General features: G+C 38.5%; 5 protein-coding genes across 14 annotated transcripts in view; 3 read left to right on the forward strand and 2 right to left on the reverse strand.

Annotated features, from left to right (window-relative positions):
* Positions 1 to 23,200: 23,200 nt before the first annotated feature.
* Positions 23,201 to 63,273, reverse strand: PARN (poly(A)-specific ribonuclease). 5 transcript variants are annotated; one of them, XM_030958132.1, is made up of 24 exons: positions 63,179 to 63,273; positions 62,823 to 62,900; positions 61,897 to 61,976; positions 61,481 to 61,548; positions 61,309 to 61,390; positions 60,601 to 60,661; positions 60,141 to 60,306; positions 59,878 to 59,943; positions 59,087 to 59,125; positions 57,227 to 57,269; positions 56,514 to 56,594; positions 54,654 to 54,710; positions 53,724 to 53,801; positions 52,589 to 52,632; positions 52,059 to 52,101; positions 50,298 to 50,373; positions 49,124 to 49,234; positions 48,969 to 49,038; positions 44,189 to 44,244; positions 42,265 to 42,351; positions 37,696 to 37,770; positions 31,923 to 32,112; positions 25,649 to 25,842; positions 23,201 to 24,094 (listed from the first exon to the last, which is right to left on the reverse strand). In XM_030958132.1, exons 1-24 carry the CDS (start codon positions 63,195 to 63,197, stop codon positions 24,042 to 24,044), a joined length of 1,917 nt encoding a protein of 638 aa, XP_030813992.1. In that variant the 5' UTR covers positions 63,198 to 63,273; the 3' UTR covers positions 23,201 to 24,041. The 5 variants fall into 5 exon arrangements, with proteins under 5 accessions (XP_030813992.1, XP_030813995.1, XP_030813994.1 ...); XM_030958135.1 differs by having other exon boundaries at positions 63,192 to 63,231; XM_030958134.1 differs by having other exon boundaries at positions 62,823 to 62,931; positions 63,179 to 63,198.
* A 65-nt stretch (positions 63,274 to 63,338) lies between these two features.
* Positions 63,339 to 73,006, forward strand: BFAR (bifunctional apoptosis regulator). 3 transcript variants are annotated; one of them, XM_030958362.1, is made up of 8 exons: positions 63,339 to 63,767; positions 67,166 to 67,496; positions 68,312 to 68,510; positions 68,847 to 69,016; positions 69,635 to 69,779; positions 70,052 to 70,222; positions 70,670 to 70,872; positions 71,829 to 73,006. In XM_030958362.1, exons 2-8 carry the CDS (start codon positions 67,231 to 67,233, stop codon positions 72,019 to 72,021), a joined length of 1,347 nt encoding a protein of 448 aa, XP_030814222.1. In that variant the 5' UTR covers positions 63,339 to 63,767; positions 67,166 to 67,230; the 3' UTR covers positions 72,022 to 73,006. The 3 variants fall into 3 exon arrangements, with proteins under 3 accessions (XP_030814222.1, XP_030814223.1, XP_030814221.1); XM_030958363.1 differs by lacking the exon at positions 63,339 to 63,767 and adding an exon at positions 65,730 to 66,030 and having other exon boundaries at positions 67,220 to 67,496; XM_030958361.1 differs by lacking the exon at positions 63,339 to 63,767 and adding an exon at positions 65,731 to 66,030.
* Positions 73,007 to 73,925: 919 nt separating this feature from the next.
* On the reverse strand, positions 73,926 to 80,176 carry PLA2G10 (phospholipase A2 group X). The gene is made up of 4 exons (XM_030958460.1): positions 80,129 to 80,176; positions 78,302 to 78,678; positions 76,670 to 76,776; positions 73,926 to 74,224 (listed from the first exon to the last, which is right to left on the reverse strand). Exons 1-4 carry the CDS (start codon positions 80,174 to 80,176, stop codon positions 74,064 to 74,066), a joined length of 693 nt encoding a protein of 230 aa, XP_030814320.1. The 3' UTR covers positions 73,926 to 74,063.
* Positions 80,177 to 102,704: 22,528 nt separating this feature from the next.
* ZC3H7A (zinc finger CCCH-type containing 7A) lies at positions 102,705 to 129,514 on the forward strand. 2 transcript variants are annotated; one of them, XM_030957820.1, is made up of 24 exons: positions 102,744 to 102,834; positions 103,817 to 103,852; positions 108,982 to 109,085; positions 110,265 to 110,304; positions 111,069 to 111,266; positions 111,805 to 111,963; positions 113,636 to 113,716; positions 113,803 to 113,844; positions 114,655 to 114,682; positions 115,202 to 115,482; positions 117,174 to 117,381; positions 118,337 to 118,401; positions 119,133 to 119,325; positions 120,979 to 121,140; positions 121,762 to 121,958; positions 122,194 to 122,291; positions 123,292 to 123,473; positions 124,009 to 124,085; positions 124,627 to 124,760; positions 125,159 to 125,264; positions 125,732 to 125,840; positions 126,693 to 126,826; positions 127,156 to 127,319; positions 128,593 to 129,514. In XM_030957820.1, the coding sequence occupies exons 3-24, from the start codon at positions 109,018 to 109,020 to the stop codon at positions 128,780 to 128,782; spliced, it is 2,916 nt and encodes a 971-aa protein (XP_030813680.1). In that variant the 5' UTR covers positions 102,744 to 102,834; positions 103,817 to 103,852; positions 108,982 to 109,017; the 3' UTR covers positions 128,783 to 129,514. The 2 variants fall into 2 exon arrangements, with proteins under 2 accessions (XP_030813679.1, XP_030813680.1); XM_030957819.1 differs by lacking the exon at positions 103,817 to 103,852 and having other exon boundaries at positions 102,705 to 102,834.
* A 1,411-nt stretch (positions 129,515 to 130,925) lies between these two features.
* TXNDC11 (thioredoxin domain containing 11) overlaps positions 130,926 to 144,179 on the forward strand; it is a 28,325-nt gene continuing 15,071 nt past the window's right edge. The window contains exons 1-4 of one of the 3 annotated variants that reach the window (XM_030957821.1): positions 131,013 to 131,158; positions 135,565 to 135,781; positions 136,502 to 136,599; positions 138,485 to 138,614. In XM_030957821.1, the coding sequence (XP_030813681.1) occupies positions 131,013 to 131,158; positions 135,565 to 135,781; positions 136,502 to 136,599; positions 138,485 to 138,614 (591 nt within the window). Of the gene's footprint in view, positions 131,159 to 135,084; positions 135,291 to 135,564; positions 135,782 to 136,501; positions 136,600 to 138,484; positions 138,615 to 144,179 lie in introns of those variants that run through there. The other 2 variants (XM_030957823.1, XM_030957822.1) reach the window with 2 other exon arrangements.

Here is a 144,179-nt window from a genome sequence, read left to right on the forward strand (position 1 = left end):
AGATAATTTGTGACACTGATTACCTTTCCTGCCTAGCTTCTTGGTGAAACAAATTTGTATAATCTGATTGTTGGCCTGTCAGTGCCAAAATAGGTACAAAGTATTTCCTGAGAAGCTTGAGGAAAAGCACTGTGGTCCTAGCACAGCATTTTTTCTCTACTAGTGAGAATTTATAACAGGATCTTGTCCCGGGAGTACGCTAGATTTAACAGCTACTGTGTACACATTGTGGTACTTTGGGGTGGATACAGTCAGAAAAAACCCAGCCAGGTGCTCCAGAATGTTCTGACCCAGGGAACAGAGGTATCCTCTCCACTGCTCTTTTCTGGGATGGCTGCTCCTCGAGAGGAGATGGCACTCACAGAGGGGACTCAGGGACACTCATGGCCATGGACTGCAGCAGTGTGGAACAGAACTCCCCTGGGAAGAACACCAATGGCTGTACAGATCTGTCCTGAGTATCTCTGATGTACCCTGTAACATTGCTTCAAAGATGGCACATGTTATTTATATAATATTTAAAATCCTCACAAATATTCAGTTGCTCTTAGCTTATTTCTCCTTTATCTACTCAAGTCCCTGACATACCACAGCTGTTCAAAGATTCATTTTCATATCTTAAAACTTAATTCAAAACCACACATATTCACTCATTTTTTGTTGTTTCTCATTATCTGAAAGGCTTATGAAACTAAAATATAAACATTATGAATTTTAATCTATTTTGACATTGAAGATATATTCTTCTACAGAGTTGATCACTGACAAAATTACATAACTTTGCCAAGTCCTTTAGCTTGCTTTTAGATTTGAACAATTTGAAATAAAAACATCTGAATTAAACACTCCACAAAATCCTGAGTAATTTCAGAAGTTTTAAACGTGACTTCTAATTCTTTTTCCATAGTCCCAAATGACACGTACAAAATAATGCCCCTAGGTTAGAACCTCTGCTTTCTGAAACTCTTGATACACCTCTGTTATGTGCTGTGCCTTTATTTGGATTATCTCACTGTGCATTTATAATACAGCAGGTAAAGGTAATGAGGAGCTGTAATAAAACATGAGAAATAAAATCTTTGTGCTTCTCTCATGTTCTTCAACACATCTCTAGGAAAAGCCCAGAAGAAATCCACATTAGAAAGCCACCCAGAAAAGCTGTCAAGGACTCAGAGTAGGCAAAAAAAGAACCAGAAAACCTAGTCAAACAAATATTTGCACTATGGGAATGTGGTGTCTCTCTCTCTCTGGTTATCAAGATAAATTCCATTATAACTGCCATTTCTCTCATTCTCCAAGTTTTCAATGAAATTCAGCTGGTTAAAATCTAACCTTTCCAATCAAAGCTCAGAGTGTGGTCTCCTGAGCCAGAAGTTGCTCTATGAAATAACTGCAATTGTTTTGGGGGGTTCTTTTTGGGTGGTTTTTTTTTTGTTAGTTTGTTTGTTTTGGTTTGGTTTTTCTGTTTTGTTTTGTTTTGTTTTGAATTCATGCACTTTCATTGCCACTCATGCAAAAAAGAAAACATCCCATTCTCCAAGGGAAAACCTAAAGAATGGAATTCAACACTTACACTATTTTTATTCATTTATAAGTCATGCTTTTGGCAGCAATGCATGGGATTGTCTATGCATTTCTTTTTTCACAAAATGGAGACCTTCTGCTTTATATTTTCTTCATATTTAAAATACAGCTGTCCTCCTCACTACCATAAACTACCATTAACATACAAAAAAACTGCTTAATTTCTTATTGGAATATATACCAAACTATTTGAATACTTAAATTGTGGAGCAGGGAGACCATGGAATAATTACTCACTAACTGGAATGCTTAAAAAGAAAAGCAAAGGAAAAATACCACTTCATTTTCTGTCTCTTTAGTTATAATTTTCTAATAGATTGCCCATACAGATCAACTGATATAAAGGACGAATTGTTAACTTCTTCTGAAGTAACATTATGTAATAGTAATTTCATATTTTTAAATTATAAGTAATCTTGCTGTTTTCAGGAAATGCAGTATTACTGAAAAGATGTTTTAAAAAAGGATGGATTTAATAGATAAGATTCAAAGGGTTGCAGCAAACTCACTGGAGTTTAATTATGGCACTGTTTTATCAAAAAACAAGTTATCTAAAATGTTTTGAGCTACAAGAAAAATAGGATTTTCCAAAGACTGACAGGAACTGAAAAGCTTTTTAGCACAACTGGAGAGTGTTCTTGGCAAACAAGCCTAATATTGAGGAGCATTCCAGAATCCCTGCACAAGCTTTGTAAAGATTGAATTGCCTCAGGAGAAAAAGATAATCAACATAAAAGAGTTGTTTACATGTAGATTATTTAATTCTAAATATTATGTTTATGTCAATAAAATGAAAGCATAAATTCACAAGTACCTGGAGTTAAAAGAAAGTGATTTTGGGGACCTTATTCTCTCCTTTGTGGCACTTGACATACATGTTCATTTGTGTGCAAACTGTAAGTTAAACCAAGATTTTGTACTCAGTATTTCTAACAATCATTTGCACTAATTTTTGACAGACACTGGAGAGAGCACAAAATAAGAGGTGATTTCTTGATTCCCCTTTGCAAGCTCCACTTGTAGCTTTACATATGCACTTATGTGCACTTATGAGATGACTGGAATTTTGTTGCTCGAGATTTATTTCACTGCACAGTTTTGTATGAGTGATGAATTCTTTCTGCTCTCAGTTTAAGATGTAAGCATCTACATTGCTTAGTCATAGTGCAGTCAGGAACCCAGTATTTAAACAGAATAATCATAAAAAATTAGTCAACAAAAATATTAAAACATTAAGAGATGATAAAGACTTGAGAAAGACATTAAACTGATGTTCTCAGTGAATTATTTCTTTTTAAAAATGCTTTTTTCAAGCATCTGGATTCTTAAATAAATGCAAAATTACTTACAAGTTCTGTAAAATTAAAATCATTACTCTCCATACTTATTTAATAACTACTACAAGGAGTGACAGGAATTACAGAGAGCAGAACTAATGCTAAATCATTGAAAACAACTCATTTATACATACAGTAACTCATGAAATGTGGTTCATACATAAAGTTGATTCTGTAAAGAAAAATCTCTAACTGACAAAGCAAGTTCAGAACTTTTGCAATTCAGTAGTTTTGCAGAATTCCTTGGACAGAACACATCCTTTAAACCATTAAAATCAGATTTAACTGTCATGTCTCTTAACTCTCAGCAGCAGGTGAAAAGGTTGAGTAACTGCAAACACTTTGTAACCATTAACTGCTGGCAATATCAAATAAGGCCAACCTTTCACACAGTACTTTTTTCATGCTAGCCACGTCCAAAATTTAGGTTCATAACCTTTTATGCTAATTCCTCAGGATAAAAACTGGGGAGGAAATCTACAGTCCAGTGCTGAGCAAGTGAAAAAAATCTGCTATTTGTTAAATTTTAACACACAGACCCATGACCTGCAATGACCACAAAGCCAACATTCCTTTGGTTCTGCGGCCCTGGAATGGGACAGTTGAGCTGCAGAGCTGTCAGATGAATTGAACTCTGGAACCAAGAAATTCACCTACCTGGGTTCTTCAGCTGTGGTCAAACACCACAGAGACAGTTGTGATAAGTCTTGAGATGTCACCCCTTTTACTAACTTTGTATCATGCTCAAGCTCCAGTAAATGGAACTGCCTTCCTGAGCCAGTTGGGTTCAGCTGAATTACCTTCTACAGCAGTTAAAGATTTCTCATTTCATATTTTGTCAGAATATCTGCAGTCCAGTCACACTGAGACCTGTGAGGGGACAGAGTGTATCCAACAGCTCAGTGGATCTCATATGCACATGCTTCATTTGAGAGAGATTATGGAAATAATCTGGAATAAAATTATCAAAGATGTCACTGTTTAATTCTAGCAAGCAGAGATCATATTAGGAGTTATGCCCAAAAGGGTTAAAACTTGGTTAAATATGTAGATTTTTCACAGAAATAACAAAAAGCGCATGCTCAACAGGAAGGTCACTTTCCTGTCAACATCAAATCTCAATTCCAAGCCTTTGGGTCATTCCATATTTCAAAGAATAAAGTTGCCAGACCTTTTTCTTTTCAATAAGGACAGTATAGAACACATCCCTAGCTTACTTAAAAGAAAAAATTTTGAAGACGTTTACCATGTTGATTTTCTAAGTTGTTTCTTTGGATTTTGTGTGTTTGTTTGTTTCAATGGTTGCTATGATATTCATAGTTACCCAAACTACATCCCAGACTATCACATGTGGATATTGGATAGATCAGCATAACTTCTAGGAGTACTCATTTAGAATTTTTAGACATTTGGACTGAGTGCCAAAACATGAATTCTGCAGAATCTAAAGTTTAAAATTTCTTTCAATTATATTCTTCATATGCAAGAAATATATTTAACATTACAAGATTCAAGCAGATATAATGTACACTGATATAAAATTAGAACACTTCAAATTGCCTCTTAGTAATTCCTCCTTTTCAGTGCTCTTTCAATTTCTAAAGAGTTTTTAACACAATGGGTTTTAGCTAATAAGTTCATATGTCCAATAGTCTGGGAAAATCTAAGTACAGCAATTTAATTTGAAAATGCTCAACATGCCAGAGAAAGTGGGGATCACGGAGCTAATGCAATGCAATTCCTTAGGCACTAACATTAAGGGCTTCCCTTGTCTCTGGTCACAGATTCTTATTCTCTCCCCACAAACCAGCATTTCCTGACATGATGCTGGTCAGAAAGACTCAGCTCATCTTTTTAAGTAAGCTCAAGGAGTGAAGCAAGCAAGATGTTATCCTCACAAACAAGGGAATTATTTTCTGCCAGTTCACTTCCCTGAACTGGTATAACAGCGAGGTTGGAATATGAAGCCAGGATCAAGATGACCATTCCTGTCTGGACGTTCACTGTTTGCAAGTCAAAAAGAACAGATCAGGCTACTTGAAACAACAGCAGGAAAAAAAAAGATGTGGCTTTTGAAGCCACAACTTCTGAAGCTGAAATTTTGCTTCCAAGCTTCTAGCCTTCTATGTGTCTATTAGTTTTTCTCATGTTTCTGATTCATAATCAGTCTGAGATTCTTTTGCTTAGAGAAGTATTGGTTATATCTTAAGATTTATATAAACCAGCTGCTGGCTTTGAAAATCACCTTTCTACTTAGAAGTTATGTGGTGTGATAATGCTCACTTTTCATATTTTATTCCACTCTAACACCTCTTACATACTCTGCTCATAAGAAGCAGTGAGGTGAATAGGTATTTTATGAAATAGAGAATGCCTCCAGTACAGCTTGTAGGTAAAATACTCAGAACTGTTTAAAAACTGCCTTTGAAAAAGCATCTGTGCCGACGTGGGAAATCTATCTGTGTGCAAAGCAGGAATCGTGGTTGTGGTTATGAAACTGCTGTATCATTAAATATCTCAGAGGATATGAAATCAGCCATATGCTGTCAGGGCTGAGTCATCCATGTCTCAGACAGGGGCTGTGGAACATGTCCCACCCTAGCAGCTCCCAGTTAAGAGGGAACATAAAAGGACAATGGGTGTCTGAGCCAGACGACCACAAATTCACCCAAACTCTTCCTGCAAGCCAGGGTCTTAAGCTACAGATTTTTCCCAAATTTGAAAGCAAGATCAATACCTACAACCCTTAAAAGTTAAATCATTTGAGAAATCCTATGAATCGCAGAAAAAAAACTTGTGCATGGACAAGGAACAGTGAGGTGTGCTTTGCTAACTGAGGGCCAAGCCAAATGAGAAGGAAACTGGCTTCAGAACCGTGACACAGACATGCATGCAACATAATTTAGCAAAGCTCTGTACAGAAGTGGATGGCACAGAGTGCACAGACTATGCCCAAAACAACATTAGAACCGAGAAAGGGAAGTATACACAGCATAGCCAGTGTTTTCTCAGCTGTATGACAGATGCCAGCTAATACAAAGAATCATTGATTTTATGAAAATTTTACACCTGTGCTTGTCTCCCTCAACTATCACATCTTTCTATAAACTCTGAGTGCATAAAAGGGGGGTAAAAGGAAAAACTGTGCTTAATCTTTCAGAGAATGTAGCAACACAGCTGTCAGTGCTCATCCTTGGGGCTGGGGCACAAATGCAAGCTGCCAGCAAAGTCTCACATTTACCAAGGAATAGAAGACAAATAATCTGACTGGAAAATGAACCAGAGAGAAATCTGCTTTCCACTTACATCAAACAAAGCTTAAAGGTATATGGGCTTCAAGAGAAAGAATGGAAAAAAAGCAATCCTGTCCATTTGCAGCTGACTGGACGTTATTAAGCCTGTGACAAGCCTGTTTCTTATCACTACTGTATCAGTTGAAATTTGCAGGCCAGTTGTCAAATTTTCACTTTCAATAAAATTTAACATAATTATGATTATTTATAGGAAACCTTCCATGCATTCATACCTACAAATGGCTCTTCACTACAGTGATGTTCTTCATTAAATAATTTTTACAGAATTTGTGCTGTTACTTGTCTATTCTTCCTATGGTTTTAGCCAAATGCCAGAGGAAGATTTCCTACCTGAGACACATACTTGTTCCCAAGGAAATCTATATTCTTCCCTATTGTAAAATTACACCCAAGCTACTAAGACGGAATTTCATGCCATTTGTAGATATACCAAACATAGGGTCAGGACAACATTCAGAGTCATTTCCTTGACATTACAGGTAACTAATTCTGTCCTTGGCTTCTTTACTGGTAAGAATAATTTATTTGTAAGATAGCAGTTTGCATTTTTAGTGTTTTCAATGCCTCTTCATTACTATGTATTTCTTATTTGTTCGTAGGAAAAAAGTATGAGGATGCATTGTGATTGTCTTCTTTTTTCCTGGGTGGAGAACCACAAGAACTTTGGAAATCACACATTAGCACAACATTCAAGTCAAACCATGTCCAAACAGCTCTGGCTGCCTGCACTTCAAAGCCCTGGCAAAACCCCACACAGTGTTCCTCCAAGGGTTGCTCGATTGCCATAGTGGTGAATCATGACCATAAAAGAAGCTGTGTGAATGTTGGTTGGGTTTTTTCTCTCCATACAGGAAACAATAAAACATTGATAAAGAAGTGAGGTCAAGAGAGAACTATAGAACTATTCTTCAGTGAGATCTAAGTGGCTGGGGTTTTTTTTCCACCTGGGACACCCAGTCAAAACATTTGGTATTGAAGATCTCACTATGATTCACATGTCAAAATTCCAGGTGCAGATTTAACTCAGTCCTAATTCTGACAAACTGTGACAAGCAAACCCTGAAACATTTGATATCAATAAATCTGACAGAGTTTGGTGTAAGTCACTTCTGAGCATTCTAGCTTGTTTTGGGTTTATTACTCAGGAAAAAATTAAAGTATGGAGAAATTTATGTCACAGCTCATAGAAAATTTAATGCTTTGCAAAATTAGACATCAAAGCTAATGAAGGAAGCATTAACATACATTATGAATTTGCATTGCCACAAATTCTGATACAGAGATTATGAAATGTTTGTATTTTCTTTTGAAAGGCATTTCAAGTTTAATAAAAGATCTGTATGTCCTCAAAAAAAATTTCTCATCTGTCCAAACATTCAGAAGCAAACCGATTTTTCAACTGTACAGCAAATTCTGCAAAATCTTGCTTAGTACAATACTTCTCCAGAAATATTTCCTCTATGGCATTTCAATTTTTTTTTTCTTGCAGATATAAACCTGATTTATTATTTCAGCTATACAAGGAAACACACTTATTTCAGTGTAGGATAGGATATACCCTATAAAATCTTCATATGAAAGAAATCTTTTTTGAAAGAGAAAGGGATTATGTAATTGAATGTGGAACACATTAAATTACAAATAAATAATTATATAAGTCAAATAGCTAAGACCTGTAACTAGTACTCTAAATATTACAGAAAGCATTCTAATTTATTTTCTGAGTATCTGCTAGAGAAAACATTTGAATTGGAGGCTTGAAACTCAAGGGAGAAGAACACGGAAAAGCAAAGCTGAATGAAATATGAAGTTTGGATATCTTTTGGAATTCCATACCCATGTAGAAAATCGCCCTTCACTCCAGGATGTCAAAGTCAACCTCTGAGATTATTCATTGAATTACCATGTTTGTATACCAAAAGCACACAGCAACAGTACAACAGCAATTGCTGTGTACTGACTTTCAAAAAATCAATCTTTGAGGATAATCAGTCAAGTAAGAAAATAGCAGGAAATTTAAGACTTCTGTACAGCATTATATATTACCCATTCAACTGTCAGTCCTACTCAAAAACCTGGTTTTATTTAATATTTTTTAAAGTAAGCATTAAGCTAATAAACAGCTTTCAGTAGATAAATTTTACAGCTTCACCTCTTGTCTAAATAAAGAATATTGAAATTTAAATAACATAAAAATGTAAAAGTAAACCTGTAACCTTTCAAATAAAAGACTTCCTATTTCCAGTGAACATATATCTGTATGAAATGTGATTGCTGTTGACAGGGGCTGATGAGAGCCAGTGGATTCAGCATTAATTTACAATTGTTTCAAACATACATAATGCAGAACATTATGCCAAATTCAGATGAGAACAGTAAAGCTCCTTTACAAAATACAGCTATGTTTAACAATTTCCATTAAGTTGGTTTTTGGCACCAGAAAGATTCCTATGACCCAATTTCCACCTGCTTATTGGCTTTATATACCATCCAAAGTAAAGTACCAAATGGGAAACTGCTAAGTAAAAAGTAACAAAACATGAGGTTTTTAACAGTTTGCCATGTGTATGACATTATTTCTCCATTTAACTTATGAAAAATAATTATAGGTTAGGAATGTGATGGAGACTGTGAACATTACAGTTCTTTAGGGAAATGCAAGTTAGGAGACCAACTGACTGATGTTCTGAAAATTTATAGCAGCAAACAAACAATCACAAACATTTATGAGAGTTACTATATAAACCCCCACATTTTTATATCCTGTGTGTGGGTTTCACATAATTACGAATACAAGAGTCAACAATGCCATACCAGATAATGCAGACACCAATGTTAGATTCCAAATCCTAGATCTTTTTTAAACAGATGGCTTCCTAATGATTTTGTTCATTTAAATAAAATTCCACTTTTGAGCTTTTCATGGAAAAATTCTTTAATTGAACCCCATTTAATAATATCTAATTGTATATGTGCAAAATAGCTGAAGCTAATGTGCAGTAAATGTAACAATGGCAAATTTATAACATTTCAAATCAAAAATTTCCCCAGGAGGTAAAACATCTTAAAATTCTGTGGGGAAACACAGGCAACTGTCCCTTATGTGCAGCCTTTCAAAAAGCTTTATCTCAGGCTCTTTCAGCCTCCCAAGAAATGTCAATAATCAAATCCATTCAAGCCACTTCAATTGCACCTGTTTGCACAAGGCTTGAACTCTAACTTGTCTGAAGTTGGTTACCAAAATCTCATTAAATACTGCTATTTATTGATTCAGTCATTTCAAACATCTATTGGCTTGCATAGGCCTGTGCAAAAGTAAAATTCCCAGCCCTGAATACATTTGGTTTAAGAGTCTTTTTTATAAAATTGTTTTTTAAATTATAATGTATTTAATAACACACAGTATGTACTTACTCTATACAAAGTCCCTAATGAATTCTGCACTACAGAATTTTTAAATTGAGGTCAAAGAAATTACAGTGTGTTTTTGGGAAAGAAGCAAAAGTTTTCAGGAAGGTCAAACCAATGAATCTTTGGAAACCCTGGCCTTAATGTCCTAATTAGGTCATCCTGAAATAAAATGTAGCTTTTTACATCACTTGGCTCTTCTGCAAATAAAGATATTTTATTATTTCCCACTTATTTTTTATGTATTTTCATGGAATCATAGAATATCCTGTGTTGGAAGGGACCCACAAGGATCACTGAGTCCAAGTGCTGGCCCTGCACAGGACACCCCAACGATCCCACCATGCTCCTGAGAGCAAACACTTTTTGTGCAAACACTTTTTGTGCAAACTTGAACTCCTAAGCACCCTACTGTAAAGGAAAATTTGCTACCTACTTCAAAATTATTTACATAGGTGGTTTAAATCCACTTTTCCTGCCTGCTATCTTCCACCAAAGGGAAAGCTTGCTATTTAAAATCACCCAGATGTTTTAACCAGAGTCACATTTTGATGTGTACTTTTATTCAAAGGGACTTGTCATATGAAAGTAGTGAATTATCAATCACCAAGTCCAGCTCTGTTGCATATGATCAATCCCTCATAAAATCCAAATAATTCAATGTTAGCATGGTCTGAAGATTAGTCTGATTGCTTTTAGTGTAATGGTAATTGCTCATCTAAGATGTAGCTATTCCTTTAGAGGAGATAATTCCGACAATTCAGTTTGTAGCATCTTCATATTCCCTCATCATGGAAGAAGTCCTGATCCCATTTATGTGATCTACACTAAAGAAACTAATTAAAGGTTGCCTTTAAAAAAAAAATTAAAGGTATTTGTAGTTTTACTTTATATTAACAAATATATTTAAGGAGAAGGAACCTCAAACTGATGTAAGCCTGTTACACAGTGTTTCAGTACTGCAATTCCATTACTTGATCACACTTGTTTTTCCTGTTCCCCCTTTCTTTACCTCCAAGGCTTCTTAAGGTGGTCAAGTCACTCCTCCTCATGCACACCCATTTTCCAACAATGCCTTGTGTCCCATTGTCACATGAGGGCCCAACAGCCCCTAGGGCAAGAAAGATTTCTGTAGAAGTTCTTGTGGTACGTGCATGTCTGCACACTACTACTTCAGGGCAAGGGAAATAATGTGAACACTAACAATCACCTTTTAAATTGAGAGCACTGTGTCCACTAGGACTACACAAGCTTTTAATCAGAAGTGTTAATTATATTATTTCTGTTTATAAAGGTAATTTTCTGTTGCAGCAATCTAAGAATGCAACTTGGAAAAAAGTCAGTTGAAGGTCAGGAAGCTGTAAATGCTAAAGTTAATTTGCACAAAAGTCCCTCTCTTACTGTACACATTCAACACTGATATCACAGCAAAATATTTTAAAACTTGACATTGTAAATTTAAAAAAAAAAGTTTAAGTGATTTATGTATGGTTCCAACTTGGCTAAATTATTTTGGACCAAATTAAGTTCAAGTTCAAGTGTGATGTGCTTCTATTACAGAGCTGGATACTACACTTTGCAGGCACTGCATATATTACATGGAGAGTTAAATCCTAACCAAATTAAAAATATTTTTTATAGTTAGCTACCTTTCTCTGTGAGTCCCAGAGACTTTTTCTCTACACTCAAAGAACTCTGTCTGCATAAATAATGTATTTTATGAGTGTCTACTCTGCATGGTTTTTAAATCCCAGACACTTTCAAGCCACCTCCATAAGCCCTCTCCTGGAGATATCTGGCTCACCAGCAATGTGCATAGTTGGCAGAATGTACATGACCTTTAAAAAAAACAACATTTAGTTTTTGCTTAGATGCCCTAATAAGTCCAAACACAGCACAAGAGGAAACACTGTGTTGGAATAAAATGAAAGAAAGACTTTGTTGGAACTTAAAAAAACAAAAAAATTGAATGTGAAATTAATGTTAAAATTTTCATTCAAGAAATAAAGCTATAAGGACACAAAGAGAACATACGTGGAAGTTGAAAAGAAAAAAAAATTGAAGCATGCTTTCTTTTTTGCTATGCTCTGTCTTCCACACAAACTCAAAAGCAAAAATTATAATTAGATTATTGAAGCAAACAAACAAAAATCCAAATTAAATTTACTCCCATTTGTAATGCAATCAGAGCATTACAAATAAGTGGTCTGAACCTTAGAGTCCTGGTCTATCTGTTAGGGAAGAGGGAATGCACTGGATATGAACTGAAATTAGTGTGTCTCACAACACTGACCACAGGCAACAGGATAAACCCTTCTCTTTGTGCTTACTTGATGCTTTAACTACACCAGGAAAATATTTAAAGAGAACTGTAGCAGATACTAAACGTCATTGGAAAGTATTTTTGTGTATTTATTCAAGGAAATTTAAAAAGCTTTGTGCCTTTTCCTACAAATGTCAAGATGAAAAGACTCTGTCGTCCCACGGACCTCCATTTCTACACAAATACACAAATATTATCCAAGAAAACCTAGACTGTGATTTCAAAGGACAGCTATTCTAATTGTTCTTTTACTTCATTTCCCCTGCCTCCTCCCAGTACTGCATAATTCCGGAGTAGCATTCAGCTGCATGAATACCCACTTTCTGTGTAGCAGAGTAACTGCCCAGGTCAGGTTTACAGTGAATATTTATCTGTGGGACCTCGGGCACACTCTTCAGTGTCTACTGTTGTGAAGACATCTCAAAAAGCAAAAGTTTGTCTTTTTTGCCTAAGGCAACTGCTCAGAACAAACTTCTCTGAGAGATCTCTTACACAGTAATTGACTTGAAAATTCACAAAGCCGTAGCACATATTGTTCAAACGAATGTCCTCACTGAATGAACACACATTTCTGACTCCATGCTCTGAGCTGGGAGTTTACAATCCCAGGAAAAGCTGCACTGCAGGTCTTCTCGGGACAAGAAGGTGGTGGGGGGCAGGGAGTGAGATCACTGCATAAACTAAGACTCTATAAAACAAAACTGTCCCTATGCATCAAATTAGAATACAGAATAACAGAGTCTAGTTCAATAACACAATTCAGTTAAAACTCTGTGGAGGCAGAGGGAAGGGGAAAGGAGCAAGACACAAAACCAGGGTATTTCACATATTTTCTGTAGATGGATCCCAGAAAGATTTCAGAAAGAACAAATGAGGCAGAATATCTTTCAGTGTGTATGGTCATATTGGTCAAAAAAAATTGAAGAAAACTGTCATACCTGATTTTGTCAAACACTTTATAATAGATGTAAAACAAGTTAATTCACCATGCACTGCTTTCATGGAAAAAATTCACACAATCCTGAGTAAATAAGTACTAAATTCATTTAAGCAATGATTCTTTTAATATGCAATAATGTCTCACATGAGAATAAAATATACTTATGGAGCTTAACTGAATTCAATGTCAGAGAAACATCAGATATGTAACTATCACTTCCATTTTACAGATGGAGAAACCAGAGACACAGAAGGGTTAAAGTGTGCTGCCCAATGGCACCCTAAAAACTGGTGGCTAAGCTGATGGTGACAAAAATCAGATTATCCAGCGCCATCCTACCAGGGAAAGAAATTATCTGTCTCATAAATAACAGAGCAGCTCAGAAGTGTTTCTCCACTTTGCCAACATTGTGGATAAATGTTGGCAGTGTAAATGTGTGGAATTTGGCATAGAGCCTCTTTCCTTACAATGTGTCATTCATCCTCATTTTTAGCAATTCAGTGGCTGTTCCTTTTAGGCGGCTATTAAAGGGAAGAATAACAGAACAAAACCAGACAATAGAACACACTTGTATTACACTAATGAAACATAAGTTAAGTAGAACATCCTCTAGAAAGTTTGTAGCATTAAAACAGCTCTACAATGATCATCGGGTTAAGTGTTGGAGCTGTTCTAGCCCTGGGATATATGGAATTTTTAATTTTTCTGGTTTGATTTTGGTGGAAAAATGTGAAATTCATTGTGATATAATTTTATAGTAAACTGAAAGAAGTGCCAGTAAAATTGACAGAGCAATTACTCTATGTAGAGCTAGCAAAGACAGGAAATACTGTACTGCTTCCCCTTAGAACACTGTAAATCTTCAAAGGTTCCCTGAAGAACCATCCTCAACTAAAAGCTAGCTGAATACAGTATTAAACTCACATTTACAAAACACTTTAAATCTCTGCAGGCTGACTTAGTGTTGAGTATCCCAGCCATAGATACTTACATACAGTTCCAAAAATGAAGGATTTCTGTCTTTTGAGAATAAGATTATGTCACAAGAATAAGAAGCACTGTGAAAGCAAGAGCTCCCTTAAATTGAATCTTATTCTACACTAAATTTGAAAATACATTTGTGAACTGCTCTGGTTAAGTTGTATGCTGCTGTATAATCCTCAGCAGAGCAGTGGAAATACAAATAAACTAAAAGAGAAGAAAAATTCATTATTCATATTTGTTATAAAATCTCAAGTAAGTACATATAAAAACAAAGATCAAAATGTTTGCAGATTCCCACCAACCATGAATTTCAGTGTTAAACTTGTGATAAACATCCCAGGGTGGAATAGAGACAAATCACTCTATGAAGAATTGCTTTCATTTCAGACAAATGATTTATGAATCTTTTTAGCTTCCAAGTTCTGGATTCTGTAGAATATAATATTCAGTAGCACGTATGGCACAAGAATTGGGTGTTGTACAAGGGAACTCATGCAGCTGCTCAAACTCCAAGCCTTGCATTTGTAGCTCCCACTCAAGTCAGTGCTAAAAGGAAAAAAAAGAGCATGAAAGGTGCGAGACAGTTGCAGCCACGTGAGAGCGAGCTGGATCACAGAAGCACATGAACTGGCATGTCTGAGTATGACTAAGTGCCAAGCAGTTCCACAGTGATTTAAACAGGGCTCAAACTTCAGGAAATTAAGGGGGAGTGGGAGACTGCTTTTGAATATGGCATAATATTATTTAATCACTAAGCCATTACCTTCTTCTAATTAAACATAAGTAAAGCACCCATTATTTTCAACTAAACTATGTCAATTCTCCATTTGTTCTTCTGTTTGGATATTCCAAATTTTATAAGGGCTGTTAAGTCCCTGCCTTGGTTTTTTATTAACCAGATACTGTGTAGCTATCATTATGGATGCTTTAACTTATTTATATTACCCATTTTTTCCATTCCAGTTTCCAGTAGTAATTCCAGTTACCTAAAACCAAGCCAGAGTATGCTAAAATGGATCCACCCAGCCAGAGGGATCACTGTCACAGTTCAGATTTTCTCTCAGGATCATTCACATTGATTTCTATTCCACAGAAAAAAGTCTGGAACATGGCAGCACTCCCAGTTTGTTATCTACAATAATAACTCTGTGCTGCTTACACTAAAAGCTTTGAAAATTCAGTGTGATGGGGTTTTTTTTAGTTTGAATGTAGATAGATCTTAGTAGGGCTCTCCTAATCTATAGAGTAAACACTGATGTCTGGTAGGTTCAGCATACACAAAGCAAGAGCAGCAATAGAAAATTAATTAAAGTGACAAGTCCTGAAAACTTTTCTGATCTACTACAAGTACTTATATTTATATCTCGCTACAGTAAAAATTTTTACTTTCTGTTTTTCTAGGTTAGACTACATTAAATGTGACAAGCAACTCCCTTCTCCTTAGAGGAATCTTAAACATCATCTGACCTTTTTGCCATACTGGACTTTAAACCTATGTGAGATGCAAATACATTTCAGCATTAAGGAAAAAGGACAAACCCCCAAGTTTCCTGAAAATGAGTTAGCTGGCACTTACATTACTCAGAACACAAGACAAGTGTCAGCTTCCTGCTGTTTTTTCCCAGAAGTTTCTACAGTTGGACTGTTAGCAAATATAACTCCAGTCAGATTTATGGGCCAGAAAGATCACTTGCTCTGCTCTGTTTCCCACAGTGCTGAGATGCCAATGCTTGGCCTTATTCTTCCTGTGCATATCATGTGCACATCTGCACTCATCACAAACTCCCATCTAGAGCTAGACAACACATTTTTGTATCTTATTTTTAGAATATGCATTGCAATACAACCAAGACTTCCCAAGAGCAGGATGGAATAGAAATTGAATATTCTCTTCAAAGACTGCTCCGACAAACATGTCTTTTTACTGGATGTCTTTCTCAGCAAAATCTGCTCATAGCATCAGTAATTATCTATAAACTGAAAAACTAAGCAGAAAGCTGAAAAACTTAAAGTATATACAGAATCTTCCAATTGTCTCAAAGAAACATACAGATAGTAAACCTACCAGGAATGCTTGATAAGAAAATATTTCTCAGCTTTACAAGCTAAAATTAAATTATTAAATGAGGTGCCAGAGTTCTTCTTAAGAATGTAAAAAGAATCAAGTAAAGGATTTTGGATAACACGAACCATTTGTTCATCTTCCTGTGCCTATTTCACTAAAAGTTGGTGTATTGTTTGCTAACATAAAACAAGGTAGGTTCTTGTAAAGGTTTGTGATATAAATTCCATAGTATTGGCATTTAATAGAAAAGCTGTGCAAACAAGTATTAGTAGTAGCCTTAGGGCTTGTTACATACACTCTTAATGCATGTTAAACACTAATGTCAGTGACTATGAATTCATTGTCCCTAATAAGGACAAGACACATAAAATCTTCCCCAGTGTGAAACATCTATATCCTGTGGTGCAGCTGAGTGCTCAACACTTCCAGGCAGTGTTCATAGAGTTGCATGCTATTCAACAAGACAGGAAAACAATTTTTCACTCTAGTGTCACATTTGTCAAAGGGCATCCCTGCATGAAATCTTACCTGCATAAGACTTTTCAGTTCTGTTTAAGAAACATTAAACGTGAAGACACAGGCTTAACGTGAAGAGTTCAACAACTAACTAACTAACTAACTAACTAACTAACTAACTAACTAACTAACTAACTAACTAACTTCTCATGTTTACTGATAACCTCTGTTCATTTTTTACAGCATTTGTAGGATTTTTTGGGGGGTTTGGGTTAGCTCTTCAGCCTCCAAGGAGCAGTTTTCTGTAATTTTTATCATGTTTGACAATGTACAGCCCTCAGACTGTTAGATGAGCTGTTTGTCAGTGCCCCCAGCCTTGCTGCTTGCAGGAATCCCTTTGCACTGGTGGCAGCATGGCTGAACACAATCCCTGCAGTACATTAACAGCCATCATGCCAGATTATTCATTTTATCTTCCACTTCTCATAAATATTCTGCATGTGGAAATGTACTGCTCTACCCATGAACACACTGAGATTACACAGGTTGCCTGAGTCACACAACAGCCTGTGAGAGGTAAAGAGACTGCAATTTTAAACACAGTGATAATTTCAGTTCTTGCAGAGAGAAACAACGTGAAACCTATTTGTCAAAATGAGTAATGGAGCAATAAATACTGATTACAGTTCACAAATCTACCTTAAACTGTGTGACTGCATTTGAAATTGCACTCCATTATCAACTCACAGCAGAATTTTTATGCCATTAATTTATTCCCAAAAGGTAAAATACAGACAAGCAAAACATGTTTGCATTAAATGCAAACATTCAACATTTTTTAAAGTTTTTTTTACTGCATTTTCAAATGCTGTGTTTATGTGTGTGCTTGCTTTTCAGAAATGCATTCAAGAAATAAAAAAGTGGTTTATTTAACATAAGCAAGCATTTTATATAGAGAAATAGATGTGAATGTTATAGCCACCTTTAAATTTGTTGTGCATTACCCTAAACTGTTGAGATATGCTTGGGATGGAAGGCAGGGAAGTACATTTATTTAAGAAGCTGGAATTCAGAACTTATCACAATTCTTGTCTTGTCTGAACTCCTGTAGAAGCAGAACACAGAACTTTCCAAATTCCTTCTATGAACTGAGAAAATATCTATCTTAGATTGAAAAGCATCTACTGACAGAAAATCTGTTTCACCAAAATACACGGGCCTGAGTGCCTGTTTTGGCAAGCCAGAATAAGAAAGTCTGTGCTTTTTAAGATCCTGGGACTCATGCACAAAATCTTCTAGCTCTTGCTCATAACACACATACCCTAAGATTAGGCATCATATACATAAAAATCCCCAGACAAGGATCCTTCAAATATGAGTCTGTACATTCAGCATGTCTTTGAAAATTGCCAGACTATACTGGGAATCCTCTCAGAAAACTGAAGCCTTTTTTTGCCATGAAAAATAGTGCACTTTCCTCAGAAAATGCTACTTTTTACTGTTGCTTATTAGACCTATTTTATATGTTGGAGTAGCAATTTCAGATGCATGTCTTTTACAGATTACTTCCAAGGTAAAAACAGCTCCACCTGCTAATATTTGAGTGCAATTAGTATGGAAATATATTAAATTGAGCATCATTCTATGCTTTAATCTTCTTAGAAATCCAACATTGTTGTAAGAGTTTGTATAGCTGCTGCTATATTTTTTTTCAGGAAAAACTACATTAATTTAGATTTTAGTATGAACTAGTACTCGTATGGAATTGACTTATTGCTACTGTCATCATAAGGGTTTCAAAATATGTTTCAGAATGGTTGTAAGGAAAATAGGTGTTTGCTAAAACCATCAGTCTAAAATTTTTTCATATTTAGTTTATATTTAGTCTAATTCTTCTAGTTCTTTCTTCAAAAAGCAAAAAAAAAGGCATAAAAAGACCAACAGGTATTAAACAAGTGATTCTGCCACTAAATCTCCATTTGACTTTAGACACATCCTCATCCTAGATTTCATATTAGACATGAAATAAATGAACAATTAGATTTTAAACTCCTGTTCTGGGACATGATTAAAACCAAAGGTGTGAGTTTCAAAAATTCTTTGGCGCATAACTGCAAATATCCATTAGAAATTATGATTAAGATGTTATAAACACTTTAGAACACCTTAGAGCTGCACACTCTACAAGACAGAAGAATTTACTTCAATTAAGGAACCTGACTGAAGTACTAAAAATACAGTGATCTGTCCTATGAGAATGGAATATTAAACATTTAAACATAAAGCAACCCCTCATTTACCTCCTAAAATTTGCCAGTTCCCATTAACTTCTTCAGAGACCCATCATTTAGTAGACCACCTTTTAATCACAGCCACAATTACTGTAAAACCCCAGGGCAGTATGGCACAACCCAGCAGAAAAGGTTATCAGTCTATGGGTGAGGGAGACCAGGAATACTGAGGGGAAATTCTCTGGCAAATCATCTTTTTGCAACACTGCATTATTCATTGAAGACAACGTGCTCAGCACAGGAGCAAACAACTGAACTATTATTTCCACTTTCAGCAGTTCTACACCATTGTAGCAAGTTTCTGATGGTAACTGGCAGCTTCTCAACAGCACATCAAAAATTGGATAACTGAAATTAAATCGAGCATATGAGAGAATTGGAAGGAAAGGCTGAAGCATAGACCTTTTCTAAACTGAATGGAGGGTCAATTTTAAATTGCTGTGGTAATGTTAGCAAACATGTATCAGTTATTTATTGCAAATGAGGCAAGCAACTTCCCCTAATGCAAAAATTTTAAATTGCAGACACATGCAGATGCTTGGAGCAGACTTATTTTTGAAGTAAGAAGCATCCTACAATTAAGTCACCTAATATCTAATAAAAAACAGAACAACAAATAAAAAAAAACCCAGCCCTGAGTACATACATAAACTAAACATGTTCAGTCATCTTTAAACATTCTAAGTTTAAAATCCCATCTGAAAGAAATATTCAAAGTTATAATAAATATTTAGAATCAAATAAAATAGCCATTCTTACCTCAGTAACAGCACAAAGCTTTTTGAGGCTAATAAAAGGAATTGGTAACTTCAAAAGTTTTTTTTAAGCAATCAGCTTTAATACAATTGTATTTTCAGTCATTTGATGGGTTGAAAACAGGTCACAGATTAGGGGTCAAGTGGCTCAGCACAGCCACAACCTCCAGATATTCATGTTCAGATGCAAACCTGCCCCATCTTACAGGGTCACTCTGGTAATAAACCACAACACTGTTTGCAAAACTCGCAGACTGTAGACTGCTCATATACCACTATCAGCTGCAACTATCAGCTCGTTTAAGAAATTAACGTAAGTGCAAGGAAATCTAACTTTTCCCAGTTTGGCTGAATGTTTTCTCTACTGCATTTCTGAATAGATGTGTTCCATACGAGTTTGCCTTGAGCTGGGACCGACCTGTGATCTGCTATAGCACTCAAGGAAGCACATAGCTGCCAATAATTACCCTGATGGAAAAAAATATTTTTAAAATGAGCTTCCTGCATACCTATTGCAGCAAAAGACCATCCTAAATATGAATACATTGACCCTATAAAAACTCAGTCTAACCCACCGTCTATTGCTCCTCATCCAATGAGCATGTAGCAGTATATCTGTAAAGCACACATGTACTGTTAGTTTAGAGTAAGTTTAAAGCTCTAACAGCACAATACAAACAAGCAAATGTTTATTCATTTACTAAATGTACTGTGGAGTAACTTGAGGAATCTTCTTCAATGTACACATCTGCTCAGCTGGCAGTAGTCTAAACAGATTGGAAGCCAAGAACTTTTGATTGTCAGGAGTCTTTAGGCTCCGACGCTGAATTGCAGAGGACATTTTTGTCTGCATTACATTTACTATGATTTAAAGACAGCGAACACATCCAGGGTACCAGACATTTTCTGGGCACCATGACAGAACTCAAAAGTTTAAAGGAAGAAAGAATTACAACATTTACTTTTTCCCACAATCACCAGAAGTTTTAGCTTTCTATCTCTCTCTTGGTTTTACCACTGGCTCCAGAATAAAATTTAGGTCTCCATCTAAATCATCTGAAGCTTTTTACTTTTTGCTCCAAACCATAAGCTCAAATCTGAGACCAAGAACGGGCTGTTGCACTCACAGCAATCTTAATTTCATATAAGATTCATTCAGTCTCTTACCAGTCCACACTCAAATCCATGCTTTAGGGACACTCACGCTCTTCCCTTAGTCTACATGACACAATTATCTCTATTTCTATTTACCAACAACTTCCTACATCCTGTGCTGCAATCCTGGGCATTTTGACTGGTTAACACTTCTCGCCAATAAATACTTGAGATTAATTTGAAAATTATTATATCAAGTACAGTTTTAGTGTGCTTTCTGAGGTGAGCAATGAAGTACTCCATCGCCACAGATAAATTATCACTTACAAGTCTAAGTTCCAGCCAAATAAGCCAATTCTCGTTGCTGCGCAGTGGCAGGGTTTCAGCTCACCTACCTCACTTGCGGCTGAGCCACACCTCCCTCACGTTCCTCCACACCATTTCGTCAGATACTCCCATGTTCAGGCCTACACTTCCAAGTGTCTTTTTTTTAAATACTTCTTACAAAATTCCCTCATTTTCTCAAGGCAATTCCTCAATCCCTTCAAAGCCTACTTCCAGCACTTCTATACATTGTTGCTTCCTACACCCTCCTCAGCGTCCCCCCAACTCCGTCCCCTCAGAGCCAGCGATGAGGACCGGCCGCTCTTGCCCCGCCGCAGGCGGGAACGCGGGGAACCCACCGCCGCACGGCTGCTGAGGAAAATGTTCCGCCTCAGCACTACCGAGGGCAAGGTCATGCCGGCTCCTGCAGACAGAGAGAAGGCACGAGCACAACTCCTCAGGGCGGCTGCAGCCCCCAGCCCCACACGGCCGGTGGGGAGAGGAGGGGAGAGGCGGTGGCCGCGCCGCCAGCGCCCGCCCGGCCCTGAGGGGAGTGGAGCAGCCGAGGGCGAGAGGCGCCGGGACAACGCCGGGACAGCGCTCTCAGGCGCACGGCGGAGCTCGGGGCTGGCCGGGGCAGGGCCAGGAGCTGGACTCAACGATCCTCAGGATATTGTGTGATTAACTGACCTCTGGAGTCAGTAACAGCACAAACCCCCAGCGATCAGAAGCCCCAGAGCCATCATAACTAGTGATGACAGCTTTGCTTTCCCAAAACAAATTCTATGCACGTATTTTAAACATATATTATGAAATAAATGTGGATCTAATTTAAGCTACATTCTTTCCCCCCTAGAATTAATTATTTCATTTAAGGCGCAGGGAAGCGGACCAAGCCCCACACAACAGCGGGGTCTGGTGCAGGATGAGTGGTGTCAGCTCCTGCTCAGGACACCACCGGCCCTGAGCTCTGACACTCATCCAGCCACATTTAGTGTCAGAAATATTACAGCCCCTTCCAGCACAGTTCAGTAGCTTATCCAGGTGTCAACTGGTAAAATCAAACACACATGAGGACTAGGGCACGCAAGAACCCTGTTTTCTTAAGTGGTATTAATTACTGATAGGGATCAGTAACATCCAGCTTCTCAAAATGACACCTGAGAGGAGGTGCATAGAAATAGTGGGTATAGCTGTCAACCTTCATAGTGTAGAGATGTGTGTATGTAGCCTACTCTGAAGAAACAAGTTTTAAGGGATTGGATTGTAATGTAATTAAGACTTCTGTTTTCCCTGCAGGTATGTAAGCATTGCTGCTCAAGAGCAAAGATCCTAATGGCGTCAGGGTACAGACTCCAGGTGGATTCTGTAACACTGTGGCCCTCTCTGTCTCTTGAGCAGCTAACTCCTTGCCCCTTAACCTGTACTTCGGACAATCCCCTTAAATGCTTCTTTACCCTTCTGTCATCATGACTCAAGCTCTGTCCCAAATCATGCTAGGCCAGGTCTTTAGGATATACAGTTAACAACTCACTCCAGCATTTGGATAGAACACCATGTGATTTACCTGAATCACCCCAATGAGAGATGAAGACTCCGTTTGACTGTTACTAGGTGTTGCACATATTCTGAGAACTAAATTTACAATTGGTTTGGATACTCAAGATGAAAGTGATTTAAGTATTTTAGTTCCAAGGTCTTGAGTCTTGGGGAAGAAAAGTCTCTGGATTCTGGAGAGCAGAAGAGTTCAGTTACTAATTTTCCCTTGCATCACTAATAGCAAATCTTCTTTCCCACATTTTAGTGTGAGAATGTGATGATAGAGCTGCTATTAAACAATTTAATTATAGTACTTCTGGGAGTATTCTAAGGTTAGAAATGCAACACTTCACATTTAACATCTTGAAATTATTTTTTCCCTTTGCAATGCAAGTTCACAATCATTTAAAAACCCACAAATTTGGACACACCTTCAAACAGGTTATTCCACGCTTAACAGACCAGTGGTTCCCATTCTAGTGTAAATATAATATAATAAAGCCTTCTTAATATTTCACTCTTCCACAGGAATGGTTCTGAATTTGCTGATTTGTAGAATTCTTTTGTTTTCACCCCTCCAAGGGAAACACATAGCAATTTAAATCTTATGACAATAGGCTTGCTTTTTTTGGTTAGATTTCACAAATATCTTGAAAATAGTCCATGGAATAAAAGGGTCGGCTACTCACAGGATGACAAAAAATTGTTATATTAGGAAGAAGGAAAACAAAAAAAAAAGGTCTCACTAAAACCATTTCAGACGCTAATAAATAAAACCAAACCAGTTCCTAAGAAAATGTCTTTAATTTTCATGTTATGGAAATACATATTTTGGTTTTATTTCCATGATACAAAAATTTAAATATCAAACATTTTCTGAAATCTACCAATGCAGATCCTTTTTTAAACAAATAAAGGGCTGGTGCAGTTAGCAGGTTTATCACATTTACCAAAAAACAGTTTTTACAGAATCAGGATTTAAAAGTGGGAACAACAGATGTGAAAACAAAGAAAAACTACCTCCCACCAGGAAATTAATGTTTGAGAAACTTTTAAGTTACAGTTTTTTGAAAGGGTAGGTATGTGTAAGGCTGGTATTTAGATGAATACCACCTGCACTGGGGGTAGAGAACAGAAATTCAAAAAATGTTCCCAGATAAAGTAGCAGGTAGAAAGCAATAAGTGAAACTGCAGTTCTACCTGTTTCCAGAAGGCTGACAGCATACTGAAGCTGCCTGAAAAAAGAGTTAAATATTAGGAGAGCTGTGGTAACTCCCCAAGCAAAGGAAACAGCCTAGCACAAAATCACAGAGTGCCAGTTCTTGTACAGTTCACAGCCAGCATGCCAAAGGAGGTGATCAAAGGACATTGAGTCTTGCTTCTTAAACCTAACATCAGTTACAACAGCAAGGATTTCACAGGATCAACGACAAGTCATATACTAGGTGATGTACACACGAGTAAAATTGACAGTGATTGTTCAAGAAACAGTTTAAAATAATTAAACTGATTTTCAGGACACATACTGCTTTGTTAACACCACTTTATTTAAATAAAGTATGGCTTCCAAGAGGTGTATTCTCTCAACTGCTTTCAATCAATTCCACTTTTTAAGGCAGCTGTTTCCTACCATGTTTCAGGGACCTCAAAAATTCCAGTGGAACTAGTTGTGAGGCTTCCTAGAAGACAGAATCATGGAATAAAAATTACATCAAGATTTTTTTTGCTGTTGTTCTTTCAGAGGATATTAAGACATATTTTCCTATAGAGGGAGGCTCTAGATACGTTACTGGCAAGTCAATATTAACAAAGAGGAACCAAGAGACTGTTTATGAATAGGTACTTAAAAAAAAGGGAAAAAATAAAGGTTAATTTCAGGTTTCTTACTTAAATGGTAAATAATGTATTTTTAACCCTAGTAATTAGGTAATTTTGGTTTTGCAATTACTAGGATGATAAAGTTAAATACCATTTTCCCAAGTGTACTTGTCATTATTTTTATTTAGGCTATTAAGACAGGGAAGAATATTTCCATCCCAAATTAACTGGAGAACAAAGATGAATCATTAATACTGATAAAATATATTCCCATAATGCCAAATACGAGCCTGAATTTTATACTCAGAATTACAGACACTGTTGTCATTTTGCATTTGCTTACAGGCCCCAGCTGCCCTACTGAACAAAAAGAAGAAAACAATTTCCAAGCACAGTTTTTGAATCAGCTAAGAAAAATTTTACTCTACCAAGTCAGGAGAAAGGATGTCTGGTATACAATACTACTTTCTGGATAAAAGCTGCTAGTGCAGTTATTGAAACAAAGTTTTAATTATGAATATTTGAATATACTTCAATATATGCAGTGCTCCAGATGACTAATATGGTATGGTCATCTGGACCAAATTAAAATATGATTTAATTTTTATTATAATCCAATTTCTGCAAGAAATTACTAACAAACATTGAAATAGAATCAACAAGAAATAGATCAATAAAATTTAAATATTTTCATGTTTAAATTCATGTGATCTAAGGATAGTTATTTCCTTTTTTTGCACAAGCTGCAGTAACTCACAAAACAGCAAAAATTACAAGGTGAAACATCATCATCTGATTGTAACCTGCCTGCATTTAGTCAGATGTTCAGTTCAAAGTATTTTGGCTAAAAAAATATATAGGTACTAAAATCTCTTCACATTAACCCTAGGTGAAGAGTCTTCAGCCAAATAAAGCCCAATAAAGGTTATAGTTACAAACATCACACAGAACACTGAATGAATCAATGCATACATCAAAACAGAGTGCCTTCAATATTGCTTACAATATGCAAAACACATTGACTAACCTTATCTACAAAGTCACATTAAAAAAAATAGAATATCTAAAAAAATATTCAAAAAGCTTTGTTTTAAGGAAGAAAGTAAGCAAAAGTAATAAATCAACTACATTCTGATTCCTTTGGTTGGTGTCAGATTGGGTTCTGGTTGGTTGTGAGTTTTTTGGTTTGGACTGAGTTCTTTGCTTTTTGATGTTGTTTTGGGTTTTGTTTGTTGAGTTTTTTTACCTTTTTTATATGATGCAGTCTTCAGTTTCAAGAAGAACTTTGAATGTAATGGAGTAAGTTACTGCTAGAAGTAATGACTTTCAAGAGAAGAATTCCAGTTCTGTTCAAATGTAGAACATTTACAAACAGAACAGAAAATCATGTGCATTAACATGGTTCCAGCACTTACCTGCTGGAACTTGCTCTGTCTTGATCTTTTTCAACTTTTTGGCTCTCTTCTTGCCATCTGGAAGGGACTCTGCACAGGAGTCTGTCTGATCATTTTCTGGATCTTGGCCTTCTCCCTCTTCCATATCATCAGAAACAGTTTCTTCCTCAATAGGACTCATGCTTCTCTTTCCCACTGTACTGGTACCTGTAAAACTGGGACATAGAAGAAAGATGATTGTGAAAAAGTCAAGAAGACAGAGGTACATAGGTACACATTGTTGTACATCCATTAAACGCTTACGAAGGTAGAAGAATAAACTGTCATAAGTGGTGTACCATGAAATTGCATTATCTGAAAGATCTGGCCTAACCATAAAATTCCTTAAGTTTTCTATCCAATCCAATCTTATGTAGATCAAGGTATTCATTTTCTGTACTACTGATGTCTCAGACTTAGCTGCTATTCTGATGAGATCACTCATCTGAAATGTAATTAAATCAGTTCTCTATCCCTGCACAGTTTTACATTTTATTCTCATAGTTATGTAAGCCCTTTAAAGCACTGTCAATAGACACCAAATCATGCACAACTGAAGCCTCAAATCCACATCTTGAAATTGAAGGAGTCGACAGGCTAACTTCCCCTCTCTCCTGGAACTACAGGTAGTTTTAAAAGCATTTATATATAAAGGTAGAGGAAAACATCAAGCTCCACACATAAAATTTAAATCTGGCTTTCAAGTGCAGAGTCCTGTTATTCATGGGACCAGTAAAATAAAGAGCACAAAAAATTGCACACTCATTTCATTAGCAGCATTTGAATGAAGTCTGACTAACAGAGTATAAAGATGAACTCAGAGCTCCACTCCATTCAGCACATACTGAAATAATCTTGTGTAGGCTTTTGTTCCACTGCAATGCTATTGTTAAATTTCCTTAAAAGACAACTGACAATATTAAAATCAAATTAGCATGAGTATAAAACAGAATGAGGTAGCAAAGGGGCTAATTAAAAAACAGTTCCCATTATGAACTTCTAGATATGTAAACACCAGCTACTTAAATGACTAATACAATGCTTTTAGAACAACGAATTTTATAAAGGGTAGTTTTAGATTTATGAACTTTTATTTTTTAATTAGAACTACACAACATGGCTGTATGCATCTAAGCCATGTTCTATTCTATGAGTTAAATATTAATACTAAGTTATAAAACAAAGCTTTACAAGGTATTTTTTTTCTTTTTAATCAACAGCAGTGAATGACGGCGTTTCAATAAGGTTTCAGCTAAAGGAAGAACTGTTAAATTTTGCAGTATACTTTTGGCTTTGAAATGGAATTTTTTCAGCTGAACATTTTGCAACTTAAAACAGAGTCTGTCTGGGATGTCCAAAGGCAATAAACAAAGATGAAACATATGATTACATCTCATGCTCTTACATCCACTTTAGGAGCACAAACACCATTTACTTTGATGAATAGCTGGTTTTTCCTCCAAACATTCACACACAGAAGGCCTTCTTGCACGATTTCTTACAAATCATCATTTTGAGTCATACCATAACCACCACCAATAAAAAGCTGGATAGAACTGTTAATCCTATGTACACACTTCAAGATTGCAAAACAGGCAAAAACTAGGGCTGGAAAGAAAAAAATCTAGGGAAGAAGGAGCATTAGGAAATTAAAAACTACTATTTTTTAAAAATACTGTTTAGAAAAGCTTGTAAGAATTCTACTTTGGGGAAAACCACTCTGAAAAATACATTAGGAAGAAAAAAACTCAGGAACCATAAATTATGATCCCAGGATTTCTTCAGCACTTGGCTCTCAGAAGGGAACTTGCACTCAGTGTAGGAAGAAGATCCTTTCTTGAATGGTCCTATGGCTGAATTTAATTTTTTCCAACAGAAGACTCCTGTGAAGTTATTGCAAATAAAGAGAAACAAATTCTTGACCTTCAGTGCACTTTTAGTTGGGTACCAAAGAACAACATAAAAATTAATTTTAGGCCTTATGGTCCTCCTGCAGATACCTTATGGGAAAAAAAAAGCCCACCACCAAAAAGTGGCAGCACAAAATACAAAATAAACATATTTATAATGAAGAACCATTGTCTTCCTTTCTCCCAAATAATTTTATTTTCTATTCATTCATTGATTTCATGGCTTCTAGAGAGTAAAGGGTTAATTTTTTTATGTCTTGTTCTTCTTTAACCTTAAGTAAGATTTAAGATTATAGCAACATTATTTATGTACTTAGCGGTAAATGAATATGGTTGCATATATGAGTTAGAGCACTACTCAAAGTTCAGTTTTCTACTTATAACAGTTCTTTTGGATGTGTCCACATATCTGCCTCAACTTCTTCATTCAGCTGAGAAACAACTGAACAAAGTTGAAGACTGGAACACAATAATAGCTTTCAGTTATTGCCCAATGCAGACAGACTTCTTGTATGATCCTTATGACCATTTAGAGACACAGATTTAAACCCCCTCTAACCATGTAACACTCAGGTATCAAAACACACCTGTACAACAGCTACCCAGGCAATAACTCCATTTATTTTCTAGAGAATGTATTTCAAGATGTACTAAATAGCAGCAATCCAGTACTATGGCAATTAAATTGAAAGAATCAGCAAGTGGAGGGGAGCAAAAAGTAGGAAAATAATTATGACAATATACCATTTAACATTTTCTGGTTTGGAAAAGCATATCTGAATTTTCAAAGAAACACTTCATCACAACAAGGTATTTTTAACCAGCCTGGATATATGAGGTCCTACAATTTCAAATAAATTTCATTTACACAAAACTAAGTTCACTTGACACTTGAAACAACATTGAGTGGTGGGAGTAGATACTGATCCATCACAAAAATCAGTCGTTTCAGCTGAAGAGCAGGTGAATTCATCTAAAATAACACTACATGCAGGAACACTATAATAATTTACTTGCAATATTTGTGATCTATACCCTTAATACCTCAGCTTTTGCAATTCCTATTCTCTAGTAATTACAGTGGTAATAAACCACTGTAAACAACCATTTCTGTAATAAACCAAAAGAATCATCATCAATAAACCAAGTAGAAACACTTGCACATTTCAAAAATTAAGTATCTTTGGCAAAATGAAGACATTCAAGGAAGTGGTGCTACAAACAGCACCCTGACTTGACAGAAGATGCAGCACTCTCAGTTTTAGGCACAATATTGTATCCCTTCCTTGTACTTCCTATAAGTCATTTGGCATTGCCCTTGCTCTTCTTTACTCTTTCCAGATGATGATCAGGAGAATAAGTAAGTACAATTAGAGCAGGGTGCCTAGTTTTCCATGGAGCAAACCCTATTTGACTTTTCCTGCTATGGTTTAACACCGTTTTGCTAAAGAAAAGCTCTTAAAGCCATGCATGTAACAGTCATGGCAGAGCTGGCAGGCAGTCCTTTGCTAAGCACAACATAGCCAGTTCCATCTGTTTCCTATGTGTGTTCTGAATAGCAACAGATCTGGACAAGGGGATCTTATTTACTACTTGAAGTTTTGTCAAATGCAGCAGTTTTTCATCTACTTCTCCATCTTACATTAATAATTAGGCATACTTCCATTGAAATAAATTTTTATATTTAAGGGTAGTATTAAGTTATATGCAAGGGATACATATTAATTATAAATTATTTTACCTTAAGGCTGCTATTAATACTATTAAACTTTATTTTCTGAAGAGAAGTTCCTCTATAATCTAGAACTACAGTTTTTCAACAAGACAAGAATTAAAGAACCTTTGTTACATATTTATCAATCTGTCAATTTAAGACAAAAGTTCCTTACAAGAAATACTCAACAACTTCCTTACTGAATGAAAAAGTAACCAGGACACATTGTCATCAAGGAGACAAACAGCTATCCTGCAGCTGTGCTCCTTGGCAGAAGCTGATGCAGCAAGCTCATTAAATAATAAATAAATAAAGGATGTAGTAACATGAAGCTATTATAAGGGATCAGCTGCTGGATACATCACAGTGCTGAGTGCTCAGCGAGATATGACTTCAACTAATCTGGACAAATATACATGCACACATACATATTTGTCCCAATGGTTTATATAAACATTGATATTATATTTTGTATTACAATTATTGTATAAAATATTTCTATTTTATCTATTATATATACCTTTAGATAGAAATATTTTTATATACCTTCTTCTGGAAATTAAAGTTCCTCTTGAGTGAAATCAAAGATCATGGTTTGCAGTTCCATGTTCTATCTAAACAGGTTATACTTCAGAGGAAGCATTTACAAAATATAAATTGACAAAATAATTAAATATAACTAGTAAAAAATAAAAATTAATGAAGAAAAACATGTCAAAAGACCTGCATGAGAGGGAATTCAGGAACAGAACCAAATCACTTTACAAATGGAATAATAAGAGAACAAAAAATTATGTAACATCAATTATAAGAGATCTGTCAACAAAATAAAGGCTGCTGTCCAAGGCTATCAAGTTGCTGAACCTGTGAAAATAAAAAGCTACTTCTTGTAGAATTTTACAACACTAGGTGAAGAAAAGGTACTAAAAAATTTCAAGGAGAGTAAGTGCTTAGACAAACAACTCATTGGGGTATGTCAAACTTTTAGGGAAAGAATTTACCGAAAATTTTGTTCAGCAATTTTCCAAATGACACATTTGTGGTGGATCTTAAACTTCTTTGCAAGACAACAGCAAACCAGCTTTCTGCATTTCCTGATCTTCATGAGCTGCCATCATTACCACCTGCCTGCAACCTGTGAGGTACCCAACCTCCAGCACTCATTGAGAGGAGACACTTCCTCTGGCAGAAACAAGACTAGAACTCAGTGTTTCTTTGCAGCATCTCAAGGTGTAGTAAGTATTTCCAGACTATTTAAGAGTCCACCACCTTAGTTACAGAGCTAAGCCTCAGCCATGTGCAGGCTGGTGCCAGGAGAATCCGTAGAGCTCCTCATCTCCTCACAGCATGGACTCCCCAGGATCCCCAAGTACAACAGTTCCATTAAACTAACTTCATTTGATATGGATTGTATCATCATTCCTCCATATGTTTTTTTTGAATCAAACATGTCTATAACACATTTAGAATTCCCAGCATGACAAAAGCCATGAACATCTGACAGCTTGCCAAAATACACACCTGCAAAATTATAAGGTCATGAAAAGAACAGAACAATTTTAGTGGATTTGTTACTCAACAGATTAACATTTACAGGAAGATATAATGAGAACTAGAACTTAATGTAGCATTCCTAGAAAGATAAAGCAGAAATACCTCAGCACTGGTTTTATGACCACCAAATTTGGTTTGTGTAACCACAGGGCAGGGAGAAGAAGGAGACAAAACCCCCCAAAACCAAACCAAAACATCTGCTTAGAGGAGTGTAACTTACACACTCCACTCAAACTTATTCTCATGCAGAATTCATAGAATTGGGGGGACAGTGCAGGAGAAGGGAGGGGGAAGAATGGCAATAACTTGGTAAGTTATTTATACAATTATATTAACACTAAAAATCTCTTCACATGCTCAGCTACACAGATGACTGAGAAAGAAGCTGCCTGTTACCATCATATCCAAAACCTGTCATTAATATCAGCAGATAAATATGGAACAAGAAATACACACAGCAACACAGGGAACATACTGTACCAGAACCAAAAGCATCATGTCCTGACTTAATTTTGTCCTTAAATCATGAACTAAAGCCCTTTTCAAGCTTTATACTAAAAGCTTAAAGCCATGCAAGTATCATCATTTGCCATCCTATTTCTGAAGCATAAGGACAACTTCATCAGCTCTAGAAGAGAATTTATACCATTCTTTGTGGCACTATTACCACCATGGAAAGTCAGCCCAAAACCAACATGGTCTTTAAAAGGATATATGATGACAACTAAGTGTCCACGTGACACACGTCATTCACAAGTGTCCTACAACTAAAGAAAATTATTTTGAAATTTTGTTTATACGAAATTATGCTGCTATATCAAGCTCAGAAGCTGTGATGTGACCTACCCTCAAGATCCCAGCATTTAAAAGTCTGTCTGATCACATTTATGATGAAATTCCCTCTGTTCCTTTACCTATCATCTTGTGACTGCTGATGTACCGATGTACCACTGCTGATTTATATGGAAAGAAACATATACAGAAAAAATGTCCTGGATTAGTTAAGAACTACCTGAAAGTGGCTGGATTTTGGATAGAAATGCAGTAAGAACACGAGCTGGCAGCACAGACATCTCACCTGTTAACACAGCAGTACCGACTCTGGGAAACGTAAGGTGTGCACTGGGTTTTTAACCTCTTCCTCTCCATCTCCTTCCAACTATCTTCTGTACATTTTCTCTTGGCCTGTTTTTCTTCATGTTTTTTCTCCACATATTCTGCATATGTCTGGATCCTATAACTTTCAGCATACCGGCTGGTGTTTACAGCTATGGAGGAGGAGAATGATATTATATACAAAACACTTAAATGACAGCATGCCCTCTACTGAAATAGCTTATTTTGAAAAGCAGAAGGCTGCAAGCTATTTGTTCTGTCCACAAAACAATTTATAGTTCCATTGTTAGCAATTAAAAAAACAAAACAAAACAAACCCAAAATGCCATATTCTCTAGAAGTCACAATGTCTGAACTAGATGCTCAAAGCTCTTCTCAAAGTCAGACTTTGTGCAAAAAGAGTTAAATCTACTTAAGACATTTCTTTTAAATTAGAAACGATCAATTCTTCAGTCGTAACCCTCTTCCAGATTGCTTGTTGGCAAGAAAAGATTTCCTGGATTTTTTCCCTTTTAGTCTCATTACTTAACCCAGCAGGTTTATTTTGCAAGTCTGCCAGGAAAAGACGACATTTGCAAAGCCTTTGCCAAAACTCTGTTTGATTGCTGTGAAACATAAGCTTATTTGAGCTGCATTTTTGGTTGCACAAGATATCCATGGAAGAAGCACTTAACTAACAGCCAGCTGTTCCATCCTTGTATCTTTCTAATGTCTGATCTCCCTTTAACCAAAAAACACTTTGAGTTCAAGGTAGAAAGATTTCTGTCAATACAAAATTAGAAGCACTTTAAAACTAAAGAAAAAACTTTCACTGCCTCCACTCAGTAACAATTTAACAACATTCCTTCAAGCCCCAGCATCTTCACAGCTCTCAGCTTTTAGTCTGCAAGCCAAGCTTTGGCCTGACGCCATCCCTGTAACAGATGAATCAGCAAATTAAACTGACTGTCAACTGGTGTCTTCTGCTGCTTTCAGCCCAGCTCTCTGAAAGAAAGTATTGTAAACCAACCAGTAAACCAGTTTAAATGTAAACAAAACAAAACAAACCAACCCCCCCCTCCAACCTCAGATTGATTTTCTGCACATTTTAAAATACTGCAATAGTAGTAGAGACAAAAATCCGATTTTATTATCTACTTCCCATTTTTTTAGAACCATTTTGGATGCATATCCCATTTTGGGATTCTAGCTGAGCTGTTATAAATACAGCTGTTAAAATATTCTGTGCTACCTCTGGTGCAAGCACTAGAGATGGCAAGCTCCAACACCAAATATCAGAAAAGGTGAGGAAGATGGGTGGATGTGGCTTTTTCTCCTCTTTCAGGACAGATCACGCATTTTGCTGTGTAACAGTAAAATATTTGCTGTATGACAGTGAAATGAGATCTATAATACCTGCCATGGTATATATAGATGCTGCTGTTGCAAAATACATAAGACCAGGCAGGAGCGTTGACTATTTAATTTTAAACCCAAGTACAGACAGCAGTAGTCTGTATGATTAACAGCCCCATGAGATAGTTGCACTAACCAACAAGTGTCAGACATACTTCCTTTCATCTCCCTTATATTTGTTTTGAGCTTTGAAGGATCTGTTTGTAAGAATTAGGACAATATTTATTGCCCATGAAGTTATGGGGCAGGCATCATGAATGAATTAATAAGGCTCACTGGAATTTACTGCATGCCAGCCAACATTCTTCGGGGGAAAATTTGTTTAGTTAAACTCAAGCATGTTTTTACTTGCTAAAATCAAGCCCAAAGTTACCATGGATCATCTGATACATACTCATTTGTTAAAACACAATAACATTATTTGTTGTGCTACAAGATAAGAGCCAAAGTTATGGGTCTGACATTTAATTCCTTGATAAACTCAGCCCTTTCTCAAGGAAGAAAAACAAATCATTTGAGGCCTAAATATAATTCTAAAATAAATCTATGCAAGAGTCAGTATTTTTGTACAAAGTCAACTCTACTTTCTTGAAATAAGGCATGTATTTTACAGCAAACCATTCATATGGCACATACACACACAAATATATGTATATACATATATAGCATATATATTTAATATAAAATGTTACACGCTGAATATTTTGCTTCGTCATTGAAAAACTGAAATGAAGCCATATGGAGAAGTCTAAGAAGCCACAGAGATAAAACAATCTTGCATGGTCTTGAATTGAAGAGCAGCTCCTTGTAGGAGTTTAATACATTTCCTCTGATGCTTTTTTGGATGCTGTCCATATTGCCAAACAAAGCAAATACAGTTAGGTCGTTCTGCACTCCCAACAGAAGAAATGCACTGCTAGAATGCTCTGTGAATTCTAAAAAACTAAAGAGAACTCAGGGGGGCTATTCATTTATTTCTTTGTATTTTAAGAGCTGAGACAAATCTTTCTGTGACAAACCTGACCTAGTAACCAACACCATGTGGCTGCATTTCACATTAACTGCAGCCCCAAAGTTTCTGTCTCATAGCAGAATAACAGTAATTGTAAATTATTTTAGGAAAAGCATTTCTAGAGGATGGCACCTTCCCTCATTACTAGGGAAGACATCAAACAGGCTGCCTGTCATTGAGTGGTCCAAGAGGAATGTTTACAAAGATACCTTTTTGTCAAGTCCTTGCTTTTATACAGAGCAACATCCTGACAGATGGCCACTGATAATATTAAGCCTCTTCATAAAAAGACAAATATGTTGGTGAACCGTGTAGGTAAAAGAAAAGCCACAATATATAAATACAATAAACACACAGAGCTATACAGATTAAGGCTACAATACTAAACACTTAAGCTTATGAAATACTTCAGTAAAATTTCACCTGTGAAGCCTTTAAGTGACCTCTGTATGGATGCTGCATTAACCTTATCTGATCGTGTTCTCCTTAAACATGGGAGCACTGCCTCAGCCACAGCAACAGTGTGCAATTATGAGTAGCTAAGGCAGTATTTTGTTTTACTCTCAATACTCACCATATGGTTCCACAGCCTTATTTACTGACTACTAGAGCTATTCATGCCACATGTAACAATCCAGAAGTTTGCCATGATGACAAAAGTGCACATGCATAGTCCAGTATTTCAAAGTAAAACTCAGGAGTGGAAGCAGCAGTGCTGTGTGCCTATTTTATCAACAGAAAGCAGAAGACTCAACATCCCAAATCAGAGGGCATCTTTTAAATTAACCTACATGGAATTAAATTGTCCCTTACACAACATTCAGGGCTGAGTTCTTCCACAGCAAATTTACAAACATACTCCCAGAGAAGCCATAAATCCTAAAGAAACATGTACATGATCACATAGCCATGGATATTATAAAGGTGTAAGCAGAATTCAACTATATTTTCTTAAATATTAGTGAAATTGTCAATGTAACATTAATGGCCCCTTTTGTTAAATGTTAGTGAAATTGTCAATGTAACATTAATGGCCCCTTTTGTTAACCTATATACAGCTTTCAGCCTTTCAAGCATACCTAAACAATTTCTGCTGCAAGGCATTAAAATGCTAACACATGGGACTAATTAGCTGACCGGACTATCACAAGTATATGTGATAAGAGCAACTATCTGCAGGCTGTACCCAAACTGATAACACCAATTTGTACATGGTGCTGCCCATCCCTTTGTTCTCCTCTCCTGTATCAGTTTGAGACAGTAAGTGCCTACACAGATTCTAAACAGCAGATCAAAGTCAGAAACCTCTTTAAGAAATAAGCATAGTAGTACACCCATAGCAACATCTTGCCTTGTATTCATATTGTTTCACAGTCCTCCAAGGCTTTTTACAAAGTCCAGAAGATGCAGACATTTATAGGAACAGGTTAAAAACCAGGCCACATTATAGATTTTCCTAGGTTCTTCATTTAAGCATATCTCACTAAATCACAAGTACAAACAGTGACTTTTATTACCAAAACAATTCATTAAAGAACTTAAGATGAGGGAATAGAATAACAGAATTGATTTTAAAATGCATTTATTACAGAAAAAACCCAACAGATCCCAAACCAACAAAATACCAAGAATTGTAAGCAAATTTACAGTACCAATCACACAATTTTTGGTAATTGAGGTTGCTTTAATTTATCAGCTTGGTTGACTCACTGCTTTCAGTATATGAATTTCTACTAACCTGATTTCATGAAAATCTATGAAAGACTATAATCACCTGAGCTTTCAAACAAATAACATTTCCCAGCATGTAGGCCACAGAACAAGCCTGCCTGCTTGTCAAAGCACAAAAAAAGACACAGAGCAGTGCCAGAAAGATTCAATTTCAATAACTCAGTTCTTTCCAAAATACGTACTTGCTACAACCAAAGCAGAACAAAAAAACCAAAACCAAACCTAACAACAACAATTACAAAAAGTAGTGGTGATAATGTATACACCAAGCATTTACACAATGGATAAGTACCTGAGGTGACAGCAGTGGGGAATTTACTGCAGCAGCATCTAGGAAGGCTTTAATTGACATAATTCTTTATCTGGAATGACTCATTAGAAGTTATTTCATTCTTATATCTATATATGGATGAAGAAACAATGGCTCTTGCTGCTATGGAGCAACTGCTATAAGGAGGCTGCTGGTGAGCCCACAGTATCCTCTGCAGAGCTATGAATGTATGAGGAAGTAGGAAAAACACTCCCAGGATGTTCATAAGGAATTACAGAGATGCACTGATTGTACATCCAGGCCCTGAAAGCTTCTTTAGTTGAGCTTAGTAAGGACAGATGATGTAAACTCAGTGGGGTTTTCTAATCTGTCTTTTTTTTTTAATTGTGGGAATTCTGTCTGAATAGCTCTTAAGTGCAACACAATTTTAGCCAGTTAATCAGAAGTGCTACATATACTGCTGCTCCCACTGGCCGCACAGCATTTGATGCAAGCATTTCAGTAAATGGGGATGACACTACCAGAACATACCCCAAATGATCATCTGTAATGGCTTACTTCCAGCCATAGTTCCCTGAAGTAAGGTTATGGGTCAGAACTCAAATAAATGCCCAAAACAACTAGAGAAACCACTAAGAGCTTCTGGATTCAACTACAGTCAATCAAAAATCTTTAAAAAACTCCACCCCAAAGCCACTCCCAAAACAACATAAAATCCCCAAACCATAAACAAACCCAACCTAAAACCCGACACACCAAGAAGACTGTTTTCCCACATAACTACCAGCAATATTTTCAAATGTTCAAATAAAAATTTAAAAACTTAGGTCTGAAGAGATTTCACATTGTTCATACACAGACTGTAGGCACATCAGCAGTTCAGGCTCTTTGGACACTCTTATTTTGCATTTGCTCTACAATGCACCAAATGGCTTCTCACTGCATTTGTTCCTTGTAAATGTAAACCAAACCAAATGTGCACCAGCCCAAAGGGTACTTGGAGGTGAAGACCACAAAAGTCTTTGACAGTTATACTCTGTGCAAAGTAACAGTAAATAGCTTCAATAAATACAGCCCCAAGTGAAGAAACCAGCACTATTCTACCTAGGGGTTTAGGTACTGGGAGGATCATGGAATGAAACACAAAACTCTCAAGCAAGTCCAGTTTGGGCTTGGTTTTACTGCCACACATGTGCTGCTGCTATGGAAGTCCAGTTCCTCCAAGCAAGTCAGTGGTTCTGCCATTAGAATCACAGACCCTGCTGGCTCAGAGCATTTTGCAGGAGCCAGTTAAAGTCTTAATGCTGAAGTAAACCCAACACTCACCTATTTGTACTTGCTCTGGCTGGCTCAGTGAGACAAATGCTGATGTATCGTCAATCCACGAAACCTGAATGTTACCTAGAAAAGCAAAAGAAACTTTTATGACTATTTTTATTTTAGACTCAGTCACAGATTTTTATCTGATATGCCATGACATAAAAAAGCCAACTAAGAGTAACTGCACTTGAGAAGGCTTTTCTCCACTGTACAGGTGTGTAGCTCATACCCAGTTGCACAAGGGCCTGGAACTGCTCAGAAAGTCAGGGCAGCAGAGCATCCTTGTGCACCCCAGACCCTCACATCCTCCCTTCATGGCTTCTACATGAGTCTACAAAATAAACTGAAGTGATTATCTGGGAATTTCAGCCCTTTACTCAAATAAACAACAGCTCTTTGAGTGATGATAAATTCCAGTCGAAAGGGGTAGGTAGAGGATTGATCACACCAATGGAGAACTCCACTGTTGAGATACTAAATTTTCAAACTCTGATTTGTTTGAATCCCACTATACCTAATTTCCTGGATGTGAACTAAAAACTTAATTTGAGTCAATATGAGGACAAATGCACAAAATCATGGACCTCATTTGGAAGCTGTTACAATGGAACAGTGACTGGAAATAAGTCCCTCTATTCATCAAGCAGCTAGTGCATTTTCTATGTGAATGGCTTAAAATGTCACATTAGCGCTAAAAGAGCTCATAATCAAGCAAAAGCAGAGGAAAGGATTCCCATTCCAGACACAAGGTCTTATTATAGTCTGAAATCCATTTACATCTCCTGTGCTTACCTCTCCTGTCCTTATCTAAGTGCTTTACTGTTAGTACAATTCAGATATTGAAAACTGGTGCCATTTTTTTCACGTAGACTAGAAAATCAAGTTATATATAATGTTACACCACTATTTAACCTTCAGACATTACAAGGTTAAAAACAACGATGCAAAATGGCTTAAAATACATTTATTCTCAGTTGTTTAATCTATTGAAATCTAATTTAGTCTATGGGTTACAAGGTTATAGAAATCTCTTCTGAAATCCAGCCAGATTATAAACAGATTTTCTAATTATAAAAAAATAAAAGCCTAGATAGATTTCATCCGCATGCTATACATTTGAGTAGCCAGCTATTTAGGAGTTTAAGTTATAATCATTTTGATCATTGCCAAAACCATAATTAATTCAGTATGGTTTCTGACATCTCCCTGTACTGAAGGGCTAAGGTTGCTATTAAGATGAGCCCACACCACGAAGTAAGAATTTCTTTAAACATATTTCAGGGCACATAAACTCAATTTCTAATAATTTTGCCTTTGAAGAAGACAGAACTTTGCTGCCTATGTCTAAGGCTCTTTGGTATAGGGAGAACATCCTTTTGGCAGGACATGAACATTTCTCAACACAAGCAAGGTCCCAGCTGTGACTGCAGCTCAGAACTGCAGTGCAATTTGGTAGGACCCCGACATGCAGTTTCCTTTAAAGGACAGAAATTACTGTACAAATTCATATTGCTGTACATGCATTGATACGTCTTTGCTCTAAACTTATTTGTGCATAAAGTTCTCCAATTTTGTATTACCAATTACAAAATTTTCTAAACAATCATTTCAGACATCTGAGACCATATTCTGTTGTAACTCTGGAACACAGAAATGCTGTCCAGATTGTGTCCTTTTCCTATATATACAGTTTATTAATTTCAAGCTACCTGAGCAGACTGAAAGATCAGAAAGAAAAATTCTCCTGAATACCTTGCAATTGTGCCCAGGGTATAAAATAGGATCAGTGGTAGACAAAAAAAATTTCCTAAAGGAATTCAGCTACTATTCATATGGACTTCAGAATCCATATTTTCACTAAGTGCCAAATTAATAAAAATCCAACCTATTGGTGGCACATAATTTCAGTATCGGATCCTTATTTATTGTCGCAGAAATGTTGATGCATTCCATATGACTTGTGACTTTGTATTTCTGCTAATAAAGGGTTTCAACACCTGCCAACATATCTTGCTTTTATACTCAGATTTATACATTTCAAATACAGAATTTAAAGAAATTCATACATTAAATAGCAGACACCGAGTTCCAATCTGAAACAAACCGCAACAAATGCTCTTATGCAACTCTCCATGCTTAAGAAATGCTCTCTTCAGACTGCCACATTTCATCATTATTAAGAAGTAAGAATTTAGGAGAGATAAGATTAATAAATTAAATCATTCAGCAATACTGCTAAGCACTCAGTAAATATTGTGCATTTCAGAAGTATGGTGAAATGCAAATAAAGATCTGGAAAGCAAATGCAGCTGCAGTACAATATTTAGCAATCACCAGAGCCCCGTGCCAGCTCACTGCAAGGCCAGTGCAGATAAGCCATGGACAGCAATGTAATGGAACACCAGCTCTAGAGAAATAAAACAGGAAATTTCTCTTTCTGCACTTCTAGAATACATCAAGTCTTCAGTACTTTGAAGAATGCCACTGGTGGTGACAATGGTGGACTAAGACATGAAGGTGCAAGTAAAATGCATTTCTTCTATAAAGAAATTTGAAAATTCTCCATGTATTAGCTCAAACATGCAAATAAGATTAAATCCACAGAATGAAATCATACTGATGGATCACATAATTTTAACATTTTCCTTTTTATACTCTGTTCTCGTACATTTCCTACATGTCTTCTACTGGTAATTAAGCAGTAGTTTTTATAATACTTTGATAGTATGAGTTTTAAGCAAAAGCCAAAGACATTAATTTAAGTAGAACTTAAGGCAATACACTAAAGCTGTATTCCAGCAAGTCCTGTTTTAACAACTTTCCATTTCACATCAGCATGACCAAATAAACAATGCAAATTTAAGAATCTAAAGTCTTCTAAGAGACTGCACAGTGCTGCAAGTACTTGTACAGTGAAACTACATTCACCCCTGAGACTATAAAAACATCTTGCATGAACAGGTGTCCACTTGGTATGCAGGCAGTCCTGAAGGATTTCAAAATCATGAACACCCCTTCTAGAGTAGCAAATGCAAACCAGTTCCAAGTGTGACACTGCAGCCCTTTCAGCTGTTTCACCATATTTTGTTAGAAGCTCCATGGAAGATTATAACTCTGCTTGAATTCATTCTAAAATAATTTTTCTGTAAAATTTGACTAATACTGCTTGATTTCAAGACACTTTGCTTTAACTGATGTAATACCTTAGGGTAATTAATGTCTGTTACTGCCTTTTTTTTTTTTTGTAGCTTTTGGCAAATCACTCAACCTCACACTGTACCACTCTGCCCCTATCCACCTACAACTGGAAAACCATGGGTACTTCTGTATTCCACAATTTTGGAAGGAATAAGCTGCAGTTTGTTTTGAGATAGCATGGCAAGAATACTTGAAAAAATATAGATTAATTAATTAATTACCGAACCTAAAGTTTGTAAATGGAAATATGAAAACATTCAGCTCTAAAATCTGGAGAAGTGCGGGAATCGGCAAGTCCCAAAGCGAGCCTTGAGCGGTGTGCGAGCGCGCCCCCTGGCGGCCGTGACCGTCCCACGCAGGGAAGCGGCGGCAATGAGGGCACAATCCGCCGGGAACCGAGGGGAGGAAACCGGGGGGAGGAAACCGGGGGTAAAGAGGGGCACAAACCGCCGGGAAACGAGGGGCAGAAACCGGGGGCTGAGGGGCACAAACCGCCGGGAAACGAGGGGCACAAACCGGGGGCTGAGGGGCACAAACCGCCGGGAGCTGAGGCCAAACCGCGTTCCTCACCCCGAACAGCAGCTCCGCGAGAATCCTGCCATTTCTACATTCTCTCTCCTACATCTCCCAGTCGGGGCTATTAAATCGTAACCACTACACTGACCCCTGCTGCAGTGAATGCTCACAAGAAGTGAGGGAGCTGGATGCAGCTCCAGAGACCCTGCACAGACAGAGTACCAAGCACAAGAGATAAGGTCTCTTCTTTCACATCATCTATTAGCTCAGCTCTTCAGGTACCTACATTTCATACTTCTACTTAGTAGAGCAACAACAGGACTACTGTCCTCAGTTATTAACTACCGTTTTTGCTGTTTCTTCTCATTTGGATGGTTCACAATCTGGAAACCAACTTGGTTATTTTCAAGCTTAATTGCTTGCCTAGACTCACATATACTGGAGTTTGGCTTTACATCGACTGCAGGATGAACCTTGTTCCTAAAGCCTCCATCTGCCCCACATCAATCCCCATTCTGTTTTTCCACCTATATAAACTCTTACTTCCTATCAGGAGAAGCTGTAAATAAAAGGATTAAAGATCCACAATATTCAACAAGCACCAAAATAAAGATTTCTAAAAAGCAGTTAATAAGAACAGTTATTATTTTCAACACATCATTACGAAGTCCACAGGACATCAAATTCAAAAATTACAAGAAGAGATTCATCATTACCCACACTAGGAGTAAGTCTGCACCAACAGACTAAAAATAACAAAACAAACCAGAAGTTTATCTTATTAATAATAACAACCAAAAAAACAAACAAAAAAAACCAACCAAAAAAACCAACAACGAGAAGACAGACTATATCACTCACCAAAGGCACTAAAAAGCTGGTATAGGTCACTAGTCTTCCACTCTTTGGGAAAAGTAACATGAAGAACGTGATCTCGTTTAGGCTGCACTACAAAACAAAAATGTTTTTGTTAAAATAAGAGTCACTGCTTTAGAATATCCTAAAACTGTCATCTAATGTGGTTATGTAGTTTTTTCTTCCCTTCCTTTTTTTCTTTTGTGCAGCAACTTCATTATTTTAAATGAGTTTTTAACACACATTTTAACAAAAGATGACGAAAGTCACATTCACATATTCAATACTATTTAACTTAACACATGTTACTGAAATCCATTATTTAAGGAAAAATTGCACAAATTTGCTATTTCACTACCTGACAAACAGAAACATACAAATTACAACAGTCACCTAGTCAGCTGTGCCTCATCTCTTTTTTAAAAATACAGACCCCAAGTGCACCTCCCACAGAAACCTGGCTGTACTCTTTGGGTGGCTTTGCTTCTCTGCAAAACAGTCCCCATAACCAACCACCAGAATGCTTCCTGAACCCACAGTGGGGCTTACATCTCAGAACAGCAACTGAAGTGGCTAAACCAGCCAGCCCAACGTGCCACCCCTGCAATGCTTCCTGTTTTGAGCCTTAGAGAGCCTCCTTGGCTCAGGTTTTCCTAGAATATCTGCATCAGTCTGTTCTACAGGAGTGGCTTTCAGATAAAAGAGACAGACTTTCAGAGGCAGACTCTTTTTTGGCAACCCTTCTTGGCAAAGTATCAAAACAATCCTGTAAGTTGGCCAGCAAGTGGAAGTAGCATCTTTACAAATTAGTAGCTTTGGCACTCTCTCAATGACCCAAAGTATTTACCCATTCTTCCACTCAGTATCAAACAGTTGGGGAAGGAAGATGCAATGTAATTAGATTACCATTCCAGCAGAGCCAGAGCTCAGTGATCTGACCACCTAACTGAATTTAAAATTCAATCTATGCCCTTACAGCATGTACTTTCCAACAGTTACTTGCATCTCTCTAGAACTGCATTCTGTTACTATTACACTGGCATCTAATAGAGTCACACTCCAGGATGAGTTTTCCAAGGCAAGGAGTGGAAAATGTGTCCACATCAGTACTGCTTCCAAATGGGTACAATTTTAAAGACACTGTGTATCTGACTCCTCAATATAAAACTAAGCTTTTATCTAATCAAGGACCAGACTGACCTCCAGGGCTTCACATTTTATTAAGTCAAGGCATCAGTGGGAACCCTCATCCAAAGTTCTCCCCCTCATAATGAAACATCCCGTAAAAGTAAGGGCATTTACATTAGTAGAATCTAGTTTAATTTAAATATATTATCAACTAATTACAGCTCCAGGTCTGTAAACTGAAATAACCAGAAAGGTAAAAATGTTTTAAGTAATATTTTTCCATTATCATAATCCCATGTGGCCAAAAAATCTGATGTTCAGGCTGAAGGTAAGTAGAGGTACTACTGCACAGCAATTGAGAAACAAAGTGGCCACAAGATTTCAGAACCATTTCCTACTCACTAGTTTGCATTTTTTATTTACTGCTGGGGTGAGGGGACAGTGTGAAGATCCCACTTTTTAATGTGATATGGTACATAAGAATAGTACCCCAAAATAATAATAAAGCTGTTAATTTCAAACTCTCTCATTTAGTAACATTAATTTCATTTGTTCTCATCATCTGCCTTTATAATGCAGATTCTCTGGTCAAAGTTGAAGAATTTCTGGGTTTAGTATTTTGTTAAAGGAAAACAAGGAAGCAGACATATTTAAATAATTTTGTAAGTAGCTAATAACCTAAACACAGCTGATAGATACGCTGATATCCTTGCTTTAGATATACACAATTAATCTTTCCACTTCCTCCTCCAGGAAGTGTGTCAGAATGGTACTACATTTTACAATGAGAGAAGCTACTTACAGTCTGGTCCTTCCAAATTGAGATATGGTATGTCCATTACTCTCATAAGAAATAGCCTAGAAGTAAAATGGAAAAGAACCATTAGCAAATTTCTGCCTGAAGACCTTTTCCTTTTTTTAGTTTTTTTACATGTTTCTTCTAAAGAAGCAGAATAACCATCCCAAACTTATCCCAAGGTATGTTAAAACAAAACAGACCCTATAAGCCCAATCTCTTACCTAAGAGTGAGAACTGGCACCAGTTGTGCCACACACTGTCCCACCTAATTTATCCTCTGAGTCTCAGCAAAAGTGGGAGGTTTTATTAAAAAAAAAAAAGGTTTTTTTAACTGGAGTTACTATAATCTAAACAAACTTTTGCCAAGTTCTTGGAATCTACTACTTTTTAAAGCATTCAAATAGTAAGTTTTGTAGGTTTTCATAAAAATAAAGATGAAGTCTACTAAAAACACAACAAAAACTTCTGGGGAGAAGACTAGTTAAGCTTCCCTCCCCCAGGTTTTATCATACTGAGGAAAGCAATACAGTGGCCAACCGCAAGAACACACTTATGACAAAAAATACATTTACCTGAAATTAATTAGGATCAGGTTTTTATTCCCTGAGACAAATCCTACATTTATTTGTTTGGCCAAACAATGATGTCACTAAACAGCACACACACACACACACACTCCCTGTAGCCTAAATACTGATTTTGGTATTAAGTGCACTTCAGGTGTGTAACAGAAGTAAGTGCAGCTTGCAGCACCAACTTACACCACATGGATTATGAACACTGAGCTCCAACATAATCCATAATTAAGTATCCATAACTATGGTTCTAGGATTCCTCATCTATCTGCAGAACATTTAAATTAATAAGACTTTTCTGTATGACAGCATGAGCTCTGTATTGAATTAGCTCAATCCATGAAGTTGTGAGTTAGTGTTGTGACAATCAGTGTCATAGCTACATTTCTTTAAAAGCTAAGCAGACCAAGCTAAAAAAATGTTATTTCCTACACTGTTTAGGGACTACAGCCAGATCACACAGTCAGAGGACAGAGATCCATTTCTCAATAAGAACTCTGAGGTATTTTGAGGAAGCTATTTCGAAAACAATTGTTTCTGTGGCAAGTCAAAGAGAATGAGGAGAGGAAGCAGTGGATAAATAATCTCAAGGAGGCAACACTGTTCCTCTGCACTGAGCTAGGATGAAAGTTTTCACAGGTGTGTGGTGAACAGTGCAGAGAAACTGATCTAGCTGAAAAAAGAAAAGAGACTTTTTTAAACCCAGCTCAGTTTACCAGTCCAGGTCAGTGACTACTTCAGCCACATGTGGCTGCAAGCACAAGAACAGCAACTCTTTATTCCTACAGTGAGAGTGGGAAGTTATTGGTCAAACTACACAGAAACACACCAATCTCCTTTTGCAGTAATTTTGCAAAGAAAAGTAAATGAATATAGAAAAGCCAAGGGATTTCAATGCCAGAGAATATAGCTTCCTAAGAGAAACTTTCTACAAATATAGCACAAACCCAAGTAATTTGTATGGATTTTGGTTTCTGATATCCATTGTATAAAAAACCCTTCTAAGCCAATTTCTGTTTCTACAGACCATGATGCTATTCATCTCAGTAAAACATGGTGTTCTCATTTCTCTACACCACTACACTCGCTACGTCCAGCTACATCAAAAGAATAAACAGCATTCAAACAACCCAAGGAGATACAAAAGAACATTGTCATTACAAGTTTGTGCGGCTTGTGGGTGGGGGCAGGAAGAAATGGAAGAGCCATTGCCCTAAACCAGTCAAAAAATTTCAAACCAACTCAAAAGTATATGAGACAGTAACAGTATCCAAATTATACACACAAGAGTTTAGATACTGCAATGAAGAGTCCCATCATCTCAACTCATAAATGTTCACTGGGGATTACTCAGAGCAGACAAACAGGATTTTTCAAAGATGTTGTGTATACAATAAAGCATAAAGATTACAGAAATGCATCTCTGGAATTCTTGCCTTATTGAGTTGTTTATCATATAAGTTACTGCATTATGCCTAAAAGAACCAAACAACCCTAAGGGAAAGTCTGTTTTTAATCAGTTCCACTCTCACAAAAGCCCTGAAACTAAAGATTTTACCTATGTTCATCATTAATCTTATATGAACATTAATATATATCCTGGTCATCATTGTTGAACAGCCAGCCAGGAAGTTCCATAATTCTGCTGACATAATGAAAGACATCAAAACTACTCTTGAAAAGAGAATTACCTTCATTTGAAAGCTAAGTTCATAACAATCAAAGCTTGATTTTTTAAATTTTAAATTTACTAATTTAAATCACATTAGTGACAAGCTCATTCAAACAGGAGACATTTCCAAAATCCTAGCAACAACGTGAAAGTTTAATCACTGAACTGTAGTTAAATATTAACATCTAATACACAGATATCTTGAAATAAAGACTTTATACACAACCCAAAAAATCATGGTCTGTTTTAAAGAACATTTTCAAGACTGTCTGGATAATAGTTCAAACTGAGAACACTGCTCTAAATAGCTGCCTTACACTAAACTCCTCTGCTCAGCTTCTTTCAGGAAAAACTTGTGACACAAGGTATAACTTTCATTTGTTCACCTTACTGTTTGCATGTTGTAGTTTGTGTTTTGCTTGAAGAATATGACTACAGCACAAAGGAAAAGGTTTCCTTGTTCTGACTGCTGCCCATGGCATCAGGTAGAACTTCTGGAGGAAGGAGGAAGAGTGTTTTTTTTCTCCCCAGCAGGAAGAGGGGAAAGAGTCTAGACCACAAACTGGAGCCAAGTAGGTGCAGCAGGAGCTGGCTGGCAGCCCAGAGCACATCTGCCAAAAACCCCAGGAGAAACACACTCACCAAGGGATATCAGGGAACTCTGAACTGCAGAGCCCTGGGTGCTACTGCAGGTGCTAAAAACACCACGTGCTGCACACAGAGACCTGCAGGGACTGACTGAACAGAGCAAAAGATTTGTTCATTGAAACACCTCACAGCTCTGACTTCTGACATGTACTTAAACATTTTTTTATTCTTTTCTTCAATAAAGAAAGAGTTGTTGTCTTATTCTGGTTTGCTAGTTTTACATTATAAGAGAAAGAAAACTAGCTTGAAAAATACAAGCCTTGGTCTGCTTGCTATAAGGAAAAGGTGAGAGTCTCACCTCTAGGCTCTGACTTAGGTGATGTGGCAGATGTTAGTTAGAATATGGCAAAGCTTCTAAAATTATGTGAAGGTAAGACATGGCAAGTCTTCCAAGTTTCCATTATTTAAAAATAATATATAGCTTTTCTAAAACAAGAAGCTACAAGCTGTCAATAATGGCAGAATGGACAAACACTCTTTTCTTGCAAACAGTAATTTTCATTTCTTACTTTAAAAAAAAAGAAAAAAAAAAAGGCAGCTGTTCTCCCTACAGTTTAACTCTTCCTTTCTTTGCAGTCAGGCAGTTAACCCTGAAGCTAGAACAGACACAGCAAGCTTCCTCTCACTCACTCTCACAACTTTGAAATGTCACTCCTAGAGGAATGTCACACTTCAAGTACACAATTAATTTGAAAAGCTTAAATTGAAAGTACTATTGTGACAGCTCTAGAAGTTGCTGTTTGTACAGGTTGCAAATATGCATTTCTAGGAAGAATTTTGATTTATTACTGAAAAATTATCCTGCTCAATTGGCACTTACTACTTGGCATGTGTGTTGGTGTTCCTGAAAACAACCTAGTGACAAATCCCATCTTAAAATGAAATTGTGCTGATCAATTCTATCTTCACCTTCACATTCAAACCAAGCAGTCACTGTGGGTCCATGATTCATCTAGGGAATATCTGTAGCATCTGCTAAAATATATGGAGTTACTGCCTCACATGTCTCAGTGTCAAGAGAATCACAGAACTGCTGTCACTATAAAGACATGATTTTCAGAACAATGAAAGGTGAAAGCCACTGATCACAATGATTTTCTCATTTGTGTGGGCCATCTGAAGCTAAAATAATTAATTCTGCCAACTCTCGTATTACAGGTTTGAAAGGATGGAATTTCTCCTGAATTTACACAGACAGAGTAAGCACTAGAATCTTTTTAATTTCAACTCATTTTTCTTTATGTTACAGATTGCAGCATCTTTAGACGTTTCCTAAGGTAAAATCTACAGATTAATTACATAAAGGATTCTAGATTCCCCAAGTTTTACTTCAATTTGTTCAAGGAGTTTTGCAAGAAGATCCAATTCAAAAGCAAAATACTGCTTATAGCATCATCCCATAAATCATACATGTATACTTCTTACACCATCTTAAAAATGGGTTACCCAACAATGTCAATACCAATGCTTTGTGTTATTTGGACTGACAATACCACAGGGATATTTTAGTTTTTCCAGACTGCTGAGCACACTCAGTTTTCACTATCAGTTACTGAGGGTCCTACAACATGAAGAACACCTGACCAGTTTTTCTTCAGTTCCATCACTTCCAAAGCTCACTCCAGAAACAACAGCAAGGCCATTAAAGCAGGCCAGGTACTCTTCAAAGTGTCCTTTCACAGGTCAGCAGAAAGTAAACCATCCTCCTCAAAAGAAAAGGTATTTACTTCATAGCCTCTCCAGCATTACCAGCATGAATCAGAAAGCCAAAAAAACTTCAGTTTAAAGAAAAAATGCAGTTAGCTATTGATTCCACGGCTAGAGGTAGATCTGCTGAAGCTGCTGTTGTACTTTCTTGTTTTAGCAGGTTTTTTATACAACTACTTACTTGTTAAAAAAAGGTTCAATGAGTTTTGATCTAGCAGACACATGGTTTTTCGGAGGACTGAGGAATGAACCTGATGAATGAAGAATAAATTCAGTATGTCATAAGCAGCTACAGAGAGCACCAGGAAGATGGTTTGGAAAAGATTTCACATATACCTAGGAAATTAGCCATGGAAATGAAGCACAATCCAGTAATGTAAGCATCATATCCTGCTTCATGGAGTTGTTCAGATGCTGTATTGTAACTTGGAAATCCTTCTGCACTTTCTGAGGGGAAAAAGACATTTATAAATAACTATCAGAGAAGATAAAGATAGTCCTGTATGCTTACCCACAGGCTTATTTTGTTAGAGCATAACATCATTTGGGGAAATTTATACAACTTTCAGAATCTTCAAATTTTCTTAAGTTCTTTAAAAAGCAGGGTTTTTTGCATTTTAAAATTAGAATAGGTTAATAAGATGGAAAGTCTTAAAAAGCCCTTAATCCCCAGACCTGCTCAGCCAAAATGAGCATTAATTGTAAGACAGTGACAGCAGAATTCCCCACAAAGAGTATCTTTTTTTCCTGACTTGCATTTAAGAGAACAGTCTAATTAAAAGCTTCACTATTAACCAGATAGATCAGATTTTTCAAGATATTTAAATGAAGACTAAACTGAGTGATTTAAAGAAGTCTTTATTGACAAATGCACTTGGTGTTTATGCTCTGCACATTCAGCAATATAAAAAAGTCCTGCTCATCTTGATTTTGATTAAGCACTGAAACTTTCCCTTTCAACATACTCCACTCTACAGTATTGCTCTCCCTTTTCTAAATTAGCAGCTTAAGAAAAATTCCAGAACCTTGAGCTAAGCTTGCCCTTTGATTAAATATCCTTCTGTTCAGCTCAAGCAAAAACCCCTTTTTCCTACTGAAAGAACTTCAGTAATTTCTAGAACACACACAACTGGTTGGTGCTGTATAAGTTTTCTTAGTTTTGTTTGTCCAAGTGCCTCCTGTAGTGCTCTGGTTTTGATCTAAAGGACAACCATCAAATGAAAGTTTTGAACAAATTTTAAATTAATCCCCAAAAATCAACCTAAAAGAAAACAAATCCATCATTAGAAGATGATGAAACTGCTGTTCACTGAACTCATCCATTCTTTTCTGTCTAGATTCCTATTAAGTTCCAGGTATACTTCTAAATATAACTGCACTGTATGTACAGTGCCCTCATTTAAAGTCCCTTCATCAAAACACTAAGTATTAGCAGGGAATTTATAATTCAGACCAAGAACAGACATAATCAAAGCATTTCAGGAATAAGAGCATTTTGATATATCCTTACCAACTTTAGGAGGGCTGAATGGAACCTCTTTTAAACGTTTTTCCAGTTCTGCAAGTGATGTATTATTAATGAGCTCCTGCAAGAAAAGCCATCATTAATTGGCAATGTCAAGCACATTTTCCCTGGAAACTGAAATCAAACAGTATCAAATGAGTATTTACTGCTGCCACCTGGTGTTCTCCAAGGACTTACACACAGCCCTAATTCAAACTAACGCACCAGAGGTGTGTCAAGACAAATTTCAGTTACCTTGCCTCACTTGCATCATAAGCATTTATTAATGCTGCTCAGAATTATTGAGGGATTATGCCAAAGTAATATTTCTATTTGTATCTGGTTTCATGCAGGGCACATGTGGCAAGGGAAAAGGCAGCACAAACAGCAGGGCAAATATTCTAAATACTGATCATAATGGTTGAAGGCACTCAAGGTGAGTATTGAAATGTGCTTGCTGACTGGACATTCTTGAATAGTTTTACAATGTAAATAGTGCTGACTTAAAGTAATACAGAGACTGAAAGAAGTCTGACAACCAGAGATTTGCTCCTACACATCAACTTAGTTGAGCAGCATCAGTGAATCTACTGATGAATTATATGCATAAAATAAAGAGCCACAAAGATGTATTATAGATTAATTTCTTACTGAAGTTCTTAATCAAATATATGTTGTGAATCAGTACAATGGAAACACGCAGAATCAACAGCCAAAGAAAGCAAAACATGTCACACGATCTTTTCTTAAAGTTGTCTGAGATCTATGAGGACCAGATTTTCTTTGGTTCTCAATCAAGCTTAGCTGTTTACACTCATCAAGTCTGCAGACTGAAAAGTTACCAAGAACTAAGTACAATGAACAAGCTCAAATGATGCATTCATTTGGCATCCCAAAATCAGGGTTTCACAACAACAGGCTAAAAACCCAGTAAGTACTGCTGTAAAATCACAAATATCAAAATGGCTGTACCAAACACAAAATTTGTGGAGGTTTCTTACTTTTCAGAAAGCCAAAGCCTCTATTCTTACCACAGCAGTGTGCAACACCAACCTGACAATACCTACAGGTGTATTCAATAGCACTTCTTTCTGCAATGCTCTGGAGCCATAGAGCTATGCACAAAGAGAGATGCTGCTTCCTCAGCATGTTCTTTAATTAATTCAAGGGCACCCGGGAAAACAAGAGCTTATGAACACTTATCTCAATACTTCTTTAGAGGAATAAAACTCAGGGCGTAAGAGATTTTAAGAGAAACCTGTAATTTTTTTTCCTCCTGCTGACTACCCACTGAGCAAAGCCCACAAGAGAACCTAATGATGATAAAGCATTTTCCCAGACAAATCTAAGTCAGCATTCACAGTACTCTAAGGCTTTGAATATACAAGCAGCTTCCAGATCCTATTTGTTCATGAACAGCACTTTTTTTATCTCCTGAGGGGACATTCTACTTAACAAGAAGAAAATAATCCACTAATCACATTTTACCTAGCAAAAACTCTACATATTTTAGAATCCAAAGCTGCCAAGTTTACCGTAAAACTTCCAACAAAAGTGACAAAAGCCACTAGTAGGAAAGTAAAAATTTGCATTCTCTAAACTCAGTAAGTTTAGATAAGAGGTAAAGAAAAATCAGTTGTCTACAATAAAAGGAGCATCACAGAAAATATTATTCAACATCTTTCTCCACAAAGAGGTATCATTTGTTTCAATACACATGTATTAATGCACTTTGGATCTTCAAATCATTCTGTAATATTAACTTACCTTAAAAGGTTGCGTACTTGCCATCAGTTTAGTATCCAGTAGCCTAGAAACAAAATAAGAGCTAAATAGGTTGAAACAGAAGAATGCCCATTTTGCCAAACCCTCAAAAAATGTTTTAGTGTATTAGCTGGGAAACAGCAGATACACCCCACTGAAAATTACTGTTGGATTTGGAACAGCCAAAACATTCTTTGGCTTTGTTCAGCATGAAAAAGGACAGCAACCAAGGAACAGCAAGAGATGCAAACAACTAGTAGCAAATAAATCTTGTTCCAAATGAAGTGTAGATTCAAAACACCAAACATCATGCCAAACCCAGGAGAATAGCAAGGGTGCATCTTTTGCCAAGAAGTGAACCAACAACACTGCTTTTCTGGAAAAAAGCTACTCAAAATTACTTGAAAAATTCTATTTATCTAACTTGATCCCAATTTCTTTTCCAGTAACAGCTAGGGTACAGGGCTAGGACAAAAAACATCAGCTCCCTGCAACTATACTGAAATGGTTGAAAGTTTGAACTAAGAACTTACCGGGGAAAGACACATGATGTTACTTCCTTGAACTCACTTAGGTCCTAAATTTAACATGAAACCAGAAGATAAAATCCAAGTCAGTGAACTGTTTAGTCTCAGGAGGACAGAGAGCAGTAGCTGCAATTATCCAAACAGCCTCTAAAAGTGAGCTACAGCAACTGAATTCTCACTGCAAGAGATGCGTTTGTCAGCGCTACCATAGACACCACCTGCAGTTACACACAACTACAGACTACGTATTTCTGATTTGTGTCATTAGTAATGAAATGTTCTCTCACTGCCAACACCTTATCCTATTTTACACCCTAGGCTACTTCTGATCCAGGCCAGTTAACAGTTCGTAAGTGTTCCCAGCATTTAGTATTTCAATGGAATATAAGCAGTCACTCCAGGTATGCAGGGACTGCCTACAGGTTTAGATCTGCCAAGGGTCAAAAATACAGGAACTAGTGACAATTGCTTACATTCCAACAACATCCAAACTGGTCCCAAACTTCTTTTTCCCATCTTAGGATCAAGTCTTTCCCAAAAACACCATGTGAGCCATCCTTCCAGTGAAACATTTGGCTTCCTCAGACAACGGTTTTGGTGCCAATACACTGCTTAGTTTAACTGAATAGTCCAGTCATGAACTGTTAGAACAGCCCTGCTGCCGTCTAAGTGTGCTCCCTCTAATTATTCTGACATTATAACTCTTCATCCCAGGGAACATCATCCTGCTACAAGACTGCTTATCATTTTAGAAAGTGTGTACTATATTGTTTAAAACCACACATTCCCATTTTGTAAACTGCAAAGGAGAAAATGCCACATAATTGTGCTGAAGCTCCATACCAGTATCTTATAACACGTCAGTCAGTCAAATATACCCAACATAAGCAAAAACCACAGTTCTACTATCTGATTTGAACCTTTTAAAAATGTAAAGGAGAACAATCCAACTAAACTTTCTACATAAATATTTATGACAATAAGGCCACAAGTACCAAACAGATTTTTTTTAAAAGACTTTTCGATACTTGTTCACAGGCTGACCAATTCTTCCATTCAGAAGAAAGTGTGGAGATAATATTAAAAGACAAATACATTAAGGCATTTATTTCATCATCTGAACACTCAAAAGATTACTTACATCAGGTAGGGGGCAATAGAACTGATGTATGGTGTGCATAACATCCAGCAGCATGTTGTGCCCAATAACAAGCTTGTCCTGTGAAAATAACGTTAAATGTCTGGTACATTTCCAGTCCTGGCCATGGCAAAGGGCATTGGTGAAAACCCCTATCCCAGCTGCCAGCACATGGGAACAATTACACATCAAACCTCCCCATCTGCTCTCTGCCTGCCCCACACACTCCTTCATTCTCTCAGAGCAGCCACTCCTTTTTCCTCTACTCCCACCATTTATCACAGGCTTTCACAGCAGCTTCATATGGTGAGAAGATGCACTAGAAAAGCTACTTACAACTTGGTTTCCAAATGTAATCTACTTAAGACTGAAGTCAAGGCATTTCTCTGTCCATCACCTTTTAATTTACTTATACAACAAACACACAATATATTCCTTATGGTTATAACATACAGTAGTTATTAAGCGCATGTCTGGCTTCTCACAGTGCAGAACCTTTCATGCCAGATGCTGTACAAGCAAGCTCTTTGAAAAAGCTCAAGCAGTTTCCTAAAATGTTAATTTTGATTCACTTGACATGATAACAGTCCTTCTTTGACAGCCTTTAACTGCCAAGAAAATAAAGGAAAAAAACCCAAAATATTTTCAGAACAGAGAAAGAAAAACCGACCAAAGCTTATTTACGTAAGAGCCCTAAGAAATTGCTATTCTTGACTCTTTCAGATACTAAGATTCTTCATGTCATTCTTTAGTTTGAGCTTACTTAACCTACTACACTCAACCACTGTAAAACATGAAACAACATAAACTTAAAATGCCACTTTAACTTATATTTCATCTTCTCCTCCAAAATGTAACAGCAAAAGAATCCTTTTTTTGAATTATTTATTTTTTCTTACAAATAAAAGTAGGTTAAAAATCACATTAACTTACAGAATTAGCAATGGCATGAACAACTCTGGAAAATCCTACAGCATCATTCAATTCTTCCTGTAAGAAAGATTCTGGCATTAGTGAGACACAAATACAAATACTGCCACAACTGTACCTGCAAACTGCCAGATGCCCCCAGTTTGCCTCAAACTGCTTCTCAGACACAGCCAAGAACAAACCATGAAGGAAATGTCAATATTTGCAAGACCCAAAAGGTTAAAGCAGGATCCTGCTCACAGAATTTCCATTTTCTATGTAGCTCTAGTTCACTGTCAAGCAGGATGAGTCACAAGCTGCTGTCCTGGGTTGCCCAAGCAGCCACTCTGCCCTTTGCTCACTCCCCTCACCCGAAATTCAAAGGCAGACAATAAGATTTGTGGATAAGGATAATGAGAGCCCATCCCCTCCAGCCTCCTTGCTTTTGGGGGAGGGTGGGAGGGAAAGCCTTGGCACTGTGCAAGTGCTGTTCAGAAGCAGACAAAACACACGGATGGTATCACTGGTGTTTGAGCCACAAAGCAAAATACAGCCAAATACAGACTGCTGCAAAGAGGGGAAACTTCTCCCCAGGCAGAGCAGTAACAGCTGCAGTCAGTTCATTGTCAGCACATGATCCCAATAGTGCTCAGCAGCTCTGACACTGCAAACAGCTCACAAGGTATTACAATTAACCTACATATTTTCAGCTGCACTTTTTACATACATTGTTACATATGCAACAGGTTGAATCCTGATTGTCACTCCTATTAAATCAGCCCATACTTTCATGCTAACACAGATTGAGGAAGAAATATTCTTCATTATTTATATAAACAAAACCAAGGAGAAACATTAAAATGTGCAACTCACATTATACAACACTGTAGTTGTATAAACTGACTTTTGATTAATTTGGAGGGTTCTGACTACAGCATAAACTGCTCTGTAACAGATTTTTCTTTCTCAGGTCTATGGAAGCAATTTCTGCCTTGTGTTATGTGTCTTTATTCAACCAGAACTAAAATTCAATAAAAACATTCACTGTTAATTTAGTTCATCTCTGAATACTGCTACTTTGAGCAGGTAATACCCCCACTAAAAGCCCTACTGTAGTAGTAAATTGCTCCCAACCTGCCTTCTGGATAAAGAGATGTCATATTAATTAATGTCACTTTAGATATCTCTTTTCCTCTTAAAAGGATTTCTGCACAGAAGTATTGTTTGTTCCACCCAAACTGATTTTATCTTGATATATGAAAGCACAATCACAGGAGTTTGATCAGGAACTCCCACAATTCAAGTCTTATGACCTCCTGAAATTTGCATCACTCAGTAAGCAAAATCAAAGTCTAATAAACCGTGAGAGTGGCTGAATACACCAGGTGTGACCTCCTGGTCAGTTTGTTACCACAGCAGTAGTGTACAGTGTGGGTCTTTCAAGAAATGACACATTCACTGTGCAGGACACTAACTCAGGCAGCCAAGAGCAAGCAAGCTTTCTAAGAGAAGGGGAGACTGTGAATCTAAACCATGTAACAACTTGCTCAAGAATTTCTACAAGAAACTGATGTTTCCTCTTACTGGGACACACTTCTGTGAGAGCAGAGAGTCATATAAGGAGGTAATCACTACTCCAGAATATCCATTCAGTATTCCACAAATTCTGATTTTTAAAAAAATTTTAGAGTGACTTGCAACTCTTTTTGCTCTCTTGCAAGGCCTAAGTTATCTGGTAGAATTTATAAAATCAAACTCAGCCAGCCACAGCAAACCAAAGGCAAACAATACCAAACCCTATCCTGCATTTTTGCATTGCTGAGTGAAGTTGGAGGTTCTCACCCTTCCCCTCTCACACAAACTAATGGAATTGAATTTATTTACCTGCTCTTTTGCTTGTTTCTGCTGCTCTCTTCTTTTTCGTTCCTCTTCATCTACCTTAGTAATAACAATATATCTCTCCTTCTAAAACAAAAAATGTATAGTTTGAGGAATGACTCTGAGAAGTTTAGATTTAAGGCTGCTGCAAGTTTCTGTAAATTTACATTGTAAAGAAAACTGTCATACCTCAGCAGCAGTTACTTGGCAACACAGCTGTTTCTATTGTAGGCACCACATTATCACCTACTCCCAGAAGCCTATTTTAGAAAGCTGTATTTGCTTCATCCACCAAACCTAATTTTTCCTAAACCTTTTTACTCCTCAAAAAAGATTATCAACATTTCCTTGTAAATAGTTTGTTTCAAATACCATTTGAAGCAGAGATCTATGCTGGGAAGTGAGGCCACTGCACATGATGCTGCTGGTTTTCCCCTGAGATCACAACCTGCTTTTCACTAATACTGAACATCAGACCCACTGTATTTTAAAACACCTTTTAGTATCCATTTAAAAAGTAATACTAAGCCACACAAATACATGCCCACACTCCATATGTTGGTCAGATAGAAATTAGTTCACTGTGTTCAACTTAAAATGCTTTGAATTTGCATAAAAAAGCTCAAGTTAGATCTAAAAATCAGGAGAGATGGTGAAACTGAGAAATACAATTTTCTTTCAACGGATCAAATGTTAGAGGCAGTAACAGGCCTAGCTACCTTATCTGACTCCAGAGTTTCCACGTGGATACCTTTTGGATACCTACATCAAAACAAATGAAAAGTAAATATTAATAGTTATTCACTCGGCCTTAGCATATCAAAACCACAACAGTAATTTAGTAATTTCATGTTTCATTATTTCTGTAAGTCTTAGGCATAAAAGAACCATTACACCTTTCTTTTTAATTTTAATAGTGCAACATTTGAAGCAATAGGCTAGTTTAACTGGCCTCCTTACATTACCTAACAGTAACTGGCACTGACACAATTTCCCATGCTATTGTTGTGGAACCTGTAATTTTTTATTTTGGTGATAGTAAGTAAACATCATGTAGATATTTCATCACAATCTAGAATCTTTGCTTTCAAGAAATCCAAAACAAGAATGCTCTCATTTACTTGCAACCCCAAGACAACTTCTTTGAAGATGGCATATCTATAATACATCACTTATTTGAGGACTTACTAACAAACCCTGAACTTTCTGCTACCAGTAGATTTTAGTAGGAATTATTAACTCAGATGTCATCACCTCTGCTACAGGATTGCATCACACCACTACAATCACATTTAATTTCCAAAATAACACCATACACAGAGCATCCAACTGATAGCAAAAGTAAGAGAATATTGCCTTTTCCTGCTTAACCAGTAGCAATTACTCTAATAATCTCATTATAATAAACTAACCACAACTGCACAACCACTTCAGAACCAGCAAGTTTCCTTGGCCTCTGGCTACTCCTAAAATTAGTACTGGAGAGCACACTCCAAACACTGTTGTGTCCTTTCCACCCTGACTCCTCACACAGTTTTGATCTCCATCTCACTTATGAGCTGCCTCATGCCACAAACCTTGGGTGTATCAAAACACTGATGCACAAGAGAATACTTCAACAGAGAAAACGACCTGTGAAGAGGTCAGGACACAAGGGCAATCAATAACTTCATTCTTCTGCTTTAATTAGCTCCATGCTACCTTCACAGCTTGGCTTTCTCTCTCCAATACACACACACAGTGTACAGAGCTGTGCTCTCATAAAGCAACACTACTGAATGTTAAAAAAACACAAGAACACAGTCTTCCATCCACTCAGGGAAGATGTAAGGATAAGTATCAGACAAACTTCAAGCTACATGCTACAGAAAGCTATAGACATGTTAAAAAATGACACTGAAAAACTGTTGAAAACACAACTGCTTTTTTTCAGATTAGTTCTCAAGCTCACTTCTTGAGATCCCATTTTCTAGAGAGAAGCTTTATTTTATCTGCTTCCAGTGGAAGTGACAGAGTGCCAGATTCAGTGCTGCAACACTGAATTAACTAAACATACAAAAAAAGACTTGCATATTTTCCACATCTTACTACTGCAGTCAGAACAGTGAAAACCTTACTCTAAAACCTTGGAGTTTCCCCTAAGGCCTTATGAGATAGATTTAGGCAACATACAAAGTTATCAGAAGTGCTTATGCTTGGCATCCAACAGAAAATTATACCCATACCAGTACCAACCACAGAACTGCTATTTTTTCAGTTAAAGCCCACAATCTGTATAAGCACATGCCCTTTCTGCTCACTAAAAACCTAGCATGCTGCATTTGCTATATAATTCTAGGCTGTGCTGTTCTATTCAGCGATTCTACATAGGATAAAACAAATACTAAGCTTTAATATCTAAATTAATCATCACAAATAAGTTTAATGTAATTCATCTTCAGAACATTACAGAAGTCTTCTTTTAAAGGGAAAAATAAAGTCTAAATCAATCACGTCAAAGTTAAGTAGAGATATCTTACCCAGATCTCTTATCAAAAGTACTAAAAATATACAGTAAGGCAGTATTAGCAGTAACTTACTTCCAGCTCAAGGTCTGATAAATTAATTTCCTTTGAAATCTAAAACCAAAAGACAATCATGTTACTAATAATCCTTTCACAGAGTGTCTCCTAGGAATGATTTCCGGTTTAAGCTGACTCTAAGTGTTCATTTGTAGAAAGATTTTCAAAGCAAGAGTCACTGCTAGCAGAACTGTAGGCCAGGAAGAGATTTACTGAATTCTGATGTTCAGCTGCCAAACTGTAAAGGCATTTACACCATGTTTTAAAGTTACCCATGTATCTTCTCATCAGAGAGTATGCTGTAGTCATGGTCACTCAACACAGATACAGTGATGGGACCTTATCCCCAGCTTCACCATGTTCTACTATTCCTAAATTTGTTTTTAAATTTTTTTTTAAATAATCACACTCTTCAAATATCTAGTTTCCAAAGCTAAATAGAATTTTGGGAAGGAAACCTACTTAAAACAGTCACACACTGCCAACTGTGAACAACCAATAGCTCAACAGATTTTAAAAGTTTCTTTATAAAATGCATCTGGATCACTTCAGCAGTAACAAAAGGCAGCTCACACATACAGGACATTTCTTGACTATACTTAAAATATTTTGCCACTACATGCAGCAGTTATGGCTCAAAATAAATTACACCTGCATACATTACCACATATTCTTAACATTCAAAAATTAGTCAAATGTAGATTTTGCTAAAGTTAACTCAAGTAAACGTATTCTTCCCTGTCACTCCCCTAATTCTATATGACCAAACAAAAAAATATTTTAGAAGAAATGCAATTTCAGAAACTGACCCTGTACATGGCTCCAGTTCCAAACTTTCACTTCCTTCATTCTTTAATAAGTCTTCTATCTGTTCCCTGGAAGAAACAGATTATTTGCTTCTGTATCTACTATTTTATTTTTTGGAAGTTTACAGCTCTCTCCAAAAGACAAGAAAATGCTTCATAACAAAAAGTGCAGCATTTATAAACAGTGAAATAATAGAAATGTGAAAATATCACTACTGTCCACATTTTAGTTTTAAGTTCAGAGGGTATTAAACAGGGTTACTTACACTACTTTCTCTACAAATTTTTTCTGATCTTCAGGAATTGTTACAGGGCACTTTGTGGAATTAGGAGAAATGTATGACAGAGATCCTGCACCATTGGCTTGAGAACGTTTTTCATCATACTGTTCCCTTAGCTGTCTCTCTTCTTCCTGATTTAAATACGGAATTCCTAACAAGAAAAGGAAAAGCTCATCATAATTGGAGACTAATCAGGGATGCATAGGGCTTCAAGTATTTGCCTCTGTTACATCCCTGCAGACTGAAAGCAAACCCTTTCAGTGATTCTTAGAAAGGGAGTTACTATCAGCACAGTAGAGTGGATAAGAATAATTCAAGAACTTCATTACATGTTAAGACAGTATCATGGATGGCAGCCTTTTTTCTTTTGCAGAAAACAATGAAAGGTATCATCACAAATTTTGCAGGCATTGAAAGAAATTGAAAACAAACCAAAACAACTCACCGTTGCGAAAAACTTTATTAAAATCAAATCCTTGGTTTGCTAAAAAATCTATACTTGAACTCTGCAACAAGAGAAAAAGGCTTTACAATTGGCAGAAGTAGCTGTGGCATCAGTTAAGTTATTTTCACACTCTTTAAGAAATTATACAAAGTCCAAAGCCAAGAACAGCCAAGTTTGTGACCCTAAAGAAGCCACTGAGAGTTTAGGCTCTGCTACTATTCTTATTGATTTTCAACTTCCATAAGGTACAAGAACCATGAATATGGTAAAGGACAAAGATGAAAGAACAAATTACGTGGAGAGAGGAAACGAAAGAAAGCAAAATGTGGTTCAGGAGAACAGATATGAGACCAGAAAAATGTTGGCAATTGCCTAGGAAGCAGTGAAAGCAAGATAAGCAGATGAGAATAAAGGATTAAAAAGGCAAGGAAACTGGAAGTTCAATGAGAAGAGGAAAAAAAATAGAATCATCGTGCCAAGTTTGGAATATTATCTCAAATTCCAGAAATCACACACAGAACAAGATTTAAAAACTAAAGTCAAGGATATTCCCTTAAAGCTCCATTTTTGGGATTGCTCTTAATTGATGCTTATTTATTTTATAAGAAAAAAACCCAAACCCAGAAACTTATGTTTTTCTACCTTTTAAGCTAAAGTTTGTTTCAGGTATACCTTAACCAAATAAAATTAAACTGTTTTTCTACTAACCTGACAGACAAACTTGACATCTGGTGAATTTCTGTTAAAGGGTTTTGGAAAAATATAGAAATTAAATGACTTCATTATATACCTGTAGAAAAGATGAATTACATGTCAATACAGCTTGTCAGTATTTAGAAAATCCTCAATTAAGAAAACAAGAAATAAGAAAATAACATACTTTTCTTCTGCGTCATCATATTTAAAAGTGCAAAGGCCAAACTGAAAGAGCAAAAAATCCATGGAATGCTGTAAAAGAAAAGAAAAATTTTGCATAAGAATGAAACAAGTACAGATTTAAACATAACCAGGGTGCATCCTCATATGATTTTTCTCCATTTCAAAATAAAGTGAATCTTCATAATCAATGTTCATTTCGCTGGTAATTTGAAAGTAAACCAGAGTTCTTCTGCTAGTTTTCATCCCCATTAAATCCTCTTACTATCGGCCCAAGATGACTTTAGTACGCAGTTCCATTCCACAAAGAGACAAGAACTGAGGGAAGTTCCATCTGTCTTTCCTCCTGTTGATCACACAAACAAGATGCTGCACCAACAGCAGCTTCAGTTTTCATTTTACTCCATGTAAAGACTTTACCTTTTTAAGTTTCTGATACCTTTCTTCTGGAGTGTCAAAGCCATTTGTTAACGCACTAACTGAAGGCCCATCACTGATCCCTAAAAAAGCAGAACATATTTTGCTTTGAGTAAGCTTTTCAAAATTAACCACAGCAAACAAATGCAACAACTGGCAATTGCTTTCACTTAAAAGTATGTATTACAATTATTTAATTTGAAAAAAATACTACTGCAATAGGCCACTCATTTTAATAGGGACATTCGAGAAGTAAAACTCTTCTGCAAAAGCTCTGTCATTCTGGCTCCTATTCAATATGTCAGTAGCAGCCCAAGACCTACCAATACCCTAATGTAAATGGGCTTTACAACACAATGCAGGATCAAAGCCAAACTAAAAATGGGAAGAGTGTTGCCCAGAGATTTATTGAATAACTTAGTCACCTTAAGCAATACGCGACAACTGTACTTCCACAAACACCACATGTAACAAAACCTAGTCTCATCAGTGAACCGAACTCTGCATCCCAAAAGCGAAGTACCGACTAAAGCATCTCTCTGCTGCACGTACCCTCAGGGTTTCACAAGCACACACGTTCTAAGCGCTGCCTTTCCCTGTCCAAACACTTGCAGGATCTCCCTCCCATATCCCAATCCATTGCCTTCATGGCACACATAACACCTTCTGGTTTTTTCACCTTGAGCTGCAACAACTATCAGTTGTCATGTTGAAAGATTACTGTGGGAGCACAAGCATGACATGTATCTGACCAAAACCTTGCTATCGCACATGTAACAGGTGGTTTAATCACTTTGCGGTAGCTCAGCTTTAGCTTTTTCAAGCCAACCCTCAGACACATCACAGGAGCGAACTGAGGCACCGAGGTCAAACCACCTCCCCTCAGAGAGTGCCAACAGTTCACAATGACAAAACAGGGGCAACTGTACCTGAAAACTCTCCATCGATGGCCAGGAAGTCCGACTCTTCAATGGCTTCATACACTTTGTTTAGATTATCCTTAAAATCTGCGGGTAAAGGGTTAAAACACACTTGAGACTACAAACGACATCCTCCGGCATCCCGGCGCCCCTCAGGGCCTGCCCGCCGCCGCCTCAGCCTCGGGGCCGCGCCTCCCCGCCCAGGGCTGCGCCTCATGGGCGAGCGGGGCAATGGGGACCCCTTCGCCATGAAGGAGAGGCTGAGGCCGGAGCTGCCACCAGCCCAGGGCAGAGGCGCCGGGACACCGGAACAGCATAGCGCCAGCAGCACAGAGTTCGGGACGCAGGGCCAGGTTGTCACTCACTGCTCCTGATCACCTCCATGCCGCGCCCCCGCCCGCCGGAGCTCGGCCCGGCACCGCCCGGCACCGCCCGCCGCCGCCGCCGAGCGCTTCCGGGGCCGCCCCGCGCGCCGCACGTGAGCGCGCACGTGAGCCCGGGCCGCCGCCATTTCCTACCGGGGCGGAGCCCTGAGGGCCGCACCGTCCTGTCCGCACCGCCCGCGGGCTCGGCGCCGCCAGCTTCGAGCGGTGCTTTCTGTAGCTTCGCTTGTGCTCCGAGCGGGCCGCAGGACCGGCGTGGCTGCCGGGGGGAAGGAAGTCTTACACCAGCCGCGGTTCTGCGGCGAAATGTCATGGATGTGGGCCTCGCCCTCAAAGCCAGAAATACGAAACTAGCAGCAGCCAGGAAGAGGGCATGGGACTCTGCCTAGGAGACACCGGGAGGATGGTGGAGAACTGCTAGCGACGGTGCCTTAATGATGATAATTCCAGGGCAACCGGAGGCAGTGCCGTATTACAGAAGGAGCGTTCTCCTGTTTGATGGCTCGCTGTAGAGAGCAGCAGGATGGGCCCGCAGCGGCGCCGTGCCAGCAAGAGCTGCCCCGGAGAGCAGGTGCTGCACAGGGACGCAGGGCAGGAGCTGTGGGCATGGGCGGCAGAAGAGTTCAGAGTTTGTGCTGCAGGGCTGGAGTTCACATGGCTCATAAAGCATCTTTTCCAGAATTCCAGCAGAATGAAAGCAAATGAAAAATTCTCCACAAATTGTACAGGGTAATTTCTGCATACAGAAAAAGATAAATAATTATGCAGGATGTAGTGGAGAGAGCTTTTAAAGATTCTTGAATATTAAGCTTTGCCTTTTTAGTATAAGCAGTTTATTCAACAGACATTCCCAGTAAATCATCTAGTATGGTTAAATGGCTCCCAGTAAGATGTTAGTTAAAATGGCAGAGATGTTTTCATTTTGCAGTAAATTGGCTGAAGCCCAAAATTTTCATGTTACTCCTCACTTTTTTAAGATGCATTGTACACTTTCTAGTTAAAGTGTTCATGGCACTTTAAAGTGGTTGATGGCTGTTTTAGAAGCCTGACATTTTCCCAGAAGTAGCTGACAAATCTGGGAACTCTTTGCTTCCCTCACCCACAAAATAAACTGCAAGTCAAACAGTTAGGTACTGTAATTAAGTACTTCAATAGGAATTGAAGCACTATGTCTTACAGATTAGACATTTTTTTTACTTCAACAAGTGTGTATTGTTATGTAAGCAGAAGGAGCACCTAAAATGAGAGGGCAATACAAGCAGTTAATTCAAGATTCAATGGCTTTTTATATGTCAGAAGTTTTATAACTGGAACAGAAAGGCCATGTTTTCATGTCTGCTGCACAGACTATCAAACACTTGGATGCTCTTTTACTTTACTAAACACTGAATGTGAAACTAAGCGAAAAGACACAAAAAAGTGGTAAAAAACTCTACTGTAGAACACGTATTTTGGGCTGCATTTTCACCTTGCATACCAAGGTAGATCTAGATGCACTTCCTCAGATCTAGAAGGTTGAATTCTTTCATGCTAAAGATCTGTTGATTGGTTCTCTGGGAAAAAACTGGATGAGAGAGAAAACAATGAGAGACTATTTTCTTTCTTGGAATAGGCTGGAATAATTAACTGAAATGTCATTTGAACTGGACTTGTAGTTTGTATCAAACTGAAACAAAATCTTAAAAGAAAATGACCCTGTTTTGAACAGTGGGAAAAATACATAATCTCAGAGGTATACTTTAAAAATTCACAGAATCAATTAGGTTGGAAAAAAACTCTGGGATCATTGAGTCCCACCTGTGACAAACACCATCTTATCATTTAGACCATGGCACTCAGTGCTTTGTCCCGTCCTTAAACTCCTCCAGGCATGGTGATTCCACCACCTCCCTGTGCAGCCCATTCCAGTGTCTGATATCCTTTCCTAATGCCCAACCTAAACCTGCCCTGGTGCAGAGTAAAGCGAACTCCTGTCACTCGTTCCCTGGGAGAAGAGGCCCATCCCCACCTGGCTACAGCCTCCTGTCAGGGCGTTGTAGAGAGTGAATCAAAATTTTTTGGACTAGTCAAAAGAATTTCTGTAAGGGAACAGAGACTGATAGAAGTAATTGTGCATGTGTGGACTGACTCTTATGTGGTAAGAATAGTCTCTGTGCACGATGCGTTAGCACTGCAGTAAAACTAGCACCTGAAGTCTCATTTACTCCTAAGATTACACCTCGAATCTCCACTGTAAAATCAACCTTGAATAGTTTCTGCGAAGGAATGCTGCCTGGGTGCGTATTGTACCGTAAGCAAGCGTACCTCAGTTCTCACGAATACAGAAGTGTGTATTCCCAGAAATGGGAGTGTAGCAGTGCTCATGTCCGGTGATAACGCTTGAAGTAAAAGGCGAGCGGCGGCGGTGTTGGCTGGCGGCCGTGCTGAGGGAGGAGCGGCGCTGCCGCTGCCGTGCTCGCGGGGCGGAAGCGGCGGGGCGGGCCCGGCCCGGCCCCTGCTCGGCCCGGGCTGCCGCCGGGGCGCCGCGGGGCCCGAGCGTGTGCAGGCATCGGGCTGGGGCCGCCCCCGCCGGGAAACGCCGCGGGCCCGGCCCGGCCCCTCCTCTCCTCGGCCCGGGGCTGCAGCTGGAGCGCCGCGGGGCCCGAGCGTGTGCCGGGCATCGGGCTGGGGCCGCCCCCCCCGGTGCGACCGGGAAACGCCGCGGGCCCGGACCCGGACCCGCAGTGCTGCGCCTGAAGAAGCAGCGCGGAGTGCAGGAAACTGGAGCTGGGAAGAGACTGGAGAGGAGCTGGGAATCATTCTGCTGCTGCCTCTTACTTGGCGCAAACTGAGCGGTGAAATATTTTTCTGTATTTTCCACAGAAAACCTCTTGCCTCTGTCTTTCAGGAAAACTAGAATGTTTTTAGGTGCAAAATCTTGTCTTTATTTCTCTTACAAGTGCTGTTTCAGGTTTTAGGAAGCCAACAGCCTGTGCTTTGCCATGGAAATACAGGTTTGGAAGTCTAAGGATTCTAATTTCACTGTCGGTTTCTGTTTTTGAACTTGGGCTTTTTTCGTAATTTCTGTTCTTTACCTGCTTGCGTGTTTACCTCTTCGTGCTTGATCTGGGTGGCAAGTTGGTAATTCAGTGTAAGCAGGAGCCACAAGGTGGAGAGTGTAATCGTGTTTTGGTTTGGTAGTGTCTGAGAAGAAAATTGTCTAGTTCTTGGTATCTTCTAACATATCATGAGTGATGAGTGAATGATCTGGATCAGTGTTTTTCTTAAGAAATATACTGCTGACTAAGAGAATGGAGTAGAAACATCAAGCAAATATATTTTTTGTAAACTTGGAACCGTCTTAAACTCTTATCTGTGCATTTTCTGTAATGTTAACAAAGTAACTACAAGTAAAGTTAATGTGGAGTTTAGACCTTGGCTGACAAGGTGTGTACATCAATCCCTTATGATTCTGAAGCATATGACTTGGTGGATCAAACTTTTTTTTTTTTAACATTGCCCAGCAATGTCTAGCATTGACCTCTGTTGGTAATGTTTTATTCCATATGCTCTGAAAGAAGAGGGATGAAGTGAATTAGCTCATTACATTATACTGGTATTTTATTTTTGTATCCACTGATTATACTTTTAAATTATGTTTTCTTTGACTGGTTTCTTGTACTTTGATTAAAGCTACTGTCAAAAGTCGTAGTGAATCATAGTGAATTATTTGTTTCACTTTCATGTATTTTATAAAATGGGAGAAGAAAGCATAGGGAGATTGAGCCCAGCTATTTACATCTAGAATCTGCTTTTGATTGTAGTTGGCAATGAATATATTGTTGAAAAGGTAGATCATGTTTCATTTTGGGGAGGGCTGAGTTACTTAAAAAGTTTAAAACCATCCGAGTGTCAAAAGTATCGCAATGATAAATCACATTGCTTACAATTCTAAACTTCTATAATAGCTGTTTTCATGTTGCTTTGCAGAAGTAGTGCCTTACCTGGTTTGAAGATCTAAGAGAGCTTTCTGTTTGTGTAAAGCATAAAGGAAAATGGAAGAAGGTGAGACTTTACGAGGGGAAACAGAGAGGGCAGAAGTTGAACCGTGTGCTGCTCCTGGCCTGGGCCGGCAGATATCAGTCAGTGAGTTCCTGTGCCACTGCTGCTACGACATTCTGATCAATCCCACCACCCTGAACTGTGGGCACAGCTTCTGCAGGCATTGCTTGGCCTTGTGGTGGGTGTCCTCCAAGAAGAATGAATGCCCGGAATGCAGAGAAAAATGGGAAGGATTCCCCAAAGTCAACATCCTCCTCAGGTAGGTGAATTATTTTGTGAATGTCTTTTTTACATAAATGAAATCACAGAAATTAGCCGTCTGGTTTCTTGAGTTTGCTGCAGATATAGATAATTGGTAATCTGAACTGTCACAAAGAAATTTAAATCCTAAAGACTTTGATTGTGCACTTGTAATGAACTGTTCAAGCACACAGAATTAAGGGGCAGGGTTGGTTGGTTTTGTTTCCAGGTTTGTTTCGGGGAGGGGTTTCCCCCTCCCTTCTACATTTTTTGGGAGATGGAGAGGCAGGATCCTCAGTCTTCTAATATAGCTGGTTGTTTTCTAATAATTCTGAGTTAGATTGATCTTGCATAGTTGTGTAGCAATTTCTGTAATAGGAATTATTTATTGAAAGAAGTGTGATAATATTGCAGAAAAAAGTTAAAAACATCTACTTGCTGTCTTGAATTACTCCCAAGTGGTTTTGTTAATAATACTTTATCTGGGGTTAATAATGTTTAAATAGATAGATGGTAGGATTGATGGTAGGCTTTTATGTTGTCTTTTAATAATAGAGGCTTGCCAGTGGCACGCTGAATTCTAATTTTATATAAGAAATAACTTGGGACTTATGTGATATTTTAGCTTTAGAAGCTAAGGAAAATTGTTTTTTGGCAGTGATTGATAAAATTTTAAGTTTACTAAGCTTTAATAACTATTTTTTCTTGCTTTTAAGTCTTTTCTTTTTTTAAGTCTTTAGTAAAGGCTGGAAAACAAAAATCCAATAATTACTCCCTTTTCTGAATATTAAGCCTCAATGGTTACAGTATAATGACAAATATTTTTCCTATTAGGGATGTTATTGAAAAGCTATTTTCTGATGCCATTGAACAAAGAAAAGAAGATATTCAACAGAACAGTGATGTAGCACGCAGCTTAGCAACTTTCCAAAAGCATGGGAACGACCAGATGCCTACAGTTCCAAACACAGGAAGAATTAATCCTCGAGGAGGGTTTTTCTCAGGTGTTCTGACAGCTTTAACTTGTGTAGCAGTAAGTTTCATCTATTTGGTTTTCCCTATTTGCTTCCTTAAGCATGCAATCAAATGTTCTTAAATTATATGCATAGTAAAAACATTGTCAGCACAGAAGAGACTCCAGCTGGGCAGAGTAAGTAAAGTGGCCTTCAGAGCTGTCTGTCAGGAACTGCAACTGCAGTGAACAGCAAATGGCAGTTAGTGGGTAAAACTTCAAAATACTTTCTTAAAACCTGAATGTTCTAGTCTCCATGAAATGGAAGACTCTACGTGTGGAGCCTCTTATTGTGTGTTTATTTATATCATTCATGTATTTGCTTTGCAAGTAAAGGATCTTTATTTATCTTTGTAGGTAGTTCTACTTGGCTATCACTGGAGTAGCAGAGAATTTGAAGATGATCTTCTTGTCCACAAGCCTGTTGCTAAGTGGACTGCTGAGGAAGTGATACTGTGGCTGGAGCAGCTGGGCCCATGGGCTTCACATTACAAAGAAGGATTTTTACTGGAGAAAGTAAATGGAAGGTGAGAGGCCTTGTGGTCAAGGACAACTGTTATGTGATTGGACTGTGACAGATTCATTAGGGGTGGCTTATTGTGAAATGACCATACTATGTGACATAGATTGTGGGAACATTCTGTTGATGTATCAGAATAAATTTCAGAAGAAATTTTAACAGTTGCTGTTAAAAACTTTTAGTAGTAGATACTTAGGCAGCTACCTGAAAATTTTCTAAGAATTTTTTAAAATGCTCATAATGCAGACTGAAGTGATACCAAGAGTAAAATTCTACTGATGTATTATCCACCCCTTGCACCTTTCCTTTCTTGTGGATATGTGCATGTGCTATATGCATATGTGTTCCACCCAAGAGCCATGCTGAAAGCAGGCAAGAGGAAACTGGAAAAGAAGGAAATTTAAAACCCAGGCTCTGAGATGCAGTTGGCATAGAATACTTGATAGGCAATGTAATGATGATCTTTTAAAGTCCCAAAATTTGCCAACCCAAAGTATTCTCTGATTCTTTAACCCAAAAGGTGCTACCTTGTATCTTATTGTTTCAGTATGCAGCTGTGTGTTTGTTAGTCATCTTTTTTGGTGAATAGGCACTGTTTACCTTCTTAATTCTTCTGCTTTTGTAGACTCCTCCTAACATTGACTGAAGAGGATTTCACCAAAGAGCCTTACAGTATAGAGAACAGTAACCACAGGAGAGCTATTATAGCAGAACTGGAATGTGTGAAAACTTTAGGTGTTAAACCACCACAGAACCTTTGGGAATATAAGGTAAATTTTAAATAAAGTGTGTCATGTATATTAATTATTTTTAAAGTAATACCTTTAAAAGAAGATTCTCTTAAAACCAAGAAGATTCTCTTAAAACCAGGAGGAGTGTTAAAGTAGTGGAATTACCTGTGTAAAAACTGCTCAGTTTAGTGACCTGTTGTATTTGAAATAAAAGCCCTTTGAAAACTGATTGTCAGAAAATCTAAGAAGTGGCATGTCCCTTTCATATTATTTTTTTACTGATTGAAACTTAATAATTTGATGTCTTTTAGGCTGTAAACCCAGGAAAATCACTGTTTCTTCTATATGCACTGAAGAGTTCTCCAAGACTCAGTATGTTATACCTATATCTGTTTGATTACACAGAAGCTTTCCTACCTTTCATCCACACAATTTGTCCTATGCAAGAAGACAAGTATGAAGATACTGTCACAAAACTACTTGTAAGTATTCAATACATTAAATATGCTACTTGCTTTAGTTATAAGCATTTTAAGACGAGCAGCATAAAAACGCATTATGTAATTATTCATCATTTCATCTCTACACTATGACTTTAAAAACAACAGATCTACAGAGTAAGTGGTTCTTTGATTTTATTGTATGCAATCACCAGTGTTGCAACCATTACCTTTAATAGGATTGATTTTAGGCTTTTAAGACTTTAAATGTGTGAAACTGATTCTTCTGAACTTCACATGACTACAGATAGTGGTGTTCTAATCTAATGGAAATTGTTGCATTACAGTATTACCTACTAGCAAGTATAATGAATTACTGCTTTCAGTGTATAAAATCCCCAGCTTTTCAACAAAAGACTAGTGGAAATAAGCCAGTATTAAGTAAGCTTAACAGAAAATTGATTAACAGTCTTTTTATCCTAATTACAGGACCTTAAAGATCCTTCTTGGAGGCAATGGAGAGAATTCACTGTAAAGTATTTATTTTTGCCATACCAGCTGATAGCTGAATTTGCTTGGGATTGGCTAGATGTGCATTACTGGACCTCAAGATTTATAATTGTAAATGCCATGTTGCTCTCTGTTCTGGAATTATTCTCCTTTTGGAGGCTGTGGTCAAGAAGAGAATTGAAGTAAGTCTTACAGAGCTTGTGGAAAAGGGTGGGAAGTACACAGCCTTAGAAAGTAACAGCTTTACAATTTCACAGTTGCTCACTGGAATGAGTGTCTAACCCAAACTCTGAGGTTAATAACATCTGAATCTGCATTCCCACATATGCTACTGCTTGCTCTTGAATACCTTTATTTCTGTGCATGCTTCCAAGGGTTTCTTAGAGATGGTTTTACTCATCAGATGTAGCAAATATGGAAACAGCAACAAGCATGTTCTTAAACAGTGGGATATATTAAACCTTACCTTGAGAACTGCCTCTTATGGTATTAACTGTCAGCTGAGAACCAAATGCATTAGAATTTAGTCATGAGACAGTGTAGTTATTATGGGACGAGTCCTCAGAATCATAAATAAATTCAGTTATGCTGATACTAGTTCTGATAATTTATCAGAATTTCTGTTTTCTGTTCCTACCTCAGTCTTAATTCAAACATATTAACATTCATAGTTGGTGTGACATTTGGAAATGGTATGGGAGAAATTCTTGTTTTGGTGTGCACTGGGTTTTCCCTTTGCCAGCCAGTAGAGGGCAGAGCGTGCCCAGAACAGGAGCAGGGGGACATCCTGAGGCTGAGCTGTGGTGTGGCGCTGGAACCTGCTGGGCTGAGCTGTGGTGTGGCGCTGGAACCTGCTGGGCTGAGCTGTGGTGTGGCGCTGGAACCTGCTGGGCTGAGCTGTGGTGGGAACTGGTACCTGCTGGGCTTTGGGGTCTAAGTGCACTGACAGTGCTTCCTCTTCAGATGTGCTGCTACTGGGTTCTAGGGAAGTTTTTCCTGGAGTGCAAAAGGGTGTTTTTTACAGGTACCCGAGGAAGGGCTAAGTAATGCAAAGCTGTAGCACCTGTTAGGTTTTCTTACAGCTGGGTGAAAACAAACCAGAAAGTTCCTCTAAGCCTTTCCCTTTCCTTTTTCACAGGACTATTCCTCACAGAATGTGGAGACATTTCTGGAAAGTCTCAACCCAGGGACTTTTTGTTGCCATTTTTTGGCCTTTTATTCCTCAGTTTGTCTGCAATTGTTTGTTTTACTGGGCCTTGTATTTTAACCCAGTTATAAACATTGATCTTGTGGTTACAGAAATAAGGCGTCTGGAGACACAAGTGCAGTGATTGGCATTGGAACTCTTGAGCTGTTTAGCTTCTAAAAATGGACATTTTGAATAAACTTTGTTTTTCTTCTTTATGTATGTGGCAGTGAAAATCGTGGATTATGTTATTTTAAACATATGAAAAAGCTTTAAGATAAGTTACTCTTAAACCAGCCAATTCCAAATTGGAGGATGAAGGAAAAATGAAATTTCTGTTGGAAAAAAAAAGCACATTCCTGTATAGCCATGTAAAACTCATACAGTCATCTCACCCTATTTGTATCAGATAAATTTCTTTATTTTGTCCTGAGCATTCTGAGTATTTTCAAGCCTGCCTTAAAGTCAGTGTCTTCTGTGCTGCTACAGTGATTTCTTTGTTTCTCTTTTTAAACTTAGCATTTCATACCAGCACTGTGTTCCTCAACTTCAGTTTGCCAAAGGAATGCCCTTCCTGGATAGGCTTGATGTTGAAAGAACTTCATTTATCTCAGTCTCCTTTACATGTAGCATTGTGATTCCCCTATACAGTCTCACAGTAGAGTTTGTTCCAAAATTCCTGCACTTGAAGGCAAAGGCTATTTGAATTTTCTTGTGTCTTGGAAATTGTGATAATTACCATGGAAATTTTTTATTCAGCTCAGTTAGACTTCATCAATAACTCCTTTCATTCTCTCTTCTTGAATTCTGTTGCTAATTCTTAAACATCTCTTAAAAAGGACTATTTTGGAAAAGTGACCTGACACTGTAATTACTTATGGCAATATAACGTGTGTATCTATGTCTGTGAGCAAATATTGACTGGAAAGTTATTTGTGTAAGCAGGATTGACATTTGTTAATGTATGTTCCTTTGACTGAATCAAAAGGTAAGATTTTTTTTCAAGAACTTTGTCCCCTTGTAGTCTGCATTGGTTTGTTTTTTTTTTTTGTTTGTTTCATTTGTGTCAGTAATGTGAATTAAATTTGCCTATGAATATTTTTCATTATTAAAGATCTCTCTTGAAATCTTCACTATTCCTATAGGTTTGATTTTTGTTTGGGTTTTGATTTTATTTATTTCTTTTAATATTGAAGTACATGTCATTAGCTTTGACTTGTGCAAACCTGTTCTTTAGCCCTGCATCTTCGAGTAAGTTGAGGTGGGTGAAAGTAGACATAAAACATTCCTGGATCTATAACTCTTCAAATCAGCAGGTACAAACCAGTGTATTATTCATCAGTTCAGGGTACTGATTTCTCTTCCCAAAGGGTTAAAAATGTCTGTGAAGTGACCGTAGCTAAAACCAGCTTTACATCCTGATGAGGTGTATATACTTCTGAGCTTCATAAACTCTTGCTGTGCAGGATCAAACACTTGTGAGAAAGCCAGTTGGTCCCAACAACTTCTGCATTTTTTCATGTTTCTGTTTTGGTGATGGTTTGCATTTGCATTTTTAAATCTGGCTCTAAAGTTCTAAGGGTAGAATTCCCCCCTGTGCTTGCAGGAAATTCAGGTTGTACACAGAGTAAGGAGTTTGAGCCTTATCAAATAATCAGCTGTTTAGAAAACTCAATTTAAAAAGTAAATGCTAGAAAAAAATGATTCTTCAATGCAGGTAGCATTACTCCAAGTGAATGAAATTCAACACTTCAATTAGGCTTTGTAGTAAGTGTTTAATGTGGATGAGAGGGCTCTTTGTGCTGACACTGTCACTTCATGAGCTTTTTCCAGTCAGTTCAAAGTTAACAAATGCTAAGATTTGTTAGTGGAGAAGTTTGATTTGTATCTTATAGCCAGTGGAGGGGGGATAAAAAGTTCATAGTGAATGATATTATCAATCTGAAAAATCTGTGAATCTGAATGAAACAAAAATTAATATTGTCAGTTACTCCTTAAGCTGATAAACTCAGATTTCTATTTAATCGATAATTAGTGCATGGGAGAAAATAAATAACAGGAAAAATGTTTACTTTGCCCATTTTGAGGTGGAGAGGCTGAGATGGAATGAAAGAGTATCAAGAAAGGGGAAAATCATTTCTTGTCATTACTGTGGCCAAAAAAAAGTCATTTTAGATTTAAATATATTCAGTAGTCATGTATCTGATACCTACACAAAGGCTGAATCTCACCACACAAAAAGTCTGGCCACAAAAGGTATTTTCTGTGGTAGGGAGCTTTAGAGAAACATTTGGCAGCTTCACGGTCACATTCACATGCCATTTTTTGACATTTATCTTCTAGTGAGTCTGAAAGAAAACACAGTGAGTTTGATATTAGTCTGAAGAAATTAAAAATCCCCAATGGAATACCAAGAATTGCTCCCTCATGTTCCATATTTGCAGCACAAATGCCTTACATTTCAAGTGCAATAGGAGCTGTACTGAGTTTTGGTAAGACTGGAAGCTTTGCATCAGTCAGTAATCACTGATCTTGGCAGGTGAAAATACAACAGCCAGATAAAGTCTTAAATACTCTTCTAATTTTTTTAATAAAGGGACTCTGATAACTGATCTCTCTTTAGAAAGTGGTATGGGGTCCTCCCTGCCTTTCCTCTTGCTCTAGTGAAACTTGATTTTGGGAAGATATTCCATTCACATACCCTTTATAATCTACTCTAGGATATAGCATTAAAACTAATACATGGGATGTATACATGGCATGCAAAGGTGTTCCATGTCCAGCCTAAACTGCCCACCTTTTTTTATTAAGGGGTTCAGTAAGAAGTTAGGAAAACTGTGTTTGTGTGATTAATCCATGTCTTGTCATGTTTGTTTTATAACTGTAGTGTTGTAACTTAACAGATTTCTTGGCATGAGTGTTTCTTCTTGGCATGAACATTTTCTTCTACAGCAATGTATTTTGGATTCAGTGTGCCAACCCAGAAGTGTGTGGTTTTTTTCTCTCTGTAACTGTCTGTAAACTGAAGAATCCTTGATTACATTTTGTCTGAGTGTTTACCATTTTAAAAGCTTAGCCAAATCACTGCTTGAGATTTGTCCAGGAGCAGAACAAGTGTTCAGTTTTGTGAATGAACTCAAATTCTGCCATGAAAGGGAAGTATTCTTAATGTAAACGTGTTTATGCTGCAGCTAGCTACTCAATAGCACAGGTAGCATGAACAACATGATAGGACAAAAAATGAAAACATGTTAACTGAGAACTATTGCTTCTTCTGTTCTTCTCCTGGTATTGCTCCAGATTTTATCTTCCCCATGCTATGCCAGGGACTGGTTTCCTCACACCATGCCTGATATCTTGGCCAGTATTTTGAATATTGTCAGGAGCAAAATCTTTACAGCCAAATCAGGGTGGACTGTAATGTGATTAATTAGTGTGAGAGAAGATGTTTTGTCCATCTGGAGTAGGGGAAGATATGAGCAAGTAGAGATTCTGAATGAGGTAGACATTTGGGCAAAGTAAAGACTGAATATGAAGGAGGAAAGGAAGTCATGTCCAAACTTTCATTTGTTTTCAGGTCAGGCAAATTCTAAACTGAGTATGAAATGAGAGGGTTTTGTGTTCTCTGTAAATGGCCAACTGTTGCCTTTAAACCATGGTAGTCAGAAACTCAAACTTGTTTTAAACTAATTTATGTAAGGGTTTTTACATTTCTGTAGTGCAAATAATAACCAATTTTTTAAAGCTCATTTGCATTCTAGGTAGAAGCATAAAATTATATCCAAAGTAACTGACTGAGCATCTGATTTTAAAAACAAAACAAGCAAACAAAATCCCAAACAGCACACAAACAAAAAACCAATATAAAAATGTGACAGAAACAAGAAAAAAACCCCTGTAAATATTGGGGGCTTGTGAGAAGCTACAGTTTCAATGAGTCTTTGAGTATATTGAAAAGCATTCGCTAAAACTTTGGGAGTTGTGAAAAAATAATGCAAAAGAAAAGCTGCTTTTTCCTGTTAAGCATTTTTTGGGGTTTTTCTTTCTTTGTGATTTCTTTGTGCTTCCCTTACATGGCAAGTTTATTTTGGAACAATCCAACAAAATTTATCAGGATGTGGTCAGCAATCTGTTGCAATTTGTACACTTGTCTCATGTAAATATTTTCAAATTAATATTTGTTAATTTAACTTCCAGAAATAAACATACTCATCAAATATTTTATTACCTCATTGTTTGAAACTGTAACCTGTAATTATGAATTCATTCATAAATTGCAGCCATCAGTGCAACTGATCAGGGATAAATATGCCAAAACCACATCCATTATAAACTTACAAATAGTGGGGAATATTTTCTGCTAAAGTAGGGAAAACATCCTTTTTAAACTGTTACAATTTTCCTATCTCTGTTTATAGTTGCTCTCCAGCTGGAGACTTGCAGGGAGTAGCATAACATGGGTTCCTCAGCAAATGTAAATGCTGAGTAAAAGGATGGTTGTGCTTGTGTTTCCTGGAAAGGTAATAGATGCTTCTAGCTCACAGTTTTGTTTCCTTATGTCAGTCAGAGGGAGGATTAAGAAAAAGAAGCTGCATTCAGTTGATTGGTTTAGGTGTGCTTTCTGGAGGCACAGTATATCCTGGCAAAAAAAGTTACAAAAGGAAGGATGGTAAACTAACAGTTCTACAGTTAATTAAGAAAATACCTTTCTAAAGAGATAATTAGTAGAATTAAGAAAAAAAACAAACCAAACAAATAATCCAACACCAAAAAACTCCCGATTGCTCACTCACCACACACAGCAGAATTGTCCTTGCATTCCCAGTGGTAACTTTCAGTCTTTGGCTGACACCCTGCTTGTTCTGCCCTCCCATAGCAGCAGTCGTGGTGAAAGCAGCACCTGAGAGGAACAGAGATAGTGATTTATGGTCACACAGTCTGGTGAGGTTTATCAGTGGGTTACTACAGCTGTGGAATAATAAAACACTCAACATAGTAAGTGTACAAGCATTACCTGCTCAGGAACCAAACCAGGGTAATGGTTTAATAGATCACCTGGAAAAAATTACTACTTTTTCATGTAAAAAATGATGAGAAAAATGTCTGATGTACATTGAGCTAGTTGAATCTTCAGACCATTCTCAGTTATATGTGAGTATGCTTTTCTCCTAGCCCCTTCCACAAAATGAACTGTTATCTCATTATTATCAGAAAATTTGGAAAGTTGCTCATAATTATTGTTTCAAAATTGTTCTTGTCATAATTGGCATAAAGAATTTTTAGGCTTTCTATTGACATTGTGAAACTGAACAGTACAGATAAGAATTAATGGCATTTAATGCTTAAAAAAGGCATTAAAGTATGCTGGTGTAGTGTCTCTGCTGTGGAATCATTGCAAGCCCAGAAAAGCAAGGAGAGGAGGTAACAAGAACCTGAAATGATGCAGCTTGTAAGTTTTTGCTGCAAACTAATGACATCCTTTCTTTTTGACTTGCTGGAAGAACTGGGTGTATCCACAAAATATTCATTCATTCATTCATTCATTCATTCATTCATTCATTCATTCATTCATTCATTCATTCATTCATTCATTTTCCTCCCAGCAGACTAAAACCATCAGATTGCAATAGGTAGATGGTGTTTAGGTTGCCTGAGGAACTTGTGTCTGCAAAAGGAAAAGTTAATGCTGTGAGCTCTCACTTTGCAATTACTGTTTTTCCTGTGCTTATTAAGTAATTACCTGGTCATTCCCCACAAATCATTGTGTAAAGATCCTGTGGTACATAACAGTTGAACAACACAGCTCAGTAACTCCCTTTCATGCATAGAAACTTTAAAAAAGTCCCAAAGCACACAACAACAAAACCAGAACAAAACCCAAAATCATCTTCTTGTCAGCTAATGTTCAATTATAAGTTACATTGATGATAGTCACTATGCTGTGATTTAGTGCTAAATTGAAAGATTTGGGTTTTAGAATTATTTTTCAGCAGGTTGAATTTTGCATAATTCTTATGTATTATTTTGAATACTAATAATGGAATGGAACTGTCTAATCTAATGGAAGATAGTAAAATCAAAATATTTTTTTATTGCCTTTTTTTTAATTTTTACTTTAGATAGCTTCAATGTTTGAACTTTAAAGCTTCTCCAACAATACTTCAGTTATTTAACTCTTTGCTGAAACACAACAGCAAAGAAACTCAGTTGTACTGTGAATCCTGTACTAATGCAATGAGAATTTGCATTAAAGGCAAGATTGTGTAGATCTACAGCAACACAATTTGAGTGCCTCAGAATTTCTTAGCGATCTGACCTGTGTTTAAATTCAGTTCCCTCTTTCAAATAGGCCTCATTTATATTTTAGTCCTTTCATTTGTCATCTGCATTCAGCACTGAATCATTCAGACAAACAGTTATCTCACCAGTCCACTCTGTCCATGGGCCATCCCTTTCCCCCCAGGCCGCAGTAGCAGCCGTAGCGCAGGTAGGCGAAGGGCGAGCGCCCCGTGCTGCACCTGATGGCTCCGGCCAGCTCCAGAATTCCCCTTCGACTTCTCACACGGCCTTCCCCAACGGTGCCTTTAGAAACTGCAAGAAAAACTGTTATTGAATCCAACATGCAAATATGATATAGTTCGGATTGTTTGGGTTTTTTAAAGATCTGATAATAAATGATAGTACTTGAAAATAATCCAGTTTGATTTTTGACACTTTGGGGCCACGCTGCATGACCCAGTCCCTTTGTCCCCAGTCCATAGTGAGCAGAATACTGGACCCTGAGAACAGCTGCAGTGCTTTCCTGCCATGGAGGCAGTGTACAATGGCAGACCAGTCATTTCCAGTCTTCCAGCTGCTGAGGGCCAGCATGTGTTCTGTGGCCCAGGCCCACCCAGTTGCTAAGATTAGCTGCCCCAGGGTTGCAGTGTTTTCTCTTTACCATAACGTGCAATTTTGCCCATATTATTTTGTAGAATGTAGTGCTTTACATTGGAAGGAAAAGGTCCTTTATGATAGGGTTTTGGTTTTCCTCATTTTTAGACAAAGCAGCCAAATAACAGGTGGGGATGGTGTGGTGGATGTAGGGCAGGGAAATGGATGGGTGCTTGGAGTTTTTTCCAGGGCAATGAGAAAGGTGGGGTTTGGTTATTTTCCTGTTTGCTTTTGTTTGGGGTTGTTGTTGTTGAAGTGATTCTCACTGTTATTTCTCTGGAACAAAATTTACTTTAGGAACTCTATTTTAACCATCCCATATCAGTACTAAAGCAAGAGATCCCAAGCAGCAGAAAACTGTTGAGACTCCGGGTGACAATATTTAGGGGTGCATGTCATGCTGAGAGATTGAACTAACACACTGAAGACCCCAATGGTAATGGGCAGCCTCTCCTTGCAGTGCAGGCTCCAAGCTATTTACAGCAAATTTTAAGAAACTGAATGGCTACAAAACAAATTCATTTTAGAAGGCTTCTGATTAGAGTTTCTTATTAATAAAACGAATTATATATTTTAGTATGAGGAGAACCTAAACTCCAGTACTGGTTACAGATTCCAAAAGGCATTAAGATTTAATAACTGATAATACCTGTGATGGAGACAGCAGAAAAAAAGACTTCATTGTTGAAGGCTTTGATGGTTACTTTCCTACAAAATAACTATGTGATTATGCAGTTTTTATATAATCTGCATAAGCACATAATCTATTATAATAGCATAATAGAGTAACCTTTTGTAATAGATTATATCATAATAGATTATATGATTAACTGTAATCAGTTAATGGAAAATCTGACAGAAAAAATACCGGTCCCAGCACAGTTGAGTAACTTGAAATGTGTGGGATGCTGGTGACCTCCGGCACCTGTAATTTCATGAAACAGTGGAATTTAAACACCTCATGAAATAACCTCAGTAAGAAATTCAGTTGGTTTGTGTATGAGAATGGTAAAAAAAGCACTTTACGAAGAATCTGAGGCAGCATCACTTTCCTGACTGGTGACCACTCCCAGATCTTGTCTCTCCTGCTTTCTGGGCATGTGATGTAGGGGCAGAAGTGTTGAAACAAGGGTGTTTAAACTTGCACATGCGGCTTTGGCCATTGATTAGAAGCAATCATATCCTGAGGAATTAAGAAAAGCTTCCTTGCTATGTAGTCAATTGCAGTTTCATTTCAAAACTTCTGCGTTGGCACTGAACTTCCTTGCTAAGACAGTGCCCAGGATCTGTTGTGCATGGCTCCTGTTCCTGAACATTACCTGTGCGTTTAGTGTGAAAATTTGGTTCTGGGTAGCAGAAGCATCCATTTGGTTATAAAGAGATTTGTTTTATGATAGCATTGAGAGTGTTATCTTCATTGTCAGTACAAGTTCAGTAAATTCTGAGCTGAAAAACCCCACAATAAGGCTGCAGCATTACAAGTGAGAACTGGTTGTGCTCTTCAATGTCAGTAATGGTTACTCTTGTAGACAGCCAGTAATGTCTGGAGGAACCATGGTTAATGGAGCTGTGTTTGCTCTGCATGACCTTGGGGATTCTGAAAAAAGTGAAGAATTTTTGTGTCTCAGTTCCTGGGGGAACTGAGTAACTGGGGAAGGATGGGAAGGATGGTGTAGGAGAGATACAAGTCATTAAGAGGAAAATAAGAATTTCCAAATCATATTCCTGGTTTCATCAGAGAATTGTTTGCTAACTTAGGACAATTCCCAGTCCCTTCATTTAAATCCATGACAAGTAGAAGTGATGAACTCTCTGATGAACTCTCTGACCTGAGGAGCTCAAGTATAATATGTCATGTGTCTTAAAGGAAAGGACATAGACTTTTTGTCCCTGTAATATATTTGTGTTACAGCATCTGGACATCCAGTTGTAAACCAGCATGGCATAGATACTCTGAATATGATACTCTGTTGCAACAGCTTTATGAGCTGAGTTAATAAAAGCAATGAAATACCATCTGAGAATGCACAGAGCTACAGAAACAATCAGACTATCAATATGATGATGATGATGATGAAGATAGTATATATGCTGTTTTATGGGTTTAAAAATAATTTTTAAGCCATTCTTTCAAAGACTGAGGATACAGAAACATTTTTTATGGTAAATATGTGTAAAATTTCCTTTAGGGATGTCTCTATGCAGTCATAGTGCTCCAGTAGTTCAGAACTTGAAACTTGGGAATAAGCAGACTTTCTGATGCATTTCCAAAATCTTGCAAAAAATAACTGTATGCCTTATAGAAACCTTCGTTTTTGCTTATCTTTTTACCTCTTGTTTCATAAGCCATCAGGAATGGCCTTTTCCACCTCATTTTATTGCCCAGGCAACTCACATGCTATCTCCACAAACTCTGGTCACATGTAAATTTTCTGAAAGGTTAAATTTGCCTGTTTTGATACTTTGGACCAGTTGGGAAACAGGTAAATTGCATTTCCCGTGCTCCTCACTGCCCACGGAGTGGGTGACTGAGGTGCCTGACTCAGAGCTATCGGAGCGCAGCCAGGCTCTGTAATGAGCACTCCAGGCTGGCAGAAACAGTGATTTCATTTATGTTCTTCTGGGGTTTGTCCCATGCAAAGGATGAGGTCTGGAGGATGATCAAAATGCAGAAGGAATCAAAGGGGCAATCTGAGGTCAGGAAGTAGAATTGGGGCAGGGAGCTTGGTGGGCCCTAAGTTGGCCCCATTATGCAAGCACCTTACCTTATGGGCTTTAATCACAGGACTGCCTGGCCCAGACCCTGCTCCATTCTGTGCCCAGAATCTGTTCTAGGAATTAATTGAGGCTCTTTTCTTTAGGATCCTGCTATTTGCAAGATTTGGTGTGGTGAATTTGCAAACTGTGTAGGAATGTATAAAAAAATTGCAAGAGAATCTTTTACTTAAGGCAGCTGGTTGCTATTCTGGAAGATAGGATTTTATCCTTACAGCTGTCACAAAGGTTCAGCATGAGGTTAATTTAATCACTTTAAAACAATGCCTATTGATGTTTACAAATAGTAGGCTCCCAACCTGCTGAATATCCTGGGGTTGGAGTACCAAGCTACCACAGCACTAGGTGAGAACCAGGCTTTGAGTTGTTGGAGTTCCACATAATTTTATGTAGTTGTAAGTTAAATTGGGTTCTACCATGTTACCATGGGAACCTAAAATTAGAGGACGCTTTTTTGTGTCAGCCCACATACCTATCTGAAAAAGAGGGATGATAATATAGTTTCAGAGAAATTAGCACAATCAGATACTGTACTGATGAATACCTCAGAAAACCTATGAGGAAATGGACTGTGAATTGTTACAACCAGTCTTTAACACTGATTAGTAAATAGCATGTAGGAGACAAAAAAAAAATTAAATATTTGCAAAGTGACTAATTGGCTGTGTGAAGGTGTGAGGCAGGGGTCCTTTAATTATATTCTCACATCATAACTGATTCATAAAGACTGATTCATTTTTCAGAATAACCCAGTTAGGGTTTTGTAGGCGATCTCAGTCCTAGCAATTCCTGCTTCTGAACTGCTTAGTAACTCAAGTGCTCTGTGACAGCTCACTCCAATACCCAGAGGAGAGCAGGGGTAAAGCTACTGACTTTATAGAAAGATTGTTATTGCACGTGCAAGCTGCAATCTGATTTCAAACACGGAACTTCGTTAGCAGAGTTGTACATTACCGATGAACTTTACAGAAGTAATGTGCGCCTCTCCAGCCCCGCTGCCTTGGTGCGGTCTGAGCATCGGCCGGGCTGTTGGGGCAGCTCCAGCCGCCGCTGGCAGCGGCAAATCGGGAGTTCCCTTGGGCGAGTCCCACCCAGCTGTGCCCGGGTGCCGGCCACCTGTCACAGGGACCGCTCTCCCTGGAACACAGGCACCTCCCGGGAGTTGTTCTTCCTAGCACTCCTTTCTGTACCCCTCTTCCCACCTGACGTCCCCATCCGGCCGGGTCCGGACAAGGCAGCGCATCCAGCAGAGCCCGCGGCCGCTTCCCTGGCGGGCAGCGCCGTGTGGGTGCCGAGCCCCGGCCCGGGGCCCGGCTCTACTCACCGGCCGCCGGCAGCAGCAGCAGCAGCAGCAGCAGGAGCGGGGGCAGCGGCGCCATGGGCAGCGACGGGCGGGGGCGCGGGTCCCGGCAGCGGCGCTGTGCTCGGCGGCGCAGTGTGTAGGTGTGAGCCGCAGCCCGGCGGGCCGGCTATAAAAGGCGGCTTTCTGCCCCGAGCCGGGTCCCCCCGAGCCCAGGTCCGAGCTGTGCTGTCCATCTGGCCAGAAGGGAGGAGCTGCCGCTGGGAGAGCCGGCGGGAGCGGGGAGCTGTCACTCGGGCAGCGGAGCGCGGTGCAGGCACGGGGATCACACCCCCTGTCTCCGATCGGGGACGCCTCTCCGCTCCTCCGCACCTTCCTGCTCTGGCAGCTGTATTTTCTTTTTGAATTACAGCAGTTCCTTGCTAATTTAATCCAGATCTAGAAGAGGAAAGCAGGAACTGTGTTGTAAATTAGTCTAGTGGTTAATTATAACCAGCGCTGAAGACATGCTGTATCTGGAGTCTGCATCAGCCAGACTTCATCTACTGATTGCTCCTTTCCTTGGATGACTAAAGGACAACCAACTCCTAAACCGGTTGCGGATATTTGTAGCTTGATAAAAACTTTTTAATTGTACCTCAAACAAACTCTCAAAGTGAGTAATTTTTTTTTGTACATTGTATATTTGCATATTTTTTCCATTCCCTTCCAACTCTTGTATTACTTTGTAAAACATACAACTAGGTGTCTTATTACAATCAGTTTCTTTGCTTCTCTCAACACACAGACAATACCACTTGCTTTTGTGATTTTTTTCTGTGTTCATACTTTCCAAGTATTTCTTCAGACCTTTTATTATTGCACTGAAACCAGTGCATTTCCTGTCAGTTGTTCAAGCAATCAGGAGCCCTGACATTTAGAGTATTGATTTTATGGGCATGTGTTTTGTCTTGTGGTGTTCATACATTTTCTTCTTTTTTTTGCATTATTATATTCTAGGATATTACCCCGATAGGATCCCGTTGAGGCCTACACTGCTAGGGTATGGAAAGAGAAATGCAACTAGTTTTATTTATGGAACTTACATATAATTTTTTATTTGTCATGTCATCTTACTATTGGAGAGAAGCTGATAGTTTGGTGGGGGTTTTTGTGAATGGTATTTTCATCAAAGAAATAAGATCATTTTTTCATGCACATACTGAGGAACAATTCTATTTTTGCATTAAAATGCTCTGATTTCTGTGTTATAACATTCATCTTTACTCAGGAGAGGTAGAAAGTCATATGTGATATGATTCCAAGAAACAAAAAGCATGCACGGACAGATCAGATTTGTTTTTGTTATGTTCTCATTAATCCAAGCTCTCTGAAATGTTTGTGTTGGCACTGAAGTGAGGGTAGCATGGGATAAATGTGGAACATTGATTGGAGGCAGGATGTTGATATGCCATTGAACACCTGGTGGGCCTTTGTGCAACCACTGCAGAACACCAGGCAAGGTGTGGCAGCTCAGCCAGGACTGTGCATGGCACTTTGCAAGGCAGAGGGTGCCTGTGGGAACTCCACACAGCAGAAATAAGCAAGGTTCCCACCAGAGTGCTGGTGTTCTGCAGAGAGGGGAAGGTTGCTGGAAGCTTCCCTGTTGCCTGCAGATCTGTACCAAGCAGCCACAGGTGCTGTGTGCTGGGACAGTGCTGCCAGCCCGTCCACCCCTGTGCCTGCTCTGGCCAACATGGGGAGCACAACTGCCACTGTGTGCCCCAACACAGCTGGAGTGGAATGCAAGTGAAGTGGCTTGTGTAGCAACCAGAAAGGTGCTCATGACCCTTATAAGTACTGGTAGAAAACCCATCTGTTGGGGATTTTTTTTTTTACATTTTTTAAAGATTTCGTTGCTATTGCCATCAACTGGGTCAGGACAATTTTGCTATTACTCATGGAGTCACATCGCTAATTACTGTTACCCTGGTCTGGCACTGTCACTTACACCTCATTTGTTTACCCACTCTTCCGGTCAATAAGTCACAGCTATTAGAACACTTCAGTGGTGTTCAAGAGCTGCCTCATGAAACTTCCACTTGAACACTGTCCCATCCAGCATACCATTGCATATGACAATGAAAACAGTATCCAAGGGAGCAAGATGAATTACATTTCATCTTGTTCTTCAGGACGCTGACTGATGCAATGGGTTAGTGCAGCTGATATGTTTTTCTCTGAAGAAAAAAAAGTAGCCTTAGAACCATTGAAAAATCAAATGAGACTGAAATGCTCAGACTACACAGAAAGTACACAAAGATGTGTAGGGACAGAAACTATATAGTAATGAAGTAAGGAATGCAAGTCATGAGTTCTGATTCCTATGAGTATAGTAAAAGTTCAAAGGAGAACACCAGTGAAATTGGTGAGAGGGGAGGAAATCTGATAGAAGGAAATACTTTTATTGAGGCAGAGCTAGATTGTCCAGTTAATTGCCAGGCATATGGCTAAGAAAATATACCAGTAACAGACTGGAAGTTCTTACGGATTACAATGATTGAGTCATATTTTTAAAATTAGATTTTGTTCTCTTTAAATTTCTTAATTAAAAACTTATGTAGCAGTGTAGACCTGTCATATTTCTTTTTGCAGTGTTTCTTTTCTTCTATTTGAAGCACTTGGAAACTGGCCTAAATCCTATGTGACAAATGGCATTTTCCCTCTTACTGACGAATTCTTTCTGTCTGTCAACTGGAGCTGTGCAGAGGCGGGGAGAAGCATTTGCTTTTCAAATATACTTTCTCAAAAAAGGCTGCATGAGCCTTTTGATTGCTTTAATTGTTTTAAAATCTGAGAAATAGATTAATATAATTGAGACACAAGGCTGTACTGAGGAACATTCTCACAGCATAACACTGTTATAGGGAAACTTGTTAAATGAGTTCTAAAAGCCTCATTTCTCAGGGTGCAGGAAAATGTACATGCAGGAAAATGACAGAGTATAATAACCCAAAATGTTAAAATGTTCATGGAAAGTGCTAGAATGGTCTAAAATATAGTTAATGTAAGTGCAAGTTATCCACTACCCTGTGAACAGGTGAAGGTAGTGATCTTAAGAGAAGTGTAACAGTAAATTTACTGCTGACTTAACAGCTGAAAAGATGTATTTTTGTATTAATAATAGTTCCTTTAAATTTTTTTATTTAGTAACAGCAGTTATTTTTCCTGAGAAATGAAATAGCATGGCACCTACCTTGGTCAAATTTATAAATACTCTGCATTTAGCTTGTTGTGAACCAATGTAGAGTTGCTGCTGATGAGTACAGAAGTACTAGGGTCTGTATGTGTCTAAGCAAAGTCCTAAAAATTGCCTAGAGCATTTTTTAGCTTATAGTATATAGCACATAGCATGTGGCATTTAAGCCATCAGGCATACCTGCTGCCTCACTGAACCAATGAACTAATAAAGAATGGTGAAAGAAATTATTTTCCCATTTTAGAGATGGGAATGGAGGCAGGATGATTTGCTTAAGGTGCTTTATGATGGCTGTAGCAAAGCTGGAAAACAGGAATTTGATGTTTTGCATCCCATGTTAAGTCCCAGATTAGGTTCTTCTGTGGCACTGTCTCCTGGAGGAAAATAAGGAAAGAAGCACATGCTTTACTGTGAGGGTATCAGAATAATTAGAACTGAAGAGTTGCTTCCCAGCAGTTAAGTCAAATGACTCTGTTTACTTGTGGCTATACTTGGCAAATGTCTCTGAGTTATCCCACATCTTCTTAAACATTGGATTGGGACACAGGTTTTGCCAGGAATATATCCTTTACAAGTGTATGTTCTTCAGATACTGAATATCCATGTAGTACACAACGTCTTTATCATTGTTGTCTTCATAGAAAACCCAAACCAAACAGCCTTAATTATCTGAGTGTTTGGAAACATTCAGTGCCTTTGTTCCCATTTTTGGAGGTTTGGCTGGGATTCCTCACTTTCATGTCCTTCCATCTTCTCTTAGTTCCTTTTCACAACCAATGCTTCCTGTTTACCAATGATTTCTTCAGCTCATGTTGTTAGCGATGTTGTCCCAAAGCATACAAGAGTTATAAAGCCAAGTTTGGAGAGACAAGCTCCATGTGGAAGATTAGAAAACATTCTGCTAAGCCATGTTATAGTATTTTGCACTGTACATGTATTATCTCAAATCCAGTTCTAGCATGCACAACAAAATCCAGCTTCAAGATTCTACCAGTCTATAGCATAACTTGTAATGTCTCTGGTAATAGTAAGTCTCTGAGTAGCACATTATGTCGCAAGAGAATTTTGAGGATCATGTCTGTAGTGCTGTCCTTTCCTACCCTTTGGCAGCAGTGTCACTCTGTCCATGCTGCAAAAACACCATGCAGTGTGTCACTAGCCATAACAGACAGCTGTGTGCTGCAAAGGTTGTTATTACAGAAATGTTCTTGAAACTGCTATAATGTCTGCAGAGGAGCTGAATTACTCCTACACTTTTCTTCTCTCTTGCTTCTAGTTTTGTTTTCCTCCTGATCCCCATTCTCTGCTCTGCTCCTTTAGTGCAAGAGCTGCTAGCACAGAGTCCATTCCATCCATCCAACCTCCCAGGCAAGCAGTGAGATTGCAAGAATGTCCTCAGAGCATCACGTATTTACCAACGCAGTTCTGTCCATTTTTATGGCATGGAAATACATTGCCTATCTTTGAGCAAAGGCACACACTGGAGATGCTGGGGAAAGACTCTATAAATAACTTGCAGCTTGCTTAGCTCTTAGGTTCTGACAGTCATCTCTACCTTCCAGAAGATTTGCACTCTCTAAGTCAAGTTCTACATTCAGCATTTGCATCCAAAAAAAGACTCATGGTCTGCGTCTTGTGGAACCCAGGGCTTCTTATTTTTATATCTTGAGAAAAAGACTTGGCAATGCAATGTGTGCATGTTTCTAAAACAAAATTTGAAGTCTCCAGCATATCTCTGGAAGGATATTTGACTTGCTTTCTTTATATAGGTTACATCAACTTGGATTCTTGAAATGGCTGATGTAATGACCAGGATGATGGGATAGAGTGACCTCTCAGCACATTTGTAGGTGATACCAAATTGGGGGGAGTGGCTGATACACTGCAAGGCAGGGCTGCTACTCAGACAGACCTAGTCAGACTGGAAAAATGAGCTCTTGGGGACCTCATGAAGTTAAAGGCAAGATGCAAAGCCCTGCAACTGGGTTGGCATAACCCCCCAAGTGGGACAGGCTGGGAACTGACTGGCTAGAGAACAGCTTTGTAGAAAAGGAGCTGAGGGTTGTGGTGGACAAGTTGAATGTGAATCAGCTGTGTGCTCCTGGAGCTAATGTCCCCAGCTGCCAGCTGGGCTGAGTACCACTGGTAGGTTTGGAGGGAACTGATTCTTCCCCTCCATCTGACATTTGTGACACCATATCTGGAGCTCTGTGTCTCATTTTAAGAAAGCCATTGACACACTAAAGCAAGACTACCAAACTGCTCAGGCAACTGCAGTTCATGACACACAAGAAGAGGAGAGAGCTGGATTTGCCCAGGATTAAAGAAGATGGTGAGTGGAGATCATTGTGCTGTGAAGCACTTTGTAATGGAAGGGTGTAGAAGAGATGCAGCCACAGTTTTCCCAAAGGTGCTCAAGAAGCAATCAGCACAACCTCAGCAATTCAATATAGGAAACATTTTTTTTTTTAAGGATCAGATACTGAAGCAATTTGCCCTGAAAGGCTATGGCAACTCCATCCTTCGAGATATACATAACTCAATTGAATTGATTAAAAGCAACCTGCTTTAATGGGACCTGCCATGAGGAGAAAGTTGGACTACAAAACTTGCAGAAGTCCCTTGTCAACTACACAATTCTGATATTGTGATGTGATAGCAGATACCTTCAAATTAGCAGTTCCACCCTGCCAGGGAAGGAGACTCCAGTATCACTTCCTTTTGCCTAAAGGTTTTTATGAAACCATGGCTTGTAGGCAGGGAAGGCAGTAGGCCTGTTCTGCAATAACAAATTAATTGATACTAAATTTTTCCATATATCACCAAGTAAAAGATGCAAATGCACTGGGGAAATCATCAGTGCTGAATTCAAAGAGACTTGAGATTTTGCCTGCTTTTATTATCTAGACAGCTCTGTCACAAACAGAAGCAGTGCCCTTTTCATACTTTCCTACCATTTTAACTCACTGTTATGAAATGCCTTTTCTGTGCCTTTGTCCTTGTTGACCATTTCTGAATCTTCTTCCAGTTCTATTTTTACTGAGACTGGGGGGAGGATGCAGACTTGAATGCAGTATCCAGGGTAGAGGCAGAACATGGATTTATAGAGACTGCAGACTAGATTTCATTTAAGAGAGAAGAAGAAGGAACTCACCATTCTGTGTAACTTTTACCACGTCTACTGGCTTTTTCATTGTCTCTAAATGTTTTAAACTGCTTGAAAATAAATGAAGATTATTTTCATTACCTGTTTATTTGTTCACTTCTTAGTTGTTTTGTTCTTCACTCTGTTAACAGTGAACACCCTATTGGTCTGGTCTGCTTGTCTTGCAGCTTTCTTTCAGAAGCATCTGTGCAGTTTTATGGCAACTGAACCCATCAAGATAAAATCCCTAAATAATGTGTCCATCAAAGGAAAGGTGAGTAGAATGTAGCCCTTGATTGTTCCAGGCTAATCTGCACAAGAACCCTCTGGGCCCACAGCGTGCCAGTGCACAACAGGAAGGCTAATGCTCAATAAAATGTTGTTTAGGCACCAGGAGGTGCTTGATTTTCAGTGAGAAATGGGGACTCAGTATTGCATTGGAAGGCAACAAATGCCATGGGTACTATACAATATAAACAAATTAGAGCTATTTATATAACCTATAATTATAAAGAATTAAGCTTGTGCTTCTTTGGAATATCAATTACTGTCTTAAGAATACAGTAAAATGAAGAAAGATCTTATAATTCTACAGACTTTGTATTTCCTTTAAAAAGATCAGTAATGGACAAAAGAAGACATATTCAGGACACTTATGAGCAAAAGACTTGTAGGCTCATTGCCACAAGGAGCTAAGGAAACAGTGGAGTGTGAAGGAAGCTGCTGAATTGAAATCCCGGTACCTGGTACATGTTACAGTGCTCAGGGAAGATGATATTTAACTCTTACAGAGTTCAATCTTCAAGGACAAATGGAACTGTTGCATAATTTCCATAGTGCAGATTGAAAACTAGCATACCAATGGGTTTGGCAGTCTTCAGACTTGGTCATTCTTTTTGATTTTATTTTAATACAAGGAGGATGATAATCTGGCGACTGAGCACCAGAACAGATTGCCCAGAGTGACTGCAGAATTTCCGTCACTGGAGATATTACAGAACAGCTGGATGCAATCCTGTGCCACGTGCTCCAGGATGACCCTGCTTGAGCAGGTGAGTTAGACTGGATGGCCCACTGCAGTGCCCCCCAGCCTTACCCACTCTGTGATTCTCTGGCCTGATCCAAATACATAAATTGCTTCCTTGGTTTAATATAAAACAAGTTCCTGATGGTGATACTATATTTACAGAATTTCATCATGAACAATCTAGAAAAACTCTTATCTACAGATCCTGTGACTAATAAAGTTCATACCAACCTAAACAAGTAGAGCTGCTTTCTTTCAAATAACATCTATGAAGACTACTGTTCCTATATATAAAGGAGAAAAGGTTTTAATTGCATATGAAATGCGATCATAAAATGAAGAGACCAAATGCCATGAAATGGCAATATACCAAATACCAAATGCCTCCTTGCATTTACTGTATAGAATGAGGCAGCTTGTTGTACTCTGTGTACCAGGCCTTGCTAACTGGCATCAGGATGTGCAAGGCAGAAAGGAAAAAAGGGAGTAAGGAACCAGGCCCAGGAAAGCTTTAAAATGAGGGGTTTTTTTCTTCAGCTGTTAGAGGTGTGAATCTTACTAAACAGATTTAAATTCTTCTGAGTACTTATCCTACAATACATATATGTAGCATCCAATTAAGGGTGATCTCAAACCAGCAGTCAAAAAGTGACTCTTGGTCTTACAAAGTAAAGTAGTTCACTGCTCTGACTCCTTCTTTGGTAGCTTTCTAGTTTCAAGTCTAGGTTATAGCCTTCATTGAATAGCCTTTTAAACAAACAGATATTTTCCCAAGTAGCCAAATTGCAGTCTTCACAGAAGTCTTTCAGATGGTAGGTACTAAATATATTTTTACCTTTTTAGGGTGTAAACCAGCACATTTTAATTGTGTCTCAGTTACTTAATCAAAAGTATCTTCATCTAAATTATGCTGAATGATAACAATCTTGTCTAGTTTCTTTTTGTGGCTATGATACCTCAAAAATAGGAGTAATATGGTACATACAAAATTCTATGCTGACCATATTCAGATTACCTTTTAAAATAAACAGCTTATGCATACTTGACATTTTTACTTCACAGAGCAAAACAGTTCTGTGTACATAGATTATTCAGAATTTTGTGTGTCTGCACACAGGATCTGCATACTGAAATGAAATAGTGATTTGATGCTGCTGTGAGGCTCACAGCCACCTAATTTCCTAATTCTGTTTGCAATTCTTTAATGCCACAATAATGTTTTAAAGTTCCTCTAGTTATCTCCCCTCTCAGAAAGAAGAAAAGATAAACCCTTATTAGTTTATGCACCATGTAATCCCTAGGAAGGATTTGCCTGGGACAGATAATCTTCACTTATGTTGAAGTCTTATTTAGAATTGAGGGTCAACTTAATTACATAAGCAAGCCTAATTTTTATTCTGTAAAATATTAGACTGAATTTTGGTTTAGATTGGTTCTTTCTGACAGCCACACAAAAATACCTGTGTAGTTTTTATCAAAAAACCCAACAGCCAATACTGCACACCCCTCTTCCAAATGCAGGGACATTCACAGGTAATTGTGTGCAGAGATACTGCTGAACGTCCCTTTTCTTACCACCAACTGGTCTTTTTCATGTACTTATTTTTGTTGAAGCAACACATAGTTTGTCTAAGGATGTGTGCAAACATGTTTTGCATCTTCATACAATAAAGTTGAATTCAATGTAAAGCAATGTAAAGTAGTAAATTCTCTGTAATGACTTAATTCCTGTTCCTAGGGGAGGGAATGCATCTTAAGATCTAAATACAAGCACTAAAAGATCACTTCTTTCATGAATGGAGAGAAACATTTTCTACCATAGCACATATATTGCATCCCCCCTCGCTCAGTTTTCTGTCATCTGCGTAGTTAGCTGATTACTGCACAACTGGAAGGACTGGAATTACGTGGGTCCTTTTATGATCATTATGACAGCAAGTTGAAGGAAGAGGAGGAGCTGCAGCAGTCCTAATTTTACTTGAAATACTGGACTTAGAAACCTATGTGAGAACACCAAGCATCACAATCCCTTGGAGAAGGGCTGACCTCGAAACAAGTGTCACTGCTTACTGCTGTGCTGCTGCTTTCAAGTTTTTGGTCTTTGAATTTTGTTTTTCATCACTTTCTTTTCTGGCCTCTGCCCACATTTTTTTATCTTTGGCTTCTTAAGTCCCTTGTCATTTGTTCAAGGAGCTGAAGGTCAGATCATCTGATCTGACCTGTATGCCACAGGCCCTGAAATTTCTTATACCAGCCCAAGCAATTTCTCTTTGAGCAAGGCATATTTTCTACCTGCTTAAAGCATATAATTAAATTTGGAGTCACACAACATTAGAAGATAAAGAACTTCCTGCTCTGTTATCAGAAGAGCATCTTGTAAGGGGCCTGTGTCTGGAAAAAGGCTGAATGTAGTAGGCACCAGAGGTAGAGACAGGCCAACCTAATTAGGGAAGGATTTATTTAAAAGTGATTGACTTACAGTAAAATGGGACTACAGCCATTCAGAGTCTGTCATATTTTTATAGTAAAAAAAATAATAAACACAACTTTTTTAACCCCTCAGAAAAAAAGACAGGCTGTTAATTGAAATATTTGTTATAAACAATAATTTGGACCTTTGAGAAAAGGAAAGAATGGTAGTAAGTTCAATACTAAAATGTTTCAGCTGACGGTCAGAGAAGGTTTAGTCTTCAGAAAATATAAACAGCATTTGTTACAGGTTAAGTTCTGACCTCAGTTAAACCAGTACATACCTAAAAGGTAACAAAAATATATAAAATTATCTAATACCCGAGATTCAGTAGTTTACAGAAGAAAATACATTTTAAAGTAAATAAATAATCACAGCTGCGTAAGTCCCACTTTACAAATTTAAGTAGTGAGACTCAGGATAACTGAAGTTCTGTACAAAGTCAGTGGCAAGCTGAAAATTTGAAGAGCCCAGCTGCTTGTCATTTTCTGTGCTAAAGTGTGCTAGTTCTGCTTATTGATCAAGAATAACAATGCTGGGGTTTTAAAGAAAGGCTGACATGCTCAGACTACATGAACATAGAAAAACCTCAGAAGGCAGGCAACATTTTCTTTTAAAATAGCTTCTAACAATGCTTAGTATAACTATACATGCTCCAGACTGAGGTTTGGAAGAATGTTAGCTCTCCTGTCAATCAAAAACCTCCTTTTTATGCAGCCAGTGGGTGGGGTGCCATATTTGAGAGTGCAGCATTCAAGTTAAAACCTCAACCATCCAAGGTTTGTTTTGAGTCTTACAGCACACAAACTCAAACCTTAAATTTTGTGAAAGCCTACACTGTTAGAAACACAAAAATGGATTTATAAAACATATTTCAAAAGCATGGAAAAAGTGAAAAACTGATTAGAGAGAAGTATGAGAAACAGCAGGACTCTGCCTGTCATAGCAACTTCAATCTAATGGCAGTGCAATTGTGTTGCAACTGCAATTGTTCTTAAAAACATGACTCCACATACCTCTGTCCTACCTTGCAATAGCTGTGTGCACTAAGACTGTGTGAAAGGTCTTTGCTGTGCCATTATGGGTAATGGCTGCTGTAAACGGTGTGTCCTTCTGGATTCTCTTCCATACTTCAGAATTAGAACTCCATGAAGCCATGGATACTGATTTAGTCTGTCAGTCCACTGTCATGGAACTCTCATCACTTCTGATAATGCCACTTTGTAGGAGTAATCTGTACATTCTGGGATGCTTCCAATCCAGCTGACAGCTGCAGTTATGTCAGCACTACTAAATTAGGCAGTGCTAAAACAGTAGTTCACACTTGTTTCCCAAAAGTCTTGGGCAGTGTGCTTACTAGAGAATACTGACTCTTTCAAAAAAGAAGAAAATATGCTAACTTTATTTTTAGATATATTAATTTCTTCAGAATAATTCTCTGAGGAACCACTAATTTCCAAGCATTGTGTTGCTTATATGGCAAATCAATTTTAGCCCGAGATTTTATCATTTTAGGCTCATATTGGTTTGAATGCAGGACAGGGGGATGTGATGCACAATTCTTTATGGAAAATACTTTCCTAGGGTATCTATAGCAGCATTCATAGGGTCATGGAATGGTTTGGGTTGGAAGGAACCTTAAAGATTATCTTGTTCCAACCCCCTCTGTCACAGGCAGGGACACATTCCACTAGCACAGGTTGCTTTAGGGATGCTTTAGGGAGAATTCAAAGAATTCTCATGTTTTCCAACTCTACTTATGTGATTTCCTTAACTTTGCTTAAAAAAGTTTCCTACAACTAGAAGGATGCTAATCCTTCTAGTTTAACAAATAACAATTAAAATACTCTTTACCCTTTTTGTATTTTAAACCACTTACTTGCCCAAGAAGAGTAAAGAATTGAAATTAAGATTGCCAGGAAGGAATGAAAGGTGAATTCTACAAAGAAGTTTAATCTGGAGAAGTGTGAGTGTTTTAGGAGGGTGGGAGGACTCTTTTTGCCCCTGCCCTCTGAAGAAGATGCATTTTGAATCCTGTATTTTGGTAACGATTGCAAAGAAAACAAAGAAAGCTCTTATCAGTTTGGTGCTCAGCAATATAAAACCAGAAGTAAGTACATTGAATGCATCAGCTAACTTAATTCTCCTGGTGTTTTTGCAGAGGTATTTTCTTTGAAAGATCCTAGTCAAGTCTGTCCAATCCTTATTTAAAGTTTTATTTAGATTCAGAATTATTCAGTATATATATTAAATTGTTAGTTTTGTAGCATGGCTTTTGTTTTGCCCCATTTCAGGAGACATTATTAATTTTTTTTCAGTATTTCTGCAACATAAGAAAACAAAAAACAAATATTACTGTTAGGGACTTCAAACTCCAATTGCTTGCAAAGTGTCAGAAGTGAAGCTGAAGAATTCCTTAAGTATGTTTTTATACACAGACAGCTTGAAGATACTTTGCCATTTTGATGACTCTTTGACCTTTTGGAATAAGTATGACAGTTAAGATAAGCTGATGAAGAAATGCTGATCCTGTTTGCAGGAATTAGGGTATTGGTCTATAACTGAGCATCATGGTGGCATTCTCTATAGAAGGCCTGAGCTTCCTCCATCGTACATGGAGAGAGTTGAGAATTCATAAAAGCCAATATGATCATTGGGAAATTTCTGTTTTAGCCACATGGACATGGTTAAGCGAGGAAGAGAGACATAACATTGAGCCTCTGACCTAAGACTGCAGCAGATTCAGTGCTGATGTGTTAATAGCTTTCAGGATACGAGAGAAACAGTTTAGAGGCTTTGAAGATGTTTAACCTACTTAGCTCACCTACGAAAAGGATAATCTGCTTGCCAGCTTCAAGAGGATTATAAGCAACCCTTAGCAGTCTCCAGCAAAACTTGCTTCAGAGAGATCATTCATGCTCAGAGCAATCTATCTCACCAAGTGTGTGATTTAGCACTTCATTGTGGCTCAAAACTGAGCCAAGCTGATTGTCCTCGTGAACTTTGCTTTGGTTCATTTGATAGAGCTGTCTCAGAGCATGGGACTCCTTTGGGGAATAAGACAGGAAGGTGTCCTCCAACCATGACATTCAATCTGTGTGTTCAAACTAAAGCTGTTCCAAAGTTAACCTCTGAAATGTGCATTGAGGCTGAGCATTCAACAGCTACACAACATTTGCTTTATGAAAAGGCTTCATTTGGATGAGTCTGCTTGCACACAGGCATGAGCATGTGCAAAAACAGCAGCACCAACACACCTTCCTCTCTGGTCTCTCTTGGACAGCTTGTACTAAATATACACTCCTAAAAGGCACACTAACTTTCCTTTGACATTACCAAGAGATCGAGATCTTCTAGATCTTGGCAAAGCTAAAAACCAAAGAAGGGTTTATTCTGGCAGGAAACTCCCTGTGGAGAGAGGTGTTCCTCAGTTCTGCTGTGTTACTTGGCAAAGCACCATTCTTTAACTGAATTAGACAACAACCATTGTTTCCCCCTCCCCATCTTCTTTATGGGCAGATTTAAATCTTATATATAACCTGTGACAGAAAAGAGATCAATTCACTTTACCCCTATTCCATCTTTTCAGTTATAGCAGAGTTCTCTAGCATTAAAGCCTGTTGTAATTAACCTCTAAATAGAAAGCAAAGCAGGAGGGACAAGGTCAGGTGAAAAATCAAGATATTGAAAGTAACTAAAACATAGCTCTAAAGTATGGCTGCAATGAGTATTATGTATTGAATAAAACACTTCCTGAGTTTCATGCTAGCAGCCTCTGTCTTCCAAAGGACACACCTTATATTGCTAAATTAGTTAGGGCAGCCACAGTTACAGAAAAGCAAATGTTAAAATTGAGATGTGATGTAAACAGCTGAAGCTCATGATAATGGGTTAGCTAGTTACAACAGTGAGGTAAATATTATATTAGCAAACAGGTCAGAAAATAGGTGTAATTTTCCTCACCTTAATCTCCAAAGCCTGTTTATTAGATACAAATAAGACAGCACCTCTGAGAAAATGGAATGGAACCAAATAATCAAATAACATAGGACATAGATTGATACATTTAATCATTCCTAATGATAATAAATGACAAGGAAAAAAGGATTTTTTTAAAGGGTAGGAAAAGTTCCAGGTTTTTTTTTTTGAGACAGTGAAAGACTAACATAATATTAACAAACAGAGATGCGCCTCTGAAAGAAGAGTTGACAAACTAAAAACAACATTATGTGCTTATCCCGCACTTTCAGAAAGGGTCCTTATCTCACTGGACATGAAGTGAGAACTGCTCACAGAACTATCTGAACTTATGACTGCTCATTACCTGTAACAGCTAGGATAAATAAGTTATTGTTAAATCAAGAATTGAAGCAAGGTAGATATGATTCCTATTGAAATACAGCCTTTTTGTCCACACAGCTACATTTCTCCAGCTGTAAGAAATTTTGCAAATGTAGGACTCTCTTAAGCAAATAGTAAAACACTTTAAAAGATTTACAGATCTTCAGAGTATGCAGTGTCAAGGCTCAGTAAGGTAGAAAAACTGAATTTAATTTTCAAAGTTCTCTGTGTGTGCGGCTCTGCAAATGAATCTTGAATTTCATAGTCTGGCAAAAAGCTTTATTTGCAAATTTTTACATACTTTGGTCAACTAGTGCTTAGGAAGGCTCTCTTAGCTATGCACCTTGAGTGTAACAATTAAAATATTAACTACTGCATTTTTAGAACAGTGTGCTGGAAGAGATGGTTTGGCTATTTGCTGTAGAGGCATTTTCAGGAATGGTTTCAGTTTTGCCCCTCTTCCTGTCCAAGTGTGTGTGTCACCATCAGGAGACAGTCTAAACTGTAACACCACCCACAGCCAAATGATTCTGTCTCTTATCCTCCCCCCTGCCAAAGTGAGATGGTGCAGTTTGATTTGCTGCCAAACATACTGAGAGGTTTGAGTAACTCAGATACCTCAGAGAGTGAAGCTAGCTGGGGAAAAACACCTGGATCCATCTCCCACCTGGCCATTATAATTGTTACCACCCTTTAGAGAAGGTTTAAACACAGAGACTGGCAGTACACTGCACCCTTTTTGTTTTATTTCTGGCTAACAGAAGATCTCTAACCAGTCATCCATTTGAAAAATGGCTTTGTGTTTTTTCTGCTCACATTAGAGCAGTCATCCATGACTTTGTCACAATGCAACGTATTTTACTCATGACTCTCTCTGAGGCTATCCTGAGGCCTGAAGCTGATGCTCCTGATGGTGGCTGGCATTCACATTCCAGCTTAGCCCTGCTCAGTATGTCTGCTTTCTGTGTGCTCAAACGCTGCACTGAAACGGCTTGGCTTTTTTTTTAAATTCAAGCCATCCCTTTGAACGGTGCACCTTCCAGCGGAATGGTTGTTCCTCACCTGTCGAGGGCCGGGTCAGACGCCTCGGGAGGGACTCGCTCCCCCTGCTGGCCCGTGCTAGCGAAATTCCCCTTGGATCGAGCGACATAATCCCGGAGACGCGGTACGGAGTGGCTCTTTAAGAGGGCTAATTTTTGGCGCGGATTACAACTGAGACATTGAAATCAATCCAAGATATTACTTGTTGTAAAAAACCTACAGGTGTTTCAGTGCCTCCCATCAATTCCAACAAAATTTGAACATGCAAGAAAATTTAATTTTAAAAATGCTAAATAGTTTCCCAAGGAAACGAAAGGTTCGTTGGCAACCTCGGGTTCATACCACAGAAGTTACAGTTTAACTTGTCCTGTGACTGTTGGCAAATATTCTGCTCCCCCTCCACCACGGTCAATCTCCCAGCGACAGCAGAAATCAGTCTCTGCCAGGGCAAGAATGGTATGGAAAAAGCAACTGAACTTCAATGGTTATTAGACTGACAAGTCACAAACACAGCTTTGCAGTGTCCCATTTGTGTAGTTGGAAGATACTGAAACACTGTTTAGCTCAAGTCTGAGGGTAACCAAGTTATAACACATAGATGTTTATGAAAGAATAAGCAAAAAAAAAAAAAAACACCAATAGCTCTTCATTCATACACAGGTAAGTGTTGTCTGCTATAGGACATTTTTTCTTGCATGGATTTAGAAAAACATATAGACTGATGTAGCTTCTGCTAAAGTAAAAGCCATCCTATTTTCATGGCTCAAACCTATAATTTGACTGGTAAGTGCTGGAAATGATAATGTATAATTTTGTTAGCATTTAAAAAGAAAAAGCTGTTGCTGTTTCGGTGATGCAGTGGGTCAGGGTTTTCAAAAGCATGATATGCACATGAGAGAACAAATGAAGTACCACAAGGAGCATAACTTGCATGCAATACTCAATTTTTTTATCACAGAGATATTAAGAATCCATCACTACCAACAAAAAAGCAGACACAAACCCTAATCCTGGCAGTACCTTTAATGAGAGTCCTCCTCCATATGCTGGCCAGCCACAAGAATGTTCCACAGATCTTCCTGTTCTGGCCAGAGGAATGCTCCCTCACCTCTGGGCAACCTAAGCAAAGAGCTGTGTCAAGTGGTGGCAGCAAACTGAACAACAGCCACTGCAAATTGACTTTTAGAATGGATTACACTAGACTATATTTAATATACACAAGATTACCTTGACTAAACAGCAGTATTTCGGTTAAGTCACCTTTGGAAGAGAATTGTCTAATTTAGTTCAGTTTAATTTTGCAGGTTTCTCTTCTCATAAAGTTTTTATATGGTTTCAGTATTTCACTTTGGTTAATTCAGGTCAATACCCCCAAGTATGAGTTTGCCAAAGGTGTTCTCCTTTTCATACTCCTGTTTTGTATAAAGCCCTGTCTTGGTGAAATTTATAGACTGTATACATTCTTTGTTGTGGAATACTTCCTTGGGTAGTAGTTATAACATAAATTCATGTCTGATCACAACTGACTCTTTTTAGACATGTTTAAAGGAAAAAAATGGAAATTTGCTGGTTTAATTATTCAAGGAGATTTTTTTCCTCCCCATGACATATGCAGAGCTGGAATAACCATATATTCCATAAGCACTGTTGGAGGAAAGAGAGCAATGTCACCATCTGTATATTTAGTATGTAATTCTGAGCCTGGGAAAGATCAAGAACTTGCTTCAAATTGAAAAAAATTGAAACAGCAAAATCAAAAGTGTTTTGAAGGGAGTACATTCCTCAATTATCTCCACACATAAATATTATTCACATCAGAAATTCCAGTGAACTGTAATCCTCATGTCAAAAAGTGTTGCATGATAAGGACTTCCCATGCTGCAGATTAAGGAATACACTGGAAAAACGTGCTTGTCTTCCACTCATCTGGAACTATCATTCACACCCATGTAATCCTCTTGATCAGTGAGCACATAATAAATATGAGTTCCAAAACCATTTATAATATTTGAATTATAAAAAGTCAGAGTGGTTTTGTCTCCTCTCCAAAAGTTTGTTTAGAGTTCAAGAGAACTCCCTTTGTTTGCTTTGTTTCATAAATTGATTCCAGATTTTATGGGAATGTAACTTTTAAAGTTAGGTACTTGTTCAATAACCTCCTAATTTTAACCCCAAATTTATTTTGTTTTCTAACAGTTTGAAAGGCGGCATATTTATATAGACATTTTAGTAATTTAACTTTGCCTGATGTGATTTTCAAGCTCACATTTGCAGTCTGTATTACATCCAAAGTAATCAGGAGTTCCCAACAGGCCATCCTCTCCAGGGGAATAGTATGCAGCAAATCCTAACAGCAGGCTTGGAAAAATCAGCAGCATGATTTCTGTAATACCTATAAATCAAAAGGATTAACAGCTAAGATTAATATTTTCATTGTGTTACTACCAGCCAAAAGGTTTTGCCTCAGCAGTGGTTTGTTGTTCTGGATGAGAACGATCGTATTGCTTGCCTTCTTAAGCTGCTTAGTGTTTAAACAATTGTAATTTGGAATTGGACAAGCCTTACCATTTTATGGTCTATTTCATGGTTTATGATCCATGGATATAACTGCTCTTCTATGCATGATCTTTTTTTTCTGTTTCTCTCATGTCCCTTTAGATCCTGCAGTAAGCAAAGGGCCAATTTCACCATGACTCTCAGGGATCTGTTGAATGCCATACTATACACTTAAGCACTACAATTTAATATTTGACTGCTGTGATTGGATTGTCACAATCTCAAGAATCACTGGGCTAAGATCAGCAGGAAGAAATTCACCCTTTGGATCTGAGGAAAGCCTCAAGACAAAGCTTCAACAATTTAGACATGGTTCCTCTAGGGTAATTAGACTGGAACAATGTTTAATACATTAATTTATTAATAATTAATGTTTTAGGCCTCACAAGGTCAACAAACTTTCCATCAGCATAACTTCACCCAATAAACTAGTAATTGGCTGCATTCCTTTCTGTCTTGATTAGTGGCAGTTTAATCTTCATATTATACTGGTTAGAACTTCTAAAGATTTCTTTATGCAGTCCTATCATACAGGTCACATCAGTTACCACAGTATTTGTGGGGGCATCTGTACAAGACTGCAGTACTGTCATTGCCATCACTGATGTTGCTGAATAAAAGGAAACAGAATCAGAAAATCCTTACTTGTAAAGAACCCACAAAAATCACTGAGTTCAGGTCCTGGTCCTACACAGGACAGCCCCAAGAATCCCACCATGGGCCTGAGAGCCCTGTCCAAACATTCCTTGAGCTCTGTCAGGCTTGGTGCTGTGATCACTTCCCTGGGGAGCCTCTCCAGTGCCCAATTACCCTCTGGGGGAGAACCTTTTCCTTATATCCAACCTAAACTTTCCCTGACACGACTTCAGCCATTCCCTTGAGTGCCACCACTGGTCACCAGAGCAGAGATCAGTGTCTGCCCTTCCACTGGCCCTCATGAAGAAGCTCCAAGACCATAATAATGCCTGACTTCAGTCTCCTCCAGGCTGAACAAGCCAAGTGACCTCAGATACTCCTCAAATGGCTTCCTCTCCAGACCCCTGAAAATGTTCATCATGATCCTATCAGAACATAATTATGTCCACAGAGAGGGGAAAACCAATTCCTCACACTTGAGAAAGCAGTGAAGAGAGTTCCAATCCGGCCGTTCCATGGGCAAGGGGTGTGTGCCACCTGCCCGGCCCAGGGAAGGTGCTACTGCCCGGCCCAGGGAAGGTGTTACTGCCCGGCCCAGGGATGCCTAGCCTAGGGAAGGTGTTACTGCCTAGCCTAGGGAAGGTGTTACTGGCCTGCCCAGGGATGGCGTTACTGCCTAGCCTAGGGAAGGTGTTACTGCCCGGCCCAGGGAAGGTGCCCCCGTCTGCACCTGCCGCTGGTCAGACCGCCCGCGGCTTAAAGGAACGACAGCGCTCCTTGGGCCTCGTGCTCACTCAGAGACTTTTATCGGGCAAAGGCATTTTCATTTTGTGGGTTCCGCCATGAGAAACCCCAGGTCACAGCAAATACCGGGGCTCACTCACGCTCCCGTGAGCTGAGCACACCCCGCCTCACCGCCCTCAGGGCACCGGGGCGCGCGCACGGCGGAGCGCGCACGCGCAGCGCCCACTCGACCAGTAGTGACGTCACTGGGCGGAAGAAATCTCGCCAGCTGCTCGCGTCAGGCGGCTTCCGGGAGAGCCAACCGGGGCCTTAAAGGGGCGCAGCGGCTCCGGGTAGTGGCGGCCCCGGGTTCAGTCGTACCGGTGTCTGCACGACCAGTCAGACGGCACCGCCCGCACAGCGCCACAAACCGGGCGGGGCGGGGTCCGGCCCGCTGAAGGGAAAGAAGCGGGGCCGCAGGCAGCCAACCAATCAGCAGCCAAGAGCTTCCCAGCCCCCCCAATCAGAAGTAGCGCTTCCCAAAACGATCGTGGCGAGCCAATGGGAAGCCCGCGCCGCTCGCGTTGGGCTCAGGCCGCCCCCGGGCTGTGCCCGCGGCCTCCCGGCAGCAGGGGGCGCTCGGGGGCGGCGACGCTGCGCGGGCGGCGCGGAGGAGGCGCTGCCGCGGCTCTCGGTGTCCTTATCGCCGTCGCCGCCGTCGCGCCCGTCCTGCCGGCCCCGCCTCCCGCTGCGCTCCCGCGGCCTCACAGCAGGTACGGGCGGGGGGAGGGATAGACACACCGCATCCCGGTGCCCCCGCGGCACCCTCCGCCCGAGGAAGGAGTGCCCAGCCGCGGCCGGCCCTATTGCCGTTCCGCCCGCTCCGCGCGCGGGGAGCCGGTCCCGCCCGTCCTTTCCCGCGCCGCGGGGCCGCCGCTCCCCACCGAGGCGGAGCCGCGGGCTCGCCGCGCCCCTCCCGCCGGGGGTCGCGTGTCCTCCCGGCCGTGGCCGCTGTCGGTCCCGCCGGAGCCGCGGCCGGGCCGGGCCCCCCGGAGGGCTCTCCCCGGCTGCCGGAGCCGCTCGGCGCGAACAAAGGCGGCGGCGGGCGGGCAGGAGCGCTGGGGCTGCACAAGCCGCGGGTAGGAGCGGGTGGGAGCTCTCCTGTTGCGCCGTAACTGGAACAAACCCCGCCGAGCGCTGACAGTGCCCGTCCGGGGCCCGTCCTCTGCCCGCGGCCCCCGGGAGGAGTTTTGGGGCTTTCCTCGCTGACAGGTGCGGGTGACCTCGGCCGTTCCTGCAGCCCGGGCACGGTGCCGGTGCCTCCGGTGTGCCCGGGCAGCTCCGGCAGGCAGCGCTGGAAGTGTTTGGTTACCGAAAGTCAGAACTGTCTTACGGGAAGTGGGAAAGAAACCCCAAACCAACCCCACAACTAAAACCAGCAACGAAACTCGAGTATTGTCGATTGTAGTGACCAAAATCGAGTATCAGAGTTTATCTTGGTTTAAATGCTGTTGATAAATCCGGATTTATTGGTCAGATGCTCTTCCTGCGGTTAGGTTTTTGGATCTGTTCTTTACTGAAGTATCTAAGAACTGTAAACCGAAGTCTTCAAGCTCTGCTTCTTAATCTCCTAGGGAAGTGAAATGACTTCACAAAGTGTTTTTGTTCTCTCCTAACATGGATTTTAAAAAAATGTAGCAAATCCGTGAAAATAGAAAATAAATCTTGAAAACTATCTTATTATTTTGTGGATAGGGAAGAAGTGGGAGGAGATGCAACTAAATACTGAAGGTAGGTAAAGAGTGGGAAATTAAGAGGTCTTAATTTACTGCTGTTCTGTTTTCTTTTATTTAGATATTTCATTTTGATTACAGTCAAGTTCACTTTTTAGAAATAAAAGGTGGAACTGTGTGATGTCTGTGTTAGGTGGTTTTTTGAGCTGACATAGCAATTCTGTGATTGTGGCCAGAAGTACTAGATTAAGCAGAGAAGTTTACTTGGGACTATTGAAATGTGTGTTGTGTAATGTGTTTCCTGTTTGTCCCCCAGCATCTTGCATGTTTGAAATGTCTCATAGAACGGCTCAATGATGTGTAAACATGAACATAAACTCTTTTGTGCTTTTGCTGTCTGAGGAACACATTTATTTTGTACAGATTTTGTATTAAGGTTTCTATTTTCCCTTTCTTATTTTGATGCCACTCCAAGTCTGATGAGCAGTTTGCAATCTCTGTAAGGCATGCTTTAGTTTGCACTGCTGTTTATTATCTGTAATTATGCTTTTAATCTGTCAGATGACTGGGATGGGCAATAAAAGGGCTTTGACAAGTCTGCATCTGCTTTCTGGCAAGGCTTATTCTGTGTGCTCCATGTCCAGCTGGATGCTTGGCTGGGCTGGAGCTGGGGGTACTGGAGGTGTTTGTGTGGGTGGCATCTCTTGGGGAAGCGATTTGGGTGTAGCTGTTGGTGCCACTTCTCACTTGGCTCTGTGGAGGCAGAGTTCTGCTTTCCTGTGCCCCTGGGCTGGGAATTACACCTATGTAGCTTCTGGATCCAAATGCCCGAGTGTATTGTGCTTGTTGCTGCTGTTAGAGGTGCAGGAGGCAGCAGCAGAGATAGGCTTTTGCTTCTGGTAGGTGGGAGGGATTTATATTGCCTGCCTCAATCATATCTTCCCTCCTGCTGTTCTGTTTCTTGCTGTTTCTTCTCTTTGCAGTATTTCCTTTCTTCTAGGATATAACTTCTCTTCTTTGGAGCAGTTTTCCTATATGGAAACAGTGGTGAATTGTTGTTGGTGTTGTTTTATACACAGGCTTCTGGTTTCACAGATTCTGACAAAGTTCTGACATATGATGGTGTAGATGATGGGTTGATTTCTGTCAGAGTTGAGGGGGAGAAGGCTGATGCTAGGATACAGAAGGGATCTCTTCACTTGGTGTGATTTTATTTGCTAATTCAGCTGAACCACTGAGGCTGGTGGATATCTATCAACTGCAGTAATGACAAAATTTTCAACGTGCTTTGTACTGTATAGAAATTTGAGATTCCTGTCACCCAGTAAATGTACAGTGAATTTGGTGATATATGGCAGGAGGATATGCTCCTGTAATTTAGAAGAACACATCTATACACTATCCTTGCTTTGTAAATTTTAGTTCTGTGGAGAGAGAAATGAAGCAAGGATCACTGACTTCCAGTTGTGTTCAGCATTTAGGCCTGAAGGTGCAGAGAATACTTACTTGAAGTATTTATAACAGCCAGAGCCATAAATATCTATAACAAACAATAACAGAATTATTTGGTCAGCTGAAGGTCATTAATTCCCAGAGGGAGTAGTTCTGCTCCCCAGATGATGTTATGCATTTTCACAGCGTTCTGCATTAATCTCTAAAGAAGCAATGTGCAAAACTCTGTGCAAGAGGAGAAAGGATCAGTCCTTCCCAGTTCCCTGTCCCGTGGGACTGAATTTTCAACTGGAGGAACTTGTGTGCGTGGCAAACTGTAGATAGTTGTTCTCTGGTGCTGCAGTTTAGAAATGGAAAGGCTCAATTCTCTGTAGTTTTACACAGTGCGACCTTCCTTTTAACAATAGCCAAGGCCTATATTCTTTCTACAGAAAAACTCAATTTCTGCATTCTCTATGAATTTGTTCACTTGTGTTGCCGAGATTTGCTTTGCAGAGATAGTCTAGCAATTGTACTCAACACCCTTGTGCCTGAATATGGCACTTGGTGTATGCTAGATAATGGGAATGTCCTTTAAAATGTATCTTGAATGCCTTGGAAGTGCTAAAATATAGAAAAGAAAAAAACTGTCTTGCCATGTGCTGGAAGGAAGGCAAATAACCAGTAAGAGCCATAAGTGGCTTTGTGAAAAGAGAAGTGGAGGAGTTCCTGCCTGCTCTGGCACAGACCTGTTGTCCTTCGTGTCTCCTGCTTGGATGGGTGGACCAGCATCTGTCAGAAAAGGTGTCACTGGCTCCTGGCAGAGTCCTTTCTGTCACTTGGCTTCTGCTGCTGAGAAACAGGATGAGTTAAAGCCTGTGATAAAGATAAAACAGGATAAATTGTTCTTTAAAATGTCTAGGCAGCTTTTTTTTTCTTTACTGCATTTAGTAAATTGAACTTGTATAGCTCAATTCTCTCATAGCAGCAGCCATAGAAATACTGCATTTAATGCAACAATTAGTTCTGCCTGTGGTGTTAATTAGTGATATATTAGTCTGCTTTTTTTTTCAGCTCTTGTACTATTTTTTCTTTATTTTAGGTTGTTTCAGTGAATTGCACAGAGTAAAACAAAAGTACAGGCTTTGCTTTTCTTGTAATTTTTCAAGCAACAAAGCAACATTTAGACTGTTTAAACGTATGTAAGTTTATTTTTCTTTAAATTCTGTCCCTGCAAATGGGTAAGGGCTGTTGCTATATAGGTTTCATCTTGGGAAGTGGATGGATGACATTAAAAGGCAAGACATGATTGTCATTTGCCTTGTATATAACTGAGTCTTAACCTGTTTCTGGTTGCTTCAGAGGATGTAAGGAAAATTTCAGGGGAAGAGGTACTGTTGAAGGTGCTGTCTGAAACAATTTTAAATCCTCTGCAAAATCATCAAATATCAGATTTGATTGTCAGAGTATTCTAAGAAAAGATAATTGTTGCCTGAATATCTTGTGGATGCAAATGAGTAGGAAAAAAATAGAAAACTGCTTTGAATAATAAATTTCAGCAGTCACATATGTTCATCATTTACTAGCTATTCTTATGTATGCAATGCCAGTTTGTAACATTTCCATTAACTTTATTGTTGTGGAGAAATGGGATCTGCACATGCTCAAGTTCAATATATCATTCTTTAATGTTCTGTTAGAGGTGGTAAGTAAATGCAGGTGTCACTGTGTTGGACTTTTCTCGTGTCATTGCACGTTGGGGTGGAATACTGGGATTTCTTAAAATTAGTAAAGCTGATTTTAATTTTGCCCAGATTGTGGCATATGCAAGACTCTCATGTGGCAAGATATTACATTGTCAGCAGTTAATTCACAGGAGTAAAATGTGTTTTTCAAAGCTTAATTCTAAGGGAAAACATGTGCTACTATTCCTACTTTCTTTGGTTAGTGTGATAATTTCTTATTCTTACAAGACTTTGTTTGAATTCCAAAACCTAATCCATGAGTGAGTAGATAAAAACTATTCAGATGCCAAATAAAATGTCTTTAGGTATTTTAATTTCTTTGTGGATATACTGTTATTTATTAAACCCTTTATCATATAGCAAAAGCATAGTATGTATTATTAATTTATGGAAGAAAAGATGATGCACAAAATGCCATAAAAAACCAGTTAGTTCCTCTCTGGAGAGTGGATTACTGAGGGCTATTTATATACCCAAGCAAAAGCAGTAGCTGAGAAATTCCTGTTAGGGAACTATCAGAGCTGTCCATGATATTTATCTAAAAACTGAGTTTTAGTTTCATGCTTTTTTTAAAGCTTGCCCTTTCTGAGGTCACAGTGAGGTGAAATGGGGACCTCCAATAGTTTGTTTAGTGACCTTAAGAAAATTATTCATTTTTATGCTCATTTTAGGAATGTATTACAATAGGAATAATTTGTAATGACTTGAAGTAGTCTAGACTTCACACACTCATTTAAGGGGCTTTGAAATGGTTTGTAAACATTATTAGAGCTGAAGATTCTTCAATTTGTTTCCTTATTCCAAATCATTCAGAGAAAGCAGGGCATCTTCTGCAGCATGTTTCTGTCCTCAGTTGGGATTTTTTGGAGTTTGCTGGGGTTAGTTTGTTTCTCATTTTACTTTGTTTTCATTCTTCTGCCACTGATGTGAAATGGCAACCTGGCACAAAATACTGGCTCTTTTAAACTTAGTTTCAAGACTACCAGACTTGTACTGCATGTAGTTCAGGTTTTTTTAACTATAAATTCCTAGAAAAAGTAATTTTCTTCACAAAACATACACAGTTCCTCTAGCTAAAAGCCTTTTTATGAACCTAAGTGTTTTCAGGATAAAACTTTGTCCTACTGGTTGTTTTTTGGAAAAATAAGTTCTATTCTTACATCACAATTGGGCATAACCAAGTACAGTTGTGACAGCCTTCAAATAGCCTTATATTAAAGGTTATGCAGATCATTTTAGCTTGTTTAACTTGAGCATTTGTACATCTAGTCAATTAAAGACACAAACTGAAAAAAAAATCAGTGATTGAAACAAATTGAATTGAAATGTCAAGCTGATGATGTGGAATTACCTTTGAGTAGTTCAGTTTTTCAAGTGCAGTAGGTAGTCTTTGCTACTGGTAAAGTGTGCAAGGTTCTCACCTTGGCTGACTGGTAGATTTTAATAAAGCAGCAGTGGTTGCTTCTAATTTCACCTTAGTGCTTGGGGTTGGTGTGATGCTGTAGAACTAGACTTCATGGTAGCTTTCTCATCAGTTTGGTTTTTATTGATAAATATACCAAGATCTTGCGTTTATTTCCACTTCAACAAGCAAATAAAAGAAGTGTAAAGCTCTTCCAAGGGGACAGTGTGGAACTGCAGCTCAGTTGAGCAGTAATCCCTGAAAAGATGGGCTTGTAGCTTGGTCAGTTACCCTGACAGGACTCTGCATCCTCTAGAAGAAGTGAGTGGAAACCAAAGATAAATTAGAAACTGGAAGAAACGTTTTCTACAGAAATATTGAATATTGTGTAACTGGGCACTGATGGGGGGATGTTGGTTGTGACCTGGGGCTTCTCCCTCTGTTGCTGTGGGTGCTTCAGCTGTGTCAGGAGTTTCTGCAGTGGTCTCTGAAGCTTGGTGCAGAATCATCTTTGTGCAATGGACTTAGTGTTGATGTCAGAGTGACCTTCTGGGCCAGGTGCACACTGAAACGCATTCTAACAGCCATTTCTCTCTGTTCCTTTTTGAGGAGTGGCATATCCCAAAAGTGGATGTTCAGGATAACATGTCCAATGTCTCGGAAGAGAGAAGCACTAGACAACAGGACATTAAGAAAGGACTCCAGTTTATAGAGTATGATTTTGTGGTTTTTATTCTTGCATTTTCATTTATATGTTTATATATATTTCTATGAGATGGATGGCTCTGGAAAAGGCCTTTTGTGTTTTTCCTCAGAATATTTGCTAGCACTAACATGTTAAACAGGGAGCAGCTTTAAAGAAAGGACAGAACTTCTCTTTGTTCCTAAACAGAGCAAATTGAAGGTGAGAGGCTATTCCTTTCCCACCTCTAAGGAAAAAAAATAGCATTTAATCTTTTTTTTGTGGGTAGAAAATGTTGGTAGCCTGATAATCCACCTTAAGAATAATTACTCCTAAAACTAGGTTGCTACTGAAAGGGAGGGGTTTGGTCAGCACTACCTAAATATTTTAACTTTCTGGAGCTAAAATTTAAGCTATTGAGAAATCATCTGAGTATTTAATTTTCATTTGGGTCAATGCCAACTTTTTTTGAAGATCCTGGCTGTCTTAAAATCATTTTGAAAATTCATACTTGTTCACTGCTCATATATGGCATTCTTAGAAAACAAAAACAAACAAAAAATCAACTAACCAACAAAAAACCCAACAAAACTTTCCCCTCCCAAACTCCTGACCATTTAAAAACTGTTTAAAAACAGAATCTCAGTTAACCTGTATGCAAAAGGAAAGGATTTCTGCTTTTCTTCCTGGAAATGTAGAAAGACCTCCTTTCTGTCATAAGGAAAATCTCTGTTGCATGTCATACAGAAGGACTCTTAAAATTCCTGTTCTGTCATTGGTATGACTTAATTAAAATTGATGTGGGTTTTTGATAGATAATTTGTCATTTTATAGTACTTACTAGAAGATTGCAGTTCTCTCATCTATAACGTGGCTCTGCGCATGTTAGAGATAGAGGAAGGATTACTCTTAAACAAAGAAGTGATGTCTAAAATTCTCAAAGCATTCAAAACCTTAATACATTTTGAACAGTAGAGTTCAGATTGACCATGCAACTCCAAAAGAAAGTAAGCCATTAGTAATAAGACAGCTCTGTTTTTTAGTCAAAACTCGTCTACAGCACTTTTCCTTGTTCAGTGCAGGCTATGGGCAATATTCAGAGATTTGCCTGTTGCAAAAGCAAGGCTGCTTTTACTAAGAACCAGCACTCCTCAGTGTGTCTTTTAAGCAATATGTATCATAAGTGAAGATTGTAATTTTTTTTTTCTAGATCCACTTTGCCCTATCCAGGGACGCAAGAACAATATGAGGTAATGAAATGACTTTTTAATTTCCAGACTGGTTTTTAAATTGACCTATATTATTATAGTTATCTTGATTTTAGTCATTATTTAGGTGATGATATAATATGAATGGTAATTTTAGAAGTCTCAAAATTGAAACTGGACAACTACTAACATTATGATACAGGTATTCAGATATTTGGGTGTCCTGAATTTACTCATACAGCAGTTGAGATGAAGTATTTCTCTGCTGGTATTGTGGATGAATTTGGGGCATTAATTGAATAAAACAATGTGCTATTCTGAGTAAAGCTCAGAGTAGTAGAGCAAAAGTAAAATAAAAGGACTTCAGTCACAGAAACCCTCAGAACATATTTTATTTCTGTATGTGTTCTAGTTTTGCATTATTTTGGCTTGTATTTTCAGACTTGGCTTTTTAGTTCTTTTTGTGGTGGTAGGTGATTTCATTGGATTTGAGAACATATTAGATAAAAATGCTGCCATTCACATTTTGATGAAAAAACCCTTTTTGCAAAGCAGCTTTTGTGTTCTCCTGCTTTGTCAGTTGCTATGGCTGCTGCTTGCTGAAAGAATATATGGAAAAGATATATACATCTTAGAGATTGTCTTGGAAAAATGTCAGAAGAAAAACACTAATGTAGACAAAAGTTTTGCATTTCACTCTGATTCCATGGAGTTGCAAGTACAAATTTTGTATTTAAAATTTTCCTTGGGAGTATGGAAGATAAACAAGAACTGCTGTTGATGAGCTTTTCTTTTCTTTGTTGCAGTTATTTATACGAGATCTTGTTAGAAATCTTTTTCATGAAGGAAATGATGTATATCGAGAAGGTGATTGGAGAGGATCTCTGAGTCATTATACAGAGGCTATAAACATAGCTGATTATGCTAATTCAGAAGAAATCCATGTTTCTGATGATGTTTTAGAGAAGCTGCATGTGAACAGGATCGCCTGTTATTCAAATATGGTAAGCTTCTGTTTAAACTAGGATTTCTTCAGAACAGGATGCAAACATGGTATGAAGAGACAAAGTCTAGTGAGTGAAAAGCTTTTGATGGCAGTTTGAAGATTGACATGTTTCAAATAATCTCTTTGGCACGTTCTTGAAAAGCTTTTTACATGTTTAATTGAGATATTTTACTTACTAATACTAGAATTAACATAAAAGAGTCATACTGGGCTAGGAATTTGGTGGAATTGAATTTTTATGCATTTACACTGCTGACTGCACTGAGTTGGCTGCTTTTGCTTTCTCTGTGGAACAAGATAGCTCTTGTGAAAGAATTACATTTTCTTTGTGACTGTTACTGGGTTTTACATAATGATGGCACTGCTTGTTTTTAGTTGCCTAATTTGGTGACTTAGCAAAACTTACAAATGCACTGTGCAGTGGCCTTGGGGAGTGTTTGATAGTGTTTCAATACCTTCATCCAGTGCAGTTCAAATTCACTGTTTTCATGATAATAGTTCTGATTAGTGGCTTTTTTCCTTTTTGCTCCTCCTAGGGTTTGCATGAAAAAGTTCTAGAGGACTGTGAGGTAGCATTAAGATTGAATGAAAACAATTTCAGAGCTCTCTATCGCAAAGCCAAAGCTTTGAATGAGCTGGGGAGCTATAAGAAGGCTTATGATGCTGTAGCAAAATGTTCTCTTGCTGTGCCACAGGTGGGTAAATTGTGTATTGATGATTATTTTTAAAGTTTTGAAACATACACTTATTTCAAGACCAAGGTTGTTTCTTCTGGTTTGGGATTTTTTAATGCAATAAAATATTTTTTATTCCTCTAAGCATTATTTTTTTCTTGTGGAAGTACAGACTGGGCAGAGATTACAGTCCCCAAGCTCAGTTTGTTGTGTTACCTTTGAGCAGAGGAAATGCAGCAGGGGTCAAGTGCCATGAATGTTTGCAATAAGCACTAGAACCACTGAATTAATTGTTAAAAATTCTCTATGATGTGAAGAGAACCCCACCATAATTACAATATACATTTATTCTTTTGATAAATGCATTTTAGCTTTCCAAGTGTTTAGTACCATTGCTACCAGTGCATTGTTCTCTCTGTGAATCACTTGCTGTGCACCCTGAATCTTGGGCTCTGTATGTGTTAGCAGGCACTGGGTGGTGGAGGAGATGATCTCTAGACTGAAATGCTCGTCCTGAGGATCTGCTTTCCGTGATTGTTTGTGTGGTGGAGTTGTGTTTTTTATTTGGGTTTTTTAGGAGCTGGAGTGCATCAAGTGCATTCCTGCAGGGCTTTAGTTATATCCAAACCCAGTTTGGTTCTCTGGGACCCTTCATAATGCAAACTAAAATGCTGTGAGGATGGTTAAGAGATTTCACTTCAGAAATGCATTTCTGATTTGAACTTACATGCTTACAGAATCTTTACATGCTTTGCTCAAAATAGGATAACAGGATAAAATCCTGATCACAGGATAAAATACTGACTTGCTGCATGTTCACCTTGCTGCATCAAAACTACAGTGAGACACTAGACAAAGTGTTGGGTATAGGTTTGCCTCTTGATAGAGAGAAGGTTTCAGTTGTGTTTCCAAAGGCATAAACAGTTCCTCTGAATGTGTAACTTTGGACTTTGGATCCTCACTTTGCACCTCCAGATCTGAATGTTTTTGCTTAAGGTTAATATGCCTTTATGTAAGTTTTATAAATAGCTTTTTCTAGCTGTAGGACATGATCTGAATACTAAATCTTAAAATATTTTAAATAGGTAGTTAGAACTGTAGGACAGAGGGAAATACAATGACATTTTTAATTCTAGTAGTATGATGCAATGCCTCCTGAAATACAGAGTGCTCATTAAATATTCATCACTGCCATGTACTAGCTCATATGTAATCAGGAATATGGTTCTCAATTTCTCTAAAAGCAAAACAACAAAATAAACCCCCATCCCCTTAAGGAACAAATGCCCTCCTCAAATAAAGAAACAAAAAAACCCCACTCACCAAAAAAAAAAAAAAAACCAAAAAACAAACCCCAAAAAACAAAACAAAAAAACCACCCCAAAAAACGACCAAAAAAAACCCCCAACAAAACACTTATTTGAATTTCTCTGGCTTTGGAAAGCCTTAATATTATTTTAAATCCAGATAAAAGGAGAAGGAGATACTGTCCATTTTCTGTCAACATAGTTTTTGCTTGAGGGTAGCTGTATTTTCAGATACATGTTTCAGTTCTGTGGTTGTGCAAGAATAAAGCTGCATTTTCAGACATCCTGCATGTAGGGATTTTGCAGAATACAGACTGAGATATAAACAGATGTCTTTGCTTGATGACAGTACATGTAAATTATGAAATTTTATTTATGTCTTTTAGGATGAAAGTGTGATTAAGCTTACTCAAGAACTAGCTCAAAAACTAGGGTTAAAAATAAGGAAAGCATATGTTAGAGCAAAGGTAAGATTTTATTTTAACATTTTATGTTAAGGTTTCCCTCTTTTGATATCAAATTTGTGTTTAATGAAAGTATCTTTTCTTTGTAGCCACCCTCGTCAAATTCAGTTTCTAGTGATGTATCAACTCAGGTAAGGTTTTACATGTTCCAAGTGCAAGCTGCCTGTAACCTACAGGGAATAATTATTTCATTATTTCATGATGATAAAGGGACAGTGGTGCAATTGGACATTTTATATTAGAGGCTGTTATTTGGGACTTTGGGGTTCTGTTATGTTCAGTTTTGCTGGACATGTATGGCAGACTAGGACATAAGATTATTATTTGAGTTATCTTTGTTGAATAAATGTTAGCTAAAACATTAAATCCAGGGCAATGCATATATGTATTTTTCATGTCCTGAGGCAAGAGCCAAGTTAATCGATTTATTTTTTATTTTATTTAGTTGACAACTTTCAAAATGAAGGGTGCTGGGATAAAATCTCTTTTACTTATATGCATTTATCCAAATTTGATCTTCATTAGCAGCTGAACTTGCAATTATCTTGCTCTTTGTAATGTGTCTGAATAGCAGTGGTGGAGTTCATCTTTACTTTACAGACTTCTTTCACGGGAATGTAGACAATTTAGCTGTAAAGGGAAGAGGAAATGAAGGAACAGTTCATTTAAGATACCATTTAGACTCTTTCATTCCCTAAAGTGTCACTCGCACTTTGGTTGGTTGGTTGCAAATTTTTAGTGATATCATGAGTGGAATTCAGTCTGCAAATGGATGCTTTATCTAAAAAAAAAAAATTGCCCTTTACATTACATTAAACTTGGTAAATTTGAGATTTTATACAACCTAAATTTGAGAGGGCTTACATTCTTTGTCTGTAAATATGTATTTGAAAAATTTTCATGGCTCTTGTGGCTGAGAGGTATTTTTTTCTCATTTACAGAACTCTTCTGTAGAAGATATTGAGTTAGGTGAGTCTTGTGTTACATTACTAATGCTAGGGAGCTAGATATGCCCTACATATCTCATTGTATTAGGAAAATTTGGATGAAAATTCATCTGGTCATTTGAAAGTACTGGGGTAAAATCTGATCTGTTTATCTCTAAAACTGCATAGTTCAGTGGCTGAGCAGATTTCACTTTGGCCTTCTCAACCTGATATGGTTGGTAACTGCTCCTGCAGTGATTGTCTCCATACTGTCCTCTTTAGCTTGAAAAAATAGGGGGAGAGAATATGCCAAAGATTTAATAAAGTCTCAGGTCTGTAACTTTTCCTGTCTGTTTTAGCTTGAGTAATAAATAAACTTTGAGATTAAGATACACATAATTTGGAAGCTGATGGAAGCTGAAAACATTTCATGTGGTTTTGCTTAAACATTCTTCACATTTCTTCACTCTCTCACCCTCCACTTTGTCAGTGTAAAAGTAATGCAAGAACTTCTCACATCTTTGAACAAAGGTTCTAGTCATTCCCATTTTACCTATTTCAGATTTATCTGACCAGAAGCAAGAGATGGTTTCTGCTGCTTCTTCATCAAACTTTGTTTCTGAAGTGTCCAAAGTGTCACCAGTACCTGTAGCACCTTTACCTGCTGTTATGCCTCTTCAGATGGAAAAGGTTCCTTTGCCTTCTGCAGTGTTGGCAAATGGAGGGAATGTTTCTTTCTCTATGCCAGAAGCATGTTTAGATTGTGGAGATGGAGATATAATTATTGGAGAAGAACTTGATGAGTTGCTTGATTCTGTGCCTGATGCAGATGAAAGTGTAATGGTAAGACTTTTTAATGTGTTTTCTTTCTTGAAAGACTCCCTTCAGGAGTGGGATCTTATATTTTTATCAGATGGGCTAGTGGTGATGTTTGTTACCTTTCCGAGTTACATTGAGCTGTCTTTGGGCATAGTCAGGTTGGTTTTTTTTCAGGTTCAGATTCTTGTAAATGTGGCTGTAAAGATAGCAGCACTACTTCAGAAATACTGTTATGCTACTACCAATGCTACTTAGAAGAAGTACTGTGAAAAGTGAATTGGACATTTGAAGTCTGGGCTAGTGTGATTTTTGGGAGGTTTTTTGTGCAAATAAACCCTCTTAGAACATGAACAGTGTGTTGGAATGCTCATGCTCTAGGTGTAGAAACTATGGTTAAACGTAAGCAAAAAGCTTTGCAGCAGAGTAGTACTTGGGCTGTGGCCTTTTGGGGTGGTCACTGGTGTCTCTGCAATCAGAATTTGGTCCAGATCCACCACCTGGCTGAACAGAAATAGACCATTATGAGTCTGACTTCTTGTATTTTTAGAAGAGATATTAGAGAAATGTAGTTCTAGGAAGTGTTGTTCCTACTTACACCATTATGCCAGACCTAGAGCAGACTGAAGCCTCCAGAGTTTCAGCTTTTAGTCAAAATGAGAGCTCTGATTGATGAGCAGAGATGTCTGAACCTCTTACCAAGGTTACTGACTCCCTGCTCTGGCCCTGGCAGTCATTTGGAGTATTTATTTTGTATTGCATTTGTATGGCAGTGTTAAGTGAGGCTGTGGCACATTCAGTTCTGCAGTTGTGATTTTAAGTCCTCATTCAACTCTGATTTACAGCTGCAAATCTTTAAATCAAAAATGCTTTACTTTCTAATTTTCTATTTTATGGACTTCGTGTTTTAGAAAATGTGTCAGAATTAGAGAAAGTAATTATTTTTAAGAGATCCTAGGATGTTTGCCATAGTGAAAGCCAGGAGGAAATACTCTTCCAAGAGAGACTGCAGTCTCATGGAGTGTAAAATTGAGTGAGCTGTACTGAGTGAGTTGCAGACTGATAACTTGGGGAACATGGAGTTTCCCACTGGGCAGACTGTGCAGACCTACTCACTCAACATCCAGACAAGGAGGGAGCTCCTTGGCATGGCAGGAAGGGAGGGGGAACTCCCCCACTTGGTATGTGCTTAACAGAAATGTACAGAGGGATGTGTTACTTTCCATGGGAGGAAGGAATGTGACCTGGCCTTTGCAGAATGTGTTATCATTTGATTGGATCTGAGGACTTACCTCAAAGCCAACCCATACCTCTTTTGCTGTACTACAGTTTGAATTACATTATCTTTACTTAGAAACAAATCCTGTTGATATCTGACTCTTCCTACTCTTCCCTGGTGTCTGTTTTAACATAATTTGGAAATTCAGCCATAATCCAATGGATAAAAAAATCCAGATCTTTTACTAAGTTAGTAAGTGTTTGGTAACTGAACCTTCAAATGTTTGCTCAGTGGATAATGCCTTGCAGCTGGGGCATTGTTTAGGGCTTGGTTACTGCAGCTCTGTGCAGGACTGTGGTGTACCTGTCTTTGATGTTTTTCAGTAGGTTTACAAAAACTTTGCAGAAACTTGACTAAAAGAAATACTGTGGCCGATTATGTTCTTGAGGCCTTTCTTGCTTGGTCTGAACATTCTTTTTAAATTTATATTTTTTTCCAGCAAACTACAGGAGCCAGAGGACCCATTCCTGCTGGGAGTGTAGCTCCTAGTGTACCTTTCTCTGCCTCTTTGCTGGGGACACTGCCAGTTACTGCAGGATTTGTTCCTTCAGCTTCTCTTTCAGAAATCTTTTCACAGCCTTTGGCTTCGTCGCTGGAAAACTTCTGTTCACCATTAAGCACTTTTTCAATCAGTGACCCAAAAAGAGGTAAGAAATGAGTCTTAATATGTAACCTTTAATGATGATGAGAGTTCTGCATGAGCCAAGTGGTTTTCCTTTTTAACAAATTAGTTTTCACAGCTATTAGTTATATTTAACACATAACATTTGAGCTGTGCTAATAGTTTTTGAGTGTTAGTTATATATAAGAATTCATAAATAAAATATTTTTTTCCTTGGGGTCTGCATAAGCATGCTCCAAGCTCCCTCTGTGTAGTTTTTCTGTATCCATTATCTAAATTTATTTGTTTCAAGTGAATAAGTTTATAGAAGAAATACTATTCCCTCAAACTTTTTTTTTTTTAACAATGTTGCTCTTACAGCTTAAACCATTTGTCATGATTTGGCAATAAACAAGAATTCTAGAAGGGTAATGTAACTGTGTACTCTGAAAAAGTACAGACTATAATTGTGTAGTGAAATCAGGTATGTGAAATAAGAAGATACAAGTAACAAACTACAAAAGATAAAACAGAGTTTTGTCTTTAATTATCAGCGTTACAGGACTGTGCTGTCTTCGGAACAGAGCCAGATTTACAAAATAAAATAAAAAGTTGAAGAATCCTCTTACCCCTCTTTCATCTCCTCATTTTTTCATAGTCAGATAGTGTTTATCTTGCTGCCCTTTTTGTACTGAACAAGTATTTTCATGTTGCTTCAGTATCTGCCTGTGAATCTGCCTTCAGTATCTGCCAGTACTGCTGGTGGTAACCAGGTATATATTTTGAAGATGATTGCCTAATAACTTTTCAGCTGAGATGTTTACAAGGGGCTTTTACATAATTAAAAAAAAAACCAAAACAACTTACTGTAGCAAACAAAAAAACTGTTGGTGTTTATCAGAAAAGCCAAACCTCTGATATTTCTCAGGAATGATAAATTATTTTTTGCATGGGATGTTCTTGGGAACTCATTTAATTAAAATATCTTTTTATTCCTTCAGACATCTCAAGTTCAGCTTCTAGAGATGGAACACCAACACTTAACAGCAATAATTCCCCATTGTTTGTACGTATTTTTCATGTTTTTGTTCACACCAGTTCAGATGTTATCACCTTGGAGGCTTTACACAGATCTGCATTTTTACAGCTGAAGTTTCTATTTTTAGAAAAATAGCACTTCTACCATTAAAAGTGGGTTCTGGCTGTGGGTACTTACAGGAATGGTAACAAAAGAAAAAAATTTACGGAGGTTGTTTTATGTATGCAAATTCTGACTGATGTCACAACCATTATTCTGTTTTGAGGAACTTGCTGTAAAATACTGTTGAATTGTAAAATAACTAATATAAAATCCCTTCTGATCTGAGTACCAAGCACTAGGCATCCTGAAGAGCTGTCCTAGTACGGGAGCAGAGCAGATGCCCCTGTGTGTCTGAGGATCTGGCTGCTGTCTGTTCTGTAGTCGTGCTGTGCATTTTCAGTCACGCTGCTGGCACTGATTGCGTGGGGTAGGGTGGGATGAAGGATTGCATCCTCAGGAGCCAGGAGGGAGTAATAATTAGTAATAATTAATAATAATTAGCCTCACAAAGGCTACTTGTCTGCCTGTACCTGGCTGGCTCTTGTTTTATGCTTAGTTTGTGCTGTGTATGTGGCCTGTGTAAAATCTCCATGTCTTTTCTCAGATTTGTCTTTGAAGTTTGTATTATGGCTATGAAGAAAAATTTCAGTAGGTTAAATTTTAATTGTAGAAAAATACATTCTATATATCAAGTAAAATACACTTTCTTTCAACAGATAAATGGTCCTAGTAGTTTGTTTGGATCTGAAAATTACATGGGAATTGCAGGCCAAACTAGAAATGACTTTTCCAATGTTTTTAGCAGTACAACTGCTAATATACCTGTATCTCCGGCACTGGCGGGAAGGAACCCACTGGAAGGCACACATGAGCTAAGACAGGCCTGCCAGTTATGCTTTGTCAAAAAAGGTAAGGAGCTATTGGACTTGATGGGGTTGATTTTTTTTCTTTTAATTTAAAAGCATACATTTAAAATATTCATGTTCCTAATTTAGCACTGTTGGCTTCTAAACCATGTTAATCCTGACTTGTTCTTTGCAGATGTAGCACGATCTTATGATTGGTGAAATATTTCAACCACTGTTTTATCTTCTTTCCTCTTGTCTTTATTTCTTGTCCTAATAGATTTCTTGATTTCTAAACGCAGCACAAATCACCCCACGCTTTCCCTGTGTGTAAGGTCATTCACATTCTGTATCCCCTTTCCTCCCAAACCCCAGGGTACTGTGAAGAATGACACCTTTGCTCAAGACTAAATAAAACTTGCAATACTCTGTCTGATTGGCCATGGGGAATTGAACTGCAGTTCAAAGTACCTGGTAACCTTCACATCCCATCTGTTTTATTGTTCTTTCAAACTAATTCTAAATCATAATCATGAGGCTTCCAAACCTTAGTAATAATTAACTCCACTGTATTGACTTCAAGGAGCTTAACCAGTATTGGTCATTAATATAACTAATCATTTAGGCCTGAGCTGTTGCTGTTAAACAGAGCCATATTTTAAAGGCAATAGCTTGTATTAAAACTAATCTTAAAAATAAGCATTGTGTTTGAAGTTACAGGTATCATTGATATCAATATACTAATAAAAATTGTATTGAGACCTTTAGGGGATGACTATTGTACCCTTAAGAACTTCTATACTTGTTTAAAATTATTTTTACTAGAAAAATCCACAAAGTGACATTTGAAAAACCATAGAACATGTTCTGCTAAAGCTGGAGCTATAGCATATTGGTGAGAATACTTAGCATGTTCCTAGCTTTACTTTTTGTGTCAATGCATCTGCTTCCTCTGTTTCTTTCCATCTCTATCAAAGCCTTGAAGTGTCTCCTGCTTTTACTGCCTTTTGAAATTACACTGTTCCATCATCTTCTTGTCCAGAGAAAACTGGGTCATGCTCTTGTTTTTCAATCTCACGAATAGCAAAAATTCACTGAGCCTTGCTCATCTTCAGATGCTCTTCCTGAAGTCTTCTTTTAGTACCATCCTAAAGAGAGAGTTTGAAGCTAGGTGTATTTTTGTTTCCAAAATCACAAAGTTCTAGGATTGGCATTTATCTTTCTGGCACATGTGAACTTCCTACTGAGTGTGTTTTGTCCCTGAGCATAGTACCTCTCCTAATAAAATAAATGTTGAATGTTAAGAGAGCCATTTACTGATCACTGGAATTCACCTGCATTCACTTACTATACATAAGCAATTTAAGTTTTAAACTAGTGATACTGGAATGGATACTTTGTAATTTGAAAAAATGCTGCATTTGCTGACCCCAAGAAACCTTAAGGCTGTAACACAGCATCCCTCCCTAAATATAAAATAACTTGTGGCTTTTTTCTTGCTGAGACTGCCTTTTGTAAGTATTTGGGCTTTTTTTTCTATTTTGCTCAACGTGGTGGTTAATGACTTTTGATTCTTCAGAGCTGCTGATGCAAGTAGGAATTCAATACAAAGTGTTTGTGTACTTTGCTTTTGGGCTTCTGTGCCAGTGTGTGTATGGACGTGTTCATGTTTGATGCAATTTATGCCAATACAAGCAATTTTCTGTGATTGTTTCAGGTCCTAAATTATTGGATTATGCTTACCATCCTAATTTAGAACATAAATGTAAGAAGGATATTTTAATTGGCAGAATAAAAAACTCTGAAGATAAATCATGGAAAAAAATACGTCCAAGACCAACAAAGACACAGTATGTGGGACCATATCATATATGTAAAGGTAGGTGTTACAGAGGGAACCTGGTAATGCCTATGCTCAAAGTAATACAATTTAGCTTTTCCATAGTGAAGTATAGAAGGAATTTTTATTTATGCTTATGGGAGGTGGAGAAGGAAGTTCTGGATTGTTTATAATTTCAGAAGCTGTAAGGAGAGCCATATCTTGACCACTAATATGATTATTTAGAGAACAGGTAGTGTACTTCTGTACTGTTCTCCATCAGGAATAATTTTGCTTTTGAGTGTTGGATGATTAGTGTTAAACACAGCAAAAAAGAAGCATTTTTGTTAGACTTTTGCAGTGTGGATGTAAGCAAGATGACCTGTGGGTTAATGAGCAGCTTCATTTGAGCAGAGGGTATTCTGGGTTCTTGGCATTGTTGCCCTAGATTAGTGCAGGATGGTTGATAGAGGTGTGCATTAACTGTTTTGAGGAGTTTTACATTTTCACCAAGTCATTCAGCATAATGTTTTAGTTCTGTTAGATTTAAGTGACAAATTTACAACAGATCTCTGTAACTTCTTTATTAAAAGTATTTGATACTGATATAGTGGAAGTTTTAAGATGAATTTGCAAGAAAAGCTGTAAAAAGCAATGCTCTGTTTGATGCTGTCCTTTGAGATGTGGCTGCTGAGGAGGAGTGCAGGTACCCAGGGCACTGCACCTTTGCCTACTGCCAGGAGGAGATCGATGTGTGGACGCTGGAGCGCAAGGGAGCCTTCAGCAGAGAAGCTCTTTTTGGAGGGCCTGGGAAGATCAACCTGACTGTGGCCCAACTTCTTCAAGAATACCACGGATTATTTATGTTTCTTTGTGAGGTGCTGCTTTATTTCTCGTAACACAATAAAAATGGTAATAGATAATTTAAATATGTGGAATGAAATGCTTTGGTTCGTGCATGACTGTTTTGTAACTTTTGAAACAGATTTCAGTAATTATATGGCTGCCTTTAGATTAGAGACTAATAGAAGTATCTGTTAAAATCTTTAGGGTAAGGTATATTTTTAATTGTCTAAAATATATACTGTAAAATTACTTGTTTTTCTGTTCCAGAAATGTTTTGATCACAAGCCCAGAATAATAAGCAAAAGGAACAAAGATAACTCATCTTCTTGTTCTCACCCTGCTATGCATGACTTTGAAGATAACAAGTATGTTTGAAATACCATCTTTATAAGTTGCAATTTAAAAGCAAGGGCAGTTTTTAATACTGACTTTCATTTCTTACCTGTTGGTCAGCTTCTCTGCTGACTGTTATGCTTTGGCAGTATAGGCAAGACAGACTTAAAGAGCAAAGTTTGACAAATGTAACCAAGTTAAAGTGAGCTATTTCTTTATCAGTCATTAAAAATTAGTGGTGTCTACCCTCATCTTTGAATCTTTGGGATTTGGTGTCAGGTTGTTTATAGCTTATCTACCAGGTGAGCTGTATTGCTCTAAATAGATGTGTAATGTTAAATTAAAACAGGAACTTCGAAGTTGCTCTTTCTTTGATATGTTTTGCTAATTTTGCTGTAGTTTTAACTCAGGCTTACCTTAATTACAATGTACAAAATAGTCCTAAGGACCATAGTCCTTTTAACTCAGTTGATAAAAAAGTTTGAGGAGTGTCTTTAATTATTCTTGGGAAGTTTAAAAAGTTAGTATTGTTGTAATAGTAAAAAATGAGTTTTGGAGGATTAAGAGACTTTTGTCTTTGTATGATGTAAAAGTAAGTGGGAGCACTGGAATTGCTTAGTTTGTATTGCAGTTCCCTGTATTGAGGGAGCACTGCTGCTACTAGAGCTAGGCTGTTACTGTTCTGCATCACCTCTTCCTTAAATGGTGCTCTATAAATATTCCTTTATAGTACGTGGGTTAGTAATTAGATCAGGATATATACTTGAAAGTGGGCATGATCTGCTTTCCTTTTTGGAAACTAGTGATCCAGCTGGATTGAATTCAGTAATGCTTTGCAGAAGAGGGATTCTGGGTTCCCAAGAGTACTGTGTATTGTGTTTACTCAGCCTTGAAACAATGCTTAGATGTAACCTCCTTCTGGGAACTTTCCTTTCTGATTTCAAGTAAAAAGTGTTTAGTGGATATTTGAACAAGCTGTGGAGAAGGATGGTTATTTTAAAGAATATCTACAACTGACTGTTTTCAAATCAGGTGCCTTGTCCACATTTTGAGAGAGACTATGGTGAAGTATTCCAAAATCCGCCCCTTCCAAGTTCGGTGTCAGCTTGACCTGTGCAGACATGAGGTGCACTATGGCTGCTTACGAGAGGATAAATGCTTTTATGCTCACAGTCTGGTAGAACTTAAGGTCTGGATAATGCAGAAGGAATCAGGTATGTTTGGTAAAATGTTCATTTTACTCTTCATTGTATTGCCACTCCTTCCTTTGCTTGACTCCCTCAGGAATTAGCAGCTTGGGATCAGTGCAGGAAGCAACAGGAGCAACCTGGTGCCTCTCAGCTTGCATTTTGGAGAGGGACATACAGTGTAGGTTTTATAATTACATTGACATTAGAGCTCTAGTACATTACATTTAAATACTGAAAATGCACTTTAACTTATTTGAGCAGTCTGTAACTTAAAAACCTTGGATGCTTTCTGTTGGGATGATACAGCCAACATTTCTGGTTTGGATGCCCTCACAATGTTCTTAAGAGTGTGTTATGTATTTGTGTGTGTGTATGGACATAACATCATATCCATGATGTAAATGTATATCATGTAACTCACACGTGAGGGAAAACTTACACAATACACAAAAAGAAAAATGGATCAAAGCTTTGGGGCTTCAGTAGCATTCCAGTTTGAGCCTGTTTGTAAGGCTGCAACAGTCATAAGTACTCAAGGACTGTTTCCCTTCCTTTACAGGTATTTCACATGATACTATAGTTCAAGAATCAAAGAAGTATTGGCAAAACATGGAAGCTAGTGCACATGGATCACAGGTATTTTCATTTTTCCATTCAACTAATTTTACCGTGACTGTGGTGATAATACTTTTTTTAATGTGTATATAGTGTAGCTTATTTTAGAAATTACTTTTTTAATATTTTCCAAATAATCTCTTTCAGTGTATAGGCTTTCTTCAGCTTGCTCACTTAGAGCAAAATGCCTGCTCTGTTGCTGTACAACTCCTTTTTTGTTTGCTTGTTCTGTCCGAGGTGGAACATAAAATGTAAACATTAGTTCAAAGTCCATTGCTCTAGGGCAATTAATTATCTTTTCAATATGTAGTGCTTGTATGCCTTTAGTTTGTACATATTATCACAACTTCAGGGTACATATGCCTAAATCAGAAATAAGTTCAATAAAAAAATGTACTTGTTTAGAAATACCTACATTGAAATGACAAGCTGAGCTATTACAAGACATGCAGTGTAATATCTGCTTCCCAACATGTGTTGAAATCTCTGCCATAGAGGGTAATTAATAATTATGTGTGGATTTGTTTGTAGATAAAAAACACCTTTTTTTTTTTTTCTTAAGATTCTTGGGAACCAAATGAAATATGGATCACTTAATTTGAAGATGAAGTTTGTTTGTGGACAGTGCTGGAGAAATGGTCAAGTTAGTGAGCCAGACAGAAACAAAAAATACTGTAGTGCAAAGGCAAGACACCCGTAAGTAAGATCAAACAGTGAAAATTCTACTGTTTTGTCAGCCATTTAAAACCTCTTTTGGGAAGCTGTTGCTTCTTAGGAAGGAGTCATGCAAGGAATTAAAAAAAACCAAACATACTAAGTAGAACAGAGTTATCTCTTTGTGGTATGCTAATAATTGGTACTGAGAAAACATTTTGATGGCTACCAAAGTGTGTTTTGGTTTTGGAGGGTTTTTTTTGTATTTAGAGTTTTGGTCAAGTTTCTGTAGAACTTCATTAATTCTTAAATATATGGTGAAAGCTTTAAAAATAAACTGTGAACTTTCTTGGTTCTGCTTTTGTGCAGAAATTGTGTTGGGTTTTTTTGTTGTTTTTTTTTAATAGTGTTTTCTTTGATTGAATGCTTGTGGTTTCCAGATGGAGCAAGGATCGCCGTGTGGTGCTGGTGATGTCTAATGAACGGAAGAAGTGGATGACCATTCGTCCTCTGCCTGCAAAGAAACAAGTGCCTCTGCAGTTTGATGTATGTTAACCTAAAATTAATGCTTTGGTTAAGAAAATAGATAATAGTCACTGGAAAATGCTGGCAATTGGGCTGGTTTCATCAGTTCTGTAGAAATTCCCATGGCAGTTGGTAGGAAAATGTTCATAGTGTATCTGCAATGTTCAGCCTTAGAAAAGCACTGATCTCATGTTACTACTGAAGTCCTTACTTGTCAGTGGAAGAAAATATTTCTGAAATTATTTGTACATATCTGGGGTCTGCTAGTGTGGTAGGAGGCAAAAAGGACTCATAGTACTTTCTTCCAGCAGTTCTCTTTTTCTAACTATAAATGAGTTTTTTTGTAAAATAAACATTTTATTTTTCACATTATATAAATGTTTGACTGGGAGGGGAAACACTATCCAAGACTGAAAAAAAAATTTAAAATTCTACTAGCATCCATTCTACTTTATATTCTTAAGAATTTCTTTAAATTCATGTTCCAGTTGTGCAATCATATTGCTTCAGGCAAGAAATGCCAGTATGATGGAAACTGCTCATTTGCTCACAGTCCTGAGGAGAGAGAGATGTGGACCTATATGAAGGAGAACAGCAGTAAGTAGAAGACTAAATCTAGCATGTTGTAAATCCAACTGTTCTTCTTTACATTCTTGTACTTCAATTACTTTTTAATCTAATTTCTTTTATTATCTCTTGTAGTAAACCTTGCAGGTGCCCTTGTCTTTGAATTTAAATAAACCCAGACCAGGCATTCAAAAATAGTATTAAATAAAAATAGCTGTATTGTGTATTCACTGCTTGATGGGTTTTCTAACAATAAAGTAGTCTGTGTTGGTTTTTTTTTAGGTGTCTTAGAAATATTGATCCTTGCAGCAATATTAGTTGGTGTTTGCATTGCCATGTGCACACACATGGATTCATGGAATTACATATGGGGGAAACTATTTGCAGAACAGTCCCCCCAGTGTATTTACTGGGAATTGCCATTCACTTTTTGTGGCTGACTTTACTATCCCATCAGTGTTACTGGGGAGAAAGCATCAAAAATCAGAAGTAATAAATGACATAAATGATCAGATCATGGTCTGCAAGAAAGCAAACTAAATTTACCAAAAGCTGTAGCACACATGAGATTAGTTCTTTGAAATTCAGTATTGATATGCAGCAGCAGAGTTGCTGTCTGTACTTTGGGTTCCCATTCAGAAACCTGTAATCTCTTGCTGTCCCCTCAAGAGGCACAGAGAGCTTTTGGTAAGTTAGCCACAGATGCCTCTTCCCCTGGCTCTTCATCTCTGAACTGTGTAACTGTCAACATTTGTTTCCTTCCCTTTTTCTTCTTAGAATAGGTGGGGACTGAATTATGCTCATGAACTCAGTCGTTTATCTAGTGTTCTCAAACTCTTGCCTTAATTGCTAATTACTTATTTTAGCTTCTGCTCTCATTAGTTCAAGACTTGGAGCAGTTGTATGACATATGGCTAAAAACTCAAAAACCAGAAAAAGGAGATGATACAGCTGCTCAGGCAAACAGAGAAAATGGGAAGCAAATTCATATGCCAACTGACTATGCTGAAGTTACAGTAAGTAATCATGGGTATAATCCAAATCCAAGTATGTGGGGGTTCGTTGGGCTTATTTTTTCCCAGTCAGTAATTCAGGTTGTTTCCCTTATTTTCTTGGTGCTTCCTTAGACCATAGATAACTACACTAAATGTAACTGGCACTGTGCATCAGTTCTTCTAAAGCCAGTGGAGATCATAAACTTTAGGTGATTGTTTAGGTAATTGTGTCTGTTTAGGTAAACAATATCCTGCTGGTCAACATAAAGAAAAAGAAATGTATTAGGAGAAGTTCTGTCCTTACAGCATTGAATTTGCAATGTTTTGTTTTCAAATTCCTTGTAAAACAGGTGGATTTTCACTGTTGGATGTGTGGGAAGAACTGTAATAGTGAGAAGCAATGGCAGGGTCACATTTCTTCTGAAAAGCATAAGGAGAAGGTTTTCCACACTGAGGATGATCAGAACTGCTGGCAATATCGCTTTCCAACTGGATATTTTAGCATTTGTGATAGGTATGTAAGATGGCAAAAATGCTGAAAAATGACAGTTGATCTTTTAAACAATTAAGGCAGTTAGTAGTTCTGACAAAGTTTCTAGTATTTCTTCATTCGCCTACATCTGTCAACAAGGAATTAAGTAATTAACAGTATTTTAACGTGATAGAACTCGGGGAGTGACAAGGTGCCTAATTTTGGAACCAAATTAACTGCCTGTGTGATGTTAATGAGTGGTAGCAAGTTCATTGCAGCTGTGTGAAGTGAATATTGTTGGTATTATTACAAGTTTCCTTAGGCATCTGCGTATTAATTAGAGCCCAGGAACAGTGCCTAGCTGGACAGTGATACTGGAGCTTTATGGCAAGTAGAAATATTGTTAGCATCAAACCAAATTTGTTAAAATTGAGTATTTGTTACTAGAAATTATTTATGAATAGGTGGAAGAGGACTTCCAAGATCTGTTGGTTTTTCCCAGACCTGGCTGTATGTTTTGCTGCTCCCTTTAATTCTTAAGTGCAGCCTGTTTTACCTGACTTCATTAGATTTTTTTTTTTTTTGTAAATCTGTTGAAAATTCCTTCCACTGTTGGAATCCTTTTGGAAGGCAAAAAACTTTGGAATCGAGCATTCTGGAGTTTAAGGTTCAGTTTGCTGGTGCAGATGCCTTTGTTACTCCATTTTCAGCTGAAGATTTTGAGTGTCTTGGAGATCTTGAGAAACTGCATAGCAGAGAAAGCAAGTTAGTTTTCATTTGACGTCTTTGCATGGAAACTTACATGTCCCTTTACTAAATTTTTAAGTAGCATTCTAAATGTATTTGCTTTGAACATAACAGACCTTGGATATGCAGCATAAAGTGAATACAAACTGGCATGTTAAGGTGTTCTGAGTATTCTAACCTCAAATTTAGTTAACAAGGGTAATTAATTAGTTGGATTTTTTAAACAATAGTGGTTCTTTAGCTTAGTGAGTTAAATGACGAGGTATTCATTAACATGATGAACTTGATGGTTTCAAGCATTAAGTGTCTCAGTCCAAGTAGGAACATGAAGAACAGAAAGAAAAGAGCCATCTGTTATCCTCTGTGTATATTTGTCAGCTGGGAAACAAAAATACAACCAAATGCTAAACAGAGTTAGTGTCATTAACTTCTCAAAGTATATACTCTTCCAATTTTTTTTTTGGTCCTTACCATGCAGTTTATTTGAAAAACATACCTGAAGAAAATATAGACACAGTAGTGATCATGGTAATTCTATGAAAACACTGTTCAAAATCTGTCTTAACAGATATATGGCTGGTACTTGCACTGAAGGAAACAACTGTAAATTTGCCCATGGAAATGCTGAACTCCGTGAGTGGGAAGAGCGAAGACAAGTTTTAAGAATGAAACTCAGCAAAGCAAGAAAAGACCACTTGATTGCTCCCAGTGATAATGACTTTGGAAAATATAGTTTTTTGTTTAAAGATTTAAACTAATACTGAGATGACACATACATGTTATCAGCTGGAAGCATAAACCAGAAAATTTGACAATAATCAAAAGCATGTGACAGAAAAGCTGCAGGTTTTCTGCTTTTATTGGCATACATTGTTCCTCCTGAACAGCAAAGTATGGTAGATTTAGGGGGATGGAGCAGACCTGTCTATGCTCTCATGAAACAGAGTGGTGATTAAAAAAAATCTGAAGTATTATGTGCTTACTCACCTCCTGTTGGACAGAAAGTTAGGAAATAGAAGGGGGGAAGAGTGGTTATAATATCTAGGAAGCCCCCTAGTCTCAGACCTTCAGTTGAAAACTTTAAGGTATCAAGGTATTGCAAAAGAGAGTGTTAGTGGGCTAAGAAAATGATGGATGAAAATTCTTCAGATCTTTTAATGGAGAGGATTTGTTTAAAACAAAGTTTGCTACTTATCTATATGTAGGTTGCTAAAAATGATTTTCTTATTAAAGATTTTAAACAAAATAACCATTTAACTACAATATACGTTGAATGGGTATTTTTTCTCTATTTGTATGTTTCAATATAATTTACTGAAAAAGGATCTTGAGAGGAAAAAAGTATTAATTTTTGAAAATGAAGTAGTTAAAATTCTGTTTCTTGGTCTTTGCTGTTTAAATGATGATTTTGAAAGATTACACTTGTATGTCAGTATTGTGTATTATTGTATGGACTAATGTTGCCTGTAATAAAGAGAACTTTACACTAAGCTGTTTTCTGCATGTAGCCTCTCAGGATTGAGATTTTGTAAAAACAATGATTTGCCAGTTAGCAAAAGCTTGAGCACCTGTAGCTAAGCATTCACTGAGTTGGTATTTTTGTCGCTAGTGGCTCGTTTGCAGTTCTGTATTGTCATTAGCTCATGGCATCGCTGAAGTAACAGAAATGGCCAGTAAGTTGTGATATAGGCAAGCAGTTTTGGAGCTACGTGGTGCTGGGACACGTTTTCAGCCTTGGACATGGACGTGAACACATGAACCACTGCCTCAGCTGCACGGTGGATGGTGCTTCCCATTGCCTTTCCTGCAGAGCACAGGAAATGGAAAACAAGTTCCAGGCTGAGGTGACTCCTGACTGCTGAGCCTTTGGGCTTTCCAGTCACTGGAGCTTCTTTAGTGTTTTGGCTTCTCTGCAGATCCTGCATTCTGCTTTCTTTGTGTTTGCTTATTTTCCTTTTTGTTTTTCCCCCAACTAAGTTTCTTTCAGCCATTCATTCAAAATAACTAAAACTAGGTTTCTTCTTCCCTCCCTCTTCGTCCCCACCTCCCACCCTCGTCCTCCCCGGGTACTTTTCTTCTTTTCTCTGTTCCTGGCTGACCTTACATAATTAGAAGAGCTTTAACAATGACCTCAGTAGTTCGAATGTAGTCATTGGGCATACATTGGCTATGTAAAAAGTGTTGAACCAAAGTTCAGTGATAACCCATACATGACATGGATGCTGTGTCCCTTTCACTTCACAAAAGCACAACAAATTTGAAACCAACACCTCATGTGTGCTTCAGCCTTAGTTTGGGGCTCTTGCGAAGTGACTGCTCCTCCCAGGCTGGGTTCGGGACACTGGAGTAGGACACTTGCTTGGTGCTGGAAATGCCACCTGCTGCAGTGCTGTTTTTACATTGTTTGTAATAAAGTGAGTGTGAGACAGAGTACTGTGGACACTGTTATTTGTGTGACAAAACCTGATTGTATCGTGTGCCTTTCTGAATTGTTTTCTCAATTTTATGCTTTCATTGTTTAATGTAAGTGCTCTGTAAATCATCGGAAGTAATTCTGGACAAAACTAAACATGAAATCCTTGTTCTCTAAGGCCGGTGTGAAATCTTTCCTGCTGCGGGGTGGGGCTGTTGGGGAATAGCTGCCGGGGGGGCTCGGGGATTATCCACCGGCGGATCCCGGCCAGGGGCCTGGTAGCGGTGCCGATGCCGAGCGCAGGAGGCGAGCACGGCAATCCCGTTTGTTCCGCTGCCGAGCGGAGGAGGCGAGCACGGGAATCCCCGTCCCCCTTTTCCCGGTGCCGCGGGCAGGACCCGGAGCGCCTCACGGGCGGGCTGTGCGCCTGCTCGGGCGGGCGGACGTGGCGGCGGCGGGTTGGCGGGAGGAGCGGCCGCCCCGCCCGGCCCGGCGCGCCTCACGGGCGGGCGGTGGGAGACGTGTGCGAGCGGGAGCGGCCCGGGGCCCGCGGCCCTGCCCCCCTCGGCCGGGCCATGTCGGTGTGCGGCGGCCCCGGCGACGCGGCGGCCCCGCGACTGCGGCCCCGCGCCGCCCTGATGGCGCGGCGGCCCGAGCTGCTGTGCGGCGCGGCCATCGTGCTGGGCTGCGCCTTCCTCATCGCCCTCAAAGTCACCTGCAGGTACCGGTGGGGGAGCGGGCGGACCTGGGGCTCGGCCGGGGGGGGGCGGCCGCCGGTCCGCCGGCGTTCCCAGAGGCGGTGCTGCTCCGGGGCCTGGGGCAGAGCCGCCGGCGGGGCCCGGAGGGCCGGGGTCGCCCAGTGGCGCCGTGTACCCGCTGCGGCCGGGCCGCGTCGGGCACGGGCATCCCCGGGCTGGGGGACGGATCCTCCTGCCCGGCCCCACCACATGCGGTCCCCAGGGCAAGTGCGACCGGTCGCGTGTCGGGGGAACGGCTGTGTCTCCCTCAGCAGGATGGCAGCGGGGCGGGCAGGGGCGATAAGAACGTGGGTGGGGAGGGAACGGAGTGTTTTAGGAGACATCTGCCCCAGCGCGGGTGTCGTGCTGTGGCGGCAGATTCGTGGGGGCGTGAATGCTGAGGGGCAGTATCAGGGTATGCAGGGCGGTGTCTGAGGGTAAACCAGACTCTCTGCTCAGTGGGGCTCAGGAATGTGAAGGAGGCAATGGGCAGGAATTGATGCCCAGGAAGTTCCACCTGAACATGAAGAAGAACTTGTGACCGGGCACTGGAACAGATTGTACAGTGAGGCTGTGGAGTCTCCCTCTCTGGAGATATTCCGGAACCATTTGGACATAATCCTCTGCCATGTGCTCTGGGATGGCCCTGCCTGAGCGGGGAGGTGGAACCAAAGGACCTACTGTGGTCTCTTCCAGCCTGACCCGTGCTGTGTGACCCTGTGACAGGCACATTGTTGACATGGAGCTGCTTCTGCTCATCTCCGGAGGTAGCTGGGACCTCTCGCTGACGCCGAGCGGCTGAGGGGGCTCTGGGCTGCAGCTCTGCCCTCAGCATCGGCGGGGCCAAACGAGTCTGCCCTGGCTCAGGTGTTGATGTCATCACCTCCCTTTGCCTGTGCCTGCTTCGGACACGATGATGTTTCGAGGTTTCCCTCCCAGTCTGGTGGTGCTCCTCTTGGGAGCTGGAACTTCCTTCTTTGCAAAGGGCTCTGCAGTTCCTGTTTGCCCGGAGCTGTACGTGGAGCCAGGAGATGTTTGTACTGGAGGGGCGGGGAGCAGCGGCAATGAGCGGTGGGCACAGGCTGCTCGGTTCTGGAGCCTAAACCAGGCTCTAAATCTTCTGGATGAGTTTTAGGTCAAGGTGACTGTTGCATGCTCCCGGTCATACTATATTAAGAACATCTACTGCACTTGGGGTTTAATTTTGAGATTAGGAGAAGGCTACCGAGGTGCTGATTATGTCCTTGTTCCCTAGCATCTGACAAATTTTGTTCCACAAAACACTTGATTCACAGGTAATGCATCTGAAAAAGGCTAAGGCTTACTTTGCTTACCTGTCCACAAAGGGTGTATTACTTGAATCAGAGTGAATTTAAAGTGTGTGAATGAGCGCCTCAGGGTAGCTGTGCCTCCATTCCAAGAGGCTGTATTTCACAGTGACCAGATAATGTAGATGAAATTGTAAAGCTCTTGCCATATTTCAGAATGTGTGGTGAAGGATTTCTGAACATAATCATCTCCCTGGTGTTACATTACTAAGAAAATAATACCTTTTTTTGTACTTACAATGATGCTTCCTGTTCTCCTGTATTCAAAACCTGCATGTTCCTTTCATTTTACTGCTAGCTGTGTTTGAAAGCTCACCGATGGAATGTGATTGGAATGTGGTTCTCACCACTCTGTAATCTAGAAGTTTGATTAAAGAGGTTCAGCTTTTCAGATTGTGGTTAAATAGACTAATATCAGTTAGGTATTCCCTGTTTGTTTGCTGTCAGAAATATAGAAAATTTAGGTGTAAACATTCCCTGTGAAGTTTGGAGCGTGGTTAATTGCACATGTTAACTATAAATACAGGACATATTTCTCACCACACGTCAGTATGATTTACTAGCAAGACACAGCATCAGGGCGTAGGTCCTACCACTGCTCTTAAAATTCATAACTTTTGATGTCAATGGATAAAAAGTACAGAAAGGGAAAATTCCTGTACTGCAAGGCAGTCCATTAGTGGGATTTGATGTCTTGTGAGTTTAGTGTGACTGAAGGAATAGCCAAATGAGACCTGACCTACTATGGGTTGGTATGGAAGCCTGTGGTCTAGAACCTGAATTATTTCTGGCACTATGCAAATGTCTTTAAAACAAGCCCACTCTCAGGATTGTGCAATCAAAGGGGTTGCTGGTCCTGTTGGCACTTGCATATGCTTCCCTTTATTACCAGGGTATTATCACATAGAAAGTTTAAGTTTTTGTAGGCTCTGGCAGCAGCTAAGTAACACAATCAGAGTTTTAATAAACAGTTTGTGCTTATTATGTTTGTGTACTTGTTGCTTATATAATCCTCAGTTTATATGTGTGTAAATTTTAGAGGTTTTCTTAGGGAAATTAGTGAAGGTATTCTGTTATATGTTTGGTATTGCAGAGGAAGACACTACTTCTCAAATCTCCTTAAGCAGCTGTTAGCTATTGATTTATTATGTTTTGGTTTTAATAGTTACTGGAGTTTTTGTCATATTTGAAGGTAGTCATGTATTTTCTGACTCACTCATGTCACGGGACTTCTGCTGATGTGTCTAGCCATTCTTAAAATTTGGAGCCAAATCATTATCTAATTTTTAATAATTCTTGAACCAATCATCCTCTTTCTGTTTAATTCAGTAGAGGAAGCAGAGATTTTTAACATATTGAGGTTGTTTGTTTTCATTAAACTAGATGAACAGGAGAAATTCTAGCTGCTGTCTCTCAAGAAGTGTTGTGCTTTCAGCAGCTGATCAGCCTGTGTGTGCCAGAGCCCACACCTGAGCTGTGTCCTGTCCAGCTGGCAGGCAGAAATCATGGGAAGAAGCTGCAGTTTGGATAAGCATGGGGTGCAGGAATGGCAGGGAGCCAGAGGTGTTGGCTGGGAGGTGACTGAAGAACTTGAGGGTTCGGAAGGAGGTGCTGAGATTATGGCTGGGGGAGAAGGGAAGGAACACAGGTAGAAGTCCATAGAAGCAAGTAGATTTTTGATAATCTGTGTAAAAACATAATGTTGTGACTGGATGAATTAATGAATTATAAACAGGAGGAAGCATTTAAAATTTTCAAAATTCTGATTTTGAAGATTTGATTTTGAGGGAATTTTATATACAAATTAAGAATTTTTATAACTTGTGATATATGAGTGCAATTGTAAAATGTTAAAGCTTAAGTGAGTAGCCTGGAAATGAGAGACAAGCTACAATACAATTTTTTGCTTTATTATAAAGACAAAGGTACTCCTTAAAAACTAGATAGATTGTAAAGTTTGAAAGTGTGGCAGAATTTTGAGGAGGTTGCTTAATATATGAGTTTGACAGTGTTCAGGGCTCAATAATTTTATCACAATTAATAAAATTTTAACCTGACAAGGATCAAATACCAGATAATAAGATTTTTGTGTTAACTTCTTATTGCATCAAAGTAAAAGAAATGCACACAAAGTAAAGAAATGCACAGTCTTTCCTAAAACTTCCAGTCTTGTAATGAACCATGGCAAAATTGAGCATGACAATGTTGTCCAGTTTTCAGTCTGGCTTACTTTAGTGTAAATATAGCTATGGAGAAATTTTAAAATGAAGACTATGTAAAAAGAGAGTATGATCATTCACTTGCATTTAAGGCAGATTATACCATGGCAACTTCTGAACACCTGGGAAGTCCCAAATTCTGGGTTGTTTGATTGCTGATTGGATAGAAAGGGTTTTTTGAGTATTTGGTTTGTGTTCTTCGTATTACTTACTGGCCAATCTAATTTCTCTTTAAAAGCTTCATCTGTCATAATCTCTTTAAATTTAGCCTATTTGTTGATACTGTTCTTACATTGATGTGCCCTGAGCAGTTTGCAGTCCCTGCTCTGATCAGTAAAATAAACTAGTGCACATTTATTTATCTTTTCCTAATAGAATATAAAACAAAGGAAGTATAGAGTACTGTAAAACAAAGCATAAGGCAGGGTAATAGGCTCTGTTTATATAAAGAACACATCACAAAACTTTATGACCAGTATCTCTTTTCTTATCAGGCTGCTGTTACCTAAAGTACAAGTGTTAAAAGAGGATGAGGCCAGGGAAGAAATCAAAAGAAATCACTCTTCCTGGTAATTTTATGCTCTGCAGCAACCAGCCATAAGAGTGTGAGCTAACATACCCATAAGCACAGTGCATGGTATCAGAGTGTGACTTTCTAAAGCTTGTGAAGGGTGATCTTTATAGTATTTCATGAAACTAACTCAGATAACGTAAATTGTAGTTGTTCTGCATCATTTTTGTCATTGTGTGACTTTTGCAAAGAATAAAACTTAGGGCTTTGGGCACCCTTTTTTAACTGCTGCTGTACAGTCTCAATAACCACTCTTAATTTTCTTCCTGCAGCCGAGCAAAAGATGTAACAATGCCAGCAAAGCTTCCAGTGAATTTTTTCTCCACGAGATCTCCAGTGATTGATCTTTTCCGGGGGCAGTTGGACTACGCAGATCAGCTCCGCCAGGACTCAGAAATTGTGCTGTATTTCTTCTACGCGCCGTGGTGCGGGCAGTCCATTGCAGCCAGAGGAGAAATAGAACATGTGGCCAGCAGATTGTCAGACCAGGTAACTCCAGAGAAAATACCAATCTTAAACATGACCTGGTAGCTTTTCTGTGTCCAAGCTGATGCTGTTTTCTGTCTTCTCATGAGAAACAGTAGGACTTGAATGCTCACATTTTAGGGAAACTCATCAGTCGCCTTAAATTTAATTTAGCATACAGAGTGGTAGAATAAATGGAGACAGCCTGTGGTTCCTGCTCAGTTGTCTGCTATTTCTGCTTTTAAATGGGGAAGCCTATGACTTTCATGTTGTAAAGTGTTTTCAGATTTGTTCACTTGCCTTCAGACAGAAATTCCCTGGAGTTTGCTTCCAGTTCTGGGATCCTTGGAGACACTGGTAATCATATAAATATTGTAACCATAACAGTGCTTTCAAACCGTTGAGTGCCTGTGAATATTTCACAGGTACAGCTGTCCTAAACCTCCACTTGTTGAGCTCCACTCTGCAGAAAAAGTAATTAATGTGGGTTATGTTTAAATTAATAAATTTGAAGAATTTAGATTAAGAGGCATAAAAGCTAGAAAGAACAGTGACCAAAAGGATTGCTGTTGCATAATGACAAAAAGAATAAAAAAGTGTCTGTGACAGATATGGAATACTGAGTTGAAAAGGCCCTGAAAATATCAGATGAAATGGATTGGAAAAAGTACATCAAGTACATCTTGGATAAAGTAGGTCACAGTACTGTACTTTGTTAGCTGTGAATTTTTCCCTGCTTTGCAGGTGCTGTTTGTGGCTGTAAATTGCTGGTGGAACCAGGGGAAATGCAGGAAGCAGAAGCATTTCTTTTATTTTCCTGTGATACACTTGTACCATCAGAGGTAAGATTTCATATGTACAGTCTAGGTTTTTTATTGTTCTTTTGGGAAACAGAGGTATCATATAAAGTGCTGCATTTTGAAAATGTTACATTTCTGGCTTCAGTAAATAGTTTTTGGGTAGATTCTAGGTGAGCTCATCCTGTATGCTGCTCAAGTGCCAGGTTGGGCTGTAACTGTCAGTTAAATGACACGCTGGGCAATTCTTCATCCTTATGGAAATTTTGGGTTGCCTGTGCATCTCCTGGAACTTCTGCCTCCAATGAAAAGAATTCACTGTTACATATTAATTTCAGATGTCTGCTTGCTCTCTGGATGGATTATAACAACTGGTCATAATTTATGGCAGCATTTAAAGAATGTACCTAATGGTTGTTGAAGTTAGTGGACTTTAAGTGTGTATTTAAATTGCACTACATATTGAAGACCTTGTTCTAATTTTGAACTTTGCACTCACTTTTTTATTCCCCTGAAGCTAAGATATCATTGTATAAAATTTTATATACCTTTGCTTTTATTTTTTAGTATTTGTATGTATTATCTGGTTTTTTTTCTCTGTGTGGAGCAGAAGGTAAGGAAACACAGTTTCTAACACTACATAAAAGTATTTAGTTTCTAACACTACATAAAAGTATTTAAGTTTTTATTTTACTAGTCTTGAACTGCAGCTCTCTTTCATTACAGAGGCTGATTTTGTTTTTTGGGGGGAATTTATGCATTGAGGAGGAACAGTCCTGGTCTTTGTTAGCTGAACGTGTAATAGACACGAGACACTGGCATAATTCAAGCTGTAATAAAAGAACCCTACAATCCCACTTGGATGTACTTTGACTGAAACCTACTTGACCTTGAAATTACGACACAGTAGATGGATGCACTGGGTATCATCAGTAACCTTAAACAGAGCTGTAACAAGATGAGGTGTAAATCCCTATTGATACTTCATAAAATCCTGAAGGGCAGTGCACCCCTCATGCCTCAGATGCTAAACCTCACATGTGGTGCCCTGGGCATGTGACATGCTGAGCAGTGAGTATTGCAGTGAACACAGAGGTTTGTAATAAACTGATGTAGGATGTAGAATGATCTGGTGGGCTCTAGGAGACCATTTTGAAGCAACTCAATACAGGTGTCTCAGTGTGAGTTGGGTATTTTCCAGTGTATCTGTATGTACAAGCTGTATTAAAAATGTATCACATTCAGTTCTTCAGTGGAAATGGACTAATTCTTTATGCTCTTTGTGTTTGATTTCATGTGGGACAATGATGCTGTGTCCAATCCATTTATAATTAGGAGGAGAACCTCTGGAATTTGCAGCTGCAAGCTCCAGCCCACCTTATGTTTTAGCACTAACGTTGTGTGAGCTGTTTTATCATATGGCTGGGGGGAAACTGGAGCTTTGCTGAGTCTGTTCATCAGCAGTGCACCTGAATTTGTCCCTGCTGCACTGATTGCTGCTCATAAAAGCCTGTGTAAAAATATTGCACCTTTTCAGACTGATACTGTTTGAGACACTGAAAAAAAAGGGAAAATAGTGACTTTTTCAGATCTGTATTTTTAAGTCTCATGTGTTTATTTCAGAAGAAGTGGAAAGATATGTATATGGTCATGTAATTTATATCTGAGTTCTACCAAGTTCTTTAATGGGACTCAGAAGTGATCTCCATCCCTCCAAGCTCACCAACACTCTGCCCCTTCCACAAATACTCGGGTGCTTCCCTCTGGTAACACAACTCCCTCATCACTTACAGCAGCCACTGGTGAAGCACAGAGAGCAATTCCCTAGAGGCTGAGCATGCTGTCTGTATAACTCCTATCTGCCACCCCCAGGAGGGACTCTCTACTGTTAATTTAAGTCTTAATGTTCTATTATTTTTTTTGGTACTAGTTTTGGACCAATTGAATACAAAGGCCCTATGAGTGCTGTTTATATTGAAAAGTTTGTTCGCCGGGTGATGACACCACTACTCTACATCTCGTCTCGATCAAAATTACTAGATTTCCTCTCAAATTATGAGGTACTTGTCTCTCTTCTCTAGCTTTACCACTGTGGTTCAGAAAGAGTTTGACTTGTTTTAGGATTAAATTTGATCTGCTCCAAAGTACTAGTTTATTTTCTGGATCCTGAAATCAGTGCCCTATAAATTTGTTAAAATCATTAAAATTTGAAATGACAAATTCATAATGTTGATTCCCTGTATAGTTACTACTATGATCTAGTGATGCTCTTAATTTACATTACTTTAGTATGTAGAGACAACAGTCAAAGTTGTTATCTCACCAAACTGATACGTACAAACAAGAACGAAGGGAGAAATGTTTTCACAAAAATCTTGCAGTCTAAGTTGGGACAGCATTTGAGAAATATATAATCATTACTTTAATTTTTAAAGAGTAGTAAGTTTTCTAGTAGGATAAGTCTTTTAACCGAGAACAAATATGAAACCAGTTGAAGCAAGGGCTCCTAGTGACTTTGTATGTGGTAACTTGATGATTTTAATCCACTGGTACATGTTGTTTTATTCATTTTTGTCTCTTGTGTTCAGGGGTGACGAGATTGGTAGCAATACTGGTGGAATAATAACTTCCAGTCAGACAAAATATGCTTACAACAGAGCCATTTAAAATCCCTTTATAACTGTTGATTCTTGCAGAGTGCAGAGTGCAGAAGCACCATAATCTTACTAAAGCCCAAGCTGTGAGAGTAGTGTGGAAAACCTGATCAACAAATGAGTGCTGTGACAGTGGGCAGAGCATGGCAGGGACCCTGCAGTGTCTGGGGCTGGTGCAGATCCTGTGTGAGCGCTGCTCACTGCAGTGCCTGCTTGTGCTGCAGGATGGAGCACGGCCTGTGCTGTTCACTGGCAGCTGCCACAGCCTAGGGGACACACACTGGGAGTTCCCCTGGGTGGGTGCTCTGCTGTTCATGCCAGGAACTACCACTGGCTTTGGTTTTCCAGTGTTGTAAGTGGGGATTGAGTTGGGAGTAGTGAGTTGTGGCCTGTCTCTGGTGCTGGTAGTTTCTGTGATCATGAGCAATTCTGTTGTCCTTCCATTGCTTCAGTTTTGCTATTCTAAAATTCTAAAACATTTCTTTGCCTCTGGCAGAGATTTAAAGAAAGCCATGCTTGGTTTTTGGTTTGTGTTATGTTATTTCTTGGTGGACTGCTGAAGGTTACCAATGAGCATATTGTCATTAAGCTTAAATTTGCTTTGCAGTTAGAGGTGCACTTCCACTGGGAAAAGACTAAGATAAAAGACAAATTTAGGAGCAACAAAGATATTTTAAAATACTGCTTAGCAGTTGATCAGATATTTTTGTTTCTGCATTCAGACTTTCCCCCCTTCCTGTGCTTGAAATTCCATGGCTCCAAGTGCTGAGTTGCATTGTTCAGCATTTGTTGGTTCTTTTTTTTCTGAAATGGCCCAAGAGCAGAGGCTGTTTCTGTTCATGTTGCCTCACAGTCATTCCTGCCTGAAGTTCTGTCCCAGACCATGGCTCAAGGTGCTCAATGTCTTTCTTGCCTCTGTAAAGTTATGCAAGAGGGGAAGGAGGGGATACAAAAGTAACAGATACAGATAAGATGAAAGAAACATAATTGTTTATGAAGGTGGATGCAGAGAAAACCATAGACACAAAGGAAAAGTTAGTTTTAAACTGGAAATAAACAGGTTGTTTCATCACTTCAGTCAGAAATGAGAACATTTTATAATGTTTTCCCTGTGAGTTTAGAAATTGATACCTTTTGTAGAAGATACAATCCAGGGGTTAGTCCTGTGTTTAAGTGAGAAAGTTTGGGGAATAGAGTAGATTATGGGCAATTGGGACGTGTATGGCACAAAATAATTGCTATTTTGAGACCTTTGGCTAGTGTCTTCCTTTGACTTTTAATCTTCTCTGTATAAAAAATACTAATTTTAGCAGAAGGGAAAGGACAGAAGACTGTGAAGGATTGCTATTGGGCACTTTGGCAACTCTGCTGGTAGATCATGTTTTTGTGATTTCACTGAAAAGCTAATTAATTTCAAGCTCAAAATAATTTGCAAGATGTGTCATCATCACTATGTAATTTTCGGTCCTGTGTTCTGATGGCAAAAGGATTCTGCAGACTAGAAGAGATACTGATGAACAGAATCCAGTTAAATGTAAGAACCGGTGGTGTTTGTTGCTTGGTCTTTGGTTCTTCCTCGACCTAATCACGACTGTCGTGACATGCCAGTTGCTCTCACTAGAGGGCGCTCAATCCCCATGAAAAAACCTTGGTTGAGGACTCGAAAGTTGAGCCAAAACATTTTTTTAAAATTACAAATGGGTATAAAGTAACTGGAGTATTAAAGACATTTATGCAATTGTAAACTAATTAGTAGCTGGGTTTTTTTTCATATCTTCTGTTCCCATTATTTCACTTTTTTTGGCCTTTAAATTTCAGAGCTTTTTCCTCGCAGTCATTTAATACTGCCTTTCTAAAAATCTTCAAGTCAGTTGTAGTTTCAGTGACTCCCATCAAGCTTTGCAAGTGTTATTACTCACCCTTTTCTCACTTTTCTAAAGTGCTTATGGAAATACTGAACTGCTTGAATATCAGTGCACATCCTGGCTGGCTATCTTTGGCTGCTGAAAAACATTAATTTTTTAAGTGTTTTTTGTCTTTCCTATTTTCCTAATCTGGAAAAGAGCCTTCCATGTTATTTCTTATCACCTTAGTTTCTTCAAGACTGGTTGGTAATTTCTTCTAGACTTCAGGGAATTACAGCATACTGCATGGAGTCATCTACATGCTTGCTTATTCCTTCCAGAAGTTGTGCTAGGTTTGAGGCATGGTTCAGTAATAACACTGCTAGCTTTTCTCCAGTAGAAATTACTCATCTGAAAATCTCTGTTCATTTTTAAAGTTTCAATGAACTTGCTGTTTGGTAATTGTTGAGATGCTTGGTAAGTCTGTTACTTGATTTAATTGCATCCTATATGACTTTCCATTCCTGTGGTGTAGTGACCAAGCGAGAAATAGGCTTCACTACAATTAATGATTTTGTATTTCCATATATGAGTTTCATTAGGAGATAGCACTAAGAACTCTTCACTATTGGACATCCTCAGGTTTGCTCCAAAGCCCTTCCTACAGACACTTGGTTTGAGACAGGGACAGAAAATTGTTTCCTGGGAAGAAAAGCTGCAGCAAGCTCCACTCTAGCAGTGCCCGTGCTCCTAATGCTCCTAAGCACCCCTGTGTCACATGGCAGTGTTTATTCCTCTGGCTTAGGCAGCAGCAGCTTCAGCTGATGGCTGCAGAGTGCTCACATGAAGGTGGGTACCCAGAATTGCACACTGCTGGGAGCAGCTGTTCCTCAGTAACACATTGGGTGTAGGTTCCTCCTGAACTGTTTGCTGGCAAGCTGTTCCTGACTTTTGGAGGCTCTTACACGGAAGAAGGTGGGAGTTGTTGCTGTTCAGCTCTTCTTGGCCTACTTGTATTCCAAACCAAGGACTTCTTGTTCACATTGAGATACCTCTTCTGTGAGACTTGAACCTCACTTGTACAGAGCAAGAATTGTTATTAGTTGTAATACCTGGAAGCGTTCAGTCTTGTTAAAAACTTCATTCTTACAGAGAGGAAAACTTTCTTGGTACTTCAGAAGAAATGCAGTAATTTAGTCCCTTTACTCCTGTGTATAATTGCACCCTGTAACAGGACAAAAGCTTTAACTGGTCTGGGATGATGATTAAAAGGACATTATTTAACCAGATTACTGATTAGGCATAGAGCATTAGTAAATACTAGTATATATAGTAATGTACAGTAGGATATATTCTCCAACTACAATTTTTTTTAATTGAAAAAAACAGTATACAAAAATTATCCTTTGGGAAACATTATTCACAATCTGGAAATCTTAAGCTTCTGTTAGTGTAAAGCAGAACTGGTACTCTGAATCAGAATGTTACCTTTTAAATAACATTATAAATACTTCTGCATCTGACTTCTGGCTTCTTGCCACATTTTACTGTCACTTTTGACTCTCCTTTTATTCACTGTTTGGTGTCCTAAATTCACTTGGTACAGGATTACTATTCAAAAATGGTCCTAGGAAATGGGAAGCTAAAATTTTGATTATCTTATCTGTCTCCTTATTTTCGTTCAGTTGAATGCTTTCAAAGTCTTTTAGAAGGAATTGTTTCTTTTTACTGTCTTAGTTTTGGAACTAAGAGAAAAAAATGATCATTAATTACTAACCTGTATGTTGTTTAAAAAAGAACACTGAGTGCTATTATTTTGCTGTGGTTTTTTTGCTACTATTTTATTTCTGTTTTTATTTTCTTCTTGGTAATTATTGTTGCAGAAATTTCCCTGATTGCTTGTAACTCATTTTTGTTATTGATAATTTTTTTGGGGTACCTCACAAAGAATCTTTATGAACAAGGGGTTTATGCTTAGCATTCATCCATGAAAGAGGATTCCTGCCTAAAAAGAGAAGTCATGAGCTGGAATGGGCAATGTTGTTATTGGGGAATATCTTCAAGATTGCTAATTGTACTGAATTAGATCAGTGTGTTAGGCTGATATGAATAACTGAATTCATATTAATAATAACAGGTAAATGTATGTTCATATTTTAAAAAGAAATTTAAAAAAAATAAAAGCAGTCTCTGAAGTACCAAATGAAAATCCTCCTGTGAGGATGTATTTGCCACACAAATGGGTGCCAGATGAGTCTGGAATTTTCTGTTCCACAGCAGTCCCTGGAGTGCTCTTGCTTTGTGTGTCAAATGCCTTCTGTATTCACTGGTGGAAATGAGAAACAAATAACACCAAATAACCAAATGCCATCACTTACTCTGTCCTGAAAGTTTTAAGCCCATTTGAGTGATGAGTCAAAAACATAATTAATAGTAATTTTTAATGGATTATATTTCTAAAAATTTAAAACCAAAGCTTAACTGAAATATTGGAATGAAAAAAATCAAGTGTGTACCTCTTTTTTCCAAGTCAGCTTCTTCCAGATTCTCTCCTGAGTTTAATAGGAAGTCATTCACCTGGAAAAATCAGTAGGCCTGTTCTGGGATGAATCTTTTAAATTTGGAATTGTCTGTCTGGCAGTTTGAAGAGCTTTATGGATATGCAGATGGGATATGGAGTTCTCAAGGTTTTTGTGCAGTTGGTCTCTCACTGACTTTAGGATATACTGAAAGCATTTACAGTGGCTGTAACTTAAAGATGGGACAATCACTTACCTTAGCAGTTCAAGCATTGACACACTGACTGTGTGAATTCATATGTAAATACTAATTATGTGCAACATAAACAATTAAAGGTTTACTGCTCAAGCCCTTTATACTCAGAAAAATTGTATTTGAAATTCCAATTCTAAAAAAATCTTTGTGATGCTTATGCTTCTTACCTTGGTGCTGGAACTGGTTCAAAATATAGTTGCCAAGCAAATAGCAATTGTTTTTGGTGAACTTCAACATGGGAAGCGCCATTAGAAACGTAGCATCCATAAAGCCCCTCTCTCTTACATGAGCTTTTGAATGACAGCTTCATTCTTTCAATGAGAACTGATTTCCATTCAGTCTTTTAATATTA

The sequence above is a fragment of the Camarhynchus parvulus genome, chromosome 14, assembly GCF_901933205.1.
Source record: "Camarhynchus parvulus chromosome 14, STF_HiC, whole genome shotgun sequence".
In the NCBI taxonomy this organism is placed as follows: Eukaryota; Metazoa; Chordata; class Aves; order Passeriformes; family Thraupidae; genus Camarhynchus; species Camarhynchus parvulus.

What these genes read in the sequence shown, in the direction of transcription:
- PARN (XM_030958132.1), bottom strand. An exon ending in TATGATGACGCAGAAGAAAA is followed by an intron (nt 61,391 to 61,480) that starts GTATGTTATTTT and finishes TCTTTTCTACAG; the next exon opens with GTATATAATGAAGTCATTTA. An exon ending in AAATTTGTAGAGAAAGTAGT is followed by an intron (nt 59,944 to 60,140) that starts GTAAGTAACCCT and finishes TGTTTCTTCCAG; the next exon opens with GGAACAGATAGAAGACTTAT.
- BFAR (XM_030958362.1), top strand. Translation starts at nt 67,231, where the DNA reads ATGGAAGAAGGTGAGACTTTACGAGGGGAAACAGAGAGGGCAGAAGTT. An exon ending in CAGCTTTAACTTGTGTAGCA is followed by an intron (nt 68,511 to 68,846) that starts GTAAGTTTCATC and finishes TTATCTTTGTAG; the next exon opens with GTAGTTCTACTTGGCTATCA. An exon ending in AGAACCTTTGGGAATATAAG is followed by an intron (nt 69,780 to 70,051) that starts GTAAATTTTAAA and finishes GATGTCTTTTAG; the next exon opens with GCTGTAAACCCAGGAAAATC.
- PLA2G10 (XM_030958460.1), bottom strand. Translation starts at nt 80,176, where the DNA reads ATGGATGCTTCTGCTACCCAGAACCAAATTTTCACACTAAACGCACAG. An exon ending in CCCATGGACAGAGTGGACTG is followed by an intron (nt 76,777 to 78,301) that starts GTGAGATAACTG and finishes TGTTCCTCTCAG; the next exon opens with GTGCTGCTTTCACCACGACT. An exon ending in GGACAATTCTGCTGTGTGTG is followed by an intron (nt 74,225 to 76,669) that starts GTGAGTGAGCAA and finishes GTTTTCTTTCAG; the next exon opens with ACTCACTAGAAGATAAATGT.
- ZC3H7A (XM_030957819.1), top strand. Translation starts at nt 109,018, where the DNA reads ATGTCCAATGTCTCGGAAGAGAGAAGCACTAGACAACAGGACATTAAG. An exon ending in AATCAGTGACCCAAAAAGAG is followed by an intron (nt 117,382 to 118,336) that starts GTAAGAAATGAG and finishes TTATTCCTTCAG; the next exon opens with ACATCTCAAGTTCAGCTTCT. An exon ending in GCAATAATTCCCCATTGTTT is followed by an intron (nt 118,402 to 119,132) that starts GTACGTATTTTT and finishes TTCTTTCAACAG; the next exon opens with ATAAATGGTCCTAGTAGTTT.